Raw genomic sequence first — 144,179 nt, 5'->3', positions numbered from 1 at the left:
AAGACAAACTTGATAGCGCATATTTACAAAGACGGACACAAATTTTGAAAACTTAGTTTACTCTAAAATAGATTAGCACCGTTTTGTGGCACGGACGTTTCTTCTGTTAAGGCGCCAGCCGTTGTATTATTGTATTATTTATACTTTAAAGTATGGTTTAGTGTCTTGTTTCTTAATTTTAAAAAGCTTCTACAATACCGTCATTCGGGGCTACTTTGTGTAGCGGGGGCTACTTTGTGCAAATTCGAATTTGGCATTTTTCAAGTGCTGCTTTTGAGTATTATGTTTATTTCACTTTAAAAATGTGTGGAATTTGAAGATAGAAGTCTCTTTTATTACTGCAAACATTTATTCGAATTTTAAAACAATCTCAGAGTGTGTTTCGTTCATCCAATGCCAACAACTTTCCGAAGACGTCGAATGTCGAAAAGTGTGCATGGAAACTTTAGCTGTGAAATGCAAAGACGTTGATAAAAAAATTGTCGTAATGGCAAAATTTTTTATTTATATATTAATAAGCAATTATATCATGTTAGCGTTAAAAAAAATTTAAAATTAATAACAAATAAATGGAAAATGAAAAAAAATGCATTTTGGGGCTACTTTGTGCAAAGTTTCATTCGTTTTTTTTTTCGACAGAAAAATGGTCAGACGTTATAAAAAAATACCTGGAACGAGAAACTACCGTGATTACACTTTAGAAAAGCTGCAACAATGTTTGCAAGCAGTTGTTGGTGGTATGTCGATTGCAGAAGCTTCTAGGAAGTACGAAATCCACAGAAATACTATCTCTAAAAAAATTCACAAGAAACACGTTAAACTTCCTGGTAAACTATTATTTTTCTTCTACAAAGATTTTTCTAATGACTTAATCAAACGATTTAACACATAAAAATATATTTTATAGGACATCGGGTAATTTTGACAGAAACTGAAGAGCAAGTTCTGTCATGTTCATTCAAGGATGTTATGTTCAAATTTAACAATATTATAAATGTTAATGAATATGTAATAATTATTATTTTTAAAATTTCATCCATTTCAATGTTTAACAATGTATATAGTTTGCTTTTGTTTAAACTCAAATGTTTTGAAATAAACATTATTTTTAAGAAAAAAAAATCTTCAGAAAAATGGTTTCTTAACGCTGAAAATTATTTTCAAACTAATATCTTTACATATCTTGATGTTTTTGTCTTTAAAAATGTCAACAATGAACTTTTTTAACAATTTTATATCAATATTTTACTAAAAACATGATTATTAAACTGAATTCCTATCGCTGCACAAAGTAGCCCCATTTGGGGGCTACTTTGTGCAAGGTATGTTTTGACTTATTACTCGTAAATATTACATACAAATAATGCCAATATTTATCAAATTCACTCGTCTGAGTCCAGTTATGAATATAATATCGATACATTTTACTAAAGTTTGAATTAACATAGTTTTTTTACATGTCAAAGTTCAAAAACTGCGAAATCCTGCACAAAGTAGCCCCGAATGACGGTAATTAATTAATACAAATGATGCAAATCAATACAAATGATAAACAATAAAAAATAAGCAAATAAATCATGTCTTCATTCTTAAAAAAGTTAAGGCATGCTAATTTAATACGATCAATCCCCCGTTTTTCATTGAGTAATTTTTCGAAGATTAAAGCAATTTCTAATCTTAATTAATGATAAAGTAATACAATATCAAAATGATTACTGGGGCAAATTGTCTTAGTGTAAGAGAGTTTAGTATTTGAGTAATAACATTTTTTGATTCCCACAATTAGATTCAGAAAGAGTAATAAATAGGCATATGTGAAAATAACATTAAGGGATGAAAAGTTTCAACCTTTCTCTTCACTGATCTATGAAGGTCATATATTCCAAATTATTTCTACCGTTCTGACAACATTATTTTAAAAAATATTTTTTTATTCCGAGGAATCACTTTTGTATTTAATTTTGCATAAAAATCAATAGTCTGTATGAAATATATGCATATTCTTAAGTGAGCTTCTTAGAATAAAAATATAATCATTAAAAAATAGAATCATCGCTCAAAAGTATTAAATTTGATTCGTTTTTTAGAGCGTTTCATTGCACTACATCTTATCTTTTTCAATAAATTATTAATAAAACTGAATATTATCAAGACCTGCATTTTATATCTTTAAAAACTCAGCCTTCACATAAAGTGCTCTCCTTTTATGTCAACAAGGGCACTCCGCGGCCTTCGGATAGCGCCATCGCCTTCCTAAACTTAATATGAAATTATAACAAAAACTATTTCTGCATCACCTGGCCATAAGTTCTCATATTTTACTTGAGGGATTTAATTTATCATTATTCGAGGAGAGAATTGTAAGCGATATATGGTTAGTTTATGATTTAAAAATAAGCTTGATAGATTTAGTATTTTCTTTCTTTCTTTTTAGTTTAAAGAAATCATTTTTTAAAAATAGAATACTGCCATTTTAGTTAAAATGTACATAATTATCATTTATAATTTACTTTTAGCCTTATAAGTGTAATATTTTCAAGTAATTTTTTGACATTTTTATTAGAAGAATTATAAAACTGTTAAAATTCTCTCATTTCATTTTTTCAGTAAAATAAGATTTTTTTTCTTGATTTGAAAGTATATAAATTTGCTTAAGTGTTTATTCATTCTCTTTTTTTTTCCTTAACCCATTTTGCCAACAAATCGAAATTTGTTTCTTCTGCCGCACTAAAGCTCTAACAATAAATTTAAGAATGTCGTTAGTTCATGGTTAGATGAAGCCCAGCAGCTATGTTTCAGAAAATGCGTTTAGCTGGTTGCAATCCTTTACAGCCAGGATGGTCAATAGAAAATAAATTGTAGCTTTTACTATATAATGGAAATGTTTTGTTTTGTATATCATTATTTTCTCAGTTACGCAGCAGATATATATTCGTCTTACAGTTCTCAGTCAATTCGCTTTGTATGAAAACTAAAAGAAATTTGGTTCAAACCAGTTTCATTCGAAACAGATGCCGGAAATTCTTTCCCTATTGTAAAGTGAATGAGGTTTACCTGCCTCCTCCCGGAAAAAAAAAAAAAAAAAAAAAAAAAAACTGTATGCCTCCTTTCTACATCTATTTTTTGAAACATTTGTCTTAGATAATTTTAATAAAATAATTTTTTAAAAAAATAAATAGTTAGTGCCGTATTTTTTTTCAAATGTTATTAATTAATCTGCTTTTATTCACTTTTTTATCTATTTTTTACGTTAGAATGTATGTAAAAATCGAATAGGTGCTACGAAATATTTATTGTCGCGAAAGCAAAAGTTTAGATAAAATAAAACGAAACAAATTCAGTTGTTTTTAAATGTTGTTTTTAGAAAAAGCATATAAACGATAAAGAAATTAATTCATATTTTAAAGATATTATTTTTTACTTGATTAAGATATTAAAGATACCAATTTTTATATATTGGATGATTTTTACTAAATTAAATTTTTTTTTTTTTTTACTCTCAATTGTCTGAAAAATAGAAAACAAAAATATTAAAGTAAACAGCACATCGGAGTAGGGAGCGTGGCAGTTATATAACCATCAATCCCGTGAAATTTAAAAATCTTTTAGGTAAAACCTTTTGACTTTAGTTTTCTTAAAACTAAAATTTTATCTAATGATATAAAATGTCCTATATTACCGAGAATAATTTTAATGGATAAAATTAATATGTTGCAAGCTTAATAACAGTGAAATAACTAAAATCTTAAAAATAATGATAAAATTTTTCACAAAATGAATAAAATATATCAGAAAAAATTTAAACAATGAATGAAGTAAAAACATTTTTTATTTTCTAAAATAAAAAAACAAGATATGCATATGATGTCAGAAACATCAGTAGAAGACGAAATTTTAAAATTGCCATGTAATAAAATGTGAATCTGCTGCAACCGCAATGAGACATCAAGTTATCCACATTTTATATTCACTTCTAACCATAGCATCGAGCAATTCAAAATTTCTACTATGGTATGGCTTAATTTGGCCCCTTATCACGGTTTAAAGAAATTTCAAACAGTATTTTTAACCTCAAAGAGCGTATGTTTCTTAATCGAAATCGAACAGGCGAGAGCCATTGAGTTTTCCAAAAGGAAATTAATTATGCGCTGCGAAAAAACGTTGTAATTGATATTAGAAATAGAACATCTTTGAGGTTCAGACGTTGAATAATTATTGCTTAATTATTTGAAATGTTTACCATTTTTTGCAATAAAATTTTAAGCAAAATGTTTACTTCGATGATAATTAGCATAAAAATTATCATATTATACTTGACATGATTGTTTTAATGCAGACAGACATGTTTATATATAAATATTTTATTTATATTTTATTTTATTGGAGTCAATAGTTAATTATATGTTTTAGAGGGCAAAAAAGAAATAGGACACAAGACGTTAGTTAAAGTACCTAACGAACAAAATTTAAAAGAAAAACTTCCAATCTTATATTTAGCTCCTTTTTAAAGAGTCAAAAGTCAAATTCCCTCTAATATATATATGTTATTGTGACATGATGTTTAAAAGAATAATTTCGATTCGAAATTAATCGGGTTTATGGGAAGAAAAATGCTTAAACAAAATAAAATAATAGGTAGTCTATAATTATTCAAAAAATATAAGCTGAAACACATGCACAAGAGAAACCGGTGCGGCCATGAAAAAAAGCAAATGAAGTATAGTAATTCTACAAAAAAGCATGGTGTTTTATTTTTAATCCTAATTTGAAATAATTATAAATTCGCATTGATTTAATAACTAGTTTAACACCAATTTTGAAAATCATTTTTATACGAAAAAAAAGAGCGTTTAGCATTTTATTATAGCACAGGATACGTTGATCTAAAACAGAGTTTTTCAATTAAGTTTGAGAAGAGGTGGCATTTGATGCTTTCTCTAGAGCTCTATCTGCGAACTTCAGAGTTAAGAATAGCTATCTTGATAGAAGACTTTTCGACAATGAATAGGGAGTAAACTAATTGATGTTAACTGTCAATCCTGTGTTCCTCCCCTCCCCAACGAACCCCAACAACCGCACACCTGGAGAGTCACAAAAGAACACCTCGCAGGAGTTTGAATGTAGGTGTTTTTTCGTGATGTTTCGGAGAGGGGTTAAATTTGAAAATAAATCTTACAACTAAATCTCAATACTATTAAGTCTAATATTGATACTTTCCCCTTTGAAAACACTAAATCAAAGGACAGTTTTCATTAATTATCAGAACAAATGACGCGAAACGTTAATCTTGTAAAAAGATTATCTATTGAAGTAAAAATATACATTTCTTATCTAACATAATGGTGAAAAATAATTCACATTATTGTTGATGCATCTTCCTTGGGTAAAAAAATCACGCGATGATCTTAGTTAGTTAAAAGAGAAACGGTAAATCTCTTTTGTTATCATCAGCATTAAATTAGTAAATGTTAGAGAAGTATTTTTTATGCGTAAAATAATTCTCTATGCCTTATTTAACGGTATCTACCAGCAAAATATTCCTTTATTCTTTATATATCATTCTTTCTTTGTAATATTCTCTGCAATTTTTACTTTTTTGATTTTGATAATAACTCTAAATTAAAGGCTTAAAACTAAGCCTGGTCTTTTAAAACGTAATACTATGATGCTCTTACACAACATTTTAGAATAAGCATTTTCAAAACTGCATGTAAGTTTTTAATCAATTTAGAATTATTAAATAGTAATTTTTAATAAGTTACAATGAGCATTATTCACAAATCTGCGCAGTCAACTTAAATATTTATAATAACGTATCAAATCTGCGTTACAAAAATACAATATTTCAGAATTTTTTAGATGACTAACTTTTAATTTAACTTTGATCGCTTTATCTTAAAAAATTAGAACACTCGCACGAAGCAATCATGGGTAAATGTAAGCAAAGTGAGCTGAGGGCGTAGTCCTTGACTATTTTTTATTATTTTCAATTCCATATTTGATTTTCAATAAATTCAAATATGGAATTGAAAATAATATCTTATCTTATTTATAAAAAATTTATCTTATAGTTATTTATAGTAAATTTATCTTATTTATAAAGAAAATTATCTTTTTTTAATGTCTCTTTCCAAAAGTTTATGCTATTTTAACACAAAAAAAATAATTTTTTAACACAAAATGTAACAAAAGTTTGCTTTTCACTGTAAAATATTAAATAAATTTTGTAAAATATTCGTAAAATATGTGTTCAGCTATGGCATTTGAATTAGCGCGATTATGTATATATGCTTCAAAAATGTATATATAAGTATATATTTGGATTTGTTTTATATTTCTAATGAGATTTGTGACTAATTTATTAAGCTATTTAATTTAAATAAATGTAGCTAATTATGAAAATCCTTTAAATAACTAAATAAATCCTTAAATAATAATATTTTTCTAACATCTTTGCCCTTGCTTTTTAAATTTCTAAGATAAACATTTATTCCTTTAAATTTTTAATCATGTTTTCTTTGAATTTATAACGCGGAAAGTACTTGATTGGAAAATAAGTTATTAGGACTAATTTGGTGAATGTCTTCCACCCCTAGAAAATAATTATTCAATGCGCTAGTTATCCTCTCCTGAGGAAAAAAGGAAATTGGAAATTATAAACTGTTACCATATTCATTTAAGTAGATACAGTGATGGCGTAGCGGCCCGAATGGTAATGAAATTGCTTTTATGATAAAAAAACAATATTAACTAGGATTTTTTTTTTTTAAAAAATAAGTCTATAGTTACAAATATCATGATATTTGTAATGAATATTAATTTATTATTATAATATATACTATTTTTTATTTTAATTTATACTGTATTATATAACTTAATTTATATAATTTATAATATATCTTCATTTATTTATTATACTTAATTTATGTATATATATTAAGGTTTTTGAAAATTTTATATTATTATTTTTATTATTTTTGTTCTTAACATTTATTTTTCTTTGTTATTTTTAATTGTTTTTAAATTATTGTACCCTGCTTTTGAACGATTAATAAATTATTGTAATATAGATAAGGTAAAATTTAATAGATAAACGTGTAATGATAATACCTGAAATAAAATTTTTAATTATCATTAGTTATTAAACAAATTTTTTTAATCCAATTAACCAACTACTATCAATGAGAATCGCACTACAAGAGTATGTTCCTGCCTAGGTTGAATCCCTGATTGAAGAGAAAAATGCGTAAATTGCATCTACATTTTCAAAAGCCGTTTTTACCAAATGGGTGACTATTCTAAGGAAGTACTTCAATAAAAATTCCTGATTGTCATTCTAAAGTAAATTAAATCGCACCCTCTTTTGCAAAATGTTTGGTTAGAGCTTAGAGAGTTGTCTTGGTTTTGTTGCTTTTGCGCCATCTGTTAAACGTTCTTTTTTTTTTTTTTTGAACTAAAATAGTCAAATAAGGTCAAGTCTCTATCGTCAGTAAAGCAAAGGATTTTTTGTACCGACTGATTTCAATACTAGAAAATAATATGTAGACATTTTGACTGTTTTCAAACTATCAGCAAAATTATGAGTTGTTTTTAGGCAACAGTTCTCACCCGGAATATGTCACAAAAATTTGTAATCGACAAGCAGTAAGAGCTGCTTTAATTTAAGTATAATTTTCTTTCACGCTGCAATATAAGATACATGCATAGACGCAAATGCAGAAGTTATGGCACTGTTTAAAACTTATGATGGTAGCGGAATAACAATTAAAATAATTTCAATTTGTTTCATTTTGCCAGCATTTAAAAACTTTATATTTTGAGTAGCAGGTCTTATATTTATTCGATTGATTACATATATGACGGTAGTCAAAATCATTGTAAACTAAATTTTTTAAACCAAAATTAATATAGAGAATTGTAAGACTGACGAGAATCCTATATATTAAAAACTAATCTTTCATTTAAATGAGAGAAATCGGCAAGTATATATTTTGCTTCCAAAGTTTGTACAATTTGAAACATAATTTTAATTATCACTGAAAATTTTTAAATTTGCTAAAAAGTTTCTTATTATGCTCTATATTTTAGTCAAAAGTACAAAAATTAATAATAAAAAAATGCTCATGTGAAAAAAAAGAAGGGAAAGAAAATAAAAGAAGCAAAATATATAGTTCTGCCATCTACATGTAGTGTTGTTAACTAAAAGGTGTTAATTATTATTATTTATTTATTTCATTATTTCTTTCACCAAAAAAGGATAGGGCATGAATTGAAAAATTTATTTTGGAATGAAACTTAATAATAAAATGAAATAGTCAGGTAATTTTAAGAAAAACGCGTTCGATAATTTAAGCATACTTTACAGATACGTTAAATCTCAAAATCATTAACGATAAAAAGGACTGGTGATGCCTGCGTAGCAGCGATGCTCTTGGAGTTCTTTACAGGCTAAAGAGAGTTTTTACTACTTTTTTTTAAAAAAACAATTAGAAATAGAACATAAATTTAAATAATTTCACTTATTTTATTGCATTTTTTAACTTATTTGATATTTTTTTGTTATTGAAATTACATAATAAAATAAATAATTCAATCTTCAATAAGTTAATAATACTTAAAATAATATATTTAATCAGAGCTTTAAATAGTTACAAAAAGAAGAAAAGGATTTTTATTAATTTAATAGATTTAATAAGTATAATGCAAAATTTGGAAACAAAAATTAGTAATTACCTTTAAAAATTAACAGCACATAAATATTAACAACAACCTTTTTTAAAGTTGGTTTGCTGAAAAACTTATTTCATGAACATTCAAAATGATTTTTTTGATTTTATTTACTAATTCTTCACCAAAATTTATTTCTTGATTTTGTTCCATTAAATATATTTTATCCTATTAACTGTAAACGCTTTATTAGAATTTTTTTTTTCGATTTTTTTGACTGTTTATAAAAAAAGAAATCACAAGACAAGCTTGTTCGAAACCAATGCATTTTAAAGAAATCATTTGAAAATATAATTTTGAAATTTTTATAACCACTGTTTATAAAAATTGCAAATTAAACTAATGTCATTTTAGTGAAAGATTAAATTATTACTGTAATTTCAATATCAGGTAATATGTAATAAGTGAAAAAATATAATAAATAAAAGGAATTAATTTATTTTTAAACTAACATTATATTAAAGCAGAATCTTAATTAAAAAGAGTTAAGAAAATTGCTCTAAATTATTGTCAACTACTATTTTTCATTTATTTAAATATTGTTAATAAATTAGAATTGAACGTAAAATAATAAGTAAAATAATGCTGTTTATGAATAAAAATAATAAATAATTCGAAAATATCTAAAATACCTAGCAATTAGCTGCTGCATTCGAACCCGGGACGACCTATCATTATTCTGGTTCTTTACCACTGAGCCACGGCACGACATGTACGCTTAAATTTAACACCTAAATAAAACGCTCTTGAATTTTCAAGTATGATGTTTTCGTAACTTGTCCGGCTTGCATACGTAGCTAATTTTAAGAGTTAATATTCTTAAAATTTACTACTATTATATAAAGCTTCATTTCGAAGTAAAATTTACCACTCCATGCTTTCCTTTTGTTATTAATTATTGAAAATTCGATACGCATAAATACCCAGGATTTTCCATAATTAAATTCGTTGTTTTTTGTTTATGAGAAAGAGTAGCCTCACGCAGCCTCTCTGGGTGCAATTAAAGATTATAAACTTGTTCTGTAGTAATAACTGGCAGTTTTAATTTAATTTTTTTACTAAAATAAACTTATTTTTCTACTAAATTTCTACTAAATTCAATGAAATAAACTAACCATCACATAAAAGCAAAATTCTGTGATGAAAATACATAAAACAATAAATTAATAGGCATAATAGTTAATAACTTTTGTGCTAGAAAATTAGCTTAATTTGCCTGAGTTTTATAGAAAAACTTTGTTTTATAAAGAAATAAAAAATGCGAGGCAATTTAGCATAAATATATATCTAATTCAATAATATTTATTTTTAATACAAAAGTGTTTTAAATTTTTGCTCTGATTTCATGTATCCCATCATATATATTTTAAATATCGGTCACCAGTAAAATCACCGATTCCGTTAGCATGGATACAAATAAGATATCGTTATTTGATATCGGCCCAATTATATTAACTCCGTTGAAATATTGTTATCTGAAATACGTTATCGGCACTTTATAAGAAATCTTGCATTGAACCGACTCTGATACAACCAATACCATGCCAATAAAATGCCGATATAAGACGGTCCGATGGCCGACAGTTGCCGATATCACCGACAACGGGCCGCAAAGTTACCGACCTAATGTGTTTGCTGGGATATAATAGCACTAACGACATAAATTGTTTTGCTTCAACGTAGCTAAGGTAAATGTCGTTATTTTTGTAAAATCGCAGGGAATTATATGAAACTTTTCCACTCTAATGCTGTTATTGTTTCGAATTCAATTTGACAAACACCAGCAAGCCTAAAGCGAATTCAAGGCAGAAGTGCGTTTCATGTTTTTCCGTAGCACTTTCCATTGCTTGACTTTAGCCACACACACATCACAGCTCGTTTTAAGGGGTGAACCCATTCATTTATCCACAGATCGTAACTTTGCCCTGAACCAGGCAACGATCAATCTCCAATTCAGTACCCCCAGAGGTTTTGATTTGTTATGGGAACATGGAGAACTTTGTGACCTGACTGATGTAACATGCACCAATCATCATTTTACTACAAGGGGAGACTTGGCCGAAGGGGCGGATCAGAAGATTAAGCAGATTAAAAAAATTTTGCACGCAATTATAAAGTTCATTTATCCAAAGATCATTTCCATGCCATTTTCATTTATCCATGCAAAAAATAAATTTTAGTAAATATTTATCATTTATCCTTATTTTTTAAAAAAAATAGTCGAAAATATTTTGAATTATAGGGTATACATTTTTTTTTTTTTTTTTGCATTTTAAAGCATTTAATTTTACATGGCAAAATATAAAACTTGAGCGAAATCGGTTGAATAGTTGCTGAGAAATTTTAAATATTTGACTTTTTTGAAAAAAGAGGATTTTATTAAGGAGAGATATGCGGCATTCTATTTATACAATATATGAGAACAACAGTTAATAATATAAACGCTTTTATTACATAAGCGTTTAAAAAAAATTATGTAAAGTAAAGGAATACTATTTTGTTTATTTTACATTTGTTTATTTCTGTTTATTTTTTGTTTTGTTTCCTTACTTGTAAAATAAATAAAAAAATATTTTTCCTTAAATATAATTTTTAAAAATTTGCTACCGTCGGGTTTCGAAACTGCGATTTTTGGAGCTAGCAATTTTGCTAACCCCTTAAAGTGAATATTACTTTTTGCCTGTTTCACCTTATCTTGAAAACTTTTTAAGCAAATTGAAAAATGTTTGCTCCCGATTGTAAAATTCGAAAAAATTGCTAGGAAATATTTATTACTTTATTTAATAATGTTCGAAATTTTCTGATTTGTAAGATAAGCAATATTTTACGTCATTTTAAAGTATATAGTTTAATATGGCAGAATATAAAATTTAAAAGAAATCGATTGAATCGTTCCTGAGAAATCGAATTTTAAAGAAGTCGTACGTTTAAAATTAGATTTCTCAGGAACTATTCGACCAATTTCACTCAAATTTTGCATTTTATCACATAAAACTATATTCTTTAGAATTAAGAAATTGCATGCTTTTACAATTCAAAAATTTTTCGACCATTATTAAATAAAATAATAAAAAACAATAAATATTTCCTAAAATTTATTCTTTGCATGAAATTATCTTTGGATAAAAGAATTTTATAAGTGGGTGTAAAAATTTTGCAATTTGCGATATGGTTTAGAGATATGGAGTAAAATTGACATAAAGGAGTCAAAACTTTGGACGGCTCTCCTGACTTTTAAAACAATATTTCCCAGAATTCGCCCTCCCCTTATATATATTTCTTTTTTTTGGGGGGGGGGGGGTCAGACATCCGAATCAATTGGAAAAAAATTACGTTCATTCAGAGTTTTTTTTAATGTGAGACTTCGCAACTTAAAATATCGTCTGCACTAATTAATTAAGGTCACTCCCTCGAGCCATTAAAGTGGAATTAAAGAATATGAAGATCCAATCTATAGATCAAAAGTCATCCAGGATGGTCTGTTTTTTAATTTTTTTTAAGCATTAACACGGCTATACAGCTAGCTGTTCACAAATCAATAATACAAATATTAGTGTTATATTATTTTATTTATACAGAAATAAAAAAATCAGATTGTCATAAAAGAAAAGCTTAATAAAAGAAATGGCTAAGTGACATTTTAGTGAATTTGAGTAAATAAGCGTTAAAGTTTATATGTTCCTGCCTTTTGTTTTTACGCTCAGTTTATGCCTTTATAGTATGTTTGGGAAGACATAACTCACAAAATTTTATTCTATTCTATTATTTGATTGGGAATCTATTTATTTGATTCTAACTCTTTTATAAAGGAAGATTTTAATGATTTTTGTTCGTAGCATTTGCTCGTTTTCACGGAGGATGCTTCATGTTTTTCTTCGAATATAATTTTGTTTGAAAAGATAAAATAACTATGCCTATATTTAGGCTTACATTCGTAAAATAAAATTTAAGCAACTTCAATTTGGAACTAACTGGCATTAAATTATGTCTAACCTCGTTAGTCCGAAAACCGATCAAAAACGATTCAGAGACAACGTGAGCTGACTTTTTTAGATGTTTTACTTATATGTATCGCTGTAATTGGAGAGAATTCGGTACTTTTTTGTTTAAAAAAAGTATTACATAGAGCTGACTGTGATCGAAATGTTGTGCACTTCCATTACAAGCAAAGATATTTCTGAATTAAAGTGTTTTTATCAGTTTTAATACAAAATAAAATAAAATATCTAGGTATAGTTGTTGAAACACACAAATTATTTTCAATTCTCATAAAAAGTTTGCAATTTCGTGCGAAAATGACGCATTATAATTTATAAAATTATTTGCAAAACAGTTTCGGTTATTTTTCTATTGTGGTGTGGGGTAGTTATCGACAATGTCAACCTTCATCTATGAAAAGGTATCCCGATATAGAATCGAGTTAATATCTCTTTTATAGTGAATTGGAATTGTATTTTTGTAGTGGTAGACACACTACAGTATTTCCCCACCAGAATTATAGCTGTGATAGAATTCGACGTACGGATATGACTAGTTTATTCATTGCTGTTCTGTGAGAAACCGGCGGGAGAGCTGTATTAAGATCACCGTATTTTTTTAGTGCTGATCGTGATATCTGTATTAAGTTCACGGTCGGTCGCTCCTGTATTGCAGTTAGCAGTCAAGTGTATACGTTGCACGTTGTGTGCGATCGGAAATGAGTAGCAGCAGCACGAGAGGGGGGGGATAATGTTGCAGTCACATCTAGCGAGTTCAATGCGGACCATCCATCGAGGTAGGTGTCTTCAAATCGAGTATCTGTCAAGGGAGGCGTCATGCCCGGGTCACCAATGTGGGGATGGTAGTTATTGACAATGTATACCTTCATCTATGAAGAGGTATCCCGATAGAGAATCGAGTTAACATGCCTTATATATTAGTGAATTGGAACTGTATTTTTGTAGTGGTAGACAAGCTACAGTGGTTAACTACACGATCATGATTAGTTGAGCGTCTCTTATTTTTCATAATTTAGGTTACAAACTTCGCAATTTTCCGCCGTTAAACACTTATCTACTCTCTGAATATGCAGCTTTTTCCAACCTCTTAGCCCTGAATCTGTAGAAGACAAGAGAACGCCTATTTAAAGAACAAGAGCACATTTACCTACAAGGAGAATTCTTCGAAGCAGCAAAATGGATGTAAAAACCACGGAAACCTCACGCGGTTAGCTCGATGCCAATGTAGCTCTGATATGTTTTTACCTAACTATAATTCTCATCAGCACGGCAATCTCTGCTGGGAGGGCGCATAATAAAATTTAACCGTCTACATCTCTGATTCGTTCATACGTAGACTTAATCAGTCCTCACTGAGTTATGCCAATTTTTTATGAAAAAATTGCCATTAGTTTTATTAAATATATTAGACGCTTATCATTTCGGATTTAACACTTTATATTTTAATTATGCGCACATATCTTAAAGATTGTTGACGTTCCCTTTTTTTTTTTTAATATTTTCAATTTAAATATAACAATCTGAATATTAGAAATTTTTTTTTGGTAATTACTGATATTTTATTTTATTTTATAACCGTGGTTAAACAGTCGACCCAATTTTTTGTGTTTACAGCTACTAATGTTCAACTCCGTTGCCTTGAAATTTTGAACCCAATCCAGAAGACAAGGGTACTCCTGGATCACGCATTGGGAGAAATTCGTGGAGGACGACTTTCTGATGGAACTAACCCGCATTTGAGCTATATGGAAAGGAAAATCACGAAAACCTCCCATGGTTAGCCTAACGGCAAGGGGACTCTAACCCGTGAGCCGTCTACCATTGAGGATATTTTACGTCAGCACTGTTCTCGGTGCAAGCCGGGTGCGGGATTCGTATCGACCAGCCACAGCTGGCATTCGAAACCGGTTCACCTCAACAGAAGGCGAACGCTCTATCTCCTCCGCCATCATGGCTTTATGAGTTATTGTTTTCAATAACTCATATTTCCTCTACAGAGCATAAAAATTATAACTGTTTATTTTTTTGCCAAAAAAATTATGTCCTTCTCTCCTTCAGGAGTTTATCGGGGTACGAATCAACAGTCTTTCTGCTTTTTTCTTCTTCTTTCCTTCTCTTTTACTGTCTGATAAATTTGACAACACCGTTTTATTTTGTTACTTTTGATAAATAAAGTAGAGTAATAAAATAGGTTTCTTACAAAGAGTTAGACTCAGTATATCTGAAATAACCTATCAAATAAATACTTGGAGTGATTGTTTTTCTAGTTGATGCCGGAAAGTTTGTAAATTCTGACAAAACGCATCGACCCTAGTGCTATCGTAAAATATCCTTTGTGGTAGACGGGGCCACGTGTTAGAATTAATTTGCCGTTGGGATGACCCTGAGAGATTTCCGTGGTTTTCCTTTCCATATAACGAAGTTAGTTCCATCAAAAACGTCTTCGTCGGGGACGAAAGCTAGTTTGTTCCAATGCTTAATCTAGAAACCCCCTTGTCTTCTGGGCTGGTTTCAAAATTACAAGACTACGGAGTTGAACATTAATAGCTGTAAGCCCAAAAATGAAACGACAGCTTAAAGCCAATTATTAATTTAAATCAAATCAAAGTATTTTAAACTATTCCACAAAGATTGAGCACATCCACAAATAATTTTATTCCACAAAGAATAAGTTTTTAGTTTCATACGGCTAAAAATTCACCAGCAAATTTTTTTTTCATTCAAAAATTCGCATATTTAATGTTATATTTTAATCAATAAATAGAATAAATGAAATGAAATAAAATAAAATTTAAAAATAAAAGCGTTGATATTTACTATGTTAGGAATTCATTTGAGCAAATTTGAATTCTATAGGAACTATGACTTCTAATTCTTTTTTGAATTCTATGGAATTACAATATCGGATCCTTTGCCTAAAAAATCCTAAAATCACTCTATAAAATTTTCAGGATTTTTTTTTCCAATAAAATTTTTGATGCCACGCGCCAAAAAAAAAAAATAGAATTAAAAAAAACTAACTTTTGCGAAAATTAGGTTAAAAGAAATGATAGAATAATTTCCTCATATTCTAGATTGTTCTCGAAATCTGAATGATATACTAAAATAAAAATCTTATCTCTGTAACCCTTTCTCTAAAAACAAAATTAACAATCATGTCAGATAAGTTTAATTGAATTTTATCTCAAGAAACTGTTGATGACCATATTTGATAAAAAAGTTTTTTATCTTTTGTTACCTTGAAGCTAATTTTTATAAATATAATCATAAGCATTAACTCCCTGATTACATTTGGATAAGAATATAAACATTTACAGATAAGACTGTAAACACAGTGTGATAAGAAAAAAAATTGTGACATTTCAATTGTTTTAATGGACTCGTGTGATTTTAATTACGCCATGAAAGAGTTGATTTCGTCATTTGCATTGATATTTATAGTTTTAGAATTTATGCAAGATATTGCTACCAAATTACGAAATTTTAAAAAAAAATTTGCATGCTTTCTTTTTTTTTTAAAGAAAAGGAATATATTATCTTAGCGCAGATATGAAATCTTGCAACGCAACTCAACCGATGTAAAATTACAGTAAAACTCATATTGATGTAAAATTACAACAGACTGTTGTAAAATTTACAACTAAGTTGCGGTTTTGAATATAATAATAATAATTTATAAATAATGCAACAACAGGGCAAATGCTCATAGTTTTTTTTTTTTTTTCTTCTCCCCAGGATTTTTGACTCAGATTTTTTTTCTTCCTTGAAATCTTTAGCAAAACTTGTAAATAAAAGAATAACAATTCAAAATTATAATTTTTAAAAATCTTGAATCGAAGGAAAAATCACATTTCAATATATTCAAAATGCATTGTTGTAATGGGGAGACGAAATATCCATAAATCTAAGTTGCAGGATTTCAATCAGTTGAGGAAAGACTTGCAGAGCCATCTATCAGAAACTTTTTGAGTTAAAATTAGGAACAGTGGAAAGGAAAAAATTTGCCCGACAGTCACATGAATTCGATTGCGTTTTTATTTATTTATATTTTACTTTAATAATTTTCGTCTTATAAATTTGTGGAAAATATAAGTCTAACTTAGAACACCTTTTATATGGATGAATTTTGATTTGTTTTTAAAAATAAATGTTCTTTAGTCATTCTTATTGTATTACTTCGCGCATTTTGCAATTTTATATAACATCCTACTCAATGAGCTAAGTGGTTTACCCGCTTTAATTTTAAATAGTAATCGTAAGAGAGGGGGACATAAAAAAGTGTCTTTCTATTTTAATTCCTTAACGCGACCTTTGCCGAGTTTCGGAACAACTCGACTTAGTGGCGGAGTAATTGGAATATTTTGGCGGAACTCCATTATACGGAGCAACGGCGCCAGGTTGGCGCTTTGAATTTTAATCCTGAACTAAGTTTAAAAAAAAAAAAATCAACTAAAAGAAAAGGAATAGGAGAGTTTTTATTCCTTGTCGTTATTTTTTATCACTGTTCCTTTGTGCAAAACGAAGAATTGTTTAATTACCTAGATCGAGGAACGCATTTACATTGGCGCCAGATTGAAAAGATTGTGGATCAAGTTTTTTTCTTATTAATATTTTTTTTATGTATATATAATAAAATATTTTTAACTAAAGGAAATAGTATAATACCCTTATTTTCAAAATCGAAATTATACATGCAAATGATACAAGATGAATGTCTTTTTAATGATGCTAATCTTTAAAAGTATCTTCGTTTTTCAATACTAACGTTACTCTCTTGGCGTCGAATTAAAAAAAAATAATGACTGCGTTAAATGTGGCGGCAGACAATTGTCGACTATAAATATAGCTCTCTAGTTAATACGTTTATTTTCAAAATTGAAGGAATATTGTAAACGTATAAAGGTCAGTTATTTTTAATGTCTGTTATGACAATATAAAAGTTCCACCTTTCGTTATCAATATTATTTGAAAATTAAAAATAATTAATAAAATTTAATCTTTGTTATCACTAGGAGGCAAATAATAGTGTGCTGGTTAGCAATAACAAGTAGTAGATCATTTTCTTTGGTACTGGTTGAAAATTTTATTGCCTAGTACAGGGATGGCGAACCAATGGCACGCGTGCCATTTATGGCACGATACACAATATTTTGGGCACTCTACCGATCACAATTATTATTACACAAATGTTATTACGCTATGAAACAATTAAATTAAAATTCACAAAAAACAAACGAAATATTAAACAATTACTAATAAAAAAATTTAAAATTAATACTAAAAAACAATTAATAACCTTAAAAAGCAAGCTAACAATAAATAACTAGCAAAAAAAATCAACAGTCCTGCTTAAACTAACATCTTAGAACCTAATATAAGTTATTGGTCATCTAATCTGCAACAACCAAAGTCACATTGATGTTACTTTAAGTTGAATTACTTGTATAATTGAGACATTGCAAAATATATTTTTTTTCAATGTAAATAAAGAGTTTTGAGTTGATAGTTTTTAGTACTATTTTCCCAATAATCACGAAGTCAAAATTATTTGACGGCACGTCTATGACCTCATTAAGCAATTTTTTAGAGAAAATGGCACGTTGGTGTATAAAGGTTCGCCACCCCTGGCCTAGTATATTCTGTTTATTGCATTGCATAGTGTTTTATAACCGTTATTGAAAAGCCGACCGAATTTTAGGTTTATCAATTTTCAAATCCGGAGCCTTGTAATTTTGAACCCAATTCAGAAGACAAGGAAACTTCTGGATCAAGTATTGGGAGAAATCTTATCTTATATTGGAACCTGCAAAACCTCGCTACAACAATATTTTGGGGACCAAATAAATATATTGTTGTAGAGGGATATATATTGTTTTATACAGGATCTACATACACTTTGGGGACACAATAAGATTTTTTAAAAATTTTAATGCTATGTATGTATTAACTATACATTTATATTTATATATTATATAAAAATTTAATTTGCAAAATAGTAATTATGGTTAAATATGAAAAAACAGATAGGAATATTACATCTGTGACTTCTTTAGAGATGAGGGAGGGGATTCTAAGAATTTCTGGGTCTTAGGGTGGTGTATGTATATCAAGGATGGGGCATTGAAATCTGAATACAAAAGCCATTCACTTTGGTGAAAAGAAATAATCAGCAGCGAGACTTCTCATGTCATAAAAGACGGGAAAAAATGACACAATATGATAAAATAAGATTTTTTACATTATTTAAAAACCAATAATAAATGGAGGAGGTTGAAATTTGAAATTTTTTTTTACAGGGGTTTATTGCTTCTGAGAATATCGCAATATTGTGAGGTGGGTGGATAACATTAATTCATGAGCAAGTTTGTGGGGATCATGAAACATTAATGTAATAGATGAAGTTGTTGTTGTATCAGATATCGTAGTAGCGAGAGTTCACTGCAGTTTAATCGAGTGTGTGAGAAAGAAGTCTAACGCCAGACGGTCTCAGACCGGAGGATCAGATAACTCCAAATGTGGCGACAAAATGCTAATAAAGACTAATTGACAATTAGCTAGAACTGCATAGACTTAACTTGTAAAATTAAAACTTTTGTGTTGAACGAGAAATAATAAAATCATTCTTCTGAAAACAATGAATCCTTCTCATTCTCCACAAAGATGTGAAGTGTTTTATTTTAAAACAATAGTTAAGCCACAAAAAATAAATAAATAAAAAGGAAGAAAAAAATTTTCCGTTCATTTATGATTAAATGCATGCATTACGGGACTGAACTGCACAAAAAACCTTTCTTGATCAATTAAACAAAACCATAATGAATTCTAAATATAAAGTTTTGAAGATAAAATTTTAGTTTAAGCAATATATATTGTTTTGTCTTTAAGTTATGACTAAGGCCCGGATTTTGATGACATTTGCATTTTTTGCATTTTTGGACATTCTTTGTCCTTTAGAGCATTTTTTGAGATTTATAGGGCATTTTCTTTAAAATTTTAAAGCACTTTTTAAATTTTTTGTTACATTTTTCTAATTTTTATTATTTTTTATAATTTTTTATTATTACACTGGCTTCCAAACAATGAAGAAAATTTCTAGGATATTAACAGGTGAAGCAACATCTTTTCAAATTGAAGAAGAATTGTCAGTAAGTGTGACCGTCCTTTCCAAGTACGCACCAATAACATCAGTAGACGTTGAAAGAAGCTTCTCTTGGTATAAAAATTTGCTTTCAAACAAGAGACGCTTGTTTACATTTCAAAATATTAAAAAAAAAATTTAATAATCCACTTTAATTCTGATATTTAGTAATATTATGAGATGGAAGTTGTTATATTCATTTAAGTTTCTATACAAAATGAAAATGTTTTGGAGTCAATATATTATAATTTTTTTTGTTGTTATTTTTGGATATAAAACATATTTGTCAAACTTTAATGAACGTGGAACAAGTATTGCATTGCTTTATATTTTTTGAAACGACGCATAATAATTTTAAAGAGTAAAACATTGTTTTAGTTCAATATTTTTACTTCTATTTAAGTCATGTCATAAGGCATTTTTAGCGCAATTTTCGCATTTTAAGGGCATTTTTTGCACTTTAAAGGGCATTTTTTGCAGTTCATAAGGGCATTTTTTGCACTTTTTAAGGGCATTAATTGAGATTTTTTAGGTCATCAAAATCCGGGCTCTAGTTATGACTATAAATTGTATAATTTATAATTACAATATTAAAAATATAATTAAATATATGATTTCAATTGAAAATGAACTTTCCGTTTGGCACTAGAATTTTTTAGTAGTATTTCAGTTTTTAAAATTTAATATTTGCCATAAATATAACCAAATAATATTTTTTTATAGATGTGGCTTGTTCATTTTTTATTTTGTGTTTTGGTTATTATTTTTTTTTTTAATTCTAGGAAGATAGCAAATTTTTTTTAAATAAAAAGGGAATATATTTATGATAAAATAGGAATGAAATGAAAAAAAATTATTATTAATTATTCAAAAAAACAGAAGAAAGTGAAAATTTTACCCCACATCATTAAAAATCATTAAGTGAGAAGAAACGGTTAAAAAGCTAAAATTTAGGAATAAAATTAAAAAGAATCTCTGCCAGATAATAATTAAAAATAAATATTTCAGGGCTCTTTTTATGTTTCAGTCAATTTAGAAAACGGAACTACTCACAATCAGATGAGAAATGTAGTTTATATCTTGGAGGGATGCCAAAAATAAGTGCTCCGGAACTTGATAAACTGTAGAGGTTTGATTCAGTATAATTCAATGAACTTATAATTTTTTGTTGGTTTTATTGAAAATGACTATAAATATTCATTCAAAGGCCAGACGCAATTCATTGGAAATGTTACATTGGTGACTGATGAATATATTACAACACTTGATAAGATTCGTTATTTACCGCCAATTCTTGTCATGAAATCTTCTTTTTTATTTTATTCTACTTTGGAATTTTTTTTAAACATTTTACGATAGTTTAAATTACGAAACGATATTTTAAATTACGAAATCACACGCAACGTACTTTCTCTGATTAAATATACCTTTTTTTTCCGACGGATTCGGATTTTTGAGCCCCAATGTATTGGGGCAGGGGTGGCGAACCTTTATTCACCAACGTGCCATTTTTTTCAAAAAATTGTTTAATGAGGTCATAGACGTGCTTCAATTAATTTTGACTTCTCGATTATTGAGAAAATAATAATACAAAATAGTATCAACTCAAAACTCTATTTATTATTTTAAAAAAATATAAAAACACACATTTTGCAATGTCTCAGTCATATGCGAAAATCAACTTAAAGTAACATCAGTGTGACTTCTGTTGTTCCAGATTAGATGACAAATAACTTATATTAGGTTGTAAGATGTTAGTTTAAGCAGGACTGTTTATTTTTTTTTTTTTTTTTGCTAGTTATTTATTGTTAGTCTGTTTTTTATGGTTATTAATTGTTTTTTTGGCATTAATTGTTAATTTTTTTGTTAATAATTGTTTATTTATTATTTTTGTTTTTTGTGAATTCTAATTTAATTGTTAATATGCTTCATAGTGAACTTTGTGATCGGTGGCGTGCCCAAAATATTGTGTCGCGCGCCAAAAATGGCACGCGTGTCATTGGTTCGCCATCCCTGTATTAGGGGTAGCCGCAGTCTGGGAAATAAGGTCCCCAATAATTTGATCAATAGAGTGGTTTAATGTTAGGAGCCCCTAATGTTAATTTTATTTTTTTTGCGTTTTTCTCAATATCTCGAAAACTTTTTAAGCGAATTGAAAAATCTTTGCAAACAGTTATAAAATTCGTTTAGCCGAAGATAAATTCATGAAGAAAAAAATTTTTTTTAGTAAATATTTACTATTTTACTATTTTTTTATTATTTTATTTCGCAATAGTCGAAAAATTTTTGAATTACAGTCAAACCCCGCTATAGTGAACACGGCTTATAGTGAACTCCCGGTATAGTGAACGAAATGCTCGGTCCCGTGCCTTGCTATACACGTGTAATGTTATTTTTAGTGGATATAGTGAACCAAAAAAGTGAGGAAGTTGGATATAATGAACTTTTTTCTGTCTTCGACTGATTTCCCCCCCCCCATTTTTTTTGTAATAATTTTGAAATTTCTACTTCAAAATAAATACACATACCGATTTTTAAAATCATCTATAGAAACTACTTTTATGTGCTCGAATGGCAGGTTAGACAGGTTTAAAAAGCGGAATAACAGAAATTCAGGAAAAATTATCTGAGAGTCGGGAAGTGTTTCCATATCTGATGTTGAGGATTGCTCATCAGCTAAAGATTACCAATTTTTATTTGTACGCAAGACGAAGAGTGATGAAAAATAGCACTTTTTTTGCTACTACATAATATTTTTCAGTCATTTATATGAATATAATGTAATAAAAGGGAGGAGTTTGGGAATCCTTAGTGAAATTGCCTGCGTAACGGATATAGTGAACTCCCGGTTATAGTGAACCGAAGTTTCGGTCCCTTGAAGGTTCACTATAGCGGGGTTTGACTGTATAAGGTATATAAATTTTTGTATAATTTTACAGTATCTAATTTTATATGGCAAAATACAAAATTTGAGCGAAATCAGCGAATTTTCGTTTAGTACATTGTTAAGGTTTGTTATTACTTTTCAACGTCTACATCAGGGGTGGTGGTGGCGAACCTTCATGCACCAACGTGCCATTTTTCTAAAATATATTGCAATGAGGTCATAGACGTGCCGACAAATAGTTTGGACTTCGTGATTATTGGGTAAATAATAATACTAAATTTTATCAACTCAAAACTCTTTATTTACTACGAAAAAATGCAATTCTCAACTTTTGCAATGTCTCAGTTATACGCGTAACTCAACTTAAAGTAAGATCAGTGTGACTTCTGTTGTTGCAGATTAGATAACAAATAACTTATATTAGGGTTATAAGATGTTAGTTAAATTTTTTTTGCTAGTTATTTATTGTTCGCTTGTTTTTTTGTGGTTATTAATTGCTTTTTTGGCATTAATTGTTCTTTTTTGCGAATTTTAATTGAATTGTTAATATGCTTCATAGTAAACTTTGTGATCGGTGGCGTGCCCAAAATATTGTGTCGCGTTCCAAAAATGGCACGCGTGCCACTGGTTCGCTATCCCTGGTCTACATAAACTCAAGTTTGATCTTTTTGAGAAATGAGGCATAACTGATCTAGACTTTAGTTTTGCTCGGATATATCCATCACTAACTTCAGGTTCGCATATTTTATTCGAAGTTCTGCCATAAGGTTTTTAAAAACCTTACCACAGACTGGGAGTGATAGAGAGATTTTGGTATTTCTCCAATGAGTGCAGCATTAACAAAATGTGCCCAGATAGCAAAATAAGGTTTATTTTCACTCAGCAAAAACCTTTTAATGTAAACCAAAAAGGTTTGTTCTGCGGTTTACGTGTAAACGAAGTCTGTGACAATCTGCTCTATTCTACTCACATTAGCCTAATCAAAAATCTTGGAAAACAACCTTCTATATAAAAACCTTAAATCGAGGGAGGTTGACTTAGGGTTTTCAAGCGTGAAAAAATCCTTTAATAAAACTAGTTTCAAGGTGAAAATAATCTTAAATCTAGGTAATAATATGGTTTCTTTTCGTAAAGTCTTCTATGCTCAGATAAAATCCACCTTGTCATGAAATTTTAAAAGGCAATGGCATTTGATCTAAGGGTCCTAATTTGATCATATCGCTAGTGTGGCGACAGCTAATTACAGTGACATTACTTTTTAAAAAATAAATTTTTAATCCTTTTAAAATGAAAGGTTTGAAACTACAATATTTTTCCTTTATTTTGAAAAAAGGTTTTTGGTACAGACATTTTCGTGCAGGGCCGGATTAATCTTACGCGGGGCCCTAGGCCATTCAAAATTTTGGGGCCCTTAGATTAAATTTTTTTCTCGTATGTTTTTTATTTATTTAGATATAAAAGTATTATATATCTTTTCATTTAAGAAAGCATATTTAAAACAAAAAATTAAATTTTACTTTATTAAATTAGAACTAAAAAATAATCATAACTATTTGAAAAATCATTATTTTTCTTAATTTTTTTCCAAAAAATCCATTTTAAGGGGGCCCCTAATCGTTGGGGGCTCCAGGCCATGGCCTAATGGGTAATCCAGCCCTGTTTTCATGACAATTAAAAGAAAATTGCGAGAAAATTGGGGAAGGACATACCACACCAATTAATGATTTCAAAGTAATCCGGTAGTACCAAATTTCTAACAGTTTATTTTTTCTTCTTGGGAACGGTTTTCTTGCTTTTAAGATTCTTTCTACATGCATCCTAAGAACTTGGTTGACAAAATTTAGCTGTCTGAAAGGGGGGGGGGACAAAGGAATTGGATAGTGATTTTCCAAGCCTTGCCCAAAGTGATTGGATTTAAAATGTACAGTAGGAGAAAATATTGTTGATAGTCAGAAAATTGTTGTAGCTCAGAACAAGTTTTGTACGTACTACCAAAGATAAACTTTAGAATATTTAAAATCATTAACTAGAATTCTAGTGTGGTAATGCTGCGAAACTTAAGTGAAGAAGATATTAAATCACTGATCAATTCGAGCACCCATGCGCATCAAAGAAATACTAGTTTCCCTGTCAGTCCCAGGCTATAAAAAGGTGTGTGAAACTTATTACAGCAGATAGAATAAAGCAACACTAAAATCTAGATCAGTTCAGCCTCTCTTCTCTAAAGGAAAAAGAATCAAATATGTAGTAGTCATAAAAAAAATAAGTCTTAATAATTCAATAAGCCGTTGAATACTACTCCATTAAAAAACCTTGTAATTAACTGTAAATATAACGTAAAATCCACATCAAAAATTTGGATGGTTTGCTATGTAAGGTGTAGGTGGAATTCGACTTACAACTTTTCTGATCTAACATAGTGAGTGAGGAGATATACTTCAAAAATTAGGAAAAATTTATAAACTTATGTTTTTTTTTAAAAAGAAAAAACGTCGTGCGAGTGTAAAAAATTAAATTAATGATCATTATTTAGAATATTCAAATCCTTAAATAAGCATATAAAACTAAAGCATGTTTATTTCATAAGTGTATTCGACAACCGAGTCTTTTTTCAAAGAGTTAAGATTTTTTAAAGTTTTCATTAAATTACTGTAACCTTTTCTTTAAATTACTGAAATTGTAATATTTTAGATAAATAGTATGTACAGATAAAACACAAAATACTTCAAATTTCAATAAAATTTATTTCAAACTCAATGGAATTTAATACAATTTAGATGTCAAATTTATTAATTTTAAACAAAATATCACACATTTTTGGAAACACAACATTTGTGAGCAAACAAAATACTAGATTCTTAAGCATATTGTATTTAAAAAAAATTATGTTTTGCGATACAATCCAGGTGTTATAACTCACATAAAATGATATCATATCTTAGACATAATGAATAAAAACTAAAATAATAAAAAATGACTAGATCCCCATCTAGTACACAAAATAGTTTAAACATTCAGATTTTAAACAGCTATAAAGCATTTTATAAAATAGATAATGTAAAAAACTTGTTGGAAATGAAATTTTAAGTTTAAAAATGAGCATACAACTTTTAAAACAAAGTAATTAATTGAAATATGCACAGACAACATATTAAATAAAAAATTTAATTTTGGAATAAACATCCAAATTTTACTAAGTGAGGATAATTAAAAAACGGACAAATAATGTAATTAATGAATGAAATTTTTAATTTGAAAATGAGAATACATTTGTCAACTTTTAATTTAAAAATGAGAATAAATTTTTAAGGGGTAATTTGCTTTTAAAAACGAGTGCATTTGAAAAAAAAAATTTTAAATTAAAAATAAATTTAAATAACAGTTTAATTAAAAATGAGCATTTATTAAGTGAAACTTTAAACTTAAAAATTAACATATAGAATTTCTTAGAATAATTAGAAATACAATAAGCAAGCATTTTTTGATGGAAAATTTTAATTTCTAAATAAGTGTGCCTTTTAAAAAACGAGAGTACATATTTTAGATGTATATGACTTTTTATTTAAATAGATTTATTAGATTAATACAACTGAATTTATGAAAGAAAGTATTGCAAATATTAAATATGATATTTGCAAATATAATATGCAAAAGAGAAAAAAATGATACATTTATTATAATTAAAATCTCACCAACTTAAAACATCAGAGTTTAAAACAATAAAAAACAATGAGCATATGTATGAATTAAATCATTAATAGTAGTCCTAACAAATTCTTGTGAAATGTGCAATATTATCACAAAAAATATTATTTTACTAGTAATCTCTTATAAGCAATAATGCTAAAAACAAAAATCGAAAATAAATTACGATAGTCATACCATTTTAAAACTGTGTTAATAACATACAAATAAAAACAATTGATGATATTAACATTAAATTAAAACAAGTTTTATTAAAAATAACTTAACATCATACGACACAAAGAGGGGAACAGCAAAAGCTAACAAAATTAATTGCAGAAGAATAAGGATTTAAAACAGTCCCATGTGAACAATAAATATGAATTTATATTACAGAGTTTTTAACTAAAACGAAATCTAAAATCAGTGCAATAATGTTAAACTATTTTTTAAAATATTTTTTTCGAAAAAAGATATCAGCTTTCAAATTTTTCAAGTAAAAAAAAAAAAAAAAAATGCAGTGAATGCAGATACAAACAATTTTCATAAATAAATATATGCGTCACCTTTTAAAAAATGGGGCGTTAAAAAAAAAAAAAAAAACACACACAACATTTTTAATCTATGTTTTAATCAATGTAGGATACCTGACATTCTATAGAATGCAATCACATTGTATAATATACTTAGACTGGCAAAGTATGTTGAGATTAAAATTTCACAGATCACCGACTCTTAGTATAAAATGACTTAGGAAACCCTAAGAGACATTCTGTACAACAACTAAGCATATATTATATAGTATATATAGCATACATTCCATACAATAACCATTATATTAAATTTCCTATTTCATAAATTGTCTAAAAATGCTTATATTATAAAAAAAATTAACCAGTTTTTTTAGATGGGAACTTTCCATTTTAATTTCAAATTAAACAATAAATACTATGAATTCCAAGTAAATAAATAACAATAAAGATAACAACTAGAAGGAAAATATAAAAATAATAAATTAGGAAATATTAAGTACTTTGAATAAGATTAAAATCAAGATTTTAGTTTTTGAAACCAGGTCAACCATTTTAAAAAATTTTACTGTAAAAGAAAATTAAATAAGTAAATAAATAAATATTATATATTTATTAAACACTCAAGCGAATAAATTTAGATTTTGGTTGTTCTTGTGTCTTTGGAAGTAACAGAGAAAGAGATTTTCACAGTTCAAAAATTTTAGTTTTTACATAAATATAACAAACATTATTCAGATACAACTGGTTTTATTAACAACTGAAATTACTTATTTTTGATTGGAAAAATAACTAAAGAAATTGCATTACCTTACATTTTTTACAAATAAAAAATTAATAAATAAAAGATATAAGTTCACTTTTTAAAATTAACATTGATTTCATTTTTAAAATAATATTAAAATAATAAATTTAGATTTTTATAAAAAAAAGAAAAACCATTAAAAAAGAATTGTACTTTTGATTCCGATAAAGAATTTTTTCAAAATCACCTTCATTTATTCTAGAAAACCTGAACGTTATTTTCCTACTTAAAATGTTGGTAAACAAAAAAAAAAACAAAAAAAACAAACAAAAAAAAACAGAAAAATTAAACTGTAATTGACTAATTTATTTAAAAACAAAATTATAAAACATAAATAGACATTCCGGATCTCTTATACAGAAACAAAAAAAAAATAAAGAAAAAAAAAAACATTTAAAAAGAGTCATATTTTTACAGACTTTTTTTTCCAGAAATATCCAACATTGATTTCTACATAGAAACAAATTGAATTACATTTGACAAGACTATCATTAAATATTTTAATGGTGTGTTTTAAACATTTAAAAATAAAGAGGAGTGATTTTTAGAATATTAATAAACTTTGTTCAACTAAAATAATAATTCAAAACATTGAAATATAACTTTTTTAGTTTTAAAATTTACAAGCATTTATTAACAACACCTACATCAATCAAGTATTCAAAATTACGAATAGAAATTGTATGAAATATCTTTAAAATATCGATTTCAAAATATTTCAGAAATACATCACAACTTTTAGAGTGTTTTAAATCTTTCTACATGCATCATACGTATGTTAACAAACACTAGTTTGGCAAAAGAATAATAGTTTATCACATTTCTACTTCGTCATCAGACATTTCATCAGTCTCTGAAGGTCCTCGTATCGCTTGGTACCACTGATTTGTTAAATCAGTCATTTGGCTTTTACAATCTTTTACCTCCTGCAGAAATAAGTAATTTTTTTAAACTATTATATCAACAAAATGAATTATTTCAATATAAAATAACAATTATTACATAATATATTATAACTGTTGCATATTATATTACAACTGGCTAATAAAATTCTGTTATATGTAATAAGGTACTAAATGCTGAAAGTCATTGAATCATATTTTAAACGTATTTTCAGAGCGGCCACTCTTCAGGAAAACTCAAATTCTCGAAAATTTCCAGATTCAAGTTTCACAGTTTTTCTCATATTAAACTAGCATAATGTGAATAATAATGTAAAAATTTTGCATGCATAAATATGCAAAATGTCATGCATTAAGAATTTATGCAAAATTACTAACACTTTTTCTAAGCTAAATTTTTTTATTATTTTATTTCATACTTTAACATATCATGAAAAATTTTATTTCATGAACTCATTTTAAAATATTATTAAAATTTCTGGATAAAAATTAATTTCTAAAAATGTTTATAATCTTAATGTCTAAAGAACTCACTAAAAGAAATGCTTAGTAAAAGAAAAAAAATTATTAGAATTTTTACATACAACAGTACTTTACCAGAAAAATGAATAATATTAACATTGGATAAGTTTATATAAGATATATCTGGTTACATAAAACAGTTTTAGTGCCTGAGATTTCTAGGTATGCTGATAAGTAAGTAAACAATAAAGTTGAGTATAACCTTTAAATTTTGAAATTTCTAAATATTCCGAATTTTTCCCCCTTCAGTTTATAGTGAGAATGGCAATTCTGACCTTTAAGTTTCATTTTACCTTTTACTAACATAAAAAAACTGAATAACCAAAATAACTTTTATTTTTAAAGTTACACAATTCAGTTGGCAATATAGATTTTAGTGTTCAGCGTAATATCAATCTAAATCTGATGACAAGGATTTAAGATTTTCTGTTTTAAACTAACCCATATCTGCATTATAAACCGAAAAAAATTAACAAGAATCTCCCATGGTTAGCTTGATGTCAACATAGGGATTCATCTAATCATGAGTATGCCTCATATCAGCAAAGAAATCGGGTCACTTAAAAGGATTCTTAAGCTAGGGTGGCAAAGCAATCAAGGTACTGGGCTGTTTTGGAGTAAATGTTCTTCCATTGGTGACATTGCAAAGTAATGTTGGTGGGTATCAGCTTGCTTGGGAAAAAAATGGCCGGTGAGCAATCCTGAGCATATTGCAAGCATCATGCTTCTGAGCATCAAATTGTGGAGCTTCAACCTCTAATAGCCCCTTGGCTTTAAACTGGCTGTTGAATGAATGTTTTACTTTTTTAAAGGGAGTCTTTTCTGAAATGCAAACCTCAAAAAAGGACCAATCACAAAAATTCTAGTCTGAAACCAGGAATATTACACAACAAAAGACATTCAGAAAAAAAAAAACAGTTTACAGAAATCCAAATCTTAAAATTACACTATAACAACAACACTCAGCATCATTCAGTGCCCCCCAAGCTCTTGGGCGCATTCATCCCCCCCAAAAAATTTTTTGCTAACTTCCCCTTCCATGTTAGCTTGTTTGAAATAGCGCTACGTTGCTTCTTTTATTTATGTACCTACTTAAAAAAAAAATTCTCTCGTCTAAATTCCCCCCCCCAAAACTATTCGTTTTATTTAGTGTAAAAACTACCCCCCAAGCTTTAAGTGGGTGCATCGTGCGCCCACCTTCCCCCCTGATGGGGGTCCCTGGCATCATTTGATGCAAAAACTTAAAACAATTGATTTGATAATATCCATGACATGACATTCAAGATTTACAGCAATAAAATAATATTAAACATAATATTCAAAATTGCCTACGATAATAATAAAAAGAAACAAGTTATTTTAAATATTAGACATATACTATCATAAAAACTATTCTTATTACATTGTAATTGAGGAACACTGAAAAATAATTTTAAAAAAAATTCATGCAAAGAAATTAAATAAATATATATTTAGAATATATATTTAAAACATATCGGTATTCATACATTATAAAAAATCATTTCCTATTTTAATACTAAATAACAAAATAGTTAAAGGAATTGAGGCAAAAAAGTGATAAATCACGATCTTCCTGAAAGTAATATATTTACATTAAACTGTTCGTCTTTGTTGTTTTCAGAGAGATACTTCACAAATATCTGGAATTTCCATCAGATAACAGCAAAACACATTTAAAGGTCTTCATTTAAAATACAGTGTTTTTTTTTTTTTTTTTTTTTTAACCAAAAATACTCTTTTAAAAAGTTTGAAAACGGGTCTCATCATTATATTACCTAAGTTTTTCAGTTGAGATTCATAAACAATTTTCAAATCAAAAATTTTAAATAATGAATTACAATTCTTAAAAAACATTAAAAAGTGAAATCAAACAGATTTTGTAACATTAAATACTTTCATACAAATAAATAGAATTTACCTGGTGAGTAAACCTTCTGGTGAAGAAGGGAATTAAATATTTCACATCTAATTTAACAAAACCTTTGAGATTACTTTTCATGAAATTCACTTCATATTCTTCTTCAGTTAATTCTGACAAATGTTCAGCATCAATAGTTTTTCCCTTAAAAAACAAACAAACCAGGAATTAAAAGTACAATAAACACAGTCAAACTGTCTGCATTTATCAAATGTTAAAATTTGCTTCATAACTGTCCTTTTAAATTTTTTATTTATTTGCTTAAAAAAATTATAATTTCAAGAACTTCTACAAAAACAATTGTTTAACCCTTTAACTATGAAAACAAAACATAGTTCACAAATCTTTAAGATTAATAATACTGATATACAACCATAACTTTAAGAAATTTTTCATGCAAAAATTATAATTTTAAAGAAATTTTTAATAAGTCTTGTTTCATTCTTTAACTATTGATCCCCAAATTTAGTTGAGCATAATATCTATAAAGAAAACAGGGCATTGTAACTTCTTTATCATTTCAAGACTAACAATAGCTAGAATCAATCACAAAGCGAAGTCATCAATGAATATATTATTTTTATAGGTGAGCATTTTCTATCCATGTATTTCAATAACCGATCTTTAAATTTAACATTTTAAGAAAAAGTTATCAACAAAGACCTTAAAAACATTTTATGATCTCTCTCTCCCTATATATATATAAATATATGTGTGTGTGTTACTGTGAATAACCGAAATTGGTTGTTGTTGACTTCTGGTGAATGTCGACAGTCACATAGTCGCTTTGGTAAATGTCCGATATATATATACTAGGTCTAGTTAAGTGCCACTGCCTGGTATACCTTATATCAATGTTTTTTTAAGGTTCAATGCCACTGCCTAGCATGCATTTAACCGGTACTCCGAACACTGATATTTCTCCTAATCAGTCCTCAGCAGGTATTAACATATAGATATTAATATAAAATACCACTGAGAATTTTCCTATTTTGAACAACAATCTAAAAATTAAATTGAATGATAAAAAAAAGTTATATTAATTTAAATTTTTTATTTTATTTAGAATGATAAACCTTGTCAGGACAAATATAAAAACTATAACTATCATTGGATTATCAAGGAAAAAAAAAAGCAATGGCTGTACTGAGTTTTCCGGTATATTTATATTGTATAAGCTAAAATGAAATTCAAAAAAGTGAAAGAAAGAATTCTTTAAACCATTTTACTCCTAGAAAGAACAAATTAATTATGAATAACTTACCATTTCTTTGGTTTTGCTGAGGGATATTTCAGGATCTTGACCTTTCCTCTTCCTTCTAGGTTTTTTACCAGCTTTCAAAAACTATTTAATAAAAAAAAATGCGTAAGAAATTAAATATTTTTAATAGTGTTTAACTGAACATAGAGCAAAAGGAAAAAAAAGTAATGCATTTTCACTTTAATATAGGTATATGAAGCATAATATAGTTCTAAAGGAAAATATTATTTACGAAGTTTTCCTATCTATAACAAAGAGAGCTGATATTTTAAATATATTTACTTATAAACCTGTAAACAGACAGACAAAGTGTTTTAGAAATATGTAGAATATGTTTGAATATTCTATAGGTATTAGGAAGGATTTAGTGTGAAGTTAGATGAAGTTTTAAATGCATAGACTTTACAAGGACTTTTTTGTAGGATGGCCCTTGGCCTCTAAGTATTATATGTATGACACGTTTTTTTTTCCTATTATTGTTTAAAACAAAATTGGTGGAGTTGGAATATTTCTAAAATGGTTATTAAATAGTTGGCTGAGCAGGGCCTGAACTCGCAAATGTTTCTTACAAGAAGTACAAATTTTATATGAATGCAAAAATGTGAGGAATATGTGGAAAAAAGAGAAATTTTACATAAAATATAGTAAAAATCTGATGCAACAAAAACTTAAAATAACAATAAAAATTAACATTATAAGAGCTTAATTTATGTTTTAAAAAAAGCAACAAGAGAATAGGTTATTAATTAAAATAGGCTTTTTGTACCACCATTATTAATTTGAAATATTTTGTATAAAATCAGGCATCCAGTGGTTGATATATAGTATTGATAACCATTAAAGTGACAGTAAGAATTTAATTATAAGTTGCATGAACTTTATTCACATTTACGCGTGGAAGTTTTTGACATGTTTAACTTTTTGATAGGTCTTATTTATGTATAAAAGTTTCATATCAAAAACCTTGCTTATAAAGTTCCTAAGTTTCAAAGCCCCTGTTCTGGAATAATTGTTTATTTGTGCAAAATTCGAAAGCTAACTTTAAGATATTTCTTAACGAGCATCTTGGAAAAACTAATGAATTTGTACAAGACTTTCTTTAGTAAATTTCAAAATTAATTAAAATAATCTGAATTTTTTTATAGACAACAATGTGGAAAAAATTAACATTTGTAAAACTAGAAACTTACTTGTAGCTTCTAAAAATAAAAAATCGAATATAAATAATCAACAAAAGTAACTTAACTTCAAAATTGTTAAAAACAAAAAATGCTTTGATACTGTAGAAAAGAAACAAAAGTATAAAATTAAATTTCATTTGAAAAGAACTTTAGTTTTAATGAAACATTTAGAAATTTATTTATACATTTCATTTTAACTTACCAACAGAAATAATATTCATTTAAAGTTTTAATACAACAATAAAAAATCAGCTTAAAAATAAAATATTTAAATTAATATTTGTATTACAGTCGAACCCCGCTATAGTCAACCTGGGATATAGTGAACACTCGGATGTAGTGAACTTTTTTAGCAGTCCCGTCCGTATTCCTATTTAAATAATGTTATTTTTAACGCTTATAGTGAACAGCTTAGAACTTGGAAACTCGTTTATAGTGGACTCAAATTTCATTTCTTTAAATATCTTTTTCAGACCTCCATCTTTAAACTTGTAGGTGTTGGGACTGAAAATGAATGCATTCCTGCAAAATGTGTCATATTACTCTCCTTTATGCTTATCACTTTTAACTATACTGTAATAAATGTCAAACAGATCATTTATCTTATACTCCCCCCTCCCTGACAAGCCTCGCTTTATCTCTTTTCCCCAAGCTTGCTCTACAACTAGTTAACTTGGCCACCTGCTGAATTTTTGGAATTTTCTTATCTGTTCAAACCATATTCTTTACAAATCACCCCTTGACAATCAAGAAGGGGAACAATTTAACTCATTCTACAGCTGCTCTCTTCATATTCTTACATTATCTATTTGAGACAAGATTTTTATTTCAAAAGCAGAGAAAATGGCAAATTCTCTTAAAGAGAAAAGCGTTTTCGATAAAGGACAAAGTTAAAATTGTAAAGCGTATTGATGATGGAACCAATCAATCGACACTGTGTAAGGAATTTTCCTTGTCAAAATCTACAGTTTCAAACATTTGGAAAAATCGAAGTGCAATTCTTGCGGCATACGACAAAAACATGGTTTCATCGAAAAAACTGCGTGGAGCTGAAAGAGAAAACGTAGAAGATGCTTTGTTAAGATGGTTCGAAATATTGTTCAAAATGTAAAAATCTTGCATTCTTTGCACATTGTAGATAAGAAAATTGATGAACTCAATTTAAAATCAAATTGTGTTCAATCAAAAATCACAAATTTTTTTCATAAAAAGTGAAAATAAAACTAGTATTTAGCGACGTAATTACTTTTTCCATCAATTTTTGCTTTATTATCTGTTAATTAGTTAACAATTTTTTAAATAACTTATGCAAAATTGCAAAGCCAATTTTCAATCATTCAACTGTCTTATGCAAAAAATATTCTTCAAAAAATTTGGATATAGTGAACCATCGGTTATAGTGGACACATTACTGAGTCCGCAGACGGTTCACTATAGCGGGGTTCGACTGTATTATAAAATATAAGTATTTTTATGTCTTAAAAAAAAGAGAAGGAAAAAAATAAAATTATGGTAGCATTTTTTCTTCAAATACTTTTGGGAGAACGTCTTTCCTTCTAATGCTTTTGGGAGAACATCAAAAGTTTCTAAATTTAATTTCTAGTACTTCAAAAAACCAAATAAATAAAAATTTTGCAAATATTTGCAAGTATAAATAAATGAAAAAAATATTTTGCAAGAATTCATGTATAGGAAAATTAAGAGAAAATTTACTCTCTTGATTGTTTTTTAGCTTGGCATTACAAACCCTAGTTCCTGGTTAAATCAACTATGTATAACAAATCAGTAGTTGCAGAAGAAAATCTTCTCAGACATTAAAAAAAAGAGCATTACACTGTAACATAAGCCCTTGTTAAAATTTTATATATAACATAATGTACAAACCTTCATCAAAGGCATAGTAGATCCACCTAGCACCAAGGTAGTAAATAAGACAATAATCAACGTTGTTGTCACAATTACATGCCTTTTTTCATCTTCAAATTCTAAATGCAGAGCTAAAGCATAAGAGATGGCTCCTCTTAAGCCTAAAAATACAACGCAAAAGCAAAATTGTTATGTAAAATTTGATTTAATAGAAAAAATAAATCAAGGCCAGTTTTAATCATAGTTGTCTCAAATTTCTTAGAAAATAAATACATTTTTTTAATTTGTGGATAATAACAAACGAAAATATTTGACTTTATTTATAGTTTTCATAAAGATAAATTTGTAAAAATATAAATCAAAATTAATTTCCCCAATATATATAAACTTCAATAGAATTAGATTAAAAAGGACAGGATAATTAAAAGAAATATTTTAGGTAGGAGTTATTTTTAATTAAGATTAAAAAATAAGCATAATATTTAAGTTCAAGGTGTTAAAAAAATAGACGGAATTGAAAAAAAAAAGGAATAAAGAAATCAAAATCTAATAAAGAAGTAAACACATTTTTTACATTACTATTACTTGTAATGAAATTAAAAATAATGTAATTAATAAAAGTATCTGTAACAAAAACAAACTATATGAGTCACCTATAATAGCTTTCTCAGTTACTTAAGTGACGAAGACTCTCCATAAAAAATTACTTTATTAAAATTACAGACATTATCTCTGATAAAATACATAAATATCTCTAGAAATTTGGAATTTCAATATAACAATAGAAAATTCAACATTTCTAAGCAGTAAAGATAAAAAAAAAGAAATTAATAAAAATATTTACCGCTGAACCACATGATGAACATCATTTTCTTATTAATCTTGTGTTCTCTAAAATGATTCACCACGTAACTCAAAGGATATATATTCAGAGCTCTTCCCAACAAACATAAAATCTATAAAATAACATTAAATTCACTGATTTATATAAAGTGAATATATCTGTCTATAAGTTGGAATAAGAAAGAAATTACATGAATTACATTTATATATGATTAATGCTAAAAATAAATCATGTTTATTTCTATTTTAAGGGCAGAAAAGAGCTCCCTATTCGAGAATATAATAGAATACGAGAAAATACTCTACATTATTGTTGATCTTGTATTTTGAAAGTAAAAAGGAATGCACTATTCAAGAATATATAGCTTAGCATTCAGGAAAATATTATTCTATGGAAAACTGCTGGTACAATAAGTGGACCAAAATGACAGGCTTCACCAAGATAAGGAATGAAAGCAAAAGGTTAAAATATCAAAGGTATAAATAGGAAAAGTAGAGTGTGCATTAAAAAATGCAATTTACATTTAAATTTAACTTTGATTGCATTTAATTTTAGACAGCTGTTGGCCTAAATAATAATTAATATTTTTTTGTGATTGTTAAGGATAATTGCTTCACACTCGAAATAAACCTATATATTTGCAATAAAATTCAGATTTGTCCATTAGATTTTGACCTTTACAGCTTATGAGTTACTATTTAAAAGTCCTTTTGTTTTTGTCATCTCCTGGTGTTTCAATTTTAAACTTTACACAGACAATAAAGAATTTTTTATCTGGAACTTAGATAATACTGAAACAAATTCTAAACAATATTTGAAAACTGGATATAAAGAAATCCCAGGTTTAAATTTTTTTGTAATTCAAAATTTCTATAGTCCCACAAATAATAAAAGCATAATAATAATGCCTTATGATAAAACTTCATTATATTTACAAAGAATAATTAGATGAATTTTAACCTATTTATTATAAAGAGATAATAGCACATTTTAATATAAAAATCACTGTAACATCATAGGTCAAAACATATATTTATCACAGACATGATTTCATAACAGGTATTTTTAATCATATTAAAAAGTGCAAAACGTAAAAATGTAACTTCACAGTAAAAAGTTATAGTCTCGTCTGGTTCATAGTTGACTTACATACAAACATAAATCTATTTATAAGGAAAAAAAAATAACAGTACAAAGCATAATTAAATAAAGTTAGAATTCATAAAATATTTACTTACAATACTCCAAATTACTAGAGATGGTTTTATAATTAAGCGAAAGCTGAAAATTGCTAGGCCAAGATATGCAAAAACACAAGTTTCTGAAAATAAAAATACACCTTAAATTTCATGATCAAATAATTGTTACAATCTATGCAACTTTAATATACAACTTTAAAGAAATTATTGTGAGATAAAAAATATGTCAACAGTATGTTATAACACAAAAATGCTATAAAATAAAAAATTTTAGTATGAAATTGGCTATTTTTTTTCAAATAACAAAACATAAACATAGATAGATTCCGCTAAAATCCAACATTTGCATCCAAGCTCTATAACTCAGGGGTGATTGTGAGCCCAAGTTAAAATTCCGGAAAATTTCTTAAGTTAAAAAAAAAAAAAAATAATAATAACAGTTTAAATTGAAAAATTAGAAAAAAATTTAAACAAGCTTTTTTTCCTTTTTCTCAATATTTCTTAGTTTACTTAAACTGTATTTAAAATTTTACATACCATTACATCTATACCATTTAAACATACCTATGATGACCTGGAGAAGTAATTAAAATTTACAAATATGTCTTTCTTTCTTGTGTTTATGATTATAACAACTATTTACTGATAAAAAATTAATATTAATCATGAATATTAGCTTTAAAGTATCTCTCTGGCTCTCCCTTACAAACAAATAAAATAAACTTTGTTTTTAAGTTCCTTTGAAAATTTGATTTCCAGAAACTTCTGTGATTAATGATTTTTTGAAACGTCTGGACCTTCGATTTCCGGATCATTAGCAAAAATTCCGGAAATCCGGATTTTTTCCGGAGCACACTCAGCCCTGATAACTTAATAATATAACTATAAACAATTACAGTATGTAAGGGAGTCAAAATTATCTTTGTCTATTTAATGTACAATATTACCTAATATTAAAAAACACTGCTCATGTTAACAAATCTTTTTACACAAAAATTTCTTTTTTTTTCTTCTGGCATTGAGTTTTTCTAAATATTTGGGGCACGACACAAGATTCCCTGCTCAATGGAGACAGAACTCGAAATTGAATTTGGGCAGCTCAAATGTTAGAGGAATCTCATACATTTTGTTAGCTAACTAATTGGAATAACAGATACGTACCTGCAAAAAAGGCTAAAGTCCTGAGCGTTTGTTGCATGGTGATTTGTGTAACAGGTGAGAGATTAAAATGGGTATAATGAGACATCACAACACCATTAAACAATATGGACATGATACCTAAAATCAAAAATTAATACGTCAAAAACCACACTCAGACAAAGAATGCAAAAGAATTGATTAAAAACATACCAGATAGGTGCAGTCCTTCCGCCAAGCCATAAGGTGCATAAGTAAACACTAATATCATAGCAAATTCTAAGGATGGATTTTTTCTGAGATCAACATATTTAAATAAGTACTAAATTAAGGCTCATAATATATGCATAAATAGTAATATACAAATACAATAAATTATTAAATGTAAAAGAAGAATATGTTTGAAATCAATGTACTAAGTTCTAAATTATAGCCAATATATTAGTGTATATTAATTCACGGATCGCATTCCGTACATAGTGCATATATAAAAGGAAAAAAAAATATAAAAATAAATTCTGTAAATGTTTTCTAAGATTAACATATCTAAATAAGTACTAAATTAAGTTCTAAAGTATAAGTAAGAAAAAAATTGCATAAAAAAGAGTAATTCATTGATTGTTAAACTAACATAGTTTAAAATATTATATCTCTAAAAAAAAAATTTACAACACTTATTAACATGACGTGTATAAACAGCAACACTGCAGATCAACTGAAGGCACAGTGTAAAAAAAGCCATAATTGTTTCAAATAAAAACAAAATTACCTTTTCCCGAAAACTAACTGAGCAAGTAATGGGAAAACGGAGAAAATCAGTTTCTTTTTCCTAACCTTAATTATTAAGACATAATAAACAATAAAATATCTTAAAAATAATCAACCTTTATTTGATTTTCTTAAGAACATAATTTATGTATTACAACATATTTTTATTTATACAGTTAATAACTCACTTAAGGTAGAATAACCAAAATTTGCTAACTGCTTTTATTTCATCACTGCAGGAATTTAGTATAAGACTATGTAAATTGAACACAAAGAAATACCAATAAGTAATTTATAAAAATATATTTATTTAATTCATAGCATTACTCACTTTTAAAATCTAAAATAATATATATAAATTAACAAGCAAGAAAATCATGTTAATACAAATAAACGTATTCTGATGGTAAACATAAATATAAGATATAAAAAAGACATAACAGTTGTCACTTGAAAAATTTTATTACTTATATAATACATCTTTGCATTGTTTAAAAAAAAAATTAAACTTTTTTTTCAGTTTGTTCCTAAGAAATCAATAATTATATTTTAAAAAAAATTCATGAATATTTTGAGAATTAAATTCTTACTTTGTAAATAATATACATATATATATTTTCCGGATTTTTAAATTTTTTTTCCCGGTTTTTTGTTATTTTTATTATCATTTTTCCCTTTTTTCATTGTTCTGTAATTTTTCCCTTGTTTTCTCCACACACACACACACACACACACACATATATATATATATATATATATATTTGCTACTCCAAATCTTTTGAAAAGCAAGAAAAAATGCTCTTAAATGATTTTTTTTCAAATGAAACAATAATTTTTTTCAGATAATGTTTTTAATGCTTAACATTAAACAATATTTATACAAATTATGAATAATTTATATAAATATTGTCTTCGGATCATCCTCAGAGATGTTTCCCAGACCGTCGCCAATAGCCCATTGCGCAGCTCTAGTGCGACCTAACTGAACAACAACAACATTTATAGTTAACTCAATAAAACAGCTAAAGAGAAGTTTACTATTGTTACTACTTTTCATGAAACACTATTCTTAAATGTAAAAATTACGTTTTTAAATAACTTAAAAATGTACGGCAAAAACTGGAAAAATAATGAAGTTCTAATTAATCTCTTAATTTTAATAAAGGCTAATAAATCTTTTAAATTTTTATTAATACATGGACTAAGGATAATTAAAATACACTGTGTATAAAATACTGACATGGTTAAAATTAACTATTAATTGTAAAATATAACTAATTTAACTTTTCCAAGAAAAATATTTATAAAATGAACTGTACGAGAAATCATTAAGAAAAAGGATATTAAAGCTGCAGTTAAAGCAAAAACGACACCAATAGCTGCAGAGGCAAAAAACATTAAAAAAAATCGACCAATTCCATGTAAAACAGCAGCCCCTGCTGACATGCTAGCCATTCCTGGAGATGAAGCTTGAAGAATTGTCCTAAAACAGAAAAACAAATTATATATTCATATTTCATATAATATTTCATAAAAAATTAAAATTTATATTTTGAAAATGAAATCATGTAGCATAACAAAGAGATTTAACTTTTATACAGTTAGAAACACAATTATATATTATTATAGACTTTTCATATCAAATAAATTGCTTTGTTAATTTTGAATTAGAAAATTCAATTTGTGATCAAAACTAAGTTTGAAACTAGAGATTCTGATTTCATGTCCTAATGTAGCATAATGGTTATGTGAAATATTACTATTTCTGTAATGTTATCTCAGTTTACTGTTACTTATATACACTATTGTCAAAACACTATTTTTAATATTCTGACATCTTAGTATGCTGTTACATATATCTGATAGTCAAAACACTATTTCTTCTAAATTCATTACATTATATTGGTTCTTATGGAGGAAAAAAAAACTTTAAAAAACATGCTTTTAGCTTGAACTTAATTGCTCAAGTTGTTTTAGAGATTTAAATTAATAAAAATTAATTACTTCAATTATATTTCAATCAAAAAAGCACTAGTTTCTCTGTTACTCATGGCCAATAATGGCATTATTAATACTAAAAAGAAAAATAGCTGACCGGACTGCGTAGGGGTCAGGGAATTGGCCTTGTATCAGAAAGGTTTGGGTTTGAATCCCGGACAAGGCAAGGATGTTCTTTCATTCTCTGTACTATCTGTCCTTACTGTGGGAGCAACATTGGCCCACCTAATATAGTGCCCCAGAAACAGTGGCCAACAAATCTGCTCTAATACGTCTGAATTGACAAATGTCAACCCAGGTGTGCTTTGGAGAAAAAATATTAAAAAGAAAAAAATGAAAGGAGGTAGAAAAGTAAATTTTTAATTTTGAAAAATTTACTAACAAAAAAAAAATGCAAAAGCATCTAGTATTAGTTTTATCAGTCAAATAATTAGATAAGATCTCAAATTAAAAGACAAGATTTTCATGAAAAGAAGAGAATCAAAGAAGAACACCAACTAGATGGCTAGATGATGAGTAAGATATGAATCAGACAAAAGAGAACCAATAAAAAGCCACAAATAAGGTCAAGTAGAAAAAACATGGGCTATCTCTGCTTGAAACAAGATGTAGAGCTCTAAAAAATAAAGAAAATTTAAAAATAAAGAAAATTTTAATAAAGAAGATTTTGATAGATTACTTTGCGACTCGAAGGCACTTATAGTTTTTGTATCTAGGTAAATACATCTGCCCAAAAATTATTAAAAGTATAAAGAATCAAAGCAAGTCTTTATCAAGAAGTGCGGTTTTTGTAAAAATCTAAAATTAAAAAAGAAAATTTATAACTCTATCTTTGTTTTCCTGTGATTCTCATTAAGGAAAGGGAAAGAATGTAATTTTAAATATGCTTGTGAATGGAACGAGTAATTAAATTAAATTAAAGGAATATTTCAGTCTAAATATTGCAGTTTATTTATATGCAATTCAATAAACAATTTTACAGTAAATATACTTACGTAGCCAGAACAATGGATACAGCATCATTTAATATACTTTCCCCCAGAACTAACATGTTGAGAACAGGTTCAACATCTAAAGCATGAAAAATCGCTATAGTAGCTACGGGATCCACAGCTGAAACCAGAGATCCAAATGCAAAGCTTTCCGTGAAATCTAGTTTATAAGCAACATCCGCCTTTGAAAATAAAAATAATATATTAAGCTAAACAAAGATAATCCTCCAACATCTGAAATGCCACGAAAATATTGAAATGCCACAAAAAAATGTTGAAAACAAAATACATTAAATTTTTAAATTTATAACACAAATAATTCAAAATTAAGTTTTAAAAATACTAAGCTATTACTGTTTTACTTGATATATTAGTGTAATAATAATTAGGGAAAATATAAAAATATTTTCATTTTTTTAAAATCTTTTTTATTTTCTTTCGTTTCAGACTTATTTTATGAAAAAAATAAAAATTTCACATAATTATTCTAAAAAATAAATAATGAAAAATGTGACAAATACTTACTATCCCTAATAAATAAACTCCACCTCCAATAATAAAAGCAGATATAGCTGTTCCAAAAATTGCAAAAACTAAGATAGATCCAATGTTTTGAAAAAAATTTCCCTGTGGTGATAAAAAAGAGGAAAATTTTTTAAAAAATATTAAATTTAGAAAAAAAATTGATGAACAGGAGAGATTAAAAACTTACTTTATGTAAATTATAACCAGATTCATACATAATAGGAGGCAGAAGCACAAGGAAAAATGTAGTAGGGTTAAAAGCTTCTTCTTTCTGAAAAAGTGTATGCATCTATCCATTACTTTTAAAATACATTAATTAGTATAATATACTAACAATAATGCACAAATAACATTCAATAACAGAAATATATCTAAACTTTAATGTAAAATTGGTAAACAGAGAACTATAATTTTAAAACTATATAAAAATTAATGAATATGGAAACAAACCTGCCAGTTTCCTAAGTTGTTGTTAGAAAACAGCTTTAAAACCAAACCAATCAGAGCACCTATAAAAAAATGATCACAAAACATTAAAATAATTTTAAACAATTTATCTATTTAATCAATTATCGCATAGTTGTGAATTGAAAAAAAGTAAAAATGCCATTTCTGGAAAAACTTTGATTTTCCTTTTTAAATATAAACTAAGAAATGCCTCTTAGGAGTGCCAGTCATATATATTCGAGATATAACAGGTCATATATATCTCTAATAATATATATTTAAAGCAGGGGTAGAAATTAAAAATTTTAGTCACAGGTCCAAAAGATATTACCAATCCACACACATTCTCATTGTTCCAATAACATATCTCTAATAGTTTTCTTTTTCCTTTTTAGAAGTTAATAAAATGAATTTAAAAAAAAATTATAAAACACAGAATGTATGGCCCAGAGAACGACCTATAATTATTTCATAGTGGTCCCAGTGAAATTTTAGTGGTCTCGGACCACCATTAATTCCGTTACTGTACTGGTTAAGTTAAAATATGCAACTGTGTGAACCAAGATGTCATTCAACAGAAGAGTAATATAAAGCAACATAAAAGTGTATACAAATCAGCATAGTTGAATTTATATAAACCTTTATCAGTCTCCAATTGTAACAATAATAGTTATCAGGCTTTGTAGTGGTTCAAAGAAAAAATCAAGACAACATTTTTCAAAAAAATCATTGTGAAATCAGGAACATTTATCTTTTGGAACATTATATATACCATGTTACTTTTAAAAAAGGCAAACGACGAACTAAAATGTATAATAAATGTAGTAAAAGCAAATTTTAGCACAAAAGAATAAAATATACAATTCTTAATTTCAAATTAATTTGTTTATAGCATAAAGTTTTAACAGCTTTCAGTATATTTGTAGAAATTGAAATTACGCCTTAGATTCTAACAATGTGCAGTAATTTTTATTTTATTTTATAGCCCTCATTGAACAGTCGACCCAATTTTGGATTTACGACTACCAATGTTCAACTCTGAAGCCTTGTAATTTCGAACTCGATCCTGAAAGCAAGGGAACTCCTGGATCAAGTATTAGGAGAAATTTGCCTTAGAGGAGGACTTTTTGATGGAGCTAACATGCATTTGCATTACATGGAGAGAAAAACCACGAAAACCTCCCATGGTTAGCCTGACAGCAAGGAGACTCTAAGCCATGATCTGTCTATCACTGTGCAGAATTCGAGTCAACCAGGGATTCAAATCCAGGTCACCTGGTCGGAAAGCGAGCGCTCTATCCCCTGAGCCCTCACAGCGTTTATATGCAGTAATTTTTATTTTATATCCGCCGTTGAACAGTCAACCCAATTTTTTGAGTTTACGACTACTAATGCTCAACTCCGTAGCCTTGTAGTTTTGAACCAATCCAGAAGGGAGTCTTCACGGGGAGTCTTCAGCCATAGGGGATAGAACCCACGCCCTCTTAGACAAGGGCACAGCACTCTAACAACCAGACTATCCCGACGTTTATGTGCAGTAATTGATGATTTTTCATATTCGTGGTAAAGGACATATCTGTTGTATTCCGTAAGTCTAAACTTCAAAGCATTTGGTTTGTCCGATGTAGCCAAAGTTACAATGGCAAGAAATATGGTAGTGATTTTAAGTTAGAAACATCACTACAAAAATAATAATTAAAAACTATAATTATGAATATTTCCTGTGAATCTAAGACAGTAAAATGTTTTGTCTTACCTAGAAATACGACTGAAACACTTTCAGGTAAGTATTGAAAGTTGGTTTGTATCAGGATGTGAATTAATAAGATGCATAATGCTGAAAGTAAAGAAGAAGAATAACACTGAATAATAGACTAACACTGAAATTCAAATACACATCTAAAAATCAGTACCTTTATTAAAAGTTTTATGTACTTGCAACTTAAATACAGTTTAAAAAAGTTAACAAATTTTAAATTATTAATTTCTTTTTAAATTTTCTTTATTGTTCTTTATTGCCTCTTATATATAAATAATACATATAAATAGATAAACTAGCATAAATAGAAAAAAATAATAATGCATAATAAAAAATCTGAATAACATCATAAAATTATTTTTCAAAGATGTTGAATCTACAAAAATAATTTCATGTAACTGTCAAATAATTTTCCATCAAATGTTTCTGCTTTAATTAGCAAATAATTTCATACAGAAAGAAATTATACAAAATTCTTTTCAATTTGAATTGGAGAATAGTTATAAACATAAACAAACAAATTCAATTACTTTAAAAAAAAAAAAAACAATATAATAAAAACTGTAACAATAAATAATTTTCAAACAACATAATAAATTTTGTTATTTGGAAACTTCAATAATTCAATATTAATTTATTAAATATTTAACAATATATAAAAGCTGAAAGAAAAGTTCTGAGTGGCATCATAAAATTAATCTTTAATCAACAAAAATAGTATTACTTAAATGTTAAACCATTTTCTTACAAATGATTGCATACATAAAGCTTTAATTCTAATAAATAACTAATAATAATAATTAATTGACTTTTAATACACCCTTGCTTCAAAAAAACCATAAGATTAAAAGAAAAAATAAGAGTTTAAAGAAAAAAGATTTTATCAGAACAAAAAATGAAAATAAAATATTTCACATGCTTTTTAATTTCGCAGAAAACCAATCATTAAAATATGAATGCTTCTGAAATATAAAATTATATATATATATAACACAAACATATATATTTTAAATATCAGAGTGTTGACTTGCTTTCATTATTTTTCATTGTTTAGTTTGTACAAAAACTGAGATCCTAGAGTTATTTAACTTAAACCAGGGTTGCAAAAAACCCGGGTTTTTGTAGAAAAACCCAACCCGATTGAGTTGTTCTGGGTTCTTTTGGGCTTTTCTGGGTTCTATTGGGCTTTTTTGGGTTTTTCATGTTTACATGGGGGCTTTTTCAAAAGAGAGGGCAGGGATAAGTACCTTATTTTAAAAAGGCTTATTTATTAATACAGTGCAGAACCTCTTATCCGGAAATCAGAAAACCGGAAAACCAGATAACCGGAATGAAATTCGGAACCGGAAATTAATTTTCTTAAATAAAATTTTTTTTTCCTGCAAGATTTTGAGCCCATTTTGTTATTTAGAGCGTACAGCGTATCGAGTTGACGAAGGAACTGATTTAGACGACGGATCAAAAGCCGTTTATAGACGAATCTCACATAAGCACAAATAGCTTATATATGTTATTAATGTTAATAATAACATATATAAGCCTGTATGTAATTTTTATTTCATAATTTCTTTCCTTATTTAAACTTAAGTGTATTATTATTTATAATTTTTTATTATTTCTAGAACTATTTCAAAATAATTTTTTTAGTTTCGTTTTATAAACATTAAAAAAAACGACATTTTGTAGCGATTCAGAAAACCGGAAAAATCAGTTATCCGGAATCGCGATGATCCCGATCGTTCCGGATAATCGGTTCTCTACTGTAATTAAGTTTAATTTTATAAATTGACTTCATATAGATAATTAATACAAATAAATTGATGTGAAAGTCTGAAAAAAGTATTTTCTGATATCAGGATACAAAATGTTATATGTACTCACATACAACACACATTTGAAACTTATTTTAACACAGGATTACTTTTTATTTATATTTTAATCAAAAAAAATATTTGAGGAACATTCTTTATTTGCATAGAAAGCGAATAAATGGCACTGAATAATCAATGACCATACAGTCATATCTAGTCAGCAAGGTGACTCTCCAGTCTCCAACACAATTAGTTTCTTCCCTATAGGTTAATTTTTTTTAGGCTAGACTACATAAATATTTCAATAGAATAGCTCTTTAATATAACAGAGGATAAAAAAAGAAATCAATCTTAGAAAAACCCACTTTAGGGTGGGTTTTACTGGGTCTTTCAGAGTGGGTTTTACCCAGTAAAACCCGGGCGGGTTTTATTGGGCAGGTGGATTTTTTGCAATCCTGACTTAAATTATTCTTTTTTACTGAAAGACATTACATAACTTTAATCAACACCAAAGAAAAGACATATCCTTCAAATTAACAACTATAACCAAGCCTAAAATGAATAATTCAAAACTTGAATATCTTTTAACTTTTAAAACTGAATAGAAAAATATTATGAATAAAAATGAATTCTTCTTACCCATAACTATTAATACAAAAAAGATAGCCATACTGGAATGATGTTCTTCCTCTGCTGATCCTTTTTGAGGAAGAACAGCATCAAGAGAGGCTGTAGTGGATGTCGTAAGACTCGTCGTTTGATTAACCGCGTCGGTTTCATTTGCAGGCTCTGGATGAGGACTTGAAGTACTACTTTTCAAAAAAAGAAAAATATATAAAGATAAAATATGCCTACATAAGAATAAAGTAATTAAGAATTCCCATAAACGAAAAGCAAATATTTGTATTAATTTGGCTTTTTTTTAAATATAAATTTGATATGATAATTTAATAGAATACATGGGTGCTAATATAACAAAATTTCAAGACTGAACTTATTTTTTTACCCCTCAACACGATCTAGAGCTACTTAGAAAAATTTTCAGAAATTTATAGCTGACTTTCCATGAGAATAAAAGAAAAATTTTTTTCTTCATTTTATTAGAAAATTTTTTACAAAAAAGATAACCTTGAAAATCTTTTCACTGAATGAAATTGCTGAATTATAAACGCTAACTTTTTTTTTCGAAGCCATTCATATTTCTACTCATTTCACACATCATCATTAATGCTTTGGTTTGATCTATATATTTGATATTTAAAAAATAATCATAATTTAACTTTGTCCAGTATCTCATGTTGGAGAAAAAAAATATAAACTCAAGCAGATCCAGATTCAACATTAATTTTGTTTAGACAAGTAGATGCAGAAATTCAGTCAATCCCATTCCTTCAGCGTGGTGTGGCATCATTACTTGATAATTTTGCAATAATTATAAAAAACCACGGCTCAGGAGATAGAGTATTCACTTTCCAATTAGGTAAACTGGGCTTGAATCCCAGAGAAGGCTGGTTGATACGAATTCTGCATTCGACAAGCACCGACAACAGTGCTGACGTAAAATGGGCTCAGTGGTAGGTGGATCATGAGTTAAGAGCCCCCTTGCCATCAGGTTAAAGGTGAGAGGTTTTAATCTTCATGTAACGAATGGAGAGTAATGTTAGTTCCATCACAAAGTCCTCCACGAAGGCAAACTTCTCCTAATGCTTGATCCAGAAGTTTCCTTGTCTTCTGGATTGATTTCAGAATTACAAGGCTACAGAGTTGAACATTAGTAATCGTAAATGTTAAAAATTGAGCCGGCTATTCAATGATGGTTGTAAAATAAAATGTTTTCCTAAAAAGTACTATTTTCAAATATCTACATGTGTTTTGTTTAAATTTTCAAATTTAAAATCTATTTGGCACTTTGGCGATTGTAGTTGGTGCGACAGGTCACGATACGTAAATATCCTTATGATCTATTTTTTATGATAAAAAATGGTTGTGGCAAAAACATGTAAAAATCTAATCTTACAAAACCAACTTGATAAAAATTATATTTAATGTTCTATGATCTGATTTACATTTACATTGTGTTTTTCAATATACTATAATTAGTTTTTAATGCTATATATTTCTCAATACAGTAAAACTTAAAAGTACATATAATGTAAAGCAATGCAATATTTAAAGAACTACGTCTTCTTACATTAATATGAAATAGCACCAGGAAACAATTAAGATTTTAAGAAACTTTACATTAGTTTTTAATATATTTTCAATTATATCATAAAGATATTTATATATATATATATATATATATATATATATATATATATATTAATATATTTTCAATTATATCAGTAAGATTAATCAGATTTAAAGAAATGATTAACATTATCAAACTATTTGACACAGGATAAAAAGAAAAACTAAAATTAAACCTGTTTGATGAAGGTAAATTGTTTGAAAATATTTCATTCAAACTGCTTTTATTTACAACAGAACTTTTACGCAAATCTTTTGCATGATCATCAGCAGTACTTTGTGAAAATGCAAAATCAGTTATGCAAACAGCGTATGAAATAAATAAAAAATACTTTAAAGACAGCATCACGAAATTTTTGTTTTTATATTTAATTATATACAGAATTTATATTATAAGGGAGATGACGAATCAACCCATATTGCGTTTTAATTATGTACTACTTTAGAGGACATATGATCTCAGCAGAGCCAGAACATGACATGTTATTAAATGTTTGTTTATGAAAAAGACATCTCGCAGTTCCAGTTAATAAATTGCAGTTAATTTTACTTCATTTTTTCTCTTTATAAGCTAAAAGCTGCTTTTCTCTAGAAAAGTATTGTGCTGAAACCATTTAATGATGCTTGTCTGGTAATTTTTGTTTAATAACAAATTTTCTAAAAAAAATTCGATTTTTAGAAATTGAAACACATGAAAAGAACAATGGCTGACGATAGTGATACAGATGAAAATATTTCAGAAGTTGAGATTGATGACGGCGATGACTCTGATTATGAACTTCCTGATAAAATGACTCTAAAAGCCAAAAAACTCAAGCGATCCCATGGGAAGTGGAAACTTTATTACGAAACCCGAGTTTTCAAAAAGGAATGGCTTGAAATATTTCGTTAGTTTCCATAGAACATTTTTTATTTTATTAATATAGCTTATATAGAATACTTATTTAAGAGTTTTAGAGGATTTATATGTTCATTGAAAATATCTCTTAAATGGTCTTAATTATCTTTCGCTCCATGAATTTCTGTATAGTTCATTAATACCGCTGTTATACTAATTTTAGAATTACGGAAGTTTATATATACATATTTAGCTATTTTTTTATAATTAGCTATATTAATTTATATCTCGATCCTAAAGATATAAGTAAGCTATTCTACTCTCTTTTGGATAATTTCAATTAACTAATGTTTATGAATACTAACAAAATGAAAAAAAATAATAGTCATGCTGATCCCACTTTATTGTCTAAGACATGTATACTAATTCTTAAATCATAGTAATTTAAGCAACGAAATTAATAATTTTAGGGGTTTTGAAACATTTATAATTCATTTGTTTAATAGTTTTGCTTAATAAAAATATTATTCATGTACTATATTGGGGATAATTCTTGAGCTGTCACGCCAACTTCAATCGCCAAGATACCAAATAGATTTCAAACTTGCAGTGTAAAAAAAAAAATACATGTAGATGCTTGCCCATGGGTTGCTATGAGCTATACCTATTCAGTTAGTCCCTTTCAGTGATTATTAATTAATTTTTTTTGTGTTAAATTTCTCATGGGCAGCTGCCAAGACTTGGCGATTATTCTGCCGCAGATCACGATACAGAAATTTTTCCATTACATTTATTCAAAATATTTATTCCAGTACATCTGGAACGACTGTTTTACCATGTACATATTTATGTGATGACAGGTGTATAAATGTTTTGCAGCCATTTATTTTAATAGCAGACTAAATATTTTTATTTATAACATTTGATTAAAGCATATTTTCTTTGACTTTTGAATTGTTAATTAAATTTTGCAGATCTTTTGATTTTTTTATTATTTATATTGAAAATTTAAAAAAAAAAAACTGTTTTAGATAATTTATAAAAAATGTAAGCATTTTCCAGAAAACGAATACTTTATGCATAAATATTATAAGTGGGACTGGATTATGTGTGACAGAGTCCCAATACCCTACCTTAAAAAAATCATGTAATGTTAAAAAACAATGCTTATAAACTACTTCTCCAGCTAATTCAGATATATTATATTTGTAATCAAAATCAGATCATTAAAATTTATGTTAATTGTCTTCATAATATAATTTAGTCAAGCTATGAATGTCTTGTGTAATAATTTTATGTAAGTATTTTTCTCTGAGACAAAATAATATATTAAAATACTTTCCTTGGTTTAAAGAAGTGTTGTAGCAAAAATTATGAATCTTCAAATTTAATAATTTTTACCCTGGAGTTGTATTTATTTTATTTATTTTAAAATTTTGTTTTCTTAGTAATCAAACTAAAAATATTAACTGATAAAATATTTTAGAATAATCATTTTTATTATTTTTAAATTGTTATTTTATTCTACGAAATAAAGTTTCTATATTTTGGTTCAATAATCAATTTCAATTTTATATTAATATTTTATTAGTTTTTCATTACTTATAATAATTTTTCGAAGCAGTACATCAAAATACTGTCTAATTTCTTGTTTACTTTCTCTTTAACAGAACAAAAATGTAAACAAGTTAATTTGAATATTTTTTTCTTCCAAAAGTGTTAAGATTTGAGTTTGAGATGAGCAATTCAAATATTTTATAATATCACTATAAAAATGTATCTTTAATGATCTACTTGAAGTAATAACATTTCAAACACCTTTGTTACATTATCTAATCTTTTGATCGAGTCTAAAAGAATTTAAATGTCAAAAAATCTTTGCCATCTAAGCTCTCAATTTCGATTTTTTTTTCTGGAGATGTGTAGCTTCGAATGCCACATCTCTAATGTTCAGTTATTAAAAACAATTTCTTTACAGCATGGTGTGAGGAAGATCCTGATGATGGAAGATTTGCAATCTGCAGAGCATGCAATAAAAGAATTAAAGCCCATAAAGGAATTCTGGAAACCCATCAAAAAACTAAAAAACATTTAAAAAATTTATCTGGTTCTGGTAAGCATAGTATCTAGTTTTTTAGTTGTTATTTTCATATGTATTTCTCTGATTTTTTTAAAAATAATTATTAATTTCAATTATGCCTGATAAAATAATTAATAAAAATTATAACTTTTTTTTTGTAATTTATATGATTTTTGAACTGTTATATCATGATATGGTAAACTCCTGATTATTTCCTTTGTGGATAATCCACATTTCACTTTTTTTTTCAGTGATAAAGAATATAGCATTTAGAATTGAAAATAAATAAAATCATAGAGATGGAACTATTCTAAGAGTTTTGAGAATAACATAGTAGCAAGCATTTATGTTCATATTCCTGGTGTTCACAATAACTACCCGGCACCGTGCCAAATTTTCACTCTCCGGACTTGGTAAATCTCTAGGTGCCAACTGCTCCGTTTTCTGCAAAAATTTTAATAAATTGGTAGTGAATTAAATATTACAACTTGTTGAATAAGCATAATTGTGCCCATTTTCAAAGGGAGTCACCACAAAATAACTACATCAGACTTAAACATAGAGTACGGAGTACCTGTCCCGAAGGGCTATTTGCCCTTTCATCGAAATTGAATAAAATAAAATAAGGGTAGAGGGAACTAAAGTAAAAGCTATAATAAGTCAAATAATGGGTCTACAATTATACATTGCAGCTTCAATACCTAAGTAAAAATGGGTATTGATCAGGTAAAAATGGCATTCATAAAGAGCATTACAATGTGAGTCATGGTTTACAGCTGTTGAACTAAAAATGCAGAATGAAGTTCAAATTTCAATGAATAGATTCAGCATCTATCAAAGCGGTTTCTTTTCCTGGATCGCATTGGTGCTACATAACAAATGAGGTTGGTCCCCATGTAACACCTATACCCCTAAAAGATAAAGAATTAAGCAGGGCTTTAAATAATTTATGGGCCATATGCATGGTTTTAGAATTGTTGTCAGTTGTTTATTTTTAGTTTTGTTACTGATAAGGGTTTCTAAAAATTCTATATGTGCAGTTGTACAGTAACTCTTTATAAGAACTTATTCCTGTGTTTTGAAAATTGTTTTGTGCATTATTTTTTCAGTAGTGTCAGAACTCACGAATAAAAAATCTGCTTGTACCTGTTTTATTTTACCCTCCTCTGACACCACGAAACAAAAAACGTTGACAGGCTTTTTCATACAGAATTTTAAAAAAAAATTATAAAAAGTAAACTAATAATAATAGATATTAACATTTATCATTTATATTTTTTAAAAAATTGATCATGTGTGTCTTTTTCAGGCACTTTGCGGATTATCTGCAAATTTGCTTATTTGTGCTTCTTGGGTTACTCAATTCCAAGGATAACTGGGAGATTACCATATTATTATATTGATGATTATTGTTTCATGATATTTTTGTAGATAGCTAGTTAACTTGTGGTCCTATAGGTTTATTAAAAAATTTTGATCAGTAGTTAAAAATAATCATACCATATAGCATCAATGTGATATCCTCGCATTTTGATCAATAGTAATGAATTATTGTACAAAATGTGAGATATCAAGTGTAGATCAGCTTAAAAGTTTTATTTATATTTGTCCAAATTTTATAGGAAGAGGTTATATTGTACCTTGTGATATTTTCTTAGAAACTTCATCATTTATTTAATTTTTGTTGAAACAAAATCGTGTGTGGTTTAGGCACTAATACTCTAAATAAAATTTACTGAAAGAAAATGTTCGAAGAAGGTGAGATTCGGTGACTATCTCATTCGTTTTTTGCATTACATTCTGGAAAATTTGTTGCATGATTTTTGATAATTTTTAAATTTGAATATATATGCTTTTCTTTTTACATACTCTTAGGTAATTTACTTATTTCCAAACTTAGATAAAATAAAAAACTTTATACGAGCGCAAAATCTCATTTAAACAAACTTTCTGCAAACAACTTTAATTATTAAATATTACAATATTAATTAACTCTTGAAACTAGCTTCAACCCTATTTTGAGGAAATTTGTTTGAAAATCACCGATTTTTTAAAAACTTTATATTGCTAACTTTATAAATGCCAGCATGCCTGCCAGTCAAATACAGTGAGATAATCGAAGAAAAAAAGTGTGTTTGTGGTAAGCAGAGAAAGAAATTCTCATATCAATCTCTGCAAGATTGGACTGCGGATTAAGATTCATTTTATAAATAATTGGATAAAAAATTTATATTAGTGATTGAATATATTATCGAGTATTGATAGAAATTTTCTGCAATTTTGAAAAATATTGACAGTGGGGTAAAATGAGGAAATGTTGGCAACTTGTTTATAATGAGTGATACAAAAAAAATTTCCACAAACAGTGTTTTTGTATATTATACATATCTGTTTATTTCTTTCATGGAAATATCTGTTAGTGAAACAGCACAACAATGTAACTTTAAACATTTACAATTAATGTAACTGATTTTTAAATTTTCAGATGTCATAGACTTACATAGTTAAAAAGATTAAGTAGTGCTTTTTGATCCTCTTGAACAAAATCACAACTAGCATATATATGGACCTAATGTGCCCCACATATCTCCATTGATTAAATTGATGTTTCAAATCTTTGAAAATATATGCATAATTTATAAAGTTTTAATCACTTTCTGGTTTTAAAAAAAAAATTTCTTATTGTGAATTTATTTTATATTTAAAAATATTTTGCAGATGATATTGATGATGATGATGAGCCACGGAAAAGTGATAAAAATGAGCTAAAAAATAATACATCATTTTCCATACCTATGAATGGTCAATCATCTCAACCAGCTATGGAACACGTAAGGAAACTTTTATGTTAAACTTTTATTCAACTGAATTAACTTGCTAGTGTAAAAATAGTTTTAATCATCATTTCTCTAGTTTATTTTTAAATTGACAGTTGAATTGGAGATTTGATGATGTGAGAGTGTTTCTTATATTTTAACTACCTATAGGATTTTTTTTAAATAAAAGTTTAGCTTTAATTTAGAATCTTATACTTGCATCTTAGTTGTATCGCTGTTCAGTTATTCCAATAAAATTTTTATTTTAATACAAAGATTACTAAAATATCATATCCCTTATTGTAATAATATTGTTTTTTAAATAAACTAGTCAATACTGTTTTATACAGGACTTCTTCAAATTGTGTAAATATAAATTAAATTTCCAATTATATGACATTTTAAGTCAAATAATACTTAACATAGTTGCAGGAAGCAGAATTGTTTCTCGTAGCTGTAAGTTAAGATCAACTTTTTAAAAAAAATAGAGTTTATTGAATCCTTTTTCAATTTCTATTTCGTAGTTTACTGAAACTTTTCAAGAATCATAAATTAACTTGCATTTTCATACTAATATCAAACAAAGCTTAACAAAAAGATATAAAAAAAAATCTGGTATTTTTTTAATCTTAATTTGATAAGAAATGTTTTCATATATGTTAATGTAAGGTGGCAAATAAACATACTATTGATAACTAAACAAAATTTAATAACATAGGTAAAGTTTTCAAACAAAAAAAAAACACTTAATAATAGCAGAGAGAAGAATATCTCTTCTCCTCGTTACATATTCATTGTAATGATCTCGTTACCAGATCATTATCTATCGTTTTATATTGTCTGGTGATTAGTCATTATCGCCATCTGGTGGCGTCTATAGTTATGTTCAATTCCATGGCCTTAACATTTATATATTTCACATTCCAAAATTTTATTATATGCAATAAAAAGTTAATTGATGCATATTAATTGAAACATTTCTAACTTTTAAAATTTCTACATTTTAAAATTATATTGCCAATGATATATTTTTAATTTTGAAAAATCCCATCTTTAATTTGTACAAAGCAGGAAAAAGAATCTAAAAGATAGAAAGTTATTGATAATTTGATATAATTATAAAGATTTAATGTCTCCTCTGTTTTTTGTAGTTAAAATAGAATTTAAAATTTTATTTTGATGTAATTTTTGTAGCATTTTGTAGTCTGTTTAGGAATAATTTCGTCCATTTAAAGAATCTTCAAAAATAATTTAATTGTATAAATGAACCCTTCACAGTATTTTTCATTTGAAAAATTAATCCTTTACAAAATGCCTTTTAAAGCAAGAGCCAGTGGTGTCATTTATTGACATTCTATATGTATTAAGAAAGTAGAATGAATGAACTTATTAAATATTTAAATAGAAAAAGCTTTTTCTACTTGTGTATCATTTCTTATTCTAAACGCACATTTTCATTTTAGTTCAATCAAGTATGATAGTTGATATTGATCATGCATAATGTCATAGAAAAACAAGATGTTTTTAAACATATGTCTCTAAATGATGTTTTTAATTAGTTTTTCTTTTTTTTAATATCGAATTTGTTTTTTCTATGTTTTTCTGTTATAGTTACAGTTTTAGGTTGCATCTTGTATTATTTGCAATTCAAAAACTGCTACTCTTGGAAAGACAAAAGGGTTTTGTGATTCTTTTTCAAAATCACTAAAGTTTGATCTTATTTTCCCATATTCACAAAAACAGGATTCTGGAACTCAACTTAAAGCTAATTTTAGGTTCACAAATTTATGAGTTGATCAAGAATTTATAATAGAATTTATAATAATTATTATTATCCTTCCCATAAAAGTCTAGAAAAATCACTGATATAGTTATTTTTCTAAAACTTATAGGATAAGAGCTGCATTAATTTTATAGTAGAAGTTCTTAATAAAACTAACATTGAAACATGAGGTTTTGCATTATATAGAAATCTGTGTCAATGAGATCATTTCGCACATCATTTAACTTACTTACCACACATAACATCTAGAACAGGTCCCTATTAATGTTTTAAAATAATTTTCAAATACAAATACTTTAAACCACAAAAATGTAGACTTCTATGGAGAAAAAAAATTAAAATTATCAAGATCTTTTGAGTAAGCAACCAACAAATCCATAAATTTTGGTTTACTTTAGAGATTGTAAAGTTTTGCCGAAAAGCTGTAGATCTCTTAGCCATCTAAGACATTACCCAAGTGCACTATGAGGAGCTAGATCCACCTTTGATGGTCAAGTTTCGGCTATCTGTGTGACACCGGAGCAACTTATCCCCAGACACCTTTATAGTAAGATGATTATCCTATCTGACTCCAAAGCTTCCATACAGGCTGTCGGATCTAGGGAGATACCCATCTCTAAAAATGTCCTAGATTGCCGGGTTCTTCTGGAGAAGTTGAGGACCGAGGACGGACAAATCACACCCGAATGGATTTTACGACACTGCGATATTCTAGGCAACAAACAAGCAGATATGTTGGCCAAGAAGGACTCTCAAATAATTCAACAACCCAACACTTCTAGCTCTTTCCATTCCACAAAACTTCATGTCAAAAATCTAATAAGACAAAATTGGAAAGCATTGCTCGCTTCTTGTGTTTCTTCAAGAAGTTGGAGGAATAGCTTAGACCAAATTATTTCAGATCAGCCCTGTGAAAAGGCTGTTGAGAAATTTAGACTCACGGTAGGCAAATACTGCCTGGCGAACCACCTTCACCGAATTGGCGTTTTCACAAGTCCTAATTGCCCACTTTGTGGAAGAGACAAAATCAAGGACTGGAACCATTTGTTGGGATGCACGGCTCTGCCTGGGGGCTCTGGGGTGAAGCGATACTAGAGTGGTCGACATCTGCTGATGGGACATTGACTTTTTTCTCTTATGTTCTTTTTTATTCCTGTTCTTTGTTAATCTTATAATAGTTTGTAATTTCCCTTTGCTATTGGAAATATAAAAAAAAAGGTTTACTCTAGAAATTGTAAAGTTAATACAGTTTGTTGAGTGTGCCAATGCTTCATAGATCTTCTACTGTTATCAGATCTGTATGCCATTCTATTAATTAAATTTTTTCTTCTTCTTAATTATTAGATTCTGACTGAGGATACGTTCAGTTTCTTCTCTGAATCTCCAATCGATGCTCAGCATCAGGCTATGACAAATCTCATCGACAAACTAGTGGAGAGATACCACGATAAACGGCTTGAAAACCTCAAGGTACAAAATGATTCTATGCTTCAACTGAATGCTGAGAAAGCTAACTTAAAACGAGCCCAAAAGCAAAGAGAAATTGAACTGCGAATGGAGAGAGAAGCGCATAAAAGAGAGGTCGAGGAAGTGAAGCTGAAACTAATGCAGCAGCAACACGAAAGTCGAATAAATGCTATGGAAATTGAAAGGGATGCAAAGCTAAGAGCTGTTGAACAGGAACTTATGTTTGCAAGGCAGGAATATGAAAAGAAAATGAAGCTTTTAGATGTACAGTTGTCATGTATGAAATAATACATATTTATTTTTAAGGTTCAGATATTTTTGTAAAATATGACGGCTATTGTAAAATTTGCTTGTGATTTTAAATACATTATCTGTGTTGATAAACTCGACATGTAGATTATCGGTGCTTGATTTTAGCTTCATTTTCTAATGATTTCATTTTCTAATGAAAATTAGTATGAAACAGTGTACTCTATGACTTAATGAAAGCATAAATATGACAGAGGTGACTAAATACAATACCATTTTTGCATTTACTGAAGCTAACTGTTTGCACAATAATGCAAATTATTATATTTAGACGTTTATTGAACAATTTTGTTTATGTGCAGGTCTAAAAAAATGTTTTTTGGATTATTTTTATTTTTTGTGTTGCTTTCTTCAAATGTACAGTGCTTAATATTTTTAATAAGTTTACTTTACTTTAAACATCTAACTTTAAAACTATGAAAAATGTTACTTGTAACTTTGAAATGATCAAAGCAATTATTATTCATTACGCTGCGAAGTTAATACCTTTTTCTTACCTTTTCTGTATCTGTAGATACTTTGCAACAAAAACTGATAGAATGTGTTTAAAAAATTAGAAATTTTAATTAAAGTAAATGTATACAAAAATATTACTTTACCTTTATTTTCATTAGAATTTGTTACAAATCATAAAATATGCAGCTACATTTGAATTGTTACAAAACTAGGTCTCACTTATTATGCCCTCACTTCATTAGTATTAATTTATAATTTTGTTCATTTTAACTGTCATAATCATTTAATTGTGAGCTATCATCTGTACTGTTACAAAAAAAAATGCATTTACCTCTTACATTAAAAAATAAATTCATCTGTGTATCTATTTTAATAAAGTGCTGCATAACAATATCTTTGCTGTATGTTTTTCTTTAAAATTTATTTAAGGTATCAATATTGCTAATATATACTTATTGATATTCAATATTAGTGTCACTATTGTAAAAAAAAATTATTTTAATTATTTACAGACTGTTGTTTCTTAACATTTACAAATCCATTGCATAAAACATGTTAAAATTCAGAAAAGTATTAAATTGTGATCTAGCATCATAAGGAATCAATTCCTTCTTAAAAATTAGTGAATAAAATTCTCGAATTTGAAAAGGATGCAGATGGGCATCACAATGTTTTTATCACAAAATAAATTAAAATATAACAGAAATGTTAGTTTGTTAACTTTTTCAAAACTACTTTAAATACATTTTTAAATTTGTTTTTAATCTCCCACTTTTTGTTCTGACATTTACATTTGAAAAAAATAAGAAAATATGCATATATGTTTTTTATTTATTTTTTTCTTCATAAATAAGCAGTTAGTGCAAGTTTCTTTCCTTTAAAAAAAATATCACAATTATAATTAAAGTCTAGATTACCTTGAACTGCTGACGGATAAATTATTTATACTCTGTATTTTTCCTACAAACAAGGGAATTTTCATTTATTTATTTGCTATCAAAAATAGCTTATAAATAATTTTTTGAACAGTAAAACTTTAGTTAATAACCTTTAAAACGTTGAAATAATGTATTAACTGAAAGTAACTTTTTCAAATTTGCATGATAGAAGACAATTGTTTTAATTTAACTTTTCATTTATGCAGGATAATTTATTCTTTTATTCCAATAAAACTGCTTTACAAAATTACTTTTCTCTACTAGAGTATTTCTTTTCATTATTGTTTTCACTCCACAGTGTACTGATTTTAAAGATTGTTGTTCCCAGTAGAACACTGAAGTCAAGCATCACTGGCTCTGATCAGTAAGCGGGTGGGTGACCACTTTGATCAGTAGGGACAGAGGGCACACAGTATCGGTCCTTGTTAAACTGTCTAACTTAAAGTGCTTGACTTCGTGCTCAGATCGTCAGGCTACCAAAGCTGGGGAGCCATCTCGTCTGCAGAGGATCAAAATTGCAATAGCATATATTCGGATCATCCTTAGGGATGATTCCCAGACCGTTGCCAATAGCCCATTGTGCAGCTCTCGTGCGACATAGATGAGATACCTACCTACCATTATCGCATTCAAAAGCAGTTTACTTAATTTGAGCTGATTTATCTGAACATGATGATTGAACAAAAGTATTAGAGGTGTCAGCGATAATTAAATTAAAAATATACATTTTATCAGGAACACTAAAAATTGTTTTCATCACTTTGAATCCAAATATAAAAGTGTCAATTTTTCAATATATAAAGCACTTATTTGTCACAGAAACAATGTGAAAAAATTAATAAAAAAGACCAAGTTTATAAATAATAATAAAAAATCCATTAATTAAGATAGTGGAAAGGATTTTTTTTTTGTAGTTGATATTGTGCAAAATAGAAGTTAATGTTTAAATATTTATGTTATGCATAAGAAAGTGAACAATGGTGCAGAGAAAAAAAAATATTTTTAGATTTATCAATTTTTTAAGTTAATATTTTTTTAATTCGATTTTCTGTTGAGGGCTTCCTGCACAATTTTTTGAATTGCAAGTTTTAAAGCAATCAAAATACGTAAAAATTTAAAAATATTTTATAAGCTTATATGCAATGATATGTCAAATCTCAGACATAATACCTACCCATTATATTAGTATGCTAAAAAAATTGTTTGCTCGCCTTACAAAATGAAATAAAAATTTTATAACACTAAAATATTTATTTTGGTGAGTACCAGATTTTTCTACAAATCAAATTTTAATGCCATTAGCATCAAATATTGTGAGATGAATACAATTTTATGGCCCCCTTTCTTAGAAAAATACAAGGAATCTTATTTGCATATCTTTATTCGAAATTGTTCTTTGTATAGGAATTATTGACATTTTTCTTTAGAAAAAAAAATATCTGAAAAATACATTTTAACACTGGCCTTGAGTAAAACCTTGGTTACTGTCCAGCCAGATAACTAAATATTGCAGTTGTTTAAACAAACAACGAAAAGGTGATACACTTTTGGAGCAACTGAATATTTTTTCTTTTATTATATTGCATTGCTAGATATTTCCATGATTGGTTTTCTGCAAAAGTGTAAACTTGTGGCGTAACTACCACTATAAATATTAAATACCGAATCACTAGTATATAAGAGATGTTAACTTGATTCTATCATGAGGTACCTTTTAATAGATGAAGGTTGATATAGTCTTAAGATTAAACTCCTTACATTGGTGACCTACGGACGTGATAAGAAATTGTCAATATTGATGGATGAATCCACATTAAACAGTTGATTTGCTTAAAAAAAAATATACTGCTCAAAGAAAAAAAAAAGAAAGAAATCCGGTGAAGTGTAAATAAAGTCTCCCGTTTAATAAATAATAATGAGCGAAATGCTAGAAAAAAGAATAATAGCGAAAAGCTATAAAAAATGATGGGAAAAAATAGCGAAAAAGCTATAAAAAAAAATAAATAAATAACGAGCGAGCTTGGAAGAAAAAAAATAAATATAATGAGAAAAAATTGAAGTTAATAAATAAAACAGCATTAATCAACTAGTGGTATCTGTTCATCGAATTCTATCACAGATAAAATTCTGGAAGGGGAGTAATGTGGCGTAACTACCACTATAAATATTAAATACCGAATCACTAGTATATAATAGATGTTATAACTTGATTCTATCATGAGGTACCTTTTGATAGATGAAGGTTGACATAGTCTTAAGATTAAATCCCCACAAACTTCAAATATTTTAAGTACTAAGCCTTGATATTTTAAACTGAAACTGAAAGCAAAGACGTATTCGTGTATGCCTTTGAGGAAATTGAAAGGTGGATTTTCATTAGAATGACATAATTAGAAATTAGCTATACTGAGGCCAAACGTACTGATTTTTGCTTAAAGACTTTACGAATTATCGGTCGAGTGAAAAACTGGAGTATATACAACATATCTTTAATGTGCTCTAGTCTATGGGAGTCAAATATAGGAGCTCTAGATAAAACTAAATCTTATAGGAACCTCATATCACCTCCGGGTCCTGGGACATCTATAAACGGGAAAAAAAGACCGAAAGGAAAGATGTCTAACAATCTGGAAATTTCTTTTTACTGCTTGCAATTTTTTTGAGAGCGAAAAAAGTCGAAGTTGAATGAGAATCGGATGCGAATGAGCGGGTAAAAATCAGTCACCGCGTTAAATTCGCGAATCAGCCTCTCAATAGCACGCTCTACTTTTCCGCTTTCAAAAACCTCTACGCAGTGAAAAGGACCTTTAAATGAATTTTTTTTTTCCAAAAAAATTAATTCCAAGTATGATTGTATAGAATGTATGATTGATCCTGGTAGAACACCAAAGTCAAGCATTATTAGCCGCTGTCATTAAGCTGATGGGTGACTAACTTAGATTAGCCTGCGTAGGGACCAAGGATGCACGGTATCGTTTCTCGTTAAACTGTTCTACTGTAAAGTGCTCGAGTTCCCATGCAAGCTATCAAAGCGGAGGAGCCATCCCCTTTGCAGAGGATCAAAATTGTGATAGCACAACATAAAAAAGTACCTTCTTACCAAGTATGTTTTGGAACAATTATTCAAAGATAGGTAGGTAGTTACTTCCTTTACGCTACATTAGAGCTGCACAATGAGCTATTGGCGACGGTTTGGGAAATATCCCTGAGGATGATTCTGACCCTCTGCAGAGGGAATGCCTCTTCTTCTGTGGTAGCCCGACGATCTGCATGCGAGCACTTTACGGTAGAAGTGTTTTACGAGGACCGATATTGCATACTCTTGATCTTAACGCAGGGTGATCAAAATGATTATCCACTCACTTATTGATTACACTTAGCGATGTTTGACTTCGACATTCTACTGGAATTCAGGTCTTTGTATTTAGTCCTCTGAGGGACATTATTGAAAGAAATAAGCAGCTGGAAACAGCTCTTTACATAATTTAACTGTAACTGGGCACTTAATGCGTGTTTGTTCTAATTTACGTTCTGTTTTATTTACCGGTAATAAAAATTTAACTTAAAATTTTCCATATAATACTTTTTTTCTCTTTTTCTAATATGGTTAAATTCTTTCATTTTCTGAAATGCTGGATTTTAGTTCTTGTTGTTAGTTTAATAATGCATTTGTGATTGAAATCATGTAACATTGTGTCTCTTAATGTATTACTTGTGGTCAAAAACTACATTCTTCTATATATGTATTTCTTGAAGAGTATACAGCTCATAGATATAATCTTTCTCGCATAATTGCTTCTTATCAAAGTCATTCTATAATCATTTAGATTTGCCTTGCACTAATGTAACAATATAACATAGCAACACTATTTCAGGGTGGTAAAAAATTAAGTCAGGTTTTCTAATTTTTCATCACTAATCTGCAGTTTCTTAAATAATATATCAATTTCAAGCAGTAAATCTGATTAATTTAATGATGAGGCAACTATATAAGCTAAATAATACGTATTGATGTGACATTTATACTAAATTGAGAGTTTGTGCTTATGAGTACATATGAAGTATTTCGGTAATAGTTTACAATAGGATGCCCTTATTTGAAAAATTTTTTATGCTTCTGCAGACAGAAGTTTAAAATATTTTGAAGTGAGATTTCACAATAAAAATCAAAGGAAAAATTGACAATTTTGTATACAATAAAAGCTTCAAGTTACATTACTAGATTCTGAGGGCACTCTATCTAACATTTCAATTACCTCCACGCATTTGCGAAGAAAAGTTAGGTTGAGATATAACAATTATAATATTCAGTTTTTGTTTTAAAATCTTGTGTCAGAAGTTTTTTGTTTTCATGTATATTTGTTTTGCAATATTGAGATTTTATGATTATATTTTTGCTGAATGCAATCGAACATGATATTCTAAAACTTAACACATGATATTCCAAAAGTATTTTAATTTCTGTTTGTGCAAGGTTTTTTTCTACTTTGTGGTGACTATCATACCTATCTATAAATAAAATTTATTAAATAAAAATCTTTGAATAAAAATCATTAAATAAAATTTGTTACTGTTTTTAGAATATTTGTTTTATATTCATGTGATGATTGTGGTTAAAATTTTTAAATTATATAGATATTTATATACAAATATTATAATGCGTTTAAATGTGAAAATTTTTCATTTTACTATTCACGGAGTACTAAATCTGAACCCATTGACATAACACACACTTACACAATTAAATTGTTGAAAATTGAAAATCTAAAAAAGTCTGACAAGGGAAACTAGGGAAGTGTGACTCGCCAAATTTGAAATAAACTAGTGGGATGTATGCCTTATGAGGAATGATTTTAGGGGGCAACATTTGTTTCGACCCATAGAAGGTCCTGTGTGAGATAAAAAATAATTCAATGTATAGAAAAATCGGTATTTTATTACTTCAATGCAAACTGTTAGTTATTGTAATTGTCTCATACTCCAATAAATTTGTAATTAATTGGTTAGTTAATTAATTTGCTAATTAATAAATTAATTAGAAAATTAATTAATTAATTTTTAATTAATTAATTTATTTAAACTTACATACTCCAATTAATTTGGAAAATTTTTTGAAAAAAAAATTTAAAAAATTTAATGTTAATTTTCTTTTAAAAATTAACCTAACAGGTTTTTCTGAAAAACTACTGATATATAAAATTTTTGAAATCAATTTTGACAATAAATATGCATTATATAGTAGAGATAATTACAATAGAGATATTTACAGTAACTAATAGTCTGCATTGAAGTAATAAAATACCGATTTTTCTATGCATTGAATTATTTTTTATCTCTCATAGGACCTTCTATGGGCTGAAACGAATGTTGCTCCCTAAAATTATTCCTCATAAGGCATACATCTCACTAATTTATTTCAAAATTGGCGAGTCACACTTCCCTAGTTTCCCTTGTGAGTAACATTGGTAGCTTGAACATTTTTATTCCTCTTATTTTTTTATTATTTATTAATGTTATAAATAATTAAGAGGCAAGTTAGTGACCCAGAAAAATCTCTGAAAAATACTTATTGGTGTTAATACTTATTTGTATTTATACTTATTTATAATAAGTTTTACTTATTGGTATTAACAAACCTTTTTAAAGCTTTACTTTTAACTCATAAGCCATAGGTTCCTTGCGATTTAATAGTAATTTTGCATGAAAATGACTCAAAATATTTATTACATATTTTTTGAATCAAAAAAATTTTTAATTTATATTCACCATATTAACGTTTTTAGTGTTAGTTATAAAAGTATTTTTTCTTTAGAATTCTTTTTAAAGATGAGGAATTTTTTAAACTCAAGAATTTGATTTGTAGGTATATATATATATATATATATATATATATATAAAGTATAACTTCTATACATATAGTTGTATACAATATGCTTATATTTTATATGATAATTTATCTTCCCATTTCAGATCAAAGATGAAAATTGAAGAAGTTCGTAGTACAACAAAAGCTCAACGTGTGGCAGCTCATAGTCATATAAAAGGATTGGGCCTTGATGATAATGGCCATGCTATTGATATTGCTGCTGGTCTTGTTGGACAAGGAGGAGCCAGAGAAGTATTGAAATATTTTTTAAAAATTCTTAATTTGCTTTTATTTCCTGAATCCTTCAGATTTGTATTCAGATTGTAGTGTTACAATGGAAAATAAGACGTGAGTTCCATAAATTTATTTCAAAACTAATACAGAAATAGATTGAAAAACAGAATCTTTATAAAAAAATCCATAAGGGCTGAATTTCAAACTATAGCTAGAGACAATTTTTAGATACATCTGATCTAAGCTCTGTTTTGCTAAACTATGCTTGTTATGTTACTAGCTATGCTTGTTATGTAATCTTTATCTTTCTGAATCCAATTTGTCATAATCTTGTTAAATAAATTATTTTAATTACGTTAATGCGTAAGATTCTATTATAAAGTGAGACAGTCAGATATAAATAATTAAAAAATTTAATTTGTATATTAAATTTCAATTATAGTGTAAGCATATAAATCTTATCTTTCAGTTTAAGCATAATTTAAATTTGTAATGAATTTTGTTCCTGTATCTCGATCAATTGTAATCTTTAAGTGAACTTCATTTTGTATGTTTCCTTAAGTTTGCTACTAAACTTAATTATAGATTTCCCTAAAATAATATTAGACACTTTCAGTTTTTATCATTTTTTTAAATTTCTCTAGAAATTAAGAGGGGTTATTTTATAACTTTAGCGATGTTTTGAGTTCTGTGATTTCTCATACTTCTCTTCTCAGCAATAAATTAAGAACTAAAAAATGTTTTTTTTAACTCTTTATGTCAGAAATAAGTGCAATAAGTTTTTAACTTGTATCAATTGCTTTGGTAATTTTATGAAATAACAGCATGAAATTTGTTAACCTAACTTAAATATTTATGGAGTTATGGAAATTTCTATGAAAATTTTTTTTTTAGCCGTAAGTTTAAGCATTCAATAAAATTAAACACATTTTTGGAGCAATTCTAATTAATAATAGTTATTTTAAAACTTGAAGAAAAAAAAATCGTTAGAAACTGCACAAGGTGAGAGCATTTAGGATAGTTCTTTTATACTGTACTTGCGCAGAAAACATTAAAAAAAAAAATTTCTTCATAATTTTCTTGTGAATCGTACTAAGTAACAAATGAAAAATGTCTGTTTTGAAATTTGGAAGATAATGTTTAATATTGCAAATTTCATTTTGTACTGTTAAACAAGATTTATTAAAAATGGTATCAGCATAATGGAATCATCCCCCACAAAAGCATGTTTTCCCCCATGTTTTCTTTCCATATAACATCATATTTTGTTGTATGGATGATTGTAAGGTGTTATAATTTATAATTAAATTTTGTATTACAATACAGAATAAAATTTGGGGGAAATCTTTTACTCTTCAGAGCTTTCTTTCAAATTTTACATAAACTACTTAGAAAATTGCTTGCGCCATTTTAAATTTTCAATCTGTAATCAATTGAAATTTCTCTAAATTAAATTTAAAACTTTTGATATATTTTATGGTGATATTTTATTACTTTCTGTTAATTACAGGCAGCAGGGATTGTTGTTGACCTAATAAATTCTAAGAGAATGGCTGGCCGTGCTCTTTTAATGGCAGGCCCGCCTGGTACTGGAAAGGTAAGGTATCTCTATTATTTTTTTCTTGTATAAAATATTAAGATATGAAAAATAAACCCTGTAGGTTAGAGCTAAAAAACTATTCATTGTATTTCAGAATTTTGTTAAATTCAAACCATTAGTTTGCTATTATTGTCAGTGGGCATATTTAATTTATAAATATCAATCTCAGCCGTGGTGGCTCAGGTGATAGAGCTCTTGCCTCCCATTGAGGTGACCCTGCTTCGATCCTAGCGATAGCTGGTCGATTCGAATTCCTCACCAGGCTTGCACCGACCACTGTGCTGATATAAAAATATCCCTCACTGGTAGATGGATCATGGGTTAGAGTACCCTTTCTGTCAAGCTAACCGTGGGAGGTTTTCCTCTCCATGTAACGCAAAATGCGGGTTAATTTAATCAAAAACTCCTCCACTAAGGCAAATTTCTCCCAATACTTGATTCAGGAGTACCCTTTTTTTCTGGATTAGGTTCAAAATTACGAGGCATCGAAGTTAAACATTAGTAGCCGTAAGCCCTAAATAGGGTCGGCTGTTCAATGACTTATAAAAATAAGATACCAATCCCAATGTTACTGGCATGTGTAATATTTTTATTCTTCTATTTACAGACAGCAATTGCTCTTGCTATTGCTCAAGAACTGGGATCCAAAGTTCCATTTTGCCCAATGGTGGGAAGTGAGGTGTATTCCTCAGAAATAAAGAAAACAGAAGTGCTCATGGAGAATTTCCGTCGTGCTATTGGTACTTAAATTTTGTATTATTTTTTATTGCAGTTTATTGTTATTTTATAAATTCTTAATCTATATATTCAACTGCTCCCTGTAAACTTTTTATTTGAATTCCAGAACCTGGTCGCTGATTATGAGCTTTTTATTTTAAATTTTTTGAATTACAATTCAAATTCCCTTTTTGAAAAACTTGCATTCAATAGAAATAAGCTTTAAAGTATATTCTAATTTACTAATTCTTTATTGTGTACACTGATTTATTTAATAGATATTTTTCTCTTATCAAAAATATATCTAGGCAAATTATTTTTAATTTTTATTTAGCTGTTAAGGAATTTAAAAAGTTAGTGTGATGGTTGGAAGACGTGACCAGACTTGCTTTGTCCTTAGTAAAAATAAACATAAACTTTTAAAAAGACCAATCTCTACTAAGTCAACTCTTAGCAGTCTATGTGATTTAATTTTTTAAAGAGAATTTTGATTTTATGATTAAATTATAGTTTTCTTTTTCATTTGTAAAGTGGTGCAACTGATAAGTACTTAAAATATTAGATGTTTTTTTAGTTTCAAGCTTATGAACTTATTTCAGGCTTATTTTTGAGTTTCAGGCTTTTTTCTTGAACTGTAAATCTAGAAATTAGTTATAATTATAAATATGTTCCATACTTAATACAATAGAGATTCAATTATCCGGGATGCTCGTGATCTCCGCTGTCCTAGTTGTTGGTATTTCCTGGTTTTAAAAGTTAAAAAAGTGTCGTTCGTCAATGTTTTATTGAACCTACATTACAATAGAAAGGAGTAACACATTTTATAAAAAAAAAAGGCTCCTCTAAATTATATAATAGTAAAAAACAACATTTAAAGGAATAAAAACATTTACAAGTGTAAAAAATACAAAATTAACATATTTATTTTTTGAAGATAAATTAAAATTTTTTTTATATGTTGTTCCTTTTGTTGGTAACCTACAGAATTTTTTTATCACTTAGGAAATTACTGTAATCAAAAACTATTGATTTTGTTAAGTATAGTAAATTTAGATACTTTTTAAAAAAATATTTTTTATTTATACTGCTATTAGATAACACATTATCGAAGAATATTAAAAATTAGTAGCATGTTTTCCATGTTTTGGTGCTGTAAAGTCAAAGCAGTTTTTCTTTTACTTCTACATCTTAATGGGTTTTAAGCATAGTTTTGTACTAATTGTTTTGGCTATTGTTGCTATTATTTTATTGTTTGTAATGTTTTATTTAGTTTTAGTCTGACAATTGATGATAAAAAAAAGTAATAATAATTTTATAAATATAGACGTTATTTTTACAGATTTATATTTATGATAATCTTTTATAAATTTAGGTTTAAGAATTAAAGAAGTCAAAGAAATTTATGAAGGAGAAGTCACTGAAATTAGTCCTGTTGAAAGTGAGAACCCACTTGGAGGTCAGTAACCACAGTGAAAAGATTTTAATGAAACAAAAAAGGGAAAATATTTAAATATCTAAGTTTAGGAACATGTAATAGTTAATTGTAGGTATAATTTATTCTGCCTGGCCTTATACAGTAAAAAGTCCCGTATTTGGAATTGACAATTTCAAAAAATAGATTGTTTGAGATCTTTAAGGTAAACAAAGATCAAAACATACATATTCCATTAAAAAAAAGATAATGAACATCAATTTTTATACATTAATGTATTGTTATTAGTTAAATGGCATTAAATTAACTAAAGAATGTTTAGTATGATTAAATAAATGTCACTAATAAAATATTTAAGTATAAAAAAAAAGTGTGTAGAGGATAAATCTAACTTGGTCTTTTATAAATAAAATAAAGGCAAATCCCCCCCCTTCTTTTGATGCGACAATGCACAGATATTTTGATAAAAAGTAGCCTTAAAAACCAAGCTTTATATTGGAAAAGAGAAAGAAATAATATAGGATTGTCACTCCACAGGAAAATACAGGGATAATGCAGTAAATGACTAAATACCTAAAATAACAAGGATAATGTAGGGAATTTTGAGTTTTTACTTACAAACTGGAAAAATACAGGAAATTTTGTTTCCAAATTTTGTCTTTTAAAAGTGGTGATCACTCAAGGCGCAATCTATGGGATATTTCAGCTATACTAAGCTGTTTCATTTACTGTAGCGTTATTTGTTTTAAATATGTTAAGCTGTTCCTTATTTCTGTTTTTCCAGCAATTAAAACTAGTATAGCTAGACTAATAGGTCTCTCATAGCATGCAGTGATTGTGTGTTTCCTATTAATATATTAAGTATAATACATACAGGGAAAACACAGGAAATTTTTTTCTTTCCAGATTTGAGTGGCAACCCTGTTATATTGGGTTGGATAAAAGCTTAGATTAATGGTGTTTTTTTTTTTTTTTAAATTCTAAATAAGTAGTGATGTTTTTTACAAATTTTGAAAAACAAAGTCAATTATTGAATCATTAAGTCAAAAGATAAAAAAAAAAAATTAAATAAAAAATATGAAAAATTGCTTTCATTGCTGATTTTTCTAGAAATGATGATTCACCATGGGTCATTTTAAATTTATAGATCAATTTTACTGAATTGTGTATGCATTTAATAAGTAGTGTATTCTATGAAAGTAGTGTACCATTATTTTTTTTTATCTACACTGTAAAATTAAATCTAGTTATTATCTTAAATAACTAATACATAATTTTAGGATATGGAAAAACAACTACTCATGTTGCTGTTGGATTGAAAACTGCTAAAGGTTCTAAAAAACTAAAACTTGATCCTACTGTTTTTGAGAGCATACAGAAAGAAAAAGTTGTCGTAGGAGATGTTATTTACATTGAGGCTAACAGTGGAGCTGTTAAGGTAAGTCTTTAACAGCAAAAATAAAAGTTTTATTAATGTGACCGGACAAAGATAATTTTTTTTGTCTTACACATTTTCATTTATTTGTCGATTGTTTTCATTACTGAATTTCAGTATGCCAATTGTTTTATTTATTTGTTATTACCTAAAATATTCGTACTACATAAAAATTTTGCATTAAAATGAAATTGATTTGTGAAGCATTTAAAAAGCAATTTCTAACTACAAAGTAATTTGTACTTAAATTTTAATATTTACTTAAAAGTTTTTCTTTTTATATAAAGTTTTTGATTCTTTTTTTAAATACTATTTTTTGATTTGTAAACTTGTTACAATTATAAATTAGTCTTAGAAAATAGCAATATTTATCAAAAACAGTAACTGCAATTGTGCCAGCCCATTGATTTCACTTTCATGTGTAGGTGTAGTTTGGCAAAGTGTGTGTATTTAAATCTAGAAATATGTCTGCAATCTTGTAATAACTGTCCAGATGTTTCATTTTGGTTAACTTAGGTAATGTGACTGAGTGTGATAATTTGATAAAATACTTATTTTCTTCACAAATTTTATCAAGATTAACCTATAACTTACTTGTCAATAAAATTATAATATCAATTAAGTTTTGTACTGTATGGATACAACTCTTATTTATCTTAAAAAGGATTCTCTTTAGAAAGAAAAAGGATTCTCTCTTGTTAACCTGTAGAAAATTATGTAAATTCCTTCAAATAATTAATATTCTAGGTTTCATTTTATTCATTGAAACTAGTAAACAAGTTTTTAATTTTAAGATTAGAAGTATTTTGAAATTTGAAAAAATTGCCTGAGTTAAGACGTAAGAATGTTTAAAATGTTTATTTTCCTAATTAGAATAATATTACAACCATACTATTTAGGCAGCATCACTTTTTGCTATTTTTCCTAAATGCTTTAGTTAAGTCTTTATTTATTTATTTTTAAGGTTGTGAAATTTATATTGTATGCTTTATAAAATTGTATGTATTTTGAGATTTAAAAAAAAGTTGGTTAATTTGAGAGAAAGAATGCCTTAAATGTTTCTAATTAGAATAATCGTACAACCATATTATTTAGATAGTATCACTTCTACTTTATTTTAATGTTTCAGTTAAGCTATTTATTTATTTACTTAATTCAATATTTCAGAGACAAGGGCGCTGTGATGCTTATGCAACAGAATTTGACTTGGAGGTAAGACTGAAAGTCTTTTAAATAAAGTAAAAATTAAATTCTTGGATTGCTCTGCTCTTTTTCTCTATTAATTTCGTAAATGAAATGAAATGTCATGTAACATTTTTTTATTGCTCTGTGTTAAATTGTTTTGCATATTATGTTTTTTTTTTAAAAAATGTCTAGGTCTGATTTTTTTTCCCTCTTGGTAATTTATCTACACGACTGGTATCTATTTAATTTGGAAACTGTGAATGCGTTCGGTACTGTAAAGATTCCAATTAAATCATGTAAATTTACTAGGAAAGTATTTTTGAAGGAGTTTTTGAAATTCAGAGAAAAATATTTCTATGTTTGATCATTATTAAATATAGTAAGTGGAGGGGGAAGAGATCTTTTTATTTATAGCAAATACGATTGGTAAGCATGATATAATACAATTCAGAACATTTGTCTCCAAAAAATTTTTTATTATGACTGCAAATTATTTTAGTCTTAATAACTAGAAGTAATGAGATTTTAAATTCATTTCATTCATGTAAATAATTCATTTTAATTATATTTTGGCAGGCTGAAGAATATGTACCTCTCCCTAAAGGTGATGTCCATAAAAAGAAAGAAATAGTACAAGATGTGACTCTACATGATTTAGATGTAGCAAATGCCAGACCTCAAGGAGGCCAAGATATTTTATCCATAATGAGCATGTTAATTAAACCTAAAAAAACAGAAATCACAGGTAATATCATATTTACTTTATTAAAAATGCTATGTGAAAAGCTTGCATAAATTAACTTAACAAATATTGACTTTCTTAAGCATATAGTTAAAATGTTTTTACTTTTTGAATCTATATTGTGTATATGTGCTATGATATAGGAATTCTGCTATGTTAAATTTTTCTACTGGGCACTTAAAATTTGCTTCTCCTATTTAAAAAAAAAGTGACTGCTTATTTTAAGTTTGAGAATTAGTTAATGAAAAAATTTAAATTAAAATAATATAAATAGCTTAACATATTAAATAACAATTAATATATTAAATAATAGTTCTAATAGCATATTAAATAACAGTTTGACATTATCTTAACATATTAAGTAACAGTTTTTAACTCTTCCAATTGGAATTACATATTCCTCAAGCTTGAGATTTCTTTTACTTCTATTTTGAGGTCTATTGTGATCATATTACATGCATTTTTTAAAAATAAATTGTTAAAAAAAATTTACTTTTGGGTACATTTGTTTTATATTAACAGGACAACATATGACTTGGCAGCATATAATGTGTCAGGCTATATGTTAGTTCCGATTCAGAATTGTTGGGTTAAAAAGAAAATTAAGATTACATTTATTAATCTTATAAATGAACTTTGCCTGATTTTTAAATATGAGCAGATTTGTGTGAAGTTACAAGGTTGGTCTAATCTGTACTTACATAGCTCGAAAATATAAGAATTCAACAGTTAGTTATACAAAGAGTTCACTTTTCAGACTTTTCACTTTTTAAGAAAAGCTTGTAAATAATTTGAATGCTATCCAAATATTCACTTTTTGAAACACAGGATTATGTAACCAAACCTTTATGAAATACTAATCTTTAAAAAAAATTTTTTTTGTGCAATGGTATACATGGCTTTTCTTGTTTAAATTGTTGAATTACATGTCCTAAATGCGATAGAAAATGTAGCTTAAACCATGAACTTGTTTAAAAATATTTACATTACGTCCTATAATGTTTTATTATGTTTTTACACTTTGATTTTCAATAATGACTGATATCAATAGTTTTTAGGAGCTTAATTTGTAAAGTATTTTTTGTATTATTTGTTATTTTTTCATTTCCTCTCTCTTTTCTTTACAGATAAATTAAGGAAAGAAATTAACAAAGTTGTTAATAAATATATTGATCAGGGCATAGCTGAATTAGTACCTGGAGTTCTTTTTATTGATGAAGTTCACATGCTTGATATTGAATGTTTTACTTATTTACATAGAGCGTTGGAATCTTCTATTGCTCCCATAGTCATCTTTGCAACTAATAGAGGCCGTTGTAATATAAGGTAAAAATTAATGATGAAAATGGTCTGTAAAAATAATGAAAAAAATTTAATTATTTGTTCTAGCTTTATATGCATAATTTATATAAGGATTTTTTTATTTTTTAAAGCTCTCAATTTTCACAGATTCTATTTGAGTAATCAGTTTTCGGCTTGCTTAATTTTTGTCGATTTCATTGTAAATTCAAGTGATGTTTCAATCATTTTTTAAAAAATTTATGACTGTGGCCATGTGGTTTTTAAATTCCGATACATTTATTATGATATTGCAACTTGTGAGTTATAAGTCATGCATTTATTTGATCACTTTTTGACGTGCTATATTTGTGCAATTTCATTGTAAATCTGAATGATTTTCTTTCCTTTCTCACTTCTTAATACTACACTTCCTACACGAATCCTGCGTTTTTGTTACAATATTATTATGGCACACCAGTTTCAAATTGCCCTGTTATTGCAACCTGAAAAATTTTAAAACTGAAAGAAAATGCAAATTTTTAAACTGTTCATTGTTAGTAATTTTTTTTAGTTTTTTGTAGCTTAGGGGATTTTTTTTAGGAAAAACTAAGTTCCTTGTCAAAGTTTCCTTTTTCAAAATTCATAAAACCTCTAATAATTCAAGAAATAGAAATAATATCTGAACATATACCAAATAAATATTGAATCTTATTTTATACTACTATGGTTTGTTTTAATTTTTGTTTAAAACCTATAAATTTTCTTTAATTAAAATATGTATATTTTGTAAATTTCATTCTGTGAGCTTTTTTTTTTTGTGTTAATATTTTCAAATCAATTATTGATAAATAGGGGAAAATTTTTTTTAGTAAACGTGCCAGTTTTTTCATTTTTAAATGAATTCTAATAATAAAAAGCCTTTAATTTTCTGCAAGTATATTATTAATTAAAAAAATTTTAGTGCTTAGAATACTAATGTTTTTAAAAATTAGTTATATCATGTTTGTCACCACCATGTGCGTGGCCTTTCGTTAGTCAACCTGCTGTGTAAGTGGCCCTTCACTTAATAAGGTAGTGAACTGTTTTATTGTGGCTGTGACTTTTATCTATTGCTAATAAATTATCTTTTAAAGAAAAATATATTGTAATTTAATTGCAATAATGAACACAATGGTAATTTTCAGGGGTGCAGAGGATATAATATCACCTCATGGTATTCCTGTAGATCTTCTGGATAGGCTTATGATTATTCGTACTTTGCCCTATTCAAGCTCAGAAATGATTCAGGTATAAATATATAATATCAGTTATTTCTTATGTCTTTTTTTATATTATTATGTAAATTTTTGTGCATAGAAAGTAAACATAAATAAAGTGTTTTTTTAATGTGTTACAACAGGGTTCGAAATCAACTATGACCACCATAAAATAAATTATCAGTAGTTTCTTAGACTAGCAATTCTTGTAAGGGATGGTGTGCTTTTTTTGATTTTGTCACAAAATATATTTCATTATAACTGTGAACATTACACATTTTCTGTATCTTTATCTTTTTATTTAAATTCACTTTATTTTTATTTTGAAAGAAAAAAAACGAACAAACTTATAGATACATATAAACAGACCTGTGAAAATGTGCTGGAACTAATTATATCTTTTAGTTACTAGTCCTGTGCCCTAGTGACAAAATTTTCTTAATTTCTATCTCTTAACAATTTCTTAAACCTTTATTGAAATTAGGTTACTTCTGATACTTAACTTAGTAACCAATACTTAGATTACTTCTGATATCTGATTACACTGGAACATCATACAGATTACTTTTACCTGCTTCCTTTTACAGATTATGTGATAATATAATACATATAGTAATATATGTTACATTAAATAAGAAAGCAAACAAAATACATACTATTTTCTCTAAAGTTCTTTTGTCGATGATTAATTATACTATTTTAATTTGAAATTAAATTTTTAATTATTTCTCTTCTGTAGCGTATGCTAAAAAAATAGATTTTGGCTGGCTCAAATTTGTAAATAAGTACAAGGAAGTTACATCAAATATCATTAGTCAATCATGTGGAATTTTTATATACTTAAAAATGATTGCATTTTTAAAATAATTGTTTATGTTATAAATTTTTAATAAAAAAATGAAAAAGAATCCACGAGTTTTCCAAACTAGCAATATTATGCAAAATTATCTAATAACATTTGGTTGCAAATAATTCTAATTATTTAATATCTATTAATTATAATTATAAAAAATAATTTAAATTATTTCTAACATATTTAATAGGTCATTGACATGAATTATCTTTTTCAAGAATGATCAGTGTTCTAAGTTTAATATAAGATGAAATAACATTTTGTTAATTAATTAGTTATTTAATTGAATGATAATTGGAATGCTAAGTTTGTTCATAGTTTCTTCATTATTTAAATATGAATTTAAAAATTGAAAAGAATGGATTTGTAAAGTTATTTGTCAAAGGTTTATTATTATTTTTTTAAAATTTAAAACAAATTTTATTTTCCTTGCACTAAAATCAGTGTTAAAAATAAACTATTTTATTTCTATAGTATTTTTAATCCTAAAAAAGTGGAAAATTATCACTAATTTACTAATCTTTTAACAATCAAAACTACCAGAATGAAAAATATACTTAAATAAAACTACTTTTTTGAACTAACTATGCTTTTTGTTTTTCAATAAAGATTAATTCGAATTAAAAAAATAATTACACACTTAAACTATATCATTTATATGACTAACTCATGTTATATCAAAGTAATTTATACAGTAAATAAAAAATCTGTGAAGTTAGGCTGTCGGTCTAGTTAGCTATTAAAGGAATGAATGAAAAAAAATTCAGAAAAATGTTTTTCAAAATTTTCTCTTTAAATTTTCTTTTCTTTTAAATAATAAGGTATATTTACTTTTAGATTCTTAAAATTAGAGCAAATGTTGAAGGCATTACTATCGATGAAGAATCACTATGTACTTTGGGGGAGATTGGACTGAAAACTACTCTAAGGTATATGTGTTTTCTAAATGATATATTTATTCTTCAATGTTATAACATGTTTTTGATAGTGCTCAATATTTATCCCATAATTGAATGCACAAAAAGAAAATGATAGTTCAATGCTTTGTATATAATTTTAAATGAGATTTCTAAAGTATTAAAATAGATTTTTGTACTCTAGGTAATTAATATTATCCCTCTAATGTAAATATGGAATTAATGAATATAATATGAAAATGTTGAATAGTTAATGAGTATGGAATAGTTATCTGACATAGCAAGTTTTGGAGCATATTCTTTATGCATTCTCCCTCTTACTATCTATGAGTTGACGAAAAAGAAATTTCATGTAGCGGTTTGGAAAAACTTCTAGTTTACTTCCAAAATATGACAACAATCAGTATAAATGAAATTTTGCCTTCATACCAGCAGCATTGAACTCAGCAAGTAAAATTGCCATGCCACTAATATGGCGACATTTGTCGACTAAGGGTTAAAATAGCATTAACAGTTTTGTACCTGTTTCCCATTTAATTGTATAGTACAGTAAAAATTTCTGACTTATTATACAATAAGTAGAGTAATTTGATTTTTTTTCATGAATAAAGAAACTTTTCTCTTCTTCCGCCCCCCTCCTTATAATGGGCAGAATTAACTGTGCAGATAATGAGCTAAAAATTACCGAGCCATTCATATATTTCAAAAATAAATTTTGTTTAAGACAATGGAAAATCCCATATCTGGAATCGTCAAACTTCAGCAGGTCTTGAAAATTGATTTTTCCAGATAATAAGTAACTTTTGTTACAGATTTCCACATGGTTTTTATAATCTCGATATTTTAGTATGTCATTATAACATGCTGGAAGGTTCGAATGGCACATTTCAGTTAGTAGTAATTTCTCCATTAGCGACGATTCCCCAGAGAATCCGTGTGGCTCTGAAGATCGTTTCTCGGTAGTTGTTAAAACAGATTTTCACACAATATTATTTTGTTCATCCGCGATTCCACATGGATTTACGATCGAATTTTATATCAATTATCTATGCGGATTTTTATAGTTTCCTAATAATACATTGTCATTGTCACTGGAAATTTAAAATCGCGCATTTGTAGAATAACTTTTTGATGCACTCTATTTGCAATGATTTTATTGTTCATCTAAGTTTATCAATCCCATTTTCAACACTGGAATTTCCGCACAGTTTTTAAAATTTTGATTTGAATTGGTAAAAATCATAAAGTGAAAAATCAGAGGATTCTCATACCTGCAGACTATTTTTTAACAGGTCACAAATGGGAAAATAATTTATTTTGATTGTTTAAAAGTGTCTAGTAAAAAGATCCTTCCGTTAAACAAACAGACCTCCGAATATGACTCTGTGAACTGTAATAAAAAAAAAATCTAAAACAAGAAACAGAATTGTGTAGATTTTTTTTAAAATAAAACATCCCTGTAATTTAAAGTGAATCTACTCTTCTCTGCTGATGTTCTTTTCAAACATTATCAATACTATCCGGATGTTTCACTAATATTCATAGTTTATTCTTCTTCCAAAAGTTTTACTCTAATTGCTTGTGTCTTTTCAACACGTCTTTTAGTGTGCTTATTGAGACAAAATGTTCAGTTATGGAAAAGAAATAAAAAAAAAGAAAAAGTTTTATTTATTTTGATTGTTAAAAAGAGTAGAAAATAAAAGCTTCCAGTAAACGGGCATCTGGAAATGGAACTTACTTACCTTTAAATCTAATACTTACTGCACGATACACTATGCTGGAATAGCAATTATTTTACCTTCTAAGCGGAGTAAGATACTTTGAGGAAAATACAAATAAGTGTTTGTACCTGGCAACTTGATTCATTCATTTTTTTTCTTCCAATTTTTAAAATTAAGTCCTAGTTCAATTAAACAACAATAAACTTTTAATGTGACACCTGATTAAAAAACTTGAATCTCTACAAATAGTAAATAACAGTCAAAATTTTTCAGGTGCTTCAAAAATAGACGCTCCAGAGTTGCCAGGCGTGAATGAGAAGAAACAAAACATTTAAAGTTGCCAACTTAAAATAGAATGGTAAAAGACAAAACTAGAAAAACCACAGTGGCCAAAAGGATAAAAATCAGGGTAAAATGAATTTCCATTCGCTAATAAGGGAATTTTATATTTTTTACAAATTTGTATATTTTTTTTTCTTGTAAAAGACATCAGTTCCTCAACACCTCTCCTTAGCGTGTGGAAATGCATTTTAACTTGATTTGCTCCTCTCGGCCGCTGTAGTTTTTCATTTCTCGGCTATTGTGTTTTTTTTTAAAGTTTTGTTTCTTACCTTTATTTTTCCATTTTACGTTGACAACCTAACGTTTTTATTTCAGATCACTTTAGTTTGTTGAAAGTATTTAAATCATAATTATTAATTTCAGTGCAATCCTACAAAAAAATGAATAAAATATGGACTTGTTTTGCTCTTATTTTATAGATATGCTGTGCAGTTATTAACTCCAGCTAGTTTGTTGGCTAAAGTTAATGGAAGAACATCAGTTAAAAAGCAAGACATAACAGAAATAGGATCCTTATTTAAGGATGCCAAGTCTTCTGCAAAACTTCTTATTGAACATAGTGACAAATATTTGAAATGATTTATATATATGTTCAATGCATTTGTTTATTGCATTCATTCATTATTCATACTATGCATTGCATTTCTGTTGTAAATTTCTCTGCTTTTCTTCAGTGTATGTAATAAAGAAAAGATTTTAAATAATTTATTGGTTTTTATACAGGATGAATTTACATTGGCTACAAATAGGACAGATAATACTATACATTAAAACCTAATTTTTTCATACATTCTTTATGAGCTTCAACTAGGCTTTGGCACTTTTCTTCTCCATTCTCAATTAAGCTAAAAATGAAAAATGTATTTTAGTGTCAGGAAAGGGAAAAAGAAATGTAAATATGACACTCAGAAACCCTTGCATTGATCTGCTAAGTATGAAGTAAAATATCTTTATTCAAATGTGGCATTTGACAGGTTCACAAGTTGCTTAATACTACAATACAAGATCTAAGGCACCCACCATCATGCTATTGGGTCCTTACATTTATTTTATGAGGGAAATATGTCTATCGAAATTTTTTTTTTTAAAACAAAGTTAAGCTTAAAGAGATGCCCAATCTAACCCTAAGGCAAGATAAGATTCAAGTTTGTTTAGTTCAAAAGCTCTATCCCCTGAGCTGCCGCGGCTCTTTTGGTAGTTATTAAAACGGATTTTTACAATTGCAAGGTTTTAACATGATAATATTTCGTTACACGAACTTCATATCATGCATTTTGTTCTTAATTATTGACGATTCACCTGCAACCCAACACGTATTAATGATCTCATTTTTGTTAATTATTGTTATTGAATTTTCTAGTTTTTTAATGCTACATCATCATACACAAACGTTCTCTTACGAGCATAGACTTCCAATGATCGCCTGACCTCGAACTTTTACGACGTCATCCTATGACATAACTAGATATGAACAATAAGCATAGATTTAACTGCTTAGACATGAATATTGATCAGATTTTCAAATATCAGGACCCATCAGATCAATTTTTTTGCTTTTAAGATTCTACATAGCTGTCTTACAAGTTAACAAAGCATCTTGCTCATGCTTAAAATGTAAGACAAGCACTACAGCTAACATTACATAACTCTGTTTATAATCTTTCTTTCAGAAAAAATACAAATCTTTAAACTCACATTTATAGTTACATATTGCTTCATTTTCTACCAACCTTAAAACACATCAGAATCATATCAATTTACTAACAATAGCAGTGTAAGAAAAATTAAATTTTAGTAACTATTAAGAGTTGCTTAGTTTAACATATTAAAAATTTACTTAAGTTTCAAAATGTATAGATTGAAACCCAAAACTAATATGTTTCACACATTCAACAGAATTTAAATTTAACAGTAAAAATGCATTGCAAATATTTATCGAAGATTTAAATTTATACAATCTACTATACTATACATTACTCTCACTATGAAAAATATTTAAACTCTCACTAATTTTCAGTATTCACAGTCGCAGCTTTTCATATGAAAACTAGTATACTCTTTGAATAATGTGGTACATCATCAATAAATAACTTAATATCTATTGGTACTTTAATAACTTCTGGCTGTATATTACTCACATTAATTACAGGTGACTATTTTCAAGTAAAGCAGACTTTTTTTTTGTACTAACTAGCGATGTTTTCCCCCTTTTTTTTAAGCATAAATTGGGTTAACAACCTGTGATCCGTGTGCTTCTGAACACGCTAAATTTAAAAAAAAAATTTGCAAATTTGAGTCATCACATTTTAATTTGTTCAATTTGCACAGATTCCTTTGTAAGTCTATTTCGTTTTTTGATCGCCTTTTTAATGGTTATTGCAATGAAATTCACAGTGATTTAAAAAAAAAAAAAAAAAAAAACATTTTTAATACAATATTACGATGCATGAATTAGGAATCACTTTTCACAATATATATCAATTATTGTGAAATTTTTTTTTTAGAAAAAGTTAATTTTGCTAATGAAAAAGTAATTATTATATTTGCCACCAACTTGACTAAACGGATCATGGTATATGATAATTAAGTCATATAGTAAAATTTTAGTAATATTTTTCTTATTTAGGCAACTATTTTGCCCATTTTTTTCTGTGGCAACCCTGTAATTAAGAAAATTTATGTAGTTAATTCATTACTCATTGAAAATTAGTTTTACTTAATATCTGTCACAACCTAAGTTTTATCTATTGAAAATAATGTATTCTTATTTTCATGAATTATTTCGCAATGTCATTATTTTCATGAATTATTCACGATTTCTGAAAATTATTTCACTATGTCAATATTAACTCTTAATTTAAAGACACCTCACTAAGTTAATTCTGCTTTGACCTTCAAATAGTATTTATAAATACCACAAAATTTCCCAATCTCCATTAAAATTTTTAATCTCAAATTAGATTAAGGTGGAAGACAACTAATTTTATTTAAGAATTTTTTTAAAATGAGATTTAAGTTTCTTCTAAGCTAATAAATTTCTAACATACAATTAACATTAATCTAAAGTTTAGTAAAGTTAGTAGTCATTAACTCAAGTTTTTAAACAATCTATAAATTCAACTAATTTAATTCAATCCTCAACTTCTATAATTTGAATTTTATTTAAGCCCTATATAATGTCTTCAAATGGAAATTTAAGACATATTTTATAAGAACATAAACAAGTTGGTTTTTATTTTATTAACTCACCACTATCTCATATATAGTATTAAAAGCCTTATTTATAGACATATACACATATTTTTGAACTTTAACAAATTTATATCAAAAGTTCTAGGAACACAACCTATTTTTCAAATTAAATCTTAGGAATTTGAAAAATATTCATATCAGTAGAATTGAAACTATCAGATTACTTTATTGAGTATACATAAGTAGCTGAAAGTATAATAAAACATTCCTCTAAAAATTTCAGTTTCCACATACATACAATCTCAAAAAAAGAAAGAAAAGGGAAGTATAAATCAGATAAAATTCAATTCCAAAAATTAAATGTATGCATTTTGAAAAATCGAAAATTAACAGCTATTAAATCAACATAAATATACGAAAAGCGAAAATGAACATAAATATACAACTTCCAAGTCAATTGAATTGAACTATAAAATTTTGATTCAAAGTTTTAAACTTTTAATTTCTAAAATCATTTAACTCAACTTTATCACAAAATCAGGACTTGAAATCTTTATTTTCTAAATTCAATATTAGCATTAATATCAGTAATTAAATTTATGTCCTCATAATAACATACTAATACATACCAGAAGTAAACCAGAACCAGTTTAACCAGAAGTAAATATCAAACTTTAAATTTAGAAGTTCAATCTTAATTACTTCCCAAACTTTCAAATTTAAATTTCACTAGTATCAAGACATTAAACTTTCAAATCTATGCAAGTTTAATTAAAATTAAATACTAGCAAATGTTCAAAATGCAAGAAGTTCGCTTTACACTTTAAATTTCAAAAATAGCTAATTCTTAAAAAAAAAAAAAAAATTCAAAATAATGTTTGTTACAAAACAAAATAACTCAAATTTTACATGTTCTATACTTAAAAAAAATCAACTGAAATATAATTACTATTATTGCCTTTTAATCACTAGATTAGCACTAAAATATTTTTAAATATAAATTTAAGTTTTTTGAAAAATACACAGGCTCAACCATATCTAAACTTGTTTATCAATAACAAGAAAAAACCCATCTTTGTACATTTGACTAGCTTAAGCAAAAAAAAAAAAAAAAAATAATAAAAAGTTAACACACAAAAGTTATCTATATGGAAAATACTGAAATTTCTAAATACAAAATTTACATGAAATCAAATTATTTACAGATTTACTTTTAGCAATTATATTCAACAGTAAACCTCTCCTAACAATAGATATCAAAACTATTACGAATTAAAGTACAAATTTAAACTTCAGTACCTACTATTTCACACGTTAAAACTTTGTACGTTTAACTTTGATGCTAACAAAACCTCAAAATCACAAATCAATCTATAAATTTCAAACTTTCAGTAATGATCCCACTTTAATTAAACTTTAAATTTAAGAAGTTTAATTGGAATTATTATTACAAGTTTACCATATTAAACTTTTTATTTAATCTTTTAGTAATTATCTTTTTGAATATGAATTTAAATTACTACAAACTACAAATCAAGTTTTCTTAGAAACAATTACTCAGTAAAGCAAGATAAAATTTCGATAATTTTGTTATTACTTCACACAGACTCGAAAGGTATAACTCGTAGTCGACCCCGGGCAAACACTTGCATGTTTTTTTAAAAAATTTTTTGGAAGTTTAAAATCTATTTTGCACCTTGGTGATCGTAGTTGGCGCTATAGATCACGATACAGAAATATCCCCCGTCTTTTCTCTGCATCCCCCACTCTTCATTAATACAAATATTTATTAAGCATAATCTGAAATGGTGTCTTTCATCAATTACTATCCACATAATACCAAAATTTAAATAAAGAAAGTACAGTGTTTTGCACAGAGGAAGAATATACTCTATAAAGAAATATACTTTGAGTTAACTTTAGTGATTTTTTTTGGTTTCTCATGTGCCTAGTGAAAGCGAAAATTTGGCCACATTTTTAGCACTGGTGCAAAATACAAAAATCTTTCCAAAAAAAAAAAAAAAAAAAAATTAAAGAGAAAGCCTTTGCTTAAATGGTATAGAACAAGTCTGAAAAAAACATTGACGAAGTAGTAAAAATATGTAACATTTCATAACACATCAACACTCTTTTGTCATTTTTTTTAAAAGCTTTTCTTCATTTGTGAGTTTTTATTTTTTCTCCTAATAGGCACAGTAATTAATTTTTCTTCCTCTTTCAATGATTACGCAAAATGTGCATTCTTTTACAATTAAATTAAAGGGTGAAAATAAGTCAAATTTTTTGCAATATAATTTAAAAACATTATGAAGAAATTTTTAAAAAAAAAATTTAATTTTAAAATAATACTCTACCAAGCATCTCTAGCTTTTCTTGTTTCTGGACAAGCACAACATGCCTTTATCTTTTTGGGTTCTTTATCATCAGGCATATTTACTTTACTTTCGAATTAAACGTTTTCAATTAAAACAATCAGAAATTTTTCCTTTTTCTCTTTATCACTTTTTTGTTTGTTAAACACGACCTTATTGCATCACTCGTGTTCGATGTCGGATGGATGCGAAATACACTGGTTTCTTTTCAGTTTGAAGAGAATAAGGGAAATATCATATGAAATATGAGATTAAAACAGAAAACTCAAAAAACTGTTTGATTACAATGGTTCGTATATTCAAATTTTCTATGGTTTTACATATGTGGTTACAAACAAAATATTTAAAAAAAATATTTTTAACTAAACACTTGAATATCAATTTAAAATTTACATATAAAATTTCTTTTATATTTTATGATTGAAAAAATCTAGTGAAAACATAATTCTTGAATCTATTTCTATTGGAAATAATGATATTGGATGATTTTGGATCTAAAAAAAAACAAAAATAAGCAGTCAAAAGCTCAAACTTAAATAGCAATAATAAACAATAAATAATGACGTGTGTTTTCGTTTTCAGTTTTTCATGTTGTACTATAAATAACAATTTAAAGCGGAATTTATCATAAAATTGTCATTAATTTTTAGAATGCAAAGTTACCCTAATTTATATTTAATTAGATGACGTTAACTTTCTCAGATGTACTAATTTTTTTCGTTTTGTGCACTTGTGTCCCTTTGCAATATTTTCTCGTCAATAATTGGGGAAATGTCGAATCGAGTCGGTCATATGCTATAAATAAGTAAGATAAATATTGAATTGGTTAATAAAATTTATGTAGTCAGATTCTTCTTTAAATGCTTTTACGTTTTTTCCCCTGATCACATTCCTATTGTGAAAGAATAAAAAAATATTTAAAATTTTGCAGCTCCTGTATTTTTTGTCTTTGTTTTAAAAAAGCTTGAATTTTTAAGAAAAATTAAATGCTTTATTTTATAGTATAATTTTATTATTTGTTGCGCAGAAGAGTTTCTTAGTAAAAGTTGTAGTTGACTCTAAATTAAACATTCAATCTGTCTATTTACAATAATGTAAATCAAATTTTTAATAAAAATGCAAGTGGTAATTAATTTATGCTGAAAATTAATTATATAAAGCAAAATATTTTTCTTTCTTTTCTTAATTGTTAAGAATATTTTTGTTTTGTCATTGTTGTTAAAATGTTTTGTTATCGTGAGTGTTGATAAATTTTGTTGGCATAACAAAAATACTGATTTATGTAAGAATAATATAAGTTAGTTACATTGGAAAAATATTGTGGTGTACTGTTAAATATCAATAAATTTGACAATGAATCATGATATTGAAGTTGATTATTTATCTGTTAACTATAGGGACCAATGTTCATGATACCCATAAGGATCATGTTCACAACTTGAAATAGCTGTTGCCAATTACAAACAAACCAACAAGTTCTGCAATTCCAACTACTATTGCTCATTAGTTATCGAAAGCTGTGTTACGAATGCTGAAGTACTATAAAGAGTAAAAGATACTAAATTTGACTGGAAATAATTTTATTTGAAATTTTATGACTGTCGTTGAACAGCCGACCCAATTTTTGGGGTTTACGACGACTAGCTTTCATCTCTTTAGCCTTGTAATTTTTAACCCAATCCAGAAGACTAGGGAACTCCTGGATCGAGTATTGGGGGAAGTTTGGCTTTGTGAAGGACTTTTTGATGGAACTAGCCCGCATTTGCTTAAAATGGAGCGGGAAAACTCCCACGGTTAGCCGGATGGCAAGGGGACTCCCATGATCTATCTACCACTGAGGTTATTTTACATTAGCACTGTGGTTGGTGCAAGCTGGAAGCGAAATTCGTATCAACCAGCCTCTGCTGGGATTCGGACCCAGTTTACCTCATGGGAGGGTGAATGCTGAGCCATCATGGCTCGGGAATTTATATTAGTAAAGATTTCTAAATCCTCACCCTATTTTTTTAATTGAAGAAAGAAGAATAAAATAATTTTAGAATGATGCCTGGGAATTTGTATGCCAATAAAATATGCAAATAATAATAAAATAATTATTTATTTAATGTATTCTAAAAATTTGCTTTTTTGTCTTATTTTGTTTTTAGATTAATTACCCGCATCACCAACTTCTATGATGAATATCTGACTTTAGAATCTTGGAAGAAATGGGTTTCCAATCTATTGGACATTGATTATGGAGCTGCTGATACCAGTTTAGTTTTAGATGATTTGGGAGAGTCTCCTGCTCTAGAAGTACTGCGGTTCAAACAGAAAGATGGTTATTTTGGTTGTAAGAAATTTTTTTGAATTGTCTGTTTTAAAATGGAAATATTAGTTTTTAAAGTTTGTATTTATTTAATATAAATATATTTATTATGATTCTCTGAAATTGTTTGTTTACTAATAATTTAAAGGTTTTTACAGCTATTTTTTTGTATTTTTGTCATTTCTTTGCTTAATGCGGTTAAGAAAATTTTCTTTTCTAGTACCTTTTAAACCACAGATGTTATTATTATCTCAGCTGCTATATTAATAATGCATATTAAAAAAATTATCCTTTGAAAATAGCGAAATGTAAAGTTAAGGAAGGGCTCAAAATAAAGAAATAGCTGTAATCAAATCCTTAATTTAAGAGTGGTTGAAATTAAACATTGGTGCATAAATGTCTACTTTCAAATTTCAACTTGAATCTGAACTAATATTATATTTAAAATTACAAAATTAATTTTATTAAATTAATTTGGTTTGGTTAATATCCAGTTTTTTGCTTACAAATCTTAATAGTGTTTTATATGCTTGAAGCAGAACTCTGATATTATTTATCGAATTTGACTCATTCACATTCAAAATATGTTTTAATGTTGATCACAAATATCTTGCTTTAGTTTTATTTATTCATATTTGTTATATGCAAGCTTCTTGTAATCATCATAAAGTCTTATGTGGGAATAAAAACAGACAAAAATATCTTGATTGGTGCGAATAAAAATAAGTTTGGTGTAAACTATTTATATTTGTGCTTATTACATTATTATATCTGTATTAAGTTCTTTTTCTATATTTTGCCTCAGCTAATTATTTATTAGTTATTTAACAATAGTTTACTGTGTGAATTGTCACATTTTATTTATCCCTAAATTTCCTTGAATTATATTGTACACTTTAAGGCATTGAGTAAGGCTGCAGTTTTATGTTTAAAATTCTTACAAAATAGCATTGCATTTAATTTATTGTGGTTCGTCAAATTTATAGTTTCTCAAGAACCGAGGCTCTTGAGGCATCCCAATGTTAAATATCGTGTTGGTCAAGTTGTACGACACAGAAAATGGAACTATAGAGGTGTAATAATTGGATGGGATGAAAAGGCTCGAGTAAGCGATCTACATAATTTTTTCTATTGATTATTTTTACTTTGTTTATTTTTGATTTTTACTCTGAGGTATCATAAGGAATTTTTGATAACAATTATATTAATAGTAATTAAGTGTATTAAAAATAACATTGGTGTTTTTTAAAAAAAGAGGCTGACATTTTGATTAAAGGTTCTAATATTACATTAGAAATATTGCATTCTCATGTATCATAAATGAAGGTATAAAAGAATCTTTTTTGGAATTTTATTGCTTTAGAAAATGTTATTTCTGATTTCATTCAATTTTGTTATTATTTCATAATAAAATTACCTAACATAAAGTGCAATAATTATTTGTTAACTTTGCAATTCAAATTATTTTTTGTTGACCATTACTAGTTTAATACTTTAAAAATTATGTTTTTTTGTGATGTATTTTCTTTTAAAAAAATAAGTTTTATAATTATGTGTGTAAACTTTTTTTTGATTCGCCTAAGTAGTTGAGACACATGGCAAAAAGTAAAATTAACCTTTAATTTAAAAATTATTTTGAATGACATTTATTCAGTTTATTATTATTATTAATTAAATTTATTAATTAAAGTTATAAATTAAATTTATTTTATAAATTATTAAATCTATTTTTGACGATTCTCCTGATTTCTGGGATTATATTTTCCGGATTGTGGAAATTTTTCATGTTTCGATGATCAAAAATTCATATTCATTAAGAATCAAAGTATGTTTGTTCTAAGAGAGTACTTTATAATGTTTGATTTCATAACCTAAAATATCGACACAAATATTAAGCATATTTAGATGTTAGAGCCCTTAACATCAAGATAGCATTTTAGAATGTAAAATTCAGATCACATGATTAAAATTAATTAAAATATTGTCTTATACTTTTGCATTCTGTACATCCTGTGAAATCGTGCAACAATAATAATAATAAAATTAGCATTTCTTAACCTTAACATTACTTTTATTATAAAAAGTTTATTTTATACTTAGGTTTTACTAAATTTGACAAATAGTGCAATTTGGACAAAACATGGAAAAGATATTCCGTGTTGTTTAAAATTATAATATCTATTGTTCATTCTTTCTTTTAAGATTCTTGCTCTTTCATCCTTAGGCACCAATTGAATGGCTGGAACAAATGCACGGAAAAGAAAACCCTGTAAGTCTGATTCACTTTTTTATCTTATATATCTCTTGATTTTCATTTATTAAACTGCATTATGTTATATCAGCAAATCATATTTTCGCTTTTACTTCTGTTATAGCAAAGAATAAAATATTGTGATGCATTGAAATTCATTTTTTTTAACGGATAATTGAATTAGGATAGTGATGAGTTGTAGTGTATTTTTGTTCTTTTTTTTGTTTTGGCTAAACTAAAATTTTACTATTTTTACTTTTGTCTTTGATGTAGTGAAATAAAAGTAAAATATAAATAATCTGGATTCTTTAACTTGAATAATTTTTTTTATTTTTGATTGCTAAAAATAAGTATTGCTTTTCAGGTTCTTTCAGCTTTGTTTAGGAGGTTATTCTTTTTTAATTATTAGAATTTTTTTCCTTCAAAATGTTCATTATTTTTATTGGATGGTGTTATGTATATATATTGAATGATCATTATGATATTGAAATGATATTTTTGTTCCTGTGACAGTCTCTGTGCTCTTTTCATTTTATTTTTGCTTTGTTTAGGAGGTTATTGTTTTGTAATTATTTGAGTTTTTTTTTCTCCAAAACATTCATTATTTTTATAGGACAATACTATTCTTTTGAAGTTATCATGAAGTAAATTGTAGTTTACTTATTTTTGTGGCAAAATCTTAAAATATTTTTGTGTTTTTATTGTTTCAGCATTGGCGTGATATGCCCAATTATTCTATTCTGGTTGATACAAGAGATAGGTTAATTCCTCAGTTAACTTACGTGCCTCAAGAAAATATTGAAATTATTACAGATACACAGGTAAGTTATATTGCTGATTAGAACGTGCTTAAAAATTAATAGATAAAACGGTGCATTTTAATTTACTCCTTGCTGTATGTTTTATATCTATAAATATTTGTTATCCATTCAGAGTATTCTTTTAGTTATTCAAATATAGTTTGGCTATGATTTGTTATGCATCTGCACCAGTTTTACAAGAATTTTGTTTTTATTCAGACAATAATAATCACACAGATAAGTGTGGTGTAATGATCAGGAGAGTGGAAAGAGCAAAAGTTTTGACTTAATACCTTCAATGTTTTATTTATTAATTTTTTTTAAAAAAAATGAAGGTGAAGTATAAATTTACCCAGAATCGCCTGGGTATTTTTTTCCAATCATATCATCACTACATGAATGATTTAAGAAAGTTCAAAGTAGTTTTGATGTGGTGCCTGGGTGCGAGACTGTAGTTTAAATAGAGGCATATGACTTTCTTTCTAGGCAAATGGGCTTAGTCATAAATGTATAGAAAACAAAATACATGTTATTCTCAAGAAACAGAGTCCCAGACCCCTACCTTAAAATAAATTCTTATGGATATGAAACAGTGAGGAGTTTTACTAACTTAGGATCAATTATTACCATTGAAAACAGAATTACTCCTGAAATAAAAAACCGACTATCTGGCGAATGGGGCTGAAAAGATTCATTAAATCTAGGTTTCTTTCTAGAAAAACAAAGTTCTTAATCTACAAAACTGTTGTCCGTCCAGTCTTGACATACGCCTCTGAATATTGGACAATGACAAAATTGGAGGAAAATTGTATTGCAATATTTGAGAAAGATTTTGCGGAGTGTACTTGGTGGTGTAAATGAAAACAATAACTGGAGAAGGAGATTTAACTTTGAACTGTATAAGATTCATAAACAACCTGATATTATTAAATACATAAAAATAAATAGAATTAATTGGATCACTCACCTGATTCGAATGAGTGATGACATCACAATAAAAAAGATACTGCTTTTTAGACCCAATGGAAAAAAGAAAGCGGGGAAGGCCGCGATTGAGATGGGCTGACTCAGTGGAGTCTGATTTTCTCGCAATTGATGAAAAGAACTGGAGATCAAAGATAAATCAGAAGTCATCATGGAGAAATCTTCAGAGGATGGCATTGGCTCACATTGGGCTGTCTGGCCAACTATGGTGATGATGAACTTTCTTTGGAATTGTTATATTGGGAATGTTTACTTCAATATGTTATTGTTTATGAAGTAAATTTGTTGACCGTGAAAAGATTTAACATGACTGTGGAGTCAATTTTTTATTGCTGAGCATTTACTAAAATGGTGAATAAAGATTGGTTTAATTTCAAGGTATTTTGAAGAAAAGAAGTATGGTACACACTTTATTAGTGAGTAACTATTATATGTCTACTGTAGTATCATTTTCTTATTTTAGCACTTTAATATTTATCTTTTACATTTAAATATTTCTTTCCAGTTACAGAAACCTCTATTAATCTGCAACAATATGAGTAAAAAGACTATATTTTCATCTTTTTTATTACATGCTCTTAATACATATTTATTTTTTATCCTTATAGGTAATCCATCCAATGATTGAACTTCATTTTGAGCGTTTTGACGGCATTCGATACCTTCCACGCCCATGGTTCCAAGCTGTTTACCCTCAAGACTGACAAAACATTTTATACTTGTGATAAAATTGCTATATTTGATGGCTACTTAAAAGCAGTTCTTAAACAGAGAAAATTATTTTTTTAAAATTAGCTTTTAGTGTCATTGGTATAAAAATCAAGTTTCTTTCTAAAGTAAAAATTTTTTTTGTTGCTGAATCTTAATCCTTAGATATAGTTTTTGCTAAAAAAAAGTTTCAGTTTAATCACAGATTAGTACAAATGCCAAATTTAAATGTTGACTAAATAAACTGTAGTTAAAAGATGCATTTTGATTTGTTTTGAACAAAATCAATGCAATCTTTCTTCAAATTTAATTATAGAATGACAAAACACTTCACTCAATTCATATTATGTTAAATTTTTTATTTGTGTAAATAAATGTGCATATTTATATGTATTTTTTTTCTGGATAAATTTTGAAGATTCCTTGTTCTACTGTTATTTTGGAGTCTGTCTTTTTTAACAACCCAGATATTGATTCATAAATGTAGAGTTTGTCTACAGTACTCTCCCCATCTGAGTCTGTCTGCTGCTATGGAAACAAGAATAGGGAGGGTAGCTTCTTTTCACTCTAGGGGTAACACAATAGACTATAAAAATAGTCCCTTTCTCTTGCTGACCCTTAGCCAAAACCTGTCCTTCGCAATGCCCCCACATCCTTACTTGAAATAGTTATACCTCATTACGATAGTCACCGCCAGGGGTCCAGACAAATGACTAGGGGGGTGGTAGCCTAGTTAGTAGGGAGGTTAGAGGTTGTGGGTTCGATCCCAGCCGACCGAAGACTCCGTGTAGTAAATGGTGATTGGTGCACGTTAAATCTGTCGAGTCTCAAAGTCCGCCATGTTCCCATATCAAATCATACCTTTGGGGGTATTGATCCAGGAGTTTCCTTGTCTTCTCGATTGATTCAAAATTACAAAGCTACGGAGTTGAACATTAGTAGTCGTAAACCCAATATTGGGTCGGCTGTTCATCGACGGTTATTAAAAAAATCTTACTTTCAACCAACTATATGTCCATTACATTTTCAGGGGTGATTGTGAGCCCAAGTCGAAATTCCGGAAAATTTCTTGAGTTAAAAAAAAAGTTTAAATTGAAAAAAATTCAAACATGTTTTTTTTCCTTTTTTCTCACTATTTCTTAGTTCACTTAAAATATTTTTAAAATTTTACACATACCTATATCATTTACACATACCTACAATGACCTGGAGAAGTAATTAAAATTTACAAATATGTCTTTCTTTCTTGAGTTTGTGATTATAACAATTATTTACTGATAAAAAATGAATATTAATCATGAATATAAGCTTATAAAGTATATCTCTGGCTCTCCCTTACAAACAAATAAAATAAACTGTGTTTTTAAGTTCCACCTTTGAAAATTTGGTTTCCGGAAACTTCTGAACCTTCGAACTCCGGAAACTTCCGGATCACTGTTAGCGAAAAATCTGGATTTTTTCCGGAGCACAATCAGCCCTGAATTTCTTTAGGAATTTATTTATAGTGGCAGCTGCTCAGTGAAATTGATTGTTCCTCTCTATACTCTTATTACCTGTTATCCCATAAATAACCAATAATTTGAAAAAAGAAAAAAAAGTAAAGGTTTAGAAATGTGTGGTTTGTTGTATTTTACTTATTTCATAAAATTCATTCTTACCAAGTTTTAAAATTAGTTTTGATTAATGGCACTACTAGCTAAGAAAAACTATAAAACAAAGTTTTCTAAATAACCACTATTTTCTATAACAATGTGGCAGTGGTGCAGATACTCAATTGAAAAAGAATTGTTTGCATAGTGACATCTGATGATGTCATCTTCAGTCCTTATCCAGCCTTTGAACTGGAAAGTTGAGCCTTAACCTGCTAATTTTTATTTCAGTCTTTTTTCCCTGTTATTATTTTTTGAACAAGTTGAAATTTGCTCTATTTTTCCATTTGATTATTAAACTAACAAAGAACTAACTGGAATCTTTAATTTTTGCACGAAAAGTTTCACATACAGCAGAAAACATTGCTTTTTAGAGTCATCAAGTTTGTCAACTGCTAAAAATAAAATATAGTTTCCAAAGCATATCAGATTTCGATTTATTCCCTCTTCAAATTTAATTAAATCCTTAGAAACTTGCTACCTGAACTATATAAAATCTTCTATTATGATGTTAAATAACCCTAGTATCTACCCATTCTTATAAGAATTGGTTCTAAATATACATCGTTACATAAATTTTTTTATTTTTTCAAATATTATTTAAGTTATTCATGTTATTTTTTAAATAGTATATTTAAAAAAATAATTGCTAAAAAAAAACAACAACTTCTACTTAACACAACATGACTTCAGATAATATTTTTTTATAAATGTTTTAGTTAATTGCTAATTATTTAAATAATATACAAAATTTTATAAAAAGAAACTTGGATATTAATAGGTTGAAAAAAAAATATTGAACCAAACCGGCATAAAATGCATTCTCTTGGTAGGGTAAAATAGAGCAGGAAGCTCACCACAGAAGAACCAAGTTTTTTTTATCTATAAGAAGGTTTCATAGCAAAGAAGTTCTTTTGGCTTTCTATAGAATATTAATTAAAATAAATCGATAATCTACAGCAGTGTGACATTTTTTTTATTCAAAGGACATAATTCTTTGTCAATGAAAAGTTTATTATGAGATTCAATAGTGTAAGAAATTCTATAAAAAAATACTTTGACACATAAAACAAATATTCAAATATAAAAAGCAAATTTTAAGATATACATGCTACAAGACATATAGGGAAATTAAAGGTATAAAACATGATTATCATAGAAAATATTACAACTTCGTAATGAATGGGAAATTTAAAAACATAAAAAAATATGTTATGTTAAACAGAAAATATTTGAATGACAACTACATTTGAATTATTTAATGAATGCATGATGAAAAATTTTCTGTTGTACCCATTTACTAGTAATTATGTTCTACAGATCCTGAAACATTTGGGGACTTTTGTCATTAAGCTCTTTAACTGTATCATAAAATAGGCAAAGCTGTATAAGTGGATTGTTTCAGTAACAAAAGAATTAAAACAAAGATGACTGTATATGTTATATATATATTTTGGCAACTAACATCTTTTGACAATACAAAGAAATTAATAACAATCTGGGAAAAGTACATTTTACATAATAAATAATATTTTGGCACAAGTAAAATTATAACTAAAAATATATATTCTATAAATTTTAAGTTCTTCTGGTATAAGACAAAAAACACTTCTTTAAAAGTAGAATTGATCAGAAGAATTTGTTAGGACAGTTAACATAACATACTTTTTAATTATAGAGCACACAAACAAAATCCTTTAAAAAAAAAATTTAAACAAATTTTTTTTTCCTTCGTCATGTTCTTGAACAACTAAACAAAATTATAATAATTTAATTAAGTAGCTGTCATAAATTGTCTCTTATGCATGTAAATACACAGCAGTTGCAGATAAAATTATTTTGATTAAAGCTTCATACTTGTTTGAAGAAAATTTTTAGAAACAAAAAGATAAACTGTCTAGAAAAAAGATTTCAAAGAAAATAAAAATTTTCACTTTAAAAAGAGAAAAAAAAGTAAGAGCATATAAAATGATAGAGGGGGTATTTTCAAATGGCAGATATATATAATGCATACTTATTTATAGTAAGAAATGAAACATATATAAATTCAAGTATATTACATTAATCTTTAATAATAATCAAATTATAAAATATACAAAATAAAATGCTAGTTTAAATTTAGTATTTAAGCAAGAAATAATGGCAGCAAGACTATTTTGTATTTATATGAGGGAAATGTTTTTATGATTTCTTTTTTTTTTTTTTTTTAATTAGCATAGTTTATACCTGATAGGATTTTAAATACAATTTCTGATGCAACCGAAAAGTGAAGATTTGGCAGTGAACAATAAAAAACAAATAAATAACATTCATAAACATTCTACAAATATCATGATTGACAATTCGTCCTGAAGAAACCTGTTTCTTCCAGGGCAATGGAAAGAACCGAAAGAAACTGGATAAAATTGAAGAAACTAAAAAAGACTAATTTTAGTTTCATAAGAATAGCTTTAATTTAAGTAAATTAAACTTGATATAATAACACAAAGTTAAAATTTGTTTACATTTATTAGACTATTATTATAATTAAATTATTTTCATTTTTTTTTTAGTTTCATGCAAAATTTTAAAATTTTACATATTATATTAAGAGTGAGTTTGAATATTTATACTCAACACATTGCTGCCAACATGGATAGGAAAAAATCCAGTAGATTTTACAAAATAATTTAAATTTCATGATAATTATTGCACAATGTACTGAATACTTTACACATAGGGAATTTTTATAGCTATCAATATGTTTGACATTAAATGAACTTGAAACGCAATGTATTGTGTTTACTCATAATTTTGAATAGTAATAATTTAATTCATTAGAGATAGTTGAAAGACTTTTACAATATTAGACTTTTACAATTTAGAAAGGGAGTTCTGAATAAAGCAAATTGAACATTTTAGAACAAAAAAGTTTTAAACTGATAATTTAAAATTTTTCTGCAAATGAGGCCCATTTCATTATTTATCCGTGATACATATTTAAACATTCAATCGAGCAATAATTTTTGCAAAAATGCCATTTCAATAGGGATTATTTTAGGAAACTTACTCAATTTTAGGGACTTTTCTAAAAATGTATAAAAACCAGAATACTTATTAAAGCAGTAGACCAAGAAAAACTGGCAAAATCCAGTACAGTTGGCAGTTATGTAAACAGTATTTGATTATAAAAATTAAAATGCTATTTGTAATTGGGAATTCAATTTGTTCTTAGTAGTATTAATAAATGTTGGGTGTAGATTTGGGGGACATCTGCACCTGTTTTACATGTTTTTTTTTTATCTCCAAGTTTGCCGATAGATAGGGTTCACTCTAGTATGGTGACCAAATGTTCAGTAAATCTCACTGAATTCATACGTTTTTTGAGTTTTGAATTAATTGAGTTTTCACTCAATTAAAAGATTATATATTAAACAGCTTGAAAATTAATACTTATTTAATTTATACTTATTATTATTTAAACTAAACTGCAATTATAAACAGATTAAATGATTTTCATTTTTGTTTGAAAAAGTGTTTCTTCCATTTCCTTCACTGAAGTTGGAAGAAATAATTTTTTTTTTCGGGGACGGTTTTATCCACTGTGGAAGGAAATTGCCATTTTTGAAGTATAACTTCTAATGCGACTTCCAACCATGTTGCGTTAAACGTTTAATGCTACTGTTGTCATAGAAACTAGATTTCTCTTTACGTTAAGTTCGTTGAGTGCACTTGAAAATGATTAATAGATACTTATTTTTCTATGTTTTTTTTTTTACTGTTGCCGGTTTTTATTTTATAAGTGAAACTTCTAATGCGACTTCCAACAAGGTTGTGTTAAACGTTTAAAGCTACCATGGAGGGGGTATGAAAGCACTGTTGCGTTAAACGTTCCTGGGGAGGGGGAAGAGACAGAGCGAGAGTGAATGTGTGGCACTCAAACGCATGCGCATAGAAAATGATAATTAAAAGATGCGATCAATTAATCATGCAATTAATTGTTAATAATGCGATCAATTGTAAGTAATGTTAATAAAGTTTGTCTTAAAGAAACAGTATGATTTCACTAAAAATCAATTTCTACCGCTTCCTATTTTCATTTCCACTTCTTCCGCGCGGAGGATCTCCACGCACTATTTTTATTATCAAATACATAATTCCAATTAAACAAATAGCAGCTTCTCAATATTAAACACAAATTATGAATATAGTTATATAAAACCAGTACTGGTATAGCATAAAAGTAGACAATTCACTATTTTAAAACATGCATTAATAAAATAAATAGTAACAAAAATAAGATGACTCAAATTATTAAGTAGAAAAATGCATTATTTACACTAAATATATTAGACTGTCAAAGTAACAATACAATAACACTTTGCAACAACAACACTGAATATCAGATTGTCAAAGTACTGAGTTAAAAAAAATGCACATATTAAAAATAGTTTTATCAACTTGTAAAACTTAATATCAGGCAAAAGTATAACACTGATAACTTCCCCAATTAAATGCAAGCTGTATTAAATTTCAAGCTACCTAGAATAAAATTCAAGCTACCACAAATTTATAAAATTTTTAGTAGCTTTTATAATATTTCAATAAAATATATGTAAAAAAACAAGCCTCATAAGTAAGGTATATCATATTCAAAAAGAGTAAAATCTTCTTTATATATTTCAAAAAGTTTTCTGTGAGTCTCTGTTGATAGGTTTCTATAATAACTTTGCATCACATCGCGTGTGGGTTTATTTGGATAACTTTTTAACCTTTCGGGAAACTTGACGTACTTAGAAACACCAGTTTTTTCTAGAATAAAATTTGCATCATCTACCAATGTTTCATATTTTCCAATAAAATCGTACTTAATGTGACACGGGAAACAAAGGTCGAAAACAGGACGCCAGTGCTCATTGAAAGCCTTCTTCCACTCGATGACGCTGAGGCTCGTAATATATTGCACAAATTCTGCAAACCTGACATCGTGACCCTTTTCTAGGGATTCTTTTGAGGGATTTGTACGGAATTTTTTAATTATTTCGGTTCCAAAGCGGATTCTGAAATAGTTGACATAGCTGTCTTCCAACTTGTTACGATATGCGGAGAGTATTCTTTCATATGGATGTCTGGTGAAAGCAAATTTCCAATAACTTTTGAGTTTTGTTTTAATCTCTTCAGATGAATACTGATTCAAAGTTTTAAAAATGTTTACCTGATGTGTCTCATTACCAGCAATAGTTAAAGGATCCATTGGCTTTGATTTTCTTAAAGTCAGAAGTATTCTTTTCCAATTAGTGCATGCAACCTTCAGAAAAATAATTCTTTTTAAAAAGTGAGAAAAATATTACAGGCAAAAAGATACTTTTGCCGGAACAGTGTTAAGAACTTGCAAAAGCTAATTAACTGAAAATTACTGATTATTTATTATTACACAATATTTATAAAATAATTAAACTTATAGAGCACTTACAATTTTAATATAACATCTAAGTGTAAAAAATAAATTTAAGACATTTGACTTGTTGATAATACAGTTAACTTCTTAAGTGTTTTTAGAAGGATGGACCACCACCGCTTGCTCCTTCACAGAGGTAAATGTACCTTCCTTGCCCTTTTCCTAAACAGTTGTCTCCTGTTTTATTTAGGGAAAAAAATACTTCTTCATTTTAAGAAAAAGAGACTGCAGTAGATTAACATAACTACTGCAAGTTATTCTTAGACTAAGTTAATATAAAATATTATTATTTCTCATATTTATTTGAGTAGTTTCAATTCTGTTTTAAAGGGCACTAATCTAGCTGGATATAATTGATACAGTTAGTAAGATTAGTGCCCATCAAAACTGATGGTGCATTTCCTTTTGAAAAATCACCCTGCCCTTTTCTAGCTTTGGTGAAATTTCTGGTTGATGTGTAAAGAATAATAAAATAGTACAGTAGTGCTGCCATTGTAAGAGTGTTTTTTCATTTTTCCTATCTTAAATTTGAAATAGAGTGATAATAAATAACAATTATCTGCTTCCACACTTTGGATGACTAACTTACATCAACTATGGTTTTTTTATTAAAAAAAATATCTTATATTTAAAAAAAAAAAGATTTTTACCAGCAAAAATTTGCCAAACTTTATTATAGTCATTATCAAAATGAATGTGTTTCTCAAAAAGCATTTTGTAACATCTTAGGGAATTATGGGATATTAAAATTATAGTTCTTTGTCAGTTTTTGGCTAATCCCTGAAGTTGGGGGGGGGGGAACCTCGGGGAATGATTTAAAGAATCATTCCCTGAGATTCCTCCCCTCCAACTCAAACTTTCTAATGATTCAAGCAAAGCTCATTCTAGGCAGGGTAAACAGGGCGCAGCACCCTGCTGCCCTTTTTGTCAAAAAAATCCACCCTGTTGCCCCTGAAGTAAATTAGTGCCCTGATATAATAGACTCCATACCCTTTTTGCCCTTTCTTTTCTCTACCCTTCTTTATTTTTTCCCCAAACTCCACAATGGATTTCTTAAACTTTTGTTATTTTCAACTCTTTTTATTTAGTTTGTCATTGCTGTCAATACTTAGATTTATATGGGAAAGGAATAATAGAGATCACACCCCCTTGTTGCACTTATCATTGAAAGTTTGCACTATCATTAAATCATAATTATTATTAATCATTTTAATTATTAAATCCCAACTACAGACACTTAAAAACATACATTTATTATTTTATTAAGGTATGCATGCATTTTTAAATAAATTATAAGCTTATTAGCTCATTAACTCAATATATATGTTAATTTATTAATAAAAGTTAGTAATTAATATGATTGCAGTAAGGAAAAAAAAGTTCTTTTACTAATTGACAATGTTTTTTAATGGAACGTGTAGAGCCCATAGAAAGAAATTATTGCCTTTTAGAATAATTATGCCCTTTTTTTAAACTTTTGCACCCTGCCCTATTTTCTACCTAAAATGAGTTCTGATTCAGTCTACATACTAAACATAATCGTTTTTTTTAAAAATTTTTTTATTTTATTTTCCAGAATATCAACTATTTCAAGATATTGCATCATGAAGAATGTTTTTTAATATTTTAAATTAGCTAACATCAACTGTCATAAAAAATAATTTTCAACAACCTCGTATATCAAGAATTTTAAAATAAGGCTTAAATTAACAATAAAACAAATAAATTAATATTTATCTATTAAGTAACTTACAAAAGAAATTTAAAAGCAAGTTTTTTTTTTAATACTTATCAACAATTATGACAACATTAGCAATAAAATAAGTATAAAATATGTTACATACCTTAGGTACAAAACAGTATATAAGTTTGTGAGTGTCATCTACAATAAAATGGTCCAAATAAGAAGAAGGGATATCCTCTAAAGTCTGGTTGATTTTTAAAAACTGACAAGTTTTGTCTATCAGCAGTTTTCTCCGATTCTGCTCATTTTCTGTATCATAAAACTGAAATAAATACATTATGAAATTGAAAAATATATTAACATAATTAAAGTTTGGTTCTGATATTCTAAAACAATTTTGTGAGTTAATTCATCTTTAATCTTTAAAGGCTGGTCATTTTAAATTGCAATAACATAAAAAGTGCTACTACAAAAAGAACAGTAGTTTACTAATGTTTCAGTTAAGAGGGCTGGCTGTTTCAATGGCTATAATTGAATTAAAAAGAAAAAAAAAATAGATACAAATTTGAAATTTTATAAAATATCACAGTGAATAAACATGTTTTGTTTCTTGAATAAAAACGAAGAAGAAAATAATTGTGTTCCCAATTTTTATGTTTTTAGATAAAAGAACTGGCAAACTTCATTGCCAAGCCATTCATTGCATTGTCATAATATAATGAATTAATTTAGAAATTTCGATTGAAACATACAAAACAATGGGAAAAATTAAATCATTAGGAACTTCAGATACATGTAATAATTTGGATACATGTAATAATTTGTTGGTATTTTTAATATTTTTCACACATGTTAAAAACATTAACATAATTTTTTTAAAACTTTCATGTTTCATAACTTTCATTTCACACTTCATAATTTTCATATTAACATATGTTAAAAACATTATAATGGTAATAACATATTTCACATATGTGTTCCCTCCAAGTGGAAATTGCTCAGTAGGATACCATTTTTCATAGCTATCAGCTAAAACTTTGAATCAAAGGTTTAATGTTCTTGTCATGATAAGGGAACATTGTTACAATTTAAATGCATCTCTATGTATGATTAAACCTTTTTTTTAAAAATAAAAAAAAATCCAAAAATAATAACTTAACATAAAGTCCTCTTTAATTTTTCCAAGAAGTGCAAAAAGTAACAATTAAAAATTTACCTTTTGGTCCCTCCATTCAGTATTAAAGTTGCCTGTAAAATTAGAAGCTAGGTATTAGAAATTTAATAAAAGGTATCAAAAACATTCATTTACAAATACAATCAAGACAATTAAAAAAAAAAAACAGTTAAACAAAAAAAATTATTCTACTTTTCAGATACAATTTATAGATAATTAAGGAAATGATAATGTAAAGAATTTCACATAAAAACAGGTACTTATTGCCATTGGTTACAGGGTCCATGAGTTGAAGACTCTTTTTTTAAGTTATCGCCAACATGAACATTAGTCCTTACAGCCAATAAATACGAAATTTAAATATCAGGATAATTTTTTATCATCATAAATATTTTTGTACTTCAAATAAAATATTTCTTCAAATATCAACACTCAAAATAATACTGTAATCAATAACTACAACATGCAATATTATCTTTTTAACATATTATGCTTAATAATTTGAATATTATATTCAATTATTATAGTTACCAACAATAATTGGTTATTTACTCTACATGCATATTTTTCATTAATGTCGTATTTGACACACCTGTTGACTTTTGTAAAATTGTATTATCTTTGTAGTTTTTCCAGTATGTTGGCAAACTTGACTTAATGATCCCCTTCACCATTCAGTGTCAAAAATTTATACATTAATCATTAAAAACATTTATTGAGAAGAGGTAAAATGGAGTTATAAAATTGAACAATATGGGCAGAGGGTGACTAATTGTTAGAGTAATTAATCGAAATCAAATCAATAACTTTCAGGGTTGGCAGGTTTTTGACATGTGACAGTTTTTGACAGTTTAAACCATGGTTTAAACCGTCACGTCATAAACCTCACTGTCAAAAATGTCGAAAACCTATATTCATATGTGAAATTTAATTAATACATAAAATTTATATATTTTTTAAAGGATAGTGTTTCTAAATATGTTCCAGAAAAAATAAATTTTAAATTTTGAAGAAACACTTATATTTTGAATAGTAACCAAAATCTTGTACTTTTGAAAACTCACATCTTTTGTAATATTATGTTTTCATTTTCATGTGTTATTGAAAATCTGCACTGATATTATTAAGAAATTTATTTATAACCAAATTTAGTGTATAGTATAGATTATACTAAAAATTAGACATTTTTAAAGATAAACATTAGCAGTTTTGTACATTAGACACCTTCTTTTAAAGAAAAATCTTTTTAATATTCTTTTAAATCTTCTTAATAATCTTTTTAACATAAGACAATACAAATTTAAGTGCTTTCTGTTAAATACACAAAGTAGTTAGTGTCGATTTACAGTATATTCAGCCTATTCATTTACTATGCTGAAAATTTAGTTTATCCAAATACTTGTGAATTTCATTTTGCTGAATACGATATAGTTTTGTTGGATATCTAAATATTCAGCTGTTGAATGATTACTTCTTGCTTTCAAGATATGCATTATTTGTATTCTTAATACAAGTGGAGAAAAAAAAATTAAGAGATAAAAATTGTTTTAAAATGATAAGTATAATAATTATAAATAAATATAATAAACAATATGAATTATATTTATCATTATTCATAAATATAACTACTTTTAAATTCAAATTAACATACAGGATAATAAAGATATTTGGTACAACACTAAAAAAAAGTTTTTATACGCTTGTATCAAGTTTGTATTTATACAACATAACTTGTAAGTTCCTTATAAATATTAGTTATATGTTCCTTATATGTCAAAAATGCATAGTAATAAACTTTTAATTTTCTTAAGTATCAAAAAGAAGTATTTTTTTTTTTTTTAAATATAAATATTTAAACAATTTTTGTGCAAAATTTTTCTGCACATGCATTTGAATATAAATTTCTGAGATTTTAAATCTGTTATTTTACCTTAATTTTAATTAAAAAATATTTTAAAACCTGCTGATTACCTATAGTACAATTAAATTTCAATATAATGTATGGCAACTGTTGGTAGTTTTGAAGTTTATATATTTTATTGGCAAACTTCAGTTTTTGACATTTTTGACGGTTTAAACCAGTATTATACCCTTGTCATGTCAAAAACCACTTTTTGACGTCAAAAACCCAACCCTGATAACTTTGATGGGTAATTTGAATCTCCTATATATTTTAAGAAATGTTTCTGCATAATTTCTTTAAATGTAAGTAATGTACAAACGTAAAGTAATGTACAATTAACTTTTAAATGATTAAAGGTATTCATTCATTATTGGGGTCTATAAGAAAACCTATTACCATTGCTATTATATTATGCATCACATCAATATATTTGGTGCATAATACCATAATACTATAAGTAGGTACAGTACCTTTTACAACGATTACTTAACATTAATGTAAATAGTAAGGCATTTTTTTACAGCCTCCACTAAAATAGAATATCCAAGAAATAATTCATCAGAGTACTTCAATTTTTCTTCAGAGTTGCAAAAAATCAATTAATTAAAATGGAGGTTGTTACTTGTAAGTTTACAAAGCTACTTTTTATTCATTATTACCTGTATTAAATGATTACAATTGATATTAATTACATTTTTCTCAACTTAAAATTTAAAGATACATCCAAAACACACAGATAATTGATTATTAAAACCATAAATAATTTATTTAGATTATGTTATTTTATCAAAAACTATAGTGTGTAAAATCAGATAACTAAAATAGAAAGTCCCAATACTGACTACATATAAATACTAATTCAATTATTCATATACCTTGCATTCTACACAGTTTAATGTAAAATGGAGTCAACACAGCCATTAAAAATAAAAAACAGTACACCCTACAGCGTGTGATTGGAGGCATGTCAAGAGAATAAAACTATCGTTTTATAAAAAATATTAAAAAAAATTAGATATTATTCTTTTCAAAACATGTTAAAATTCACATCGCAAGTTTGTCATCATTACTTCTTTAACACATGTTAACACTTATTTATACAATAAAAAGAAAGATTAAAAAAAGGAAAAGACGAAGATTACTGCAAATGACAAGTAAAGGCAGTAAAAGGTAAACAAATAACCAACTGGTTTGAATTGCCAGAAAAATTTCAAAGATTGTCAAATTTAATAAGCAAGTACGGAAAAAAAACTTCCACTTCCACTTAAGTCTCTTTCTGATCATTTTCTGTTCGCACTGTCTTGAACATAAGCGATCGAAATGGGCTGCAGGTGGCGTTGAGCAGAACTCTCTACCTATGGCAGTACGTAAGGAAAGAAGTACGTTAGTTTCTCACTTGATTTTCATATAGATTAAAATCTTTAAAATGGAAAATCAAATGGAACTGAAAACTACATTAAACATAGTTCTAAAGAAAAGCATCACAGAAATTTTGAAAAATATATTTATTAAATAAAAAGGAAAAATATCAAGAAAAGGGAAAATATCGTAGTACATTCCTATATAACTGAAAAGAGGAGAAGAGGGAAGGGAGCCGGGCCAACGGCATGAAACCGGTCTCTCCCCAGATAGCGTATTCGAGCGTTGCGATCGCCAAATGATGTTGAAACGCTAGACTCGTAGCAAATCTTCATATGCAAAGAGTTGTAATTACAGTACTATAAGTTTATTCAAAGAACTCGTCGCACTATTCAACAATATAACAGCTGCAGCAAATATATATATATATATATATATATATATATATATATATATATATATATATATATATATATATATATTTGCGGATATAAGAATGTAATCGTTTGCCCCAGTTGCTTGCTACTTTTTATTATTAATTTTCTCCCCCCCTTTTTTATTATCTATATATATAATGCAAAATAAGCAAAAGAAGAAGAAAAGAAAATTTTTTGAGAAGTTGCTGCAGTTGGGAATCGAACCTGCTCCCCCTTGCCAGAGCCGTGAGCTACGAGTCCGGTCTCTAAACAACCAGACCACTTGAACACGAGAAGATTTCTATAATTTCACTTCAAAAGCCCTCTCACAGTCAGCTATGCAATAGACCTTTGGGACCCCCCCCCTTCCTTTCCCTAATTAACCTATAAAAATTTCCCTGTCCGGCATATTTGGACCATGGACCCTTACTTAGGGTCCGAGTTAGAAAATTATAACTTAATATTAAAGGGGGTAAGACGGCTTCGAAATTCGAAACCCATCCGGCCATTTTATTTTATTGCTTATTTTTTATTATTATTCCATTAAGCGTTGTTTAACAAAGAAATATGCACGATTTTACTCCTAGTACACCTTACGCATGATAAACTGTCGAATATACTGTAAAAATAAATTGAAACAATGTAAATAAACAAATTTTTATGGATTTTTTCAGATTTTATACAGTATTCGCCATTTTCCCAATTAAAAAAAATTATTTACTGCATCTAAGACCCCCTAAAATATAGAAGAGCACGTTAAAAAAATAATATAATGCAAAATAAGCAAAAGGAAAAAAGAGAAATTTTTTTGAAAAGTTGCCGTAGCTGGGATTTGAACCTGCAACCCCTCGGCCCAGCCGTGAGTTACTATCCCACTGTATTTACCAACAAACCATTTGAACACGAGAAGCCTGCCACAATTTCGCTTCAAAAGAACTCTCACGGTTAGCTATGCAATTGACCTTTGGGGACCCTCCTCTTCCCCCTAATTTACCCATAAAAATTACCTCGCACAGTATTGTTTAGACCATGGACCCCTAGTTAGGGTCCGAGATTGAAAATTATAACTTAATATTAAAAGGAGTTAGACGGCTTCAAAATTCGAACCGCACAACGCCTTTTTATTTCATTTTTCATTTTTTTATTATTATTCCATTATGTGTTGTTTAACAAAGAAAGATGCACGATTTTACTCATAGAACACCTTACGCATGACAAACTTTCAAATATATTGTAAAAATAATTTAAAACAATGGAAAAAACCCAATTTTTCTGGATTTTTCCAGTTTTTACCCATTATGTGAAATTTTCCCGATATAAAAAATTATTTCCTGCATGTAGGACCCCATAAAATATACAAAAACACAGTAAAAAAATAATATAATGCAAAATGAGCGAAAGAAAAAAAAAGAAAATTTTTTGAAATGTTGCAGCAGCTGGGATTTGAACCTGCGACTTCTCACCCCAGCCGTGAATTATTAGTCCGGTGTCTTTACCACTAGACCACTTGAACACGGGAAGCGTGCCACAATTTCACTTCAAAAGCCCTCTGACGGTCAGCTATGCAACTGAACTTAGGGGACCCCACCTGCCCCCGCTAATTCACCTACAAAAATTTCCTTGTACAGTAATGTTTAGACCATGAACCCCTAATTAGGGTCCGAGTTTGAGAATTATAAGTTAATATTAAAAGGTGCTTGACGCCTTCGAAATTCGAACCGCACCCCACCTTTTTATTTTATTTTTTTATTATTATTCCATCATGTGTTGCTTAACAAAGAAAGATGCACGATTTTATTTATAGAACACCTTACGCATGACAAACTTTCAAATATATTGTAAAAATAATTTAAAACAATGGAAACAGACGAGCATACGAATCACCCCGTATCTACCTTTAATAATATTTTATAATTTTCAAACTCGGCAAGAGGGTGAAGTTTAATATACCAAACAATCGTACCAAAGAGAATTTTTATAGACATATTAGGGGGCCTACAATGGCCCATAATAGGTTACATTAGGAACCCGCTTTAAAGTTCTTTAAGCTAGATATTCGCGGAGGATTGTGTGAGGCATAGCGTGGTTGGAAGCGCGACGGGCTATAGTCCATTCCACCTTAAGTTGGCACTGGAGAGAAAGGTAGGAAATGTAATACTCCGCCTTTGAAAAGTAGTTCTTCGCTATTTTGGAATTAATTGCAATTTAAATACGCGTACAAATATAAATAAATGTTGCATAGTAAGAAAAGTATATCTTGAAACATTCATTAGAAGTTTTTCATGTTTAAATGTATTTAACTTATAAATACCTTCTCAGTAAAGCGAATGTACAAATAAGAAGGAGGTGCTTTAGTTTGGCGCTGAATTAGTTTTCAAGGACAAGGAATTGGCTCATTGGCTATGTTTCTACACTGGTCAGTCAGCTTTTCCATTCGCTTTGGCTTTGCTCAAGTGTCCTATCTCTTGTGCAGTTCTTATTTATTATTATTATTTTTTTTTTTTTGATTACTTAATTTTCTAAATATAAACCTCATCTGTACAATATTTAATGAAAAATGTTTTCCCCTCAGAATAAATGAAAAAAAATACCCCAATAGACAGGTGAATATTATTAAACTGATGACAGTTGAGCATATTTGCTGTGTAGCTAATTCAACATGTGATTTTGTTATTATTTTTTTACGACAAAAGAAAAAATTGTTTTCACTTTATTCGATCTCTGTCAAGATTCAAATTTTGCGTCTTTTGCGCCATGTTTAGTTCTGAAGTGCAATTCGCTTTTTATAGGAACTTAAATAATGTAACAATTTAAGATTTTTAGTTTGTTCAATCAAAGGGACTTTTAAATATTATCTAAATTACAATTTCCATAATAGAAGTGTTAATCCGTTAGTTATAAACTAATAAAATGTAAAGGATTTGAAATAATTTTAAAAAAGATGCAAAATTTGAATCATTAATTTTTTTTAAGCATCGAAAGGTTAATTTAAACCAATCAATATTTTAATAATTATTTTTGAAATGCAAAGCCCAAAAAGCAGAGAAATCCTTTCTCTTATGTGGAAAATATTAAGATATTTCAGTATCTGACAAAATATTTCGAGACTAACTAATTCTACTGTACTTAAATAACAAATTATACGGATTTTTCTCTTAAGCCTCCTTTCACCTGCAAAGGTCCTGAAAAGTAAAGGAAAGTTCTGATATTTCAAAATATGTATTTTCTTTTGAAGAAATGCGCCTACTCATCCAAGTAGAATTTCGCCTGATGAGAAATTGTGGATTGAATTCAATTCAGGGCTACCCCACAAAGAGTTTGCAGAAGGAACTGTCAACTGTTAAAATATTAAATGAATAACATGATAACCACCAGGATAGGTGGTTATCATGTTATTTAAAGAGTTCCTGTTGAGTCTAAGAGGGTGGGATATGGCAGCTGAAAACATGGGATAATACTAATTATTTTTTTCAGGTAAGTTCTTTTGTCTCTTAGAAGCAAATATATTTCAGAAAAAAAAAATTTATAGTAAAAAAAGAAAAATTTCTGAAAATTTTTTTTAATTTTTTATTTATAAAAAAAGAACAGTAAATTTTTATCAACATGGGTATGATATTTTTCATAATCAATGATTTCCTGCCTATGTTGACTTTTTCTTCCCCAACAAAACACCAATGAGGGATAAATTAATGTACATTAATCTACAAAAAATAAGCATATAAAAATAAATATTTAAAACAAAGTATTTATGCGCTTCTATGCATTTCGTTTTTTTTTCACTTAGATTTCAGCAAAAAAGGATCTTTTTAAATATATATTTTTTTTTTTAAATTAGTTTCATTTAATTAAAAAATTATAATAAGAAAAAAAAAACAGTAAGTATTATAAAACATAAGTATGATCTTTTTCATGATCAATAATTTCCAGCCTATGCTGACTTTTCCTTCCCCAACAAATCACCAATGTGGGATAAATTAATGTACATTAATCTACAAAAAATAAGAATATAAAAATAAATATTTAAAACAAAGTAGGTATTTTTGCGCATCTTTTCATTTTTTTTTTTTACTTAGATTTCAGCAAGAAAGAATATTTTTAAATATATCTATTTTTTTCTGTTTAAAATTAGTTTCGTTTAGTTAAAAAATCGTAATAAGAAAATCTGCTTTTTAAATACTAATTAAGAAATCAGCTTACAACTAGTATCTTAAAATAATAATTATGAGAAATGCTCTAAAAAATCGTGCTCTTTTCCGTATTCTGTACAAAATTTTAGTACGATTCTTGGTTTCAAAAAAAAAATCGCCGTTTTGCTTTCTTAAACGCCAATACTAGCCACTTTCTCTCCCTTTGTTGCTACCTTATCCCCGTACTGACTTAAAGAGTAACCCAGTTTCCATGTAATCTGGTCTACCTACCTTTCTCTCCAGTGCCAACTTAAGGTGGAATGGACTATAGTAAGCAAGGGGTCTGGGGATCGATACTGGTCGAAGATAAATTTTTAAAACTGTGATACCGGTCAAGGGTTAATTTTTATTTATTTATTCTATAATATATTTCTGATATCTTTTTCAATATTTTTACGTGAATGAAGTGTTCAATATATAAAAACTATTATTTTTCTTTTTGAAAGAGCGAATATTTGCTAAAAAACGGATAAATTTCGGCTCCGAAGACTCGCTTACGAATCACCCCGTATCTTCCTCAAATAATAACTTATAATTTTCGAACTCGGCAAGAGGGTGAAGTTTAATATACTAAACAATCGCACCAAAGAGAATTTTTATAGACATATCAGGGGGCCTACAATGGCCCATAATAGGTTCCATTAGGTACCCGCTTTAAAATTCTTTAAGCTTGATATTCGCGGCAGCTGTGCGTGAGGCATAGCGTGGTTGGAAGCGCCACGGGCTAGTAAGCAAAGGGTCTGGGGATCGAAACTGGCCTAAGATTAATTTTTAAAACTGCGATACCGGTCAAGGGTTAATTTTTATTTATTTATTCTACAATAAAATTTTTTGATATCTTTTTCAATATTTTTACGTGAATGAAGTGTTTAATATATAAAAACTATTATTTTTCTTTTTGAAAGAGCGAATATTTGCTATAAAACGGATAAATTTCGGCTCCGAAGACTCGCTTACGAATCACCACGTATCTTCCTCAAATATAACCTTATAATTTTCGAACTCGGCAAGAGGGTGAAGTTTAATATACTAAACAATCGCACCAAAGAGAATTTTTATAGACATATCAGGGGGCCTACAATGGCCCATAATAGGTTCCATTAGGTACCCGCTTTAAAGTTCTTTAAGCTTGATATTCGCGGCAGCAATGTGAGGCATAGCGCGGTAGGAAGCGCGACGGGCTAGTAATCAAAGGGTCTGGGGCTCGATACTGGCCGAAGGTTGATTTTTAAATCTGCGACACCGGTCAAGGGTTAATTTTTATTTATTTATTCTATAATATTTTTTTGATATCTTTTTCACTATTTTAACGTGAATGAAGTGCTCAATATATAAAAATTATTATTTTTCTATGGGAAAGAGCGAATATTTGCTAAAAAACGGATACATTTCGGCTCCGAAGACTCGCATACGAATCACCCCGTATCTTCCTTTAATACTAACTGTAAGAGTTAAATAATAAGTATTTGGTGCGTAATAAAGTAAAGTAAAGTTATTTGTGTAATTGTAATTAATAGATTGGAATATTTGGAAAAGTACTAGTAATTGGATATAGTCATGATTAAAAAAAGTTAAATGATTGAAACGTCGTGGTAAATATAATTAAGGCCGAAATATATGAAAGGGTAAATAAAATAAATTAAGGGGGATGTGATCGTTAAGGAAAGTGGTAGTACAATGCTAATGTGGGATAACAATAACCCAATAGGTCCAAAGGGTCACAAAGTGTGAGGTTTGAACAAATTGGATGATTTGGTATCACCAAATTTAGAATAAGGGTGAAAACTAATAAAATTAAAGATTAATGATAAATACGATAAAGTCATACTATATCCAAACAATATATGATTTAATACAGTAAGGTGATGTTTCCAATAAGAAAAACCAATAAATTCACATATATGCATGCCCATAACAATAATTAAAAGGTACTCACCCTGTACACACAGGACATGATAAATCATAAAATAGAGGCAAAATAAATTCTCCAGCACAAGATCAAATTATTGACATATCATTTTATTTAGAACATACATCTTTCACCACATCTACCAACACAAGAAAGGCATTTTATTGAAATGGGTGACGGGAGAATTAAAACACAGAAGGCGTCATAGATAAATGTAAATTATAAAAGAACGAGTAATTTAAAGGTTAAAAATAAATATGGAAAGAAAGCTTAAATTCGAGAAGGTTTTTCTTATGTTAAAGAAAATTAAAGGTATAAAATTTTGATTTTAAATTTACAGAATTTGATTAGAGATATGGATTTAATTTAAGATAAAGGTTAAGAAAAAAAATAAAAAGAAATCCCTCGATACGGACCGAAGTCCGCATCTCGGAAAAAAAGGAACCAGCAAAAGGCTCGAGAGAGAGAGAATGTATTCAAAAAGACTTAAAAATTCCTTAACTCGGGTAGACCAGAAAAACTACGACCAATTAAAATTAAAGAGGCGGAGAGTTTGAAACTTAAAGTAAAGGGATTGGCTAGTTAGCTTCCCTAAAATTAAAAGAGGAAAAAGAAAGGCGTGAATAGAGGGGTTGGTTGACTTTCCCCCACAGGAAGTGCGATGACCGCAACGACCATGAGAAAGGTCACCAAGAAAGTTAAAAAGATTGCTAAAATAAAAAAAGAGGAATAACGTTTAAAGAAAAATTAAAGGCTTAGATAAATTAGATAATTAAATTGTCACATTACATTAAGTGTAAATGTGACACTAACATATAATTTTGAATCTCGGCAAGAGGGTGGAGTTTAATATACTAAACAATCGTACCAAAGAGAATTTTTATAGACATATCAGGGGGCCTACAATGGCCCATAATAGGTTCCATTTGGAACCCGCTTTAAAGTTCTTTAAGCTTGATATTCGCGGCAGCAGAGTGTGAGGCATAGCGTGGTTGGAAACGCGACGGGCTAGTAAGCAAAGGGTCTGGGGATCGATACTGTCCGAAGATTAATTTTTAAAACTGCGATACCGGTCAAGGGTTAATTTTTATTTATTTATTCTATAATATTTTTCTGATATCTTTTTCAATATTTTTACGTGAATGAAGTGTTCATATATAAAAACTATTATTTTTCTTTTTAAAAGAGCGAATATTTGCTAAAAAACGGATAAATTTCGGCTCCGAAGTCTCGCTTACGAATCACCCCGTATCTTCCTCAAATATTAACTTATAATTTTCAAACTCGGCAAGAGATTGGAGTTTAATATACTAAACAATCGTACTAAATGAAATTTTTATAGACATATCAGAGGGCCTACAATGGCCCATAATAGGTTCCATTTGGAACCCGCTTTAAAGTTCTTTAAGCTTGATATTCGCGGCAGCAGAGTGTGAGGCATAGCGTGGTTGGAAGCGCGACGGGCAAAGGGTCTGGGGATCGATACTGGCCGAAAATTAATTTTTAAAACTGCGATACCGGTCAAGGGTTAATTTTTATTTATTTATTCTATAATATTTTTCTGATATCGTTTTAAATATTTTTACGTGAATAAAGTGTTCAATATATAAAAATTATTATTTTCCTTTGGGAAAGTGCGAATATTTGCTAAAAAACGGATAAATTTCGGCTCCGAAGACTCGCATACGAATCACCCCGTGTCTTCCTTTAATATTAACTTATAATTTTCAAACTCGGCAAGAGGGTGCAGTTTAATATACTAAACAATCGTACCAAAGAGAATTTTTAAAGACGTATCAGGGGGCCTTCAATGGCCCATAATAGGTTCCATTAGGTACCTGCTTTAAAGTTCTTTAAGCTTGATATTCGCGGCAGTAGTGTGTGAGGCATAGCGTGGTTGGAAGCGCCACGGGCTAGTAAGCAAAGGGTCTGGGGATCGAAACTGGCTTAAGATTAATTTTTAAAACTGCGATACCGGTCAAGGGTTAATTTTTATTTATTTATTCTATAATATTTTTTGATATCTTTTTCAATATTTTTACGTGAATGAAGTGTTCAATATATAAAAATTATTATTTTTCTCTTTGAAAGAGCGAATATTTGCTAAAAAACGGATAAATTTCGGCTCCGAATACTCGCTTACGAATCACCACGTATCTTCCTCAAATATAACCTTATAATTTTCGACCTCGGCAAGAGGGTGAAGTTTAATATACTAAACAATCGCACCAAAGAGAATTTTTATAGACATATCAGGGGGCCTGCAATGGCCCATAATAGGTTCCATTTGGAACCCGCTTTAAAGTTCTTTAAGCTTGATATTTGCGGCAGCAGAGTGTGAGGCATATCATGGTTGCAAACGCGACGGGCTAGTAAGCAAAGGGTCTGGGGATCGATACTGGCAGAAGATTAATTTTTAAAACTGCGATACCGGTCAAGGGTTAATTTTTATTTATTTATTCTATAATATTTTTCTGATATCTTTTTAAATATTTTTACGTGAATAAAGTGTTCAATATATAAAAATTATTATTTTCCTTTGGGAAAGTGCGAATATTTGCTAAAAAACGGATAAATTTCGTCTCCGAAGACTCGCATACGAATCACCCGGTATCTTCCTTTAATATTAACTTATAATTTTCAAACTCGGCAAGAGGGTGCAGTTTAATATACTAAACAATCGTACCAAAGAGAATTTTTAAAGACGTATCAGGGGGCCTTCAATGGCCCATAATAGGTTCCATTAGGTACCTGCTTTAAAGTTCTTTAAGCTTGATATTCGCGGCAGCTATGTGTGAGGCATAGCGTGGTTGGAAGCGCCACGGGCTAGTAAGCAAAGGGTCTGGGGATCGAAACTGGCTTAAGATTAATTTTTAAAACTGCGATACCGGTCAAGGGTTAATTTTTATTTATTTATTCTATAATATTTTTTGATATCTTTTTCAATATTTTTACGTGAATGAAGTGTTCAATATATAAAAATTATTATTTTTCTCTTTGAAAGAGCGAATATTTGCTAAAAAACGGATAAATTTCGGCTCCGAAGACTCGCTTACGAATCACCACGTATCTTCCTCAAATATAACCTTATAATTTTCGACCTCGGCAAGAGGGTGAAGTTTAATATACTAAACAATCGCACCAAAGAGAATTTTTATAGACATATCAGGGGGCCTGCAATGGCCCATAATAGGTTCCATTTGGAACCCGCTTTAAAGTTCTTTAAGCTTGATATTTGCGGCAGCAGAGTGTGAGGCAAATCGTGGTTGGAAACGCGACGGGCTAGTAAGCAAAGGGTCTGGGGATCGAAACTGGCTTAAGATTAATTTTTAAAACTGCGATACCGGTCAAGGGTTAATTTTTATTTATTTATTCTATAATATTTTTTGATATCTTTTTCAATATTTTTACGTGAATGAAGTGTTCAATATATAAAAATTATTATTTTTCTTTTTGAAAGAGCGAATATTTGCTAACAAACGGATAAATTTCGGCTCCGAAGACTCGCTTACGAATCACCACGTATCTTCCTCAAATATAACCTTATAATTTTCGAACTCGGCAAGAGGGTGAAGTTTAATATACTAAACAATCGCACCAAAGAGAATTTTTATAGACATATCAGGGGGCCTACAATGGCCCATAATAGGTTCCATTAGGTACCCGCTTTAAAGTTCTTTAAGCTTGATATTCGCGGCAGCAATGTGAGGCATAGCGCGGTAGGAAGCGCGACGGGCTAGTAAGCAAAGGGTCTGGGGCTCGATACTGGCCGAAGGTTGATTTTTAAATCTGCGACACCGGTCAAGGGTTAATTTTTATTTATTTATTCTATAATATTTTTTTGATATCTTTTTCACTATTTTAACGTGAATGAAGTGCTCAATATATAAAAATTATTATTTTTCTATGGGAAAGAGCGAATATTTGCTAAAAAACGGATACATTTCGGCTCCGAAGACTCGCATACGAATCACCCCGTATCTTCCTTTAATACTAACATATAATTTTGAATCTCGGCAAGAGGGTGGAGTTTAATATACTAAACAATCGTACCAAAGAGAATTTTTATAGACATATCAGGGGGCCTACAATGGCCCATAATAGGTTCCATTTGGAACCCGCTTTAAAGTTCTTTAAGCTTGATATTCGCGGCAGCAGAGTGTGAGGCATAGCGTGGTTGGAAACGCGACGGGCTAGTAAGCAAAGGGTCTGGGGATCGATACTGTCCGAAGATTAATTTTTAAAACTGCGATACCGGTCAAGGGTTAATTTTTATTTATTTATTCTATAATATTTTTCTGATATCTTTTTCAATATTTTTACGTGAATGAAGTGTTCATATATAAAAACTATTATTTTTCTTTTTAAAAGAGCGAATATTTGCTAAAAAACGGATAAATTTCGGCTCCGAAGTCTCGCTTACGAATCACCCCGTATCTTCCTCAAATATTAACTTATAATTTTCAAACTCGGCAAGAGATTGGAGTTTAATATACTAAACAATCGTACTAAATGAAATTTTTATAGACATATCAGAGGGCCTACAATGGCCCATAATAGGTTCCATTTGGAACCCGCTTTAAAGTTCTTTAAGCTTGATATTCGCGGCAGCAGAGTGTGAGGCATAGCGTGGTTGGAAGCGCGACGGGCAAAGGGTCTGGGGATCGATACTGGCCGAAAATTAATTTTTAAAACTGCGATACCGGTCAAGGGTTAATTTTTATTTATTTATTCTATAATATTTTTCTGATATCGTTTTAAATATTTTTACGTGAATAAAGTGTTCAATATATAAAAATTATTATTTTCCTTTGGGAAAGTGCGAATATTTGCTAAAAAACGGATAAATTTCGGCTCCGAAGACTCGCATACGAATCACCCCGTGTCTTCCTTTAATATTAACTTATAATTTTCAAACTCGGCAAGAGGGTGCAGTTTAATATACTAAACAATCGTACCAAAGAGAATTTTTAAAGACGTATCAGGGGGCCTTCAATGGCCCATAATAGGTTCCATTAGGTACCTGCTTTAAAGTTCTTTAAGCTTGATATTCGCGGCAGTAGTGTGTGAGGCATAGCGTGGTTGGAAGCGCCACGGGCTAGTAAGCAAAGGGTCTGGGGATCGAAACTGGCTTAAGATTAATTTTTAAAACTGCGATACCGGTCAAGGGTTAATTTTTATTTATTTATTCTATAATATTTTTTGATATCTTTTTCAATATTTTTACGTGAATGAAGTGTTCAATATATAAAAATTATTATTTTTCTCTTTGAAAGAGCGAATATTTGCTAAAAAACGGATAAATTTCGGCTCCGAATACTCGCTTACGAATCACCACGTATCTTCCTCAAATATAACCTTATAATTTTCGACCTCGGCAAGAGGGTGAAGTTTAATATACTAAACAATCGCACCAAAGAGAATTTTTATAGACATATCAGGGGGCCTGCAATGGCCCATAATAGGTTCCATTTGGAACCCGCTTTAAAGTTCTTTAAGCTTGATATTTGCGGCAGCAGAGTGTGAGGCATATCATGGTTGCAAACGCGACGGGCTAGTAAGCAAAGGGTCTGGGGATCGATACTGGCAGAAGATTAATTTTTAAAACTGCGATACCGGTCAAGGGTTAATTTTTATTTATTTATTCTATAATATTTTTCTGATATCTTTTTAAATATTTTTACGTGAATAAAGTGTTCAATATATAAAAATTATTATTTTCCTTTGGGAAAGTGCGAATATTTGCTAAAAAACGGATAAATTTCGTCTCCGAAGACTCGCATACGAATCACCCGGTATCTTCCTTTAATATTAACTTATAATTTTCAAACTCGGCAAGAGGGTGCAGTTTAATATACTAAACAATCGTACCAAAGAGAATTTTTAAAGACGTATCAGGGGGCCTTCAATGGCCCATAATAGGTTCCATTAGGTACCTGCTTTAAAGTTCTTTAAGCTTGATATTCGCGGCAGCTATGTGTGAGGCATAGCGTGGTTGGAAGCGCCACGGGCTAGTAAGCAAAGGGTCTGGGGATCGAAACTGGCTTAAGATTAATTTTTAAAACTGCGATACCGGTCAAGGGTTAATTTTTATTTATTTATTCTATAATATTTTTTGATATCTTTTTCAATATTTTTACGTGAATGAAGTGTTCAATATATAAAAATTATTATTTTTCTCTTTGAAAGAGCGAATATTTGCTAAAAAACGGATAAATTTCGGCTCCGAAGACTCGCTTACGAATCACCACGTATCTTCCTCAAATATAACCTTATAATTTTCGACCTCGGCAAGAGGGTGAAGTTTAATATACTAAACAATCGCACCAAAGAGAATTTTTATAGACATATCAGGGGGCCTGCAATGGCCCATAATAGGTTCCATTTGGAACCCGCTTTAAAGTTCTTTAAGCTTGATATTTGCGGCAGCAGAGTGTGAGGCAAATCGTGGTTGGAAACGCGACGGGCTAGTAAGCAAAGGGTCTGGGGATCGAAACTGGCTTAAGATTAATTTTTAAAACTGCGATACCGGTCAAGGGTTAATTTTTATTTATTTATTCTATAATATTTTTTGATATCTTTTTCAATATTTTTACGTGAATGAAGTGTTCAATATATAAAAATTATTATTTTTCTTTTTGAAAGAGCGAATATTTGCTAACAAACGGATAAATTTCGGCTCCGAAGACTCGCTTACGAATCACCACGTATCTTCCTCAAATATAACCTTATAATTTTCGAACTCGGCAAGAGGGTGAAGTTTAATATACTAAACAATCGCACCAAAGAGAATTTTTATAGACATATCAGGGGGCCTACAATGGCCCATAATAGGTTCCATTAGGTACCCGCTTTAAAGTTCTTTAAGCTTGATATTCGCGGCAGCAATGTGAGGCATAGCGCGGTAGGAAGCGCGACGGGCTAGTAAGCAAAGGGTCTGGGGCTCGATACTGGCCGAAGGTTGATTTTTAAATCTGCGACACCGGTCAAGGGTTAATTTTTATTTATTTATTCTATAATATTTTTTGATATCTTTTTCACTATTTTAACGTGAATGAAGTGCTCAATATATAAAAATTATTATTTTTCTATGGGAAAGAGCGAATATTTGCTAAAAAACGGATACATTTCGGCTCCGAAGACTCGCATACGAATCACCCCGTATCTTCCTTTAATACTAACATATAATTTTGAATCTCGGCAAGAGGGTGGAGTTTAATATACTAAACAATCGTACCAAAGAGAATTTTTATAGACATATCAGGGGGCCTACAATGGCCCATAATAGGTTCCATTTGGAACCCGCTTTAAAGTTCTTTAAGCTTGATATTCGCGGCAGCAGAGTGTGAGGCATAGCGTGGTTGGAAACGCGACGGGCTAGTAAGCAAAGGGTCTGGGGATCGATACTGTCCGAAGATTAATTTTTAAAACTGCGATACCGGTCAAGGGTTAATTTTTATTTATTTATTCTATAATATTTTTCTGATATCTTTTTCAATATTTTTACGTGAATGAAGTGTTCATATATAAAAACTATTATTTTTCTTTTTAAAAGAGCGAATATTTGCTAAAAAACGGATAAATTTCGGCTCCGAAGTCTCGCTTACGAATCACCCCGTATCTTCCTCAAATATTAACTTATAATTTTCAAACTCGGCAAGAGATTGGAGTTTAATATACTAAACAATCGTACTAAATGAAATTTTTATAGACATATCAGAGGGCCTACAATGGCCCATAATAGGTTCCATTTGGAACCCGCTTTAAAGTTCTTTAAGCTTGATATTCGCGGCAGCAGAGTGTGAGGCATAGCGTGGTTGGAAGCGCGACGGGCAAAGGGTCTGGGGATCGATACTGGCCGAAAATTAATTTTTAAAACTGCGATACCGGTCAAGGGTTAATTTTTATTTATTTATTCTATAATATTTTTCTGATATCGTTTTAAATATTTTTACGTGAATAAAGTGTTCAATATATAAAAATTATTATTTTCCTTTGGGAAAGTGCGAATATTTGCTAAAAAACGGATAAATTTCGGCTCCGAAGACTCGCATACGAATCACCCCGTGTCTTCCTTTAATATTAACTTATAATTTTCAAACTCGGCAAGAGGGTGCAGTTTAATATACTAAACAATCGTACCAAAGAGAATTTTTAAAGACGTATCAGGGGGCCTTCAATGGCCCATAATAGGTTCCATTAGGTACCTGCTTTAAAGTTCTTTAAGCTTGATATTCGCGGCAGTAGTGTGTGAGGCATAGCGTGGTTGGAAGCGCCACGGGCTAGTAAGCAAAGGGTCTGGGGATCGAAACTGGCTTAAGATTAATTTTTAAAACTGCGATACCGTTCAAGGGTTAATTTTTATTTATTTATTCTATAATATTTTTTGATATCTTTTTCAATATTTTTACGCGAATGAAGTGTTCAATATATAAAAATTATTATTTTTCTCTTTGAAAGAGCGAATATTTGCTAAAAAACGGATAAATTTCGGCTCCGAATACTCGCTTACGAATCACCACGTATCTTCCTCAAATATAACCTTATAATTTTCGACCTCGGCAAGAGGGTGAAGTTTAATATACTAAACAATCGCACCAAAGAGAATTTTTATAGACATATCAGGGGGCCTGCAATGGCCCATAATAGGTTCCATTTGGAACCCGCTTTAAAGTTCTTTAAGCTTGATATTTGCGGCAGCAGAGTGTGAGGCATATCATGGTTGGAAACGCGACGGGCTAGTAAGCAAAGGGTCTGGGGATCGATACTGGCAGAAGATTAATTTTTAAAACTGCGATACCGGTCAAGGGTTAATTTTTATTTATTTATTCTACAATATTTTTCTGATATCTTTTTAAATATTTTTACGTGAATAAAGTGTTCAATATATAAAAATTATTATTTTCCTTTGGGAAAGTGCGAATATTTGCTAAAAAACGGATAAATTTCGTCTCCGAAAACTCGCATACGAATCACCCGGTATCTTCCTTTAATATTAACTTATAATTTTCAAACTCGGCAAGAGGGTGCAGTTTAATATACTAAACAATCGTACCGAAGAGAATTTTTAAAGACATATCAGGGGGCCTTCAATGGCCCATAATAGGTTTCATTAGGTACCTGCTTTAAAGTTCTTTAAGCTTGATATTCGCGGCAGCTATGTGTGAGGCATAGCGTGGTTGGAAGCGCCACGGGCTAGTAAGCAAAGGGTCTGGGGATCGAAACTGGCTTAAGATTAATTTTTAAAACTGCGATACCGGTCAAGGGTTAATTTTTATTTATTTATTCTATGATATTTTTTGATATCTTTTTCAATATTTTTACGTGAATGAAGTGTTCAATATATAAAAATTATTATTTTTCTCTTTGAAAGAGCGAATATTTGCTAAAAAACGGATAAATTTCGGCTCCGAAGACTCGCTTACGAATCACCACGTATCTTCCTCAAATATAACCTTATAATTTTCGACCTCGGCAAGAGGGTGAAGTTTAATATACTAAACAATCGCACCAAAGAGAATTTTTATAGACATATCAGGGGGCCTGCAATGGCCCATAATAGGTTCCATTTGGAACCCGCTTTAAAGTTCTTTAAGCTTGATATTTGCGGCAGCAGAGTGTGAGGCATATCGTGGTTGGAAACGCGACGGGCTAGTAAGCAAAGGGTCTGGGGATCGATACTGGCCGAAGATTAATTTTTAAAACTGCGATACCGGTCAAGGGTTAATTTTTATTTATTTATTCTATAATATTTTTCTGATATCTTTTTAAATATTTTTACGTGAATAAAGTGTTCAATATATAAAAATTATTATTTTCCTTTGGGAAAGTGCGAATATTTGCTAAAAAACGGATAAATTTCGTCTCCGAAGACTCGCATACGAATCACCCGGTATCTTCCTTTAATATTAACTTCTAATTTTCAAACTCAGCAAGAGGGTGCAGTTTAATATACTAAACAATCGTACCAAAGAGAATTTTTATAGACGTATCAGGGGGCCTTCAATGGCCCATAATAGGTTCCATTAGGTACCTGCTTTAAAGTTCTTTAAGCTTGATATTCGCGGTCGTAGTGTGTGAGGCATAGCGTGGTTGGAAGCGCCACGGGCTAGTAAGCAAAGGGTCTGGGGATCGAAACTGGCCTAAGATTAATTTTTAAAACTGCGATACCGGTCAAGGGTTAATTTTTATTTATTTATTCTATAATATTTTTCTCATATCTTTTTCAATATTTTTACGTGAATGAAGTGTTCAATATATAAAAACTATTATTTTTCTTTTTGAAAGAGCGAATATTTGCTAAAAAACGGATAAATTTCGGCTCCGAAGTCTCGCTTACGAATCACCCCGTATCTTACGCAAATATTAACTTATAATTTTCAAACTCGGCAAGAGGGTGAAGTTTAATATACTGAACAATCGCACCAAAGAGAATTTTTATAGACATATCAGGGGGCCTACAATGGCCAATAATAGGTTACATTAGGTACCCGCTTTTAAGTTCATTAAGCTTGATGTTCGCGGCAGCAGTGTGTGAGGCGTAGCGTGGTTGGAAGCGCGACGGACTAGTAAGCAAAGGGTCCGGGGATCGATAATGGCCGAAGATTAATTTTTAAAACTGCGATACCGGTCAAGGGTTAATTTTTATTTATTTATTCTATAATATTTTTTTCATATCTTTTTACATATTTTAACGTGAATGAAGTGCTTAATATATAAAAATTATTATTTTTCTATGGGAAAAAGCGAATATTTGCTAAAAAACGGATACATTTCGGCTCCGAAGACTCGCATACGAATCACCCCGTATCTTCCTTTAATACTAACTTATTTTTTTGAATCTCGGCAAGAGGGTGGAGTTTAATATACTAAACAATCGTACCAAAGAGAATTTTTATAGACATATCAGGGGGCCTACAATGGCCCATAATAGGTTCCATTTGGAACCCGCTTTAAAGTTCTTTAAGCAGCAGAGTGTGAGGCATAGCGTGGTTGGAAGCGCGACGGGCTAGTAAGCAAAGGGTCTGGGGATCGATACTGGCCGAAGATTAATTTTTAAAACTGCGATACCGGTCAAGGATTAATTTTTATTTATTTATTCTATAATATTTTTCTGATATCTTTTTAAATATTTTTACGTGAATAAAGTGTTCAATATATAAAAATTATTATTTTCCTTTGGAAAAGTGCGAATATTTGCTAAAAAACGGATAAATTTCGGCTCCGAAGACTCGCATACGAATCACCCGGTATCTTCCTCAAATATTAACTTATAATTTTCGAACTCGGCTAGAGGGTGCAGTTTAATATACTAAACAATCGTACCAAAGAGAATTTTTATAGACGTATCAGGGGGCCTTCAATGGCCCATAATAGGTTCCATTAGGTACCTGCTTTAAAGTGCTTTAAGCTTGATATTCGCGGCAGTAGTGTGTGAGGCATAGCGTGGTTGGAAGCGCCACGGGCTAGTAAGCAAAGGGTCTGGGGATCGAAACTGGCCTAAGATTAATTTTTAAAACTGCGATACCGGTCAAGGGTTAATTTTTATTTATTTATTCTATAATATTTTTCTGATATCTTTTTCAATATTTTTACGTGAATGAAGTGTTCAATATATAAAAACTATTATTTTTCTTTTTGAAAGAGCGAATATTTGCTAAAAAACGGATAAATTTCGGCTCCGAAGACTCGCATACGAATCACCCCGTATCTTCCTCAAATATTAACTTATAATTTTCAAACTCGGCAAGAGGGTGTAGTTTAATATACTAAACAATCGTACTAAACAGAATTTTTATAGACATATCGGGGGGCCTACAATGGCCCATAATAGGTTCCATTAGGTACCCGCTTTTAAGTTCATTAAGCTTGATATTCGCGGCAGCAGTGTGTGAGGAATAGCGTGGTTGGAAGCGCGACGGACTAGTAAGCAAAGGGTCTGGGGATCGATAATGGCCGAAGATTAATTTTAAAACTGCGATACCGGTCAAGGGTTAATTTTTATTTCTTTATTCTATAATATTTTTTTGATATCTTTTTCAATATTTTAATGTGAATGAAGTGTTCAATATATAAAAATTATTATTTTTCTATGGGAAAGAGCGAATATTTGCTAAAAAACGGATACATTTCGGCTCCGAAGACTCGCATACGAATCACCCCGTATCTTCCTTTAATACTAACTTATATTTTTCTATCTCGGCAAGAGGGTGGAGTTTAATATACTCAATAATCGTACCAAAGAGAATTTTTATAGACATAACAGGGGGCCTACAATGGCCCATAATAGGTTCCATTAGGTACCTGCTGTAAAGTTCTTTAAGCTTGATATTCGCGGAAGTAGTGTGTGAGGCATAGCGTGGTTGGAAGCGCCACGGGCTAGTAAGCAAGGGGTCTGGGGATCAAAACTGGCCTAAGATTAATTTTTAAAACTGCGATACCGGTCAAGGGTTAATTTTTATTTATTTATTCTATAATATTTTTTAATATCTTTTTCAATATTTTTACGTGAATGAAGTGTTCAATATATAAAAACTATTATTTTTCTTTTTGAAAGAGCGAATATTTGCTAAAAACGGATAAATTTCGGCTCCGAAGACTCGCTTACGAATCACCCTGTATCTTCCTCAAATATTAACTTATAATTTTCAAACTCGGCAAGAGGGTGAAGTTTAATATACTAAACAATCGCACCAAAGAGAATTTTTATAGACATATCAGGGGGCCTACAATGGCCCATAATAGGTTCCATTAGGTACCCGCTTTAAAGTTCTTTAAGCTTGATATTCGCGGCAGCAGTGTGAGGCAGAGCGTGGTTGAAAGCACGACGGGCTAGTAAGCAAAGGGTCTGGGGATCGATACTGGCCGAAGATTAATTTTTAAAACTGCGATACCGGTCAAGGGTTAATTTTTATTTATTTATTCTATAATATTTTTCTGATATCTTTTTAAATATTTTTACGTGAATAAAGTGTTCAATATATAAAAATTATTATTTTCCCTTGGGAAAATGCGAATATTTGCTAAAAAACGGATAAATTTCGGTACCGAAGACTCGCATACGAATCACCCGGTATCTTCCTTTAATATTAACTTATAATTTTCAAACTCGGCAAGAGGGTGCAGTTTAATATACTAAACAATCGTACCATAGAGAATTTTTATAGACATATCAGGGGGCCTAAAATGGCCCATAATAGGTTCCATTAGGTACCCGCTTTAAAGTTCTTTAAGCTTGATATTCGCGGCAGCAGTGTGAGGCATAGCGTGGTTGGAAGCGCGACGGGCTAGTAAGCAAAGGGTCTGGGGATCGATACTGGCCGAAGATTAATTTTTAAAACTGCGATACCGGTCAAGGGTTAATTTTTATTTATTTATTCTATAATATTTTTCTGATATCTTTTTCAATATTTTTACGTGAATGAAGGGTTCAATATATAAAAACTATTACTTTTCTTTTTGAAAGAACGAATATTTGCTAAAAAACGGATAAATTTCGGCTCCGAAGACTCGCTTACGAATCAAGCAGTATCTTCCTCAAATATTAACTTATAATTTTCAAACTCGGCAAGAGGGTGAAGTTTAATATACTAAACAATCGTACCAAAGAGAATTTTTATCGACATATCAGGGGGCCTACAATGGCCCATAATATGTTCCATTTGGTACCCGCTTTAAAGTTCTTTAAGCTTGATATTCGCGGCAGCAGTGTGTGAGGCACAGCATGGTTGGAAGCGCGACGGGCTAGTAAGCAATGGGTCTGGGGCTCGATACTGGCCGAAGGTTGATTTTTAAATCTGCGACAACGGTCAAGGGTTAATTTTTATTTATTTATTCTATAATATTTTTCTGATATCTTTTTAAATATTTTTACGTGAATAAATTGTTCAATATATAAAAATTATTATTTTCCTTTGGGAAAGTGCGAATATTTGCTAAAAAACGGATAAATTTCGTCTCCGAAGACTCGCATACGAATCACCCGGTATCTTCCTTTAATATTAACTTATAATTTTCAAACTCAGCAAGAGGGTGCAGTTTAATATACTAAACAATCGTACCAAAGAGAATTTTTATAGACGTATCAGGGGGCCTTCAATGGCCCATAATAGGTTCCATTAGGTACCTGCTTTAAAGTTCTTTAAGCTTGATATTCGCGGCAGTAGTGTGTGAGGCATAGCGTGGTTGGAAGCGCCACGGGCTAGTAAGCAAAGGGTCTGGGGATCGAAACTGGCCTAAGATTAATTTTTAAAACTGCGATACCGGTCAAGGGTTAATTTTTATTTATTTATTCTATAATATTTTTCTCATATCTTTTTCAATATTTTTACGTGAATGAAGTGTTCAATATATAAAAACTATTATTTTTCTTTTTGAAAGAGCGAATATTTGCTAAAAAACGGATAAATTTCGGCTCCGAAGTCTCGCTTACGAATCACCCCGTATCTTACTCAAATATTAACTTATAATTTTCAAACTCGGCAAGAGGGTGAAGTTTAATATACTGAACAATCGCACCAAAGAGAATTTTTATAGACATATCAGGGGGCCTACAATGGCCAATAATAGGTTACATTAGGTACCCGCTTTTAAGTTCATTAAGCTTGATGTTCGCGGCAGCAGTGTGTGAGGCGTAGCGTGGTTGGAAGCGCGACGGACTAGTAAGCAAAGGGTCCGGGGATCGATAATGGCCGAAGATTAATTTTTAAAACTGCGATACCGGTCAAGGGTTAATTTTTATTTATTTATTCTATAATATTTTTTTCATATCTTTTTACATATTTTAACGTGAATGAAGTGCTTAATATATAAAAATTATTATTTTTCTATGGGAAAAAGCGAATATTTGCTAAAAAACGGATACATTTCGGCTCCGAAGACTCGCATACGAATCACCCCGTATCTTCCTTTAATACTAACTTATTTTTTTGAATCTCGGCAAGAGGGTGGAGTTTAATATACTAAACAATCGTACCAAAGAGAATTTTTATAGACATATCAGGGGGCCTACAATGGCCCATAATAGGTTCCATTTGGAACCCGCTTTAAAGTTCTTTAAGCTTGATATTCGCGGCAGCAGAGTGTGAGGCATAGCGTGGTTGGAAGCGCGACGGGCTAGTAAGCAAAGGGTCTGGGGATCGATACTGGCCGAAGATTAATTTTTAAAACTGCGATACCGGTCAAGGATTAATTTTTATTTATTTATTCTATAATATTTTTCTGATATCTTTTTAAATATTTTTACGTGAATAAAGTGTTCAATATATAAAAATTATTATTTTCCTTTGGAAAAGTGCGAATATTTGCTAAAAAACGGATAAATTTCGGCTCCGAAGACTCGCATACGAATCACCCGGTATCTTCCTCAAATATTAACTTATAATTTTCGAACTCGGCTAGAGGGTGAAGTTTAATATACTAAACAATCGTACCAAAGAGAATTTTTATCGACATATCAGGGGGCCTACAATGGCCCATAATATGTTCCATTTGGTACCCGCTTTAAAGTTCTTTAAGCTTGATATTCGCGGCAGCAGTGTGTGAGGCACAGCATGGTTGGAAGCGCGACGGGCTAGTAAGCAATGGGTCTGGGGCTCGTTCCTGGCCGAAGGTTGATTTTTAAATCTGCGACAACGGTCAAGGGTTAATTTTTATTTATTTATTCTATAATATTTTTTTGATATCTTTTTCAATATTTTAACGTGAATGAAGTGTTCAATATATAAAAATTATTATTTTTCTATGGGAAAGAGCGAATATTTGCTAAAAAACGGATACATTTCGGCTCCGAAGACTCGCATACGAATCACCCCGTATCTTCCTCAAATATTAACTTATAATTTTCAAACTCGGCAAGAGGGTGTAGTTTAATATACTAAACAATCGTACCAAACAGAATTTTTATAGACATATCAGGGGGCCTACAATGGCCCATAATAGGTTCCATTAGGTACCCGCTTTTAAGTTAATTAAGCTTGATATTCGCGGCAGCAGTGTGTGAGGCATAGCGTGGTTGGAAGCGCGACGGACTAGTAAGCAAAGGGTCTGGGGATCGATAATGGCCGAAGATAAATTTTAAAACTGCGATACCGGTCAAGGGTTAATTTTTATTTATTTATTCTATAATATTTTTTAATATCTTTTTCAATATTTTTACTTGAATGAAGTGTTCAATATATAAAAACTATTATTTTTCTTTTTGAAAGTGCGAATATTTGCTGAAAACGGATAAATTTCGGCTCCGAAGACTCGCTTACGAATCACCCCGTATCTTCCTCAAATATTAACTTATAATTTTCAAACTCGGCAAGAGGGTGAAGTTTAATATACTAAACAATCGCACCAAAGAGAATTTTTATAGACATATCAGGGGGCCTAAAATGGCCCATAATAGGTTCCATTAGGTACCCGCTTTAAAGTTCTTTAAGCTTGATATTCGCGGCAGCAGTGTGAGGCATAGCGTGGTTGGAAGCGCGACGGGCTAGTAAGCAAAGGGTCTGGGGATCGATACTGGCCGAAGATTAATTTTTAAACCTGCGATACCGGTCAAGGGTTAATTTTTATTTATTTATTCTATAATATTTTTCTGATATCTTTTTAAATATTTTTACGTGAATAAAGTGTTCAATATATAAAAATTATTATTTTCCTTTGGGAAAGTGCGAATATTTGCTAAAAAACGGATAAATTTCTTCTCCGAAGACTCGCATACGAATCACCCGGTATCTTCCTCTAATATTAACTTATAATTTTCAAACTCGGCAAGAGGGTGCAGTTTAATATACTAAAAAATCGTACCAAAGAGAATTTTTATAGACGTATCAGGGGGCCTTCAATGGCCCATAATAGGTTCCATTAGGTACCCGCTTTAAAGTTCTTTAAGCTTGATATTCGCGGCAGCAGTGTGCGGCATAGCGTGGTTGGAAGCGCGACGGACTAGTAAGCAAAGGGTCTGGGGATCGATAATGGCCGAAGATAAATTTTAAAACTGCGATACCGGTCAAGGGTTAATTTTTATTTATTTATTCTATAATATTTTTTTGATATCTTTTTCAATATTTTAACTTGAATGAAGTGTTCAATATATAAAAATTATTATTTTTCTATGGGAAAGAGCGAATATTTGCTAAAAAACGGATAAATTTCGGCTCCGAAGACTCGCATACGAATCACCCCGTATCTTCCTCAAATATTAACTTATAATTTTCAAACTCGGCAAGAGGGTGTAGTTTAATATACTAAACAATCGTACCAAACAGAATTTTTATAGACATATCAGGGGGCCTACAATGGCCCATAATAGGTTCCATTAGGTACCCGCTTTAAAGTTCTTTAAGCTTGATATTCGCGGCAGCAGTGTGAGGCATAGCGTGGTTGGAAGCGCGACGGGCTAGTAAGCAAAGGGTCTGGGGATCGATACTGGCCGAAGATTAATTTTTAAACCTGCGATACCGGTCAAGGGTTAATTTTTATTTATTTATACTATAATATTTTTCTGATATCTTTTTAAATATTTTTACGTGAATAAAGTGTTCAATATATAAAAATTATTATTTTCCTTTGGGAAAGTGCGAATATTTGCTAAAAAACGGATAAATTTCTTCTCCGAAGACTCGCATACGAATCACCCGGTATCTTCCTCTAATATTAACTTATAATTTTCAAACTCGGCAAGAGGGTGCAGTTTAATATACTAAAAAATCGTACCAAAGAGAATTTTTATAGACGTATCAGGGGGCCTTCAATGGCCCATAATAGGTTCCATTTGGTACCCGCTTTAAAGTTCTTTAAGCTTGATATTCGCGGCAGCAGTGTGTGAGGCTTAGCGAGGTTGGAAGCGCGACGGGCTAGTAAGCGAAGGGTCTGGGGCTCGATACTGGCCGAAGATTGATTTTTAAAACTGCGATACCGGTCAAGGGTTAATATTTATTTATTCTATAATATTTTTTTGATATCTGTTTCAATATTTTAACGTGAATGAAGTGTTCAATATATAAAAATTATTATTTTTCTATGGGAAAGAGCGAATATTTGCTAAAAAACGGATACATTTCGGCTCCGAAGACTCGCATACGAATCACCCCGTATCTTACTTTAATACTAACTTATATTTTTCTATCTCGGAAAGAGGGTGGAGTTTAATATACTAAATAATCGTACCAAAGAGAATTTTTATAGACATAACAGGGGGCCTACAATGGCCCATAATAGGTTACATTAGGTACCTGCTGTAAAGTTCTTTAAGCTTGATATTCGCGGAAGTAGTGTGTGAGGCATAGCGTGGTTGGAAGCGCCAAGGGCTAGTAAGCAAGGGGTCTGGGGATCAAAACTGGCCTAAGATTAATTTTTAAAACTGCGATACCGGTCAAGGGTTAATTTTTATTTATTTATTCTATAATATTTTTTGATATCTTTTTCAATATTTTTACGTGAATGAAGTGTTCAATATATAAAAACTATTATTTTTCTTTTTGAAAGAGCGAATATTTGCTAAAAGCGGATAAATTTCGGGTCCGAAGACTCGCATACGAATCACCCGGTATCTTCCTTTAATATTAATTTATAATTTTCAAACTCTTCAAGAGGGTGCAGTTCAATATACTAAACAATCGTACCAAAGAGAATTTTTATAGACGTATCAGGGGGCCTTCAATGGCCCATAATAGGTTCCATTAGGTACCTGCCTTAAAGTTCTTTAAGCTTGATATTCGCGGCAGCAGTGTGTGAGGCATAGCATGGTTGGAAGCGCGACGGGCTAGTAAGCAAAGGGCCTGTGGATCGATACTGGCCGAAGATTAATTTTTAAAACTGCGATACCGTTCAAGGGTTAATTTTTATTTATTTATTCTATAATATTTTTTTGATATCTTTTTAAATATTTTTACGTGAATAAAGTGTTCAATATATAAAAATTATTATTTTTCTATTAGAAAGAGCGAATATTTGATAAAAAACGGATACATTTCGGCTCCGAAGACTCGCATACGAATCATCCCGTATCTTCCTTTAATATTAACTAATAATTTTCAATCTCGGTAAGAGGGTGGACTTTAATATACTAAACAATCGTACCAAAGAGAATTTTTATAGACATATCAGGGGGCTTTCAATGGCCCATAATAGGTTCCATTTGGTACCCGCTTTAAAGTTATTTAAGCTTGATATTCGCGGCATCTGTGTGTGAGGCATAGCGTGGTGGGAAGCGCCACGTGCTGATAAGCAAAGGGTCTGGGGATCGAAACTGGCCTAAGATTAATTTATATAACTGCGATACCGGTCAAGGGTTAATTTTTTTTTATTTATTCCAGAATATTTTTTTGATATCTTTTTCAATATTTTTACGTGAATGAAGTGTTCAATATATAAAAACTATTATTTTTCTTTTGGAAAGAGCGAATATTTGCTAAAAAACGGATAAATTTCTGCTCCGAAGACTCGCATACGAATCACCCCGTATCTTCCTCAAATATTAACTTATAATTTTCAAACTCGGCAAGAGGGTGGAGTTTAATATACTAAACAATCGTACCAAAGAGAATTTTTATAGACATATCAGGGGGCCTACAATGGCCCATAATAGGTTCCATTAGGTACCCGCTTTTAAGTTCATTAAGCTTGATATTCGCGGCAGCAGTGTGTGAGGCATAGCGTGGTTGAAAGCGCGACGGACTAGCAAGCAAAGGGTCTTTGGATCGATAATGGCCGAAGATTAATTTTTAAAACTGCGATACCGGTCAAGGGTTAATTTTTAATTATTTAGACTATAATATTTTTTTGATATCTTTTTAAATATTTTTACGTGAATAAAGTGTCCAATATATAAAAATTATTATTTTTCTTTGGGAAAGAGCGAATATATGCTAAAAAACGGATAAATTTCGGGTCCGAAGACTCGCATACGAATCACCCCGTATCTTCCTCAAATATTAACTTATAATTTTCAAACGCGGCAAGAGTGTGGAGTTTAATATGCTAAACAATCGTACCAAAGAGAATTTTTATAGACATATCAGGTGGCCTACAATGGCCCATAATAGGTTCCATTAGGTACCCGCTTTAATTCTCTTTAAGCTTGATATTCGCGGCAGCTGTGTGTGAGGCATAGCGTGGTGGGAAGCGCCACGGGCTAGTAAGCAAAGGGTCTGGGGATCGAAACTGGCCTAAGACTAATTTTTAAAACTGCGATACCGGTCAAGGGTTAATTTTTATTTATTTATTCTATAATATTTATTTGATATCTTTTTCAATATTTTTACGTGAATAAAGTGTTCAATATATAAAAACTATTATTTTTCTTTTGGAAAGAGCGAATATTTGCTAAAAAACGGACAAATTTTGGCTCCGGAGACTCGCATACGAATCACCCCGTATCTTCCTCAAATATTAACTTATAATTTTCAAACTCGGCAAGAGGGAGGAGTTTAATATACTAAACAATCGTAACAAAGAGAATTTTTATAGACATATCAGGGAGCCTACAATGGCCCATAATAGGTTCCATTAGGTTCCCGCTTTTAAGTTCATTAAGCTTGATATTCGCGGCAGCAGTGTGTGAGGCATAGCGTGGTGGGAAGCGCCACAGGCTAGTAAGCAAAGGGTCTGGGGATCGATAATGGCCGAAGGTTACTTTTTAAAACTGCGATACCGGTCAAGGGTTAATTTTTATTTATTTATTCTATAATATTTTTTTGATATCTTTTTCAATATTTTTTCGTGAATGAAGTGTTCAATATATAAAAACTATTATTTTTCTTAGGGAAAGAGCGAATATTTGCTAAAAACGGATAAATTTCGGCTCCGAAGACTCGCATACGAATCACCCCGTATCTTCCTTTAATATTAACTTATAATTTTCAAACTCGGCAAGAGGGTGGAGTTTAATATACTATACAATCGTACCAAAGAGAATTTTTATAGACATATCAGGGGGCCTACAATGGCCCATAATAGGTTCCATTAGGTACCTGCTTTAAAGTGCTTTAAGCTTGATATTCGCGGCAGTAGTGTGTGAGGCATAGCGTGGTTGGAAGCGCCACGGGCTAGTAAGCAAAGGGTCTGGGGATCGAAACTTGCCTAAGATTAATTTTTAAAACTGCGATACCGGTCAAGGGTTAATTTTTATTTATTTATTCTATAATATTTTTCTGATATCTTTTTCAATATTTTTACGTGAATGAAGTGTTCAATATATAAAAACTATTATTTTTCTTTTTGAAAGAGCGAATATTTGCTAAAAAACGGATAAATTTCGGCTCCGAAGACTCGCATACGAATCACCCCGTATCTTCCTCAAATATTAACTTATAATTTTCAAACTCGGCAAGAGGGTGTAGTTTAATATACTAAACAATCGTACTAAACAGAATTTTTATAGACATATCGGGGGGCCTACAATGGCCCATAATAGGTTCCATTAGGTACCCGCTTTTAAGTTCATTAAGCTTGATATTCGCGGCAGCAGTGTGTGAGGAATAACGTGGTTGGAAGCGCGACGGACTAGTAAGCAAAGGGTCTGGGGATCGATAATGGCCGAAGATTAATTTTAAAACTGCGATACCGGTCAAGGGTTAATTTTTATTTATTTATTCTATAATATTTTTTTGATATCTTTTTCAATATTTTAATGTGAATGAAGTGTTCAATATATAAAAATTATTATTTTTCTATGGGAAAGAGCGAATATTTGCTAAAAAACGGATACATTTCGGCTCCGAAGACTCGCATACGAATCACCCCGTATCTTCCTTTAATACTAACTTATATTTTTCTATCTCGGCAAGAGGGTGGAGTTTAATATACTCAATAATCGTACCAAAGAGAATTTTTATAGACATAACAGGGGGCCTACAATGGCCCATAATAGGTTCCATTAGGTACCTGCTGTAAAGTTCTTTAAGCTTGATATTCGCGGAAGTAGTGTGTGAGGCATAGCGTGGTTGGAAGCGCCACGGGCTAGTAAGCAAGGGGTCTGGGGATCAAAACTGGCCTAAGATTAATTTTTAAAACTGCGATACCGGTCAAGGGTTAATTTTTATTTATTTATTCTATAATATTTTTTAATATCTTTTTCAATATTTTTACGTGAATGAAGTGTTCAATATATAAAAACTATTATTTTTCTTTTTGAAAGAGCGAATATTTGCTAAAAACGGATAAATTTCGGCTCCGAAGACTCGCTTACGAATCACCCTGTATCTTCCTCAAATATTAACTTATAATTTTCAAACTCGGCAAGAGGGTGAAGTTTAATATACTAAACAATCGCACCAAAGAGAATTTTTATAGACATATCAGGGGGCCTACAATGGCCCATAATAGGTTCCATTAGGTACCCGCTTTAAAGTTCTTTAAGCTTGATATTCGCGGCAGCAGTGTGAGGCAGAGCGTGGTTGAAAGCACGACGGGCTAGTAAGCAAAGGGTCTGGGGATCGATACTGGCCGAAGATTAATTTTTAAAACTGCGATAACGGTCAAGGGTTAATTTTTATTTATTTATTCTATAATATTTTTCTGATATCTTTTTAAATATTTTTACGTGAATAAAGTGTTCAATATATAAAAATTATTATTTTCCCTTGGGAAAATGCGAATATTTGCTAAAAAACGGATAAATTTCGGTACCGAAGACTCGCATACGAATCACCCGGTATCTTCCTTTAATATTAACTTATAATTTTCAAACTCGGCAAGAGGGTGCAGTTTAATATACTAAACAATCGTACCATAGAGAATTTTTATAGACATATCAGGGGGCCTAAAATGGCCCATAATAGGTTCCATTAGGTACCCGCTTTAAAGTTCTTTAAGCTTGATATTCGCGGCAGCAGTGTGAGGCATAGCGTGGTTGGAAGCGCGACGGGCTAGTAAGCAAAGGGTCTGGGGATCGATACTGGCCGAAGATTAATTTTTAAAACTGCGATACCGGTCAAGGGTTAATTTTTATTTATTTATTCTATAATATTTTTCTGATATCTTTTTAAATATTTTTACGTGAATAAAGTGTTCAATATATAAAAATTATTATTTTCCTTTGGGAAAGCGCGAATATTTGCTAAAAAACGGATAAATTTCTTCTCCGAAGACTCGCATACGAATCACCCGGTATCTTCCTTTAATATTAACTTATAATTTTCAAACTCGGCAAGAGGGAGCAGTTTAATATACTAAAAAATCGTACCAAAGAGAATTTTTATAGACGTATCAGGGGGCCTTCAATGGCCCATAATAGGTTCCATTAGGTACCTGCTTTAAAGTTCTTTAAGCTTGATATTCGCGGCAGAAGTGTGTGAGGCATAGCGTGGTTGGAAACGCCACGGGCTAGTAAGCAAAGGGTCTGGGGATCGAAACTGGCCGAAGGTTGATTTTTAAAACTGCGATACCGGTCAAGGGTTAATTTTTATTTATTTATTCTATAATATTTTTCTGATACCTTTTTCAATATTTTTACGTGAATGAAGGGTTCAATATATAAAAACTATTACTTTTCTTTTTGAAAGAGCGAATATTTGCTAAAAAACGGATAAATTTCGGCTCCGAAGACTCGCTTACGAATCAAGCAGTATCTTCCTCAAATATTAACTTATAATTTTCAAACTCGGCAAGAGGGTGAAGTTTAATATACTAAACAATCGTACCAAAGAGAATTTTTATCGACATATCAGGGGGCCTACAATGGCCCATAATATGTTCCATTTGGTACCCGCTTTAAAGTTCTTTAAGCTTGATATTCGCGGCAGCAGTGTGTGAGGCACAGCATGGTTGGAAGCGCGACGGGCTAGTAAGCAATGGGTCTGGGGCTCGTTACTGGCCGAAGGTTGATTTTTAAATCTGCGACAACGGTCAAGGCTTAATTTTTATTTATTTATTCTATAATATTTTTTTGATATCTTTTTCAATATTTTAACGTGAATGAAGTGTTCAATATATAAAAATTATTATTTTTCTATGGGAAAGAGCGAATATTTGCTAAAAAACGGATACATTTCGGCTCCGAAGACTCGCATACGAATCACCCCGTATCTTCCTCAAATATTAACTTATAATTTTCAAACTCGGCAAGAGGGTGTAGTTTAATATACTAAACAATCGTACCAAACAGAATTTTTATAGACATATCAGGGGGCCTACAATGGCCCATAATAGGTTCCATTAGGTACCCGCTTTTAAGTTAATTAAGCTTGATATTCGCGGCAGCAGTGTGTGAGGCATAGCGTGGTTGGAAGCGCGACGGACTAGTAAGCAAAGGGTCTGGGGATCGATAATGGCCGAAGATAAATTTTAAAACTGCGATACCGGTCAAGGGTTAATTTTTATTTATTTATTCTATAATATTTTTTAATATCTTTTTCAATATTTTTACTTGAATGAAGTGTTCAATATATAAAAACTATTATTTTTCTTTTTGAAAGTGCGAATATTTGCTGAAAACGGATAAATTTCGGCTCCGAAGACTCGCTTACGAATCACCCCGTATCTTCCTCAAATATTAACTTATAATTTTCAAACTCGGCAAGAGGGTGAAGTTTAATATACTAAACAATCGCACCAAAGAGAATTTTTATAGACATATCAGGGGGCCTAAAATGGCCCATAATAGGTTCCATTATGTACCCGCTTTAAAGTTCTTTAAGCTTGATATTCGCGGCAGCAGTGTGAGGCATAGCGTGGTTGGAAGCGCGACGGGCTAGTAAGCAAAGGGTCTGGGGATCGATACTGGCCGAAGATTAATTTTTAAACCTGCGATACCGGTCAAGGGTTAATTTTTATTTATTTATTCTATAATATTTTTCTGATATCTTTTTAAATATTTTTACGTGAATAAAGTGTTCAATATATAAAAATTATTATTTTCCTTTGGGAAAGTGCGAATATTTGCTAAAAAACGGATAAATTTCTTCTCCGAAGACTCGCATACGAATCACCCGGTATCTTCCTCTAATATTAACTTATAATTTTCAAACTCGGCAAGAGGGTGCAGTTTAATATACTAAAAAATCGTACCAAAGAGAATTTTTATAGACGTATCAGGGGGCCTTCAATGGCCCATAATAGGTTCCATTTGGTACCCGCTTTAAAGTTCTTTAAGCTTGATATTCGCGGCAGCAGTGTGTGAGGCTTAGCGAGGTTGGAAGCGCGACGGGCTAGTAAGCGAAGGGTCTGGGGCTCGATACTGGCCGAAGATTGATTTTTAAAACTGCGATACCGGTCAAGGGTTAATATTTATTTATTCTATAATATTTTTTTGATATCTATTTCAATATTTTAACGTGAATGAAGTGTTCAATATATAAAAATTATTATTTTTCTATGGGAAAGAGCGAATATTTGCTAAAAAACGGATACATTTCGGCTCGGAAGACTCGCATACGAATCACCCCGTATCTTACTTTAATACTAACTTATATTTTTCTATCTCGGAAAGAGGGTGGAGTTTAATATACTAAATAATCGTACCAAAGAGAATTTTTATAGACATAACAGGGGGCCTACAATGGCCCATAATAAGTTACATTAGGTACCTGCTGTAAAGTTCTTTAAGCTTGATATTCGCGGAAGTAGTGTGTGAGGCATAGCGTGGTTGGAAGCGCCAAGGGCTAGTAAGCAAGGGGTCTGGGGATCAAAACTGGCCTAAGATTAATTTTTAAAACTGCGATACCGGTCAAGGGTTAATTTTTATTTATTTATTCTATAATATTTTTTGATATCTTTTTCAATATTTTTACGTGAATGAAGTGTTCAATATATAAAAACTATTATTTTTCTTTTTGAAAGAGCGAATATTTGCTAAAAGCGGATAAATTTCGGGTCCGAAGACTCGCATACGAATCACCCGGTATCTTCCTTTAATATTAATTTATAATTTTCAAACTCTTCAAGAGGGTGCAGTTCAATATACTAAACAATCGTACCAAAGAGAATTTTTATAGACGTATCAGGGGGCCTTCAATGGCCCATAATAGGTTCCATTAGGTACCTGCCTTAAAGTTCTTTAAGCTTGATATTCGCGGCAGCAGTGTGTGAGGCATAGCATGGTTGGAAGCGCGACGGGCTAGTAAGCAAAGGGCCTGTGGATCGATACTGGCCGAAGATTAATTTTTAAAACTGCGATACCGTTCAAGGGTTAATTTTTATTTATTTATTCTATAATATTTTTTTGATATCTTTTTAAATATTTTTACGTGAATAAAGTGTTCAATATATAAAAATTATTATTTTTCTATTAGAAAGAGCGAATATTTGATAAAAAACGGATACATTTCGGCTCCGAAGACTCGCATACGAATCATCCCGTATCTTCCTTTAATATTAACTAATAATTTTCAATCTCGGTAAGAGGGTGGACTTTAATATACTAAACAATCGTACCAAAGAGAATTTTTATAGACATATCAGGGGGCTTTCAATGGCCCATAATAGGTTCCATTTGGTACCCGCTTTAAAGTTATTTAAGCTTGATATTCGCGGCATCTGTGTGTGAGGCATAGCGTGGTGGGAAGCGCCACGTGCTGATAAAAAAAGGGTCTGGGGATCGAAACTGGCCTAAGATTAATTTATATAACTGCGATACCGGTCAAGGGTTAATTTTTTTTTATTTATTCCAGAATATTTTTTTGATATCTTTTTCAATATTTTTACGTGAATGAAGTGTTCAATATATAAAAACTATTATTTTTCTTTTGGAAAGAGCGAATATTTGCTAAAAAACGGATAAATTTCTGCTCCGAAGACTCGCATACGAATCACCCCGTATCTTCCTCAAATATTAACTTATAATTTTCAAACTCGGCAAGAGGGTGGAGTTTAATATACTAAACAATCGTACCAAAGAGAATTTTTATAGACATATCAGGGGGCCTACAATGGCCCATAATAGGTTCCATTAGGTACCCGCTTTTAAGTTCATTAAGCTTGATATTCGCGGCAGCAGTGTGTGAGGCATAGCGTGGTTGAAAGCGCGACGGACTAGCAAGCAAAGGGTCTTTGGATCGATAATGGCCGAAGATTAATTTTTAAAACTGCGATACCGGTCAAGGGTTAATTTTTATTTATTTATTCTATAATATTTTTCTGATATCTTTTTAAATATTTTTACGTGAATAAAGTGTTCAATATATAAAAATTATTATTTTCCTTTGGGAAAGTGCGAATATTTGCTAAAAAACGGATAAATTTCTTCTCCGAAGACTCGCATACGAATCACTCGGTATCTTCCTCTAATATTAACTTATAATTTTCAAACTCGGCAAGAGGGTGCAGTTTAATATACTAAAAAATCGTACCAAAGAGAATTTTTATAGACGTATCAGGGGGCCTTCAATGGCCCATAATAGGTTCCATTAGGTACCCGCTTTAAAGTTCTTTAAGCTTGATATTCGCGGCAGCAGTGTGCGGCATAGCGTGGTTGGAAGCGCGACGGGCTAGTAAGCAAAGGGTCTGGGGATCGATACTGGCCGAAGATTAATTTTTAAAACTGCGATACCGGTCAAGGGTTAATTTTTATTTATTTATTCTATAATATTTTTCTGATATCTTTTTAAATATTTTTACGTGAATAAAGTGTTCAATATATAAAAATTATTATTTTCCTTTGGGAAAGCGCGAATATTTGCTAAAAAACGGATAAATTTCTTCTCCGAAGACTCGCATACGAATCACCCGGTATCTTCCTTTAATATTAACTTATAATTTTCAAACTCGGCAAGAGGGTGCAGTTTAATATACTAAAAAATCGTACCAAAGAGAATTTTTATAGACGTATCAGGGGGCCTTCAATGGCCCATAATAGGTTCCATTAGGTACCTGCTTTAAAGTTCTTTAAGCTTGATATTCGCGGCAGAAGTGTGTGAGGCATAGCGTGGTTGGAAACGCCACGGGCTAGTAAGCAAAGGGTCTGGGGATCGAAACTGGCCGAAGGTTGATTTTTAAAACTGCGATACCGGTCAAGGGTTAATTTTTATTTATTTATTCTATAATATTTTTCTGATACCTTTTTCAATATTTTTACGTGAATGAAGGGTTCAATATATAAAAACTATTACTTTTCTTTTTGAAAGAGCGAATATTTGCTAAAAAACGGATAAATTTCGGCTCCGAAGACTCGCTTACGAATCAAGCAGTATCTTCCTCAAATATTAACTTATAATTTTCAAACTCGGCAAGAGGGTGAAGTTTAATATACTAAACAATCCTACCAAAGAGAATTTTTATCGACATATCAGGGGGCCTACAATGGCCCATAATATGTTCCATTTGGTACCCGCTTTAAAGTTCTTTAAGCTTGATATTCGCGGCAGCAGTGTGTGAGGCACAGCATGGTTGGAAGCGCGACGGGCTAGTAAGCAATGGGTCTGGGGCTCTTTACTGGCCGAAGGTTGATTTTTAAATCTGCGACAACGGTCAAGGGTTAATTTTTATTTATTTATTCTATAATATTTTTTTGATATCTTTTTCAATATTTTAACGTGAATGAAGTGTTCAATATATAAAAATTATTATTTTTCTATGGGAAAGAGCGAATATTTGCTAAAAAACGGATAAATTTCGGCTCCGAAGACTCGCATACGAATCACCCCGTATCTTCCTCAAATATTAACTTATAATTTTCAAACTCGGCAAGAGGGTGTAGTTTAATATACTAAACAATCGTACCAAACAGAATTTTTATAGACATATCAGGGGGCCTACAATGGCCCATAATAGGTTCCATTAGGTACCCGCTTTTAAGTTCATTAAGCTTGATATTCGCGGCAGCAGTGTGTGAGGCATAGCGTGGTTGGAAGCGCGACGGACTAGTAAGCAAAGGGTCTGGGGATCGATAATGGCCGAAGATAAATTTTAAAACTGCGATACCGGTCAAGGGTTAATTTTTATTTATTTATTCTATAATATTTTTTTGATATCTTTTTCAATATTTTAACGTGAATGAAGTGTTCAATATATAAAAATTATTATTTTTCTATGGGAAAGAGCGAATATTTGCTAAAAAACGGATAAATTTCGGCTCCGAAGACTCGCATACGAATCACCCCGTATCTTCCTCAAATATTAACTTATAATTTTCAAACTCGGCAAGAGGGTGTAGTTTAATATACTAAACAATCGTACCAAACAGAATTTTTATAGACATATCAGGGGGCCTACAATGGCCCATAATAGGTTCCATTAGGTACCCGCTTTAAAGTTCTTTAAGCTTGATATTCGCGGCAGCAGTGTGAGGCATAGCGTGGTTGGAAGCGCGACGGGCTAGTAAGCAAAGGGTCTGGGGATCGATACTGGCCGAAGATTAATTTTTAAACCTGCGATACCGGTCAAGGGTTAATTTTTATTTATTTATTCTATAATATTTTTCTGATATCTTTTTAAATATTTTTACGTGAATAAAGTGTTCAATATATAAAAATTATTATTTTCCTTTGGGAAAGTGCGAATATTTGCTAAAAAACGGATAAATTTCTTCTCCGAAGACTCGCATACGAATCACCCGGTATCTTCCTCTAATATTAACTTATAATTTTCAAACTCGGCAAGAGGGTGCAGTTTAATATACTAAAAAATCGTACCAAAGAGAATTTTTATAGACGTATCAGGGGGCCTTCAATGGCCCATAATAGGTTCCATTTGGTACCCGCTTTAAAGTTCTTTAAGCTTGATATTCGCGGCAGCAGTGTGTGAGGCTTAGCGAGGTTGGAAGCGCGACGGGCTAGTAAGCGAAGGGTCTGGGGCTCGATACTGGCCGAAGATTGATTTTTAAAACTGCGATACCGGTCAAGGGTTAATATTTATTTATTCTATAATATTTTTTTGATATCTGTTTCAATATTTTAACGTGAATGAAGTGTTCAATATATAAAAATTATTATTTTTCTATGGGAAAGAGCGAATATTTGCTAAAAAACGGATACATTTCGGCTCCGAAGACTCGCATACGAATCACCCCGTATCTTACTTTAATACTAACTTATATTTTTCTATCTCGGAAAGAGGGTGGAGTTTAATATACTAAATAATCGTACCAAAGAGAATTTTTATAGACATAACAGGGGGCCTACAATGGCCCATAATAGGTTACATTAGGTACCTGCTGTAAAGTTCTTTAAGCTTGATATTCGCGGAAGTAGTGTGTGAGGCATAGCGTGGTTGGAAGCGCCAAGGGCTAGTAAGCAAGGGGTCTGGGGATCAAAACTGGCCTAAGATTAATTTTTAAAACTGCGATACCGGTCAAGGGTTAATTTTTATTTATTTATTCTATAATATTTTTTGATATCTTTTTCAATATTTTTACGTGAATGAAGTGTTCAATATATAAAAACTATTATTTTTCTTTTTGAAAGAGCGAATATTTGCTAAAAGCGGATAAATTTCGGGTCCGAAGACTCGTATACGAATCACCCGGTATCTTCCTCAAATATTAACTTATAATTTTCAAACTCGGCAAGAGGGTGGAGTTTAATATACTAAACAATCGTACCAAAGAGAATTTTTATAGACATATCAGGGGGCCTACAATGGCCCATAATAGGTTCCATTAGGTACCCGCTTTTAAGTTCATTAAGCTTGATATTCGCGGCAGCAGTGTGTGAGGCATAGCGTGGTTGAAAGCGCGACGGACTAGCAAGCAAAGGGTCTTTGGATCGATAATGGCCGAAGATTAATTTTTAAAACTGCGATACCGGTTAAAGGGTTAATTTTTAATTATTTAGACTATAATATTTTTTTGATATCTTTTTAAATATTTTTACTTGAATGAAGTGTTCAATATATAAAAACTATTATTTTTCTTTTTGAAAGTGCGAATATTTGCTGAAAACGGATAAATTTCGGCTCCGAAGACTCGCTTACGAATCACCCCGTATCTTCCTCAAATATTAACTTATAATTTTCAAACTCGGCAAGAGGGTGAAGTTTAATATACTAAACAATCCTACCAAAGAGAATTTTTATCGACATATCAGGGGGCCTACAATGGCCCATAATATGTTCCATTTGGTACCCGCTTTAAAGTTCTTTAAGCTTGATATTCGCGGCAGCAGTGTGTGAGGCACAGCATGGTTGGAAGCGCGACGGGCTAGTAAGCAATGGGTCTGGGGCTCTTTACTGGCCGAAGGTTGATTTTTAAATCTGCGACAACGGTCAAGGGTTAATTTTTATTTATTTATTCTATAATATTTTTTTGATATCTTTTTCAATATTTTAACGTGAATGAAGTGTTCAATATATAAAAATTATTATTTTTCTATGGGAAAGAGCGAATATTTGCTAAAAAACGGATAAATTTCGGCTCCGAAGACTCGCATACGAATCACCCCGTATCTTCCTCAAATATTAACTTATAATTTTCAAACTCGGCAAGAGGGTGTAGTTTAATATACTAAACAATCGTACCAAACAGAATTTTTATAGACATATCAGGGGGCCTACAATGGCCCATAATAGGTTCCATTAGGTACCCGCTTTTAAGTTCATTAAGCTTGATATTCGCGGCAGCAGTGTGTGAGGCATAGCGTGGTTGGAAGCGCGACGGACTAGTAAGCAAAGGGTCTGGGGATCGATAATGGCCGAAGATAAATTTTAAAACTGCGATACCGGTCAAGGGTTAATTTTTATTTATTTATTCTATAATATTTTTTTGATATCTTTTTCAATATTTTAACGTGAATGAAGTGTTCAATATATAAAAATTATTATTTTTCTATGGGAAAGAGCGAATATTTGCTAAAAAACGGATAAATTTCGGCTCCGAAGACTCGCATACGAATCACCCCGTATCTTCCTCAAATATTAACTTATAATTTTCAAACTCGGCAAGAGGGTGTAGTTTAATATACTAAACAATCGTACCAAACAGAATTTTTATAGACATATCAGGGGGCCTACAATGGCCCATAATAGGTTCCATTAGGTACCCGCTTTAAAGTTCTTTAAGCTTGATATTCGCGGCAGCAGTGTGAGGCATAGCGTGGTTGGAAGCGCGACGGGCTAGTAAGCAAAGGGTCTGGGGATCGATACTGGCCGAAGATTAATTTTTAAACCTGCTATACCGGTCAAGGGTTAATTTTTATTTATTTATTCTATAATATTTTTCTGATATCTTTTTAAATATTTTTACGTGAATAAAGTGTTCAATATATAAAAATTATTATTTTCCTTTGGGAAAGTGCGAATATTTGCTAAAAAACGGATAAATTTCTTCTCCGAAGACTCGCATACGAATCACCCGGTATCTTCCTCTAATATTAACTTATAATTTTCAAACTCGGCAAGAGGGTGCAGTTTAATATACTAAAAAATCGTACCAAAGAGAATTTTTATAGACGTATCAGGGGGCCTTCAATGGCCCATAATAGGTTCCATTTGGTACCCGCTTTAAAGTTCTTTAAGCTTGATATTCGCGGCAGCAGTGTGTGAGGCTT

The 144,179-nt window shown here is 29.5% G+C and overlaps 5 protein-coding genes and 1 long non-coding RNA gene across 9 annotated transcripts; 3 read left to right on the top strand and 3 right to left on the bottom strand.

The window, feature by feature from the left end:
* Nucleotides 1–25,474: 25,474 nt before the first annotated feature.
* On the bottom strand, nt 25,475–49,661 carry Nhe1 (Na[+]/H[+] hydrogen exchanger 1). 2 transcript variants are annotated; one of them, XM_087149413.1, is made up of 16 exons: nt 49,347–49,661; nt 47,560–47,732; nt 45,107–45,187; nt 43,354–43,412; nt 43,091–43,174; nt 42,904–43,005; nt 42,382–42,560; nt 40,733–40,871; nt 38,834–38,939; nt 38,645–38,761; nt 37,523–37,605; nt 36,285–36,396; nt 35,459–35,601; nt 32,397–32,477; nt 31,133–31,276; nt 25,475–28,695 (listed from the first exon to the last, which is right to left on the bottom strand). In XM_087149413.1, the coding sequence occupies exons 1-16, from the start codon at nt 49,514–49,516 to the stop codon at nt 28,585–28,587; spliced, it is 1,884 nt and encodes a 627-aa protein (XP_087005539.1). In that variant the 5' UTR covers nt 49,517–49,661; the 3' UTR covers nt 25,475–28,584. The 2 variants fall into 2 exon arrangements, with proteins under 2 accessions (XP_087005539.1, XP_087005542.1); XM_087149416.1 differs by having other exon boundaries at nt 47,560–47,729.
* A 62-nt stretch (nt 49,662–49,723) lies between these two features.
* On the top strand, nt 49,724–59,312 carry LOC107442398 (uncharacterized). Its single transcript, XM_043051415.3, has 4 exons — nt 49,724–50,057; nt 51,987–52,121; nt 54,807–54,919; nt 58,032–59,312. The coding sequence occupies exons 1-4, from the start codon at nt 49,862–49,864 to the stop codon at nt 58,440–58,442; spliced, it is 855 nt and encodes a 284-aa protein (XP_042907349.1). The 5' UTR covers nt 49,724–49,861; the 3' UTR covers nt 58,443–59,312.
* A 3,953-nt stretch (nt 59,313–63,265) lies between these two features.
* pont (RuvB-like helicase pontin) lies at nt 63,266–80,142 on the top strand. Of its 2 annotated transcripts, none has more exons than XM_043051411.3 (12): nt 63,266–63,403; nt 65,828–65,975; nt 67,468–67,554; nt 68,165–68,297; nt 69,647–69,730; nt 70,987–71,144; nt 72,309–72,353; nt 72,903–73,071; nt 74,196–74,394; nt 75,534–75,636; nt 77,296–77,387; nt 79,858–80,142. In XM_043051411.3, the coding sequence occupies exons 2-12, from the start codon at nt 65,835–65,837 to the stop codon at nt 80,015–80,017; spliced, it is 1,371 nt and encodes a 456-aa protein (XP_042907345.1). In that variant the 5' UTR covers nt 63,266–63,403; nt 65,828–65,834; the 3' UTR covers nt 80,018–80,142. The 2 variants fall into 2 exon arrangements, with proteins under 2 accessions (XP_042907345.1, XP_087005512.1); XM_087149386.1 differs by lacking the exon at nt 63,266–63,403 and adding an exon at nt 63,411–63,508.
* LOC147816638 (uncharacterized) lies at nt 80,129–85,212 on the bottom strand. The gene is made up of 2 exons (XR_015428537.1): nt 84,985–85,212; nt 80,129–80,283 (listed from the first exon to the last, which is right to left on the bottom strand). It is a non-coding gene; the product is annotated as an uncharacterized LOC147816638 (long non-coding RNA).
* A 120-nt stretch (nt 85,213–85,332) lies between these two features.
* Nucleotides 85,333–92,475, top strand: LOC107442400 (uncharacterized). Its single transcript, XM_016055963.4, has 6 exons — nt 85,333–85,807; nt 87,150–87,334; nt 88,297–88,415; nt 89,535–89,579; nt 90,272–90,382; nt 91,954–92,475. The coding sequence occupies exons 1-6, from the start codon at nt 85,686–85,688 to the stop codon at nt 92,047–92,049; spliced, it is 678 nt and encodes a 225-aa protein (XP_015911449.1). The 5' UTR covers nt 85,333–85,685; the 3' UTR covers nt 92,050–92,475.
* A 4,725-nt stretch (nt 92,476–97,200) lies between these two features.
* Nucleotides 97,201–105,199, bottom strand: LOC107442395 (carbohydrate sulfotransferase 11). Of its 2 annotated transcripts, none has more exons than XM_016055953.4 (4): nt 104,776–105,087; nt 102,040–102,071; nt 100,984–101,145; nt 97,201–98,989 (listed from the first exon to the last, which is right to left on the bottom strand). In XM_016055953.4, the coding sequence occupies exons 1-4, from the start codon at nt 104,864–104,866 to the stop codon at nt 98,312–98,314; spliced, it is 963 nt and encodes a 320-aa protein (XP_015911439.1). In that variant the 5' UTR covers nt 104,867–105,087; the 3' UTR covers nt 97,201–98,311. The 2 variants fall into 2 exon arrangements, with proteins under 2 accessions (XP_015911439.1, XP_087005516.1); XM_087149390.1 differs by having other exon boundaries at nt 97,444–98,989; nt 105,043–105,199.
* Between the last annotated feature and the right edge of the window lie 38,980 nt (nt 105,200–144,179).

This window comes from Parasteatoda tepidariorum, chromosome 1 (assembly GCF_982258835.1).
Source record: "Parasteatoda tepidariorum strain Cologne lab strain chromosome 1, Ptep-v5.0, whole genome shotgun sequence".
NCBI lineage: Eukaryota > Metazoa > Arthropoda > Arachnida > Araneae > Theridiidae > Parasteatoda > Parasteatoda tepidariorum.
Note: the sequence above shows the minus strand (reverse complement) of the source record. Positions and strands in the feature narration are given on the sequence as shown.

Bases quoted from the DNA above. Each gene is read 5' to 3' on its own strand.
- LOC107442400 (XM_016055963.4), top strand. From the start codon at position 85,686: ATGACGTTAACTTTCTCAGATGTACTAATTTTTTTCGTTTTGTGCACT. The intron at 88,416-89,534 runs GTAAGCGATCTA...TTTCATCCTTAG, and splicing joins GATGGGATGAAAAGGCTCGA to GCACCAATTGAATGGCTGGA. The intron at 90,383-91,953 runs GTAAGTTATATT...TTATCCTTATAG, and splicing joins AAATTATTACAGATACACAG to GTAATCCATCCAATGATTGA.
- Nhe1 (XM_087149413.1), bottom strand. From the start codon at position 49,516: ATGCTGTCTTTAAAGTATTTTTTATTTATTTCATACGCTGTTTGCATA. The intron at 35,602-36,284 runs GTAAATATTTTT...TTGTATTTTTAG, and splicing joins GTTCATCATGTGGTTCAGCG to GCTTAAGAGGAGCCATCTCT. The intron at 31,277-32,396 runs GTAAGTTATTCA...TTGTTTTTTAAG, and splicing joins TCAGCAAAACCAAAGAAATG to GGAAAAACTATTGATGCTGA.
- LOC107442395 (XM_087149390.1), bottom strand. From the start codon at position 105,184: ATGATCAGAAAGAGACTTAAGTGGAAGTGGAAGTTTTTTTTCCGTACT. The intron at 102,072-105,042 runs GTAATCTTCGTC...CTAATTTTACAG, and splicing joins GCCTTTACTTGTCATTTGCA to GCAACTTTAATACTGAATGG. The intron at 98,990-100,983 runs GTATGTAACATA...ATTTTTCTGAAG, and splicing joins TATACTGTTTTGTACCTAAG to GTTGCATGCACTAATTGGAA.
- LOC107442398 (XM_043051415.3), top strand. From the start codon at position 49,862: ATGAAAAGAACAATGGCTGACGATAGTGATACAGATGAAAATATTTCA. The intron at 50,058-51,986 runs GTTAGTTTCCAT...ATTTCTTTACAG, and splicing joins GGAATGGCTTGAAATATTTC to CATGGTGTGAGGAAGATCCT. The intron at 52,122-54,806 runs GTAAGCATAGTA...AATATTTTGCAG, and splicing joins AAAAAATTTATCTGGTTCTG to ATGATATTGATGATGATGAT.
- pont (XM_043051411.3), top strand. From the start codon at position 65,835: ATGAAAATTGAAGAAGTTCGTAGTACAACAAAAGCTCAACGTGTGGCA. The intron at 73,072-74,195 runs GTAATATCATAT...TTTTCTTTACAG, and splicing joins TAAAAAAACAGAAATCACAG to ATAAATTAAGGAAAGAAATT. The intron at 75,637-77,295 runs GTATAAATATAT...ATTTACTTTTAG, and splicing joins CAAGCTCAGAAATGATTCAG to ATTCTTAAAATTAGAGCAAA.